Source organism: Centroberyx gerrardi, chromosome 11, assembly GCF_048128805.1.
Source record: "Centroberyx gerrardi isolate f3 chromosome 11, fCenGer3.hap1.cur.20231027, whole genome shotgun sequence".
Lineage (NCBI taxonomy): Eukaryota > Metazoa > Chordata > Actinopteri > Beryciformes > Berycidae > Centroberyx > Centroberyx gerrardi.
In genome coordinates this window covers 928,393-1,072,571 of record NC_136007.1, presented here as the reverse complement: position 1 = coordinate 1,072,571, position 144,179 = coordinate 928,393, and the positions used below count along the sequence as shown (strand labels likewise).

Genomic DNA, 144,179 nt, shown 5'->3' with positions numbered 1-144,179 from the left:
GAGGAAGCGGAGGAACAAGTCCAGGTGTCCATTTGGACTCTGTAAGGCCGCGTCCACAGCACTCTGGTAGAAGATAGTTTCAGGTTTATTTTCTAATGTGTGCTTGTCTAACATGGCTCCTGGCTGTTTTGTTGTTTTCTTAGTTATTTTTTGTTTTGCTGGTTTCTTGAACAGGGAGAATAGACCTTTACTCATAAATCGTTCTCTGGACAATATTGGTTCAGAATGGTCACCAGTGTGGGAGGTTGACTGAGTTTCTGACAGCAGGTTGACACCAGAGTCGATGAATGAGACGATGACATGAACAGCAGCCAGAAACTCCTGAATGCTCAGATGGACAAAGCAGAAGACCTGGTCCTGGTTCAGCCCACGCTCCTCTTTAAAGATCTGTGTGAACACTCCTGAGTACACTGAGGCTGCTCTGATATCAATGCCACACTCTGTCAGGTCGGCTTCATAGAAGATCAGGTTGCCTTTCTCCAGCTGCTCAAAAGCCAGTTTTCCCAGAGAGAGAATCATCTTCCTGCTCTCTGTAGTCCAGAGTGGATCTGTCTCAGCTCTCCCATGATACTTGACATTCCCCTGTTTAGACTGAACTACCAGGAAGTGGATGTACATCTCAGTCAGGGTCTTGGGCAGGTCTTCTTCTCTCTCACTGGTTTTCAACACATGGTCCAGAACTGTAGCAGTGATCCAGCAGAAGACTGGGATGTGGCACATGATGTGGAGGCTTCGTGAAGTCTTGATGTGGGAGATGATTCTGCTGGCCTGCTCCTCATCTCTGAATCTCTTCCTGAAGTACTCCTCCTTCTGTGGGTCAGTGAAGCCTCTCACCTCTGTCACCATGTCAACGCACTCAGGAGGGATCTGATTGGCTGCTGCAGGTCGTGTGGTTATCCAGAGGCGAGCAGAGGGAAGCAGTTTCCCCTCGATGAGGTTTGTCAGCAGCACATCCACTGAGGTCGACTCTGTAACATCAGTCAGGATCTCGTTGTTCTGGAAGTCTAGAGGAAGTCGACACTCATCCAGACCGTCAAAGATGAACACAACCTGGAACTTGTCAAACCTGCAGATTCCTGCTTCTTTGGTCTCATTAAAGAAGTGATGAAGAAGTTCCACCAAGCTGTACTTTTTCCCTTTCAGCAGATTCAGCTCTCTGAAAGTGAATGGAAATGTGAACTGTATATCCTGGTTGGCTTTGTCTTCAGCCCAGTCCAGAGTGAACTTCTGTGTTAAGACTGTTTTCCCAATGCCAGCCACTCCCTTTGTCATCAATGTTCTGGTTGGTTGATCTCTTCCAGGTAAGGGTTTAAAGATGTCTTCACATTTGATTGTTGTTTCTGGTCTCACTGGTTTCCTGGATGCTGCTTCAATCTGTCTGACCTCATGTTCATCATTGACCTCTCCACTCCCTCCCTCTGTAATGTGGAGCTCTGTGTAGATCTGATTCAGAAGTGTTGGGTTTCCTGCTTTAGCAATCCCCTCAAACAAAGACTGAAACTTCTGCTTCAGAATAGACTTCTGTTTATGTTGGCAGATGGCAGCAAGAGTTTCTGAAAAGAAAAACAACAAATAATATCAATAAATGGATGTTATATTAAATGTGAGAAATGTGAATATTTTCCTGATAAATTTGTTGAGTTCACAACTCCATGGTATCTATTTAGATTATTATTGATGGGTGGAAAAACGGGTCCTGACTGTGTGTGCAGCTAAATGTGAAAGGCAACTTTTGGTGTGTTTTTTTTTTTTATGTAAACCACTGTGTTCAGCACTTTACACAGACATTAACAAATCAATAATTTAACCAGATTATCCATGGGGATTGTGCTCATGTACCTTCCAATCTGTTATTGAAGAGATGTAGTTTTAGAAATGTTTGTATTTACAGCAGAGGTTAGAAATTCAAACATTTCCATCTTCCACCATCTCCCCTCTCCATCATGTTAAACCTGTTAAAAGCCTCTTACTGCTCTGCAGAGAGTCAGCCAGCTCCTCCTGCTTCATTCTCCTCAGGAACTGCAGTGTGATCTTCAGAAAAGCCTCTCTGCTGCTCCTCCTCTGCTCTTCCTCCTCACCGTCCACCACCTCCTCATCCTCCCTCTGCCTCTCTGAGCATTCTGGGTAATCTAAACTCAGAACCCTCTGGAAACTTTTCAGCTCGTTCTTCACAAAAGTGACTATCTTCTCCTCAAGCAGCTGGAACAGAATATAATATACAATTTAAACGTCCATACTAAAATCTGGACACAAAATCAAACACAAAACACAAAATCAAATCCATCTTGCAGAGACTGAAAGCCCACTGATCTAAAGAGTGCAGCATGGAGACTATAATGACCAGAATGGTTGTTTTGCATTTCACTTGATGGTGAAGTACAAGGTGCTGATGTACATTTACACACCATAAATATGGAGTCCAGGTCTGTTTGATGCTCCTGGGCAGACTGACCACTGGGAACCTCTGACCTCTCCTGGTGGACTCTGTGGAGAAGACATGATGTATTAGGTCATATAATGTCACACACACACACACACACACACACACACACACACACACACACACACACACACACACGATGAACTCAACTGTCAATGCTGCTCTGATTATTGGATGTGATGTTTTGAAAGAAGAAATTCAATACACAGAGTATGAAGGTCGAATCAATTCTATATCTGATGACTGTGAATCTGACAACAGCAAACACATCTGTTGTTATCATCAGTTTTAAATACCTTCGATCAATAGAGTGATGTCCATCTTTGAAGATAATAGGGTCCATCATAGACCGGTCGCTCTTCATGGACACACAGCTGGGTTCAGGGGAGTCTGGTCTCTCCTGCTGGATCCTGATAGAAACATATTATGAACATAGTGAAGGTATCTGGGTCTTTATGAAGAAGACAATTCTGCTTTTCATTAATCCTACCATACAGAGAAAATAATGACTTACTTATTTTCAGGAGGATGTTTATCTTTAAATTTAAAAGGTAGATCCATAGACCGGTCGCTCTTCATGGACACACAGCTGGGTTCAGGGGAGTCTGGTCTCTCCTGCTGGACTGGGCTTCAACACAACAGAGACAGAGCTTTTACTCTGAATAATGATGCTGTAATGATTTCACTGCTGAGCTCTGAGATGGAGAACAGTCATGGACAGTTAGAGATCCTCATCTTACCTCTTAGCTTTGGTCCGGCTGTCATGTTCCCCAGACAGAGTGGTTTTAGAGGGAGGGAGCCCCTCCTCTCTCTCCTCAGACTGACTCATAGTAGAGCGAACACCTTTACACAAACACACTGGGCTGATTCATGACAACAAGGTTTCCATCACAGGATATATTATTTCAAAGGCTGATTCTTCCTGTCAGTACCATGTCACATATACAGAGTGTAGTAATACTCAGACCAGCTGCCCTTTACATCAAATACACTGACAAGGTTCATCTAGAAAGGATTTTAAAGCCTCTGGGACAGTTGAATCAAAGGAAGTGTGTTTTAGTATCTGGCAAGGTGTCAGTGTTTTTCTCACTTGGTGAATCAACAGTGGAAGAAATTAAATGCGCTTCAGTCAAGCTGATCCAACCTGTCAGACTAGTTCTGAGACTTCCTGCATCTTTCACCAATGAAATGAGTTGAGATTACAATAAAAAGTTGGTCATTGCAAAGAAATTGATCTAAATTGAGTCTAAATGTGCGCATCATGTCATGTCTGTCATTTGGCGATACACAGACCAGTAAACAGCAGCATTATACTCAATCTGACAGAGACAACTGCTGTGGAAACTAAAGTGAAACTTTAAATTCTACAATTTGCTCCAAACTCTAATGTGTTTAACAGTATTTATAAAAAGTACCTTGACAGTTTTTAGTCGGAGATTTATAAAACTGCTCAACACTCACAAGCACAGAGTGCAGTGCAAAGTCTAACATCCACCTCCCCCCCCCGTCCACACACACACACTCACACACACACACACACACACACACACACACACACACAACAACCACTGTAACAAGTAAATTATCAGCCTGTGGAAAACTGCAGGGTCTTTACCTGGTGAACTCATATCCAGATCAAATCAAAGAGACTTTCTAGCTTCATCTGTAGAGGAAACACTGAGAGAGAAGACGCTGCTTTTTCTCCTTCGTCAGTTCTGCTTGTGAACATTTGACCTGAAGGCACGGTCACATGCTGCTAACTTCAGTATCAAAGTCCAGAAACATCAGTATGATATCAAACCTTCCATAAAAAACCCATAAAAGTCAGTAAACTCTTTAACATTATTTCCTGAACTCCAGCTTGTCTCAGATCTGTTAACATTAGATCTCTTCCTCTTTGGTCCATTCTGTATCTGAGTAAAACATTTAGGCTGCACTGACTCCTCTGGACAAAACTCACATTAACTAGTTGGATGTTTCCTTACAATATGTAACGTTTTATTTAACCTGCTATGTCCAATTCTTAATTTCTTTATATTATGATCTCCTCCTTTTTGTTTTTTCCTCTACTCTTTACTATGCAAACTTTATTTTGTACAACATAAACACAGTATGTCTTCCCTTGTCATCTTCATCCCAGTATTCCTCACATTTTTGACCTGCCACCCTCCACAGCTGTTGAAATCTTCAAATCCAAACTCAAAACCTCTTTATTCTCACAGTCATACGACCAACCAGAGCACCGTCCAGCTGGGGACCGACAGTCTCTTCTTCTACCTTATCTTAGACAGCATTAACAGAGAAACCTGCTGGGACCCAGCAGTGCTGCCTGCTGTCCATCAGTCTGAGTTCAGATCCCTCTCTGCCTCCATAAAGCTCTCACAGAGAAAACAGACTCCTCCCCATCGGGGAATTGAACCCCGGTCTCCCGCGAGGAAGGAAGGTTTTTCCTGCCTAAACCCTCTAAATCCGTTTCCATTCATTCTCTATGGGAGCTCTGAAACTCTACGGATGCGATATATCTTTGGCCACAACGTGGGAGTCTATGGGCTGGTGGCGCTGTTTCCCTGCTGTAGCTTCTCACGTTCGTCTGACACACGAAAGGTCTGCGGTTCGAAACCGGGCGAAACCAACCTTATTCCATCCTGTAGAGCAGCCATTCCCAAACTTGAGAATGCCGCTGCCCAGTTTGAAATCTGAAAATCTTCCGCGGCCCACCCAACCCTTTAATCACAACTCTGATCAACACACGAGACTAAGATGAAGTATTTCCCTATATATTTTTTATTTCATAAACAGAACATGTGAACGTGGGCATATGGCAATGCAGTGCAAATTAATAATCCATCCACATACACGTAACAATTTGTAAAGCAACAAATTATTATATTATTTTATTACCAGAGTAATTATTATTATTATTATTAATTATTATTATATTAAATTAAGTGCAAATAGTGAATTGTTAAGCCCGTATCCTGGCTGTTTGACACTGGATAATAAAACGCTTATACATAAAATTTCACAATATCCAACCCAATATCAACATGAAGAAAAAACAGACTGAATTTTTACCATTTTTACTCTTCCCCCGCCAATGACGAGGTATTCCCTCAATTACAATTCCCCGCCAATGATGAGATATAAGAAACGGATCAAAAATAGGTCAGATAAATAGAATAGAGAGAATAACACGTAATTTAAATCCCATGGCTTTGTTTTATTAGTTCTGATTACTTTTTTTAATGCACACATTTAATCATAAATATTTTATTGTAATTTCAAACTTAATTACAAAAGTGTAAATTACAAACTTTGTATTTATTTATTGTAAATGACCTCTCACGGCCCACCTGCAGTACCTTCACGGCCCACCAGGGAGCCGCGGCCCACACTTTGGGAATCACTGCTGTAGGAGATTTGAATGAACAGGCTGATGAAACTGACTCTCTGAATAAAATCAAAGCAGACACAGTAGAATGTGAAAGACTCTGTCCATACAGACATGAAGAGCAGCGGCCACAACATCCATGATGGATGAGCAGATTCATGTTTGGATGGAAAGATGGAGGCAAGTTGTCTCCTGTTCCAAATCCTCCTTTTCCTCTCCTGTCTGAGCTCTACAACACAACTTTATTTCCACAGCACTTCTCTAAAATCACAGTTTACTAAGTGCTTTTTAAGAAAGTCTAAACACGTGTAGTAAAATATATATTTCCACATTACAGAGGCTTATTGTTTCTCCCCCTGGCCGGTAAAAGTGAGAACAGCGCCACGAGCCCATAGACTCCCATGTTGTGGCCAAAGATATATTGCATTCGTAGAGTTTCAGAACTCCCATAGAGAATGAATGGACATGTAACCTCGTCCCAACCTCTTGCACCTCTCCTCGTTAGTATAGTGGTGAGTATCCCCGCCTGTCAGTGACATTGTGTGTGTGTGTGTGCGTGCGTGTGTGCGTGTGTGTGTGTGTGTGTGTGTGTGTGTGTGTGCGTGCGTGCGTGTTCAAACCGTTCAAACCTGTTTACATACATAACATGACTCACCTGATGTGTATAAAAAACTCTTTTTTTCTTTTTCTTTTCTTCCGCTGCAGAAAGAAAGACAGACAGAGACTTGTAGCTCCACACTGGATCAACTTGTGGTTTTCAGTCTTTGTGTCTCATCTGACCTGATCCTGTCTGTCTCGACTCAGAGAGACTCGTGGAAACAGTTTTCTCTGACCGGACAGACCGAGCGGCCAACTCTCTCTGACAGATTACTGCCATGTCTGACCACTAGGGGGCAGAGCAGAGTTTTCCCACTTCATGTCTGTGTAAACCATGAAAAATCTGTTGTGCTGCTTCTTTACATTGTGTTGACTTTCATATTGTTGTCTTTACTAAGCTGTATTTTCTCAGTTTCCTCTGGTGATTAATGAAGCATCTTTTTATCTTCTAATTCTTCTATTTATCTATCTATAGCAATTTTTGATAACATGAACCTTTGACTAAGTTTGTTGTGTGTGTGTGTGTGTGTGTGTGTGTGTGTGTGTGTGTGTGATAAAACATGTTTGTACCTATGGGACCAGCTGCTGCTCATGGAGCTGAAGACAGTTTCAGCGTTGAGTCCATTAAACACAAATTCACTGCTGATCTGATATGCATCAATGCACATCGGTGCGTCATTTATATCAATGGACTGATCGAGCTGAACTGTCTTTGATGTTGCTGACGAAAATGATAGAATTTGAATCTGGGTGTTTTGGCACTGATGGAAGAACAGAAGAGATTTTTTGGTCTTGATTACCTGTTTCTATTTTTAGTCCAAGCTGCTGATTGTGTTGATGATATTGACATGAATGATATCAGACCTGCGCTCTTTATATACTGTATTTCTAACGGCATCTAGTGTCCATTCATTCTCTATGGGAGTTCTAAAACTGTACGGATGCGATATATTTTTGGCCACAACGTGGGAGTCTATGGGCTGGTGGCGCTGTTCCCTCTTTTACCGGCCAGGGAGAGAAACACTAAGCCTCCGTAATGTGGAAATATGGGAATACTAACTAGCCTGTCATCTTTCAGGAGCCATAAATATATTATTTCATTGCTTCTTTATATATGAATTATAGATACACAGAATGGACTAAAAAATAAATAAATAAAAACAGGATTTGCTTGTAAATGAAGTGGACTCAAAGTCTTCAGTCCACCAAAGTGTCTATACTACTCTTCATCTCTGATTAAAGGGACATTCAACCAGAATGAACGTTTAGGTTGTTATTCTTCAAATTATGAAATATAAAAAAAAATGATGTTATGATTTCTGAAGATCAATCAGAATGCAATCCTCTGACATGACTGATCTTGTGTCAGACTCAATGAGGAACTGTCTGTGCTTTGATTGGTCAGGATTTAAATAGGTTTGGTCCATCAGCTGCTGGTTGGATGTTGGTCGACTGCCTGTTGGAAAACTTTTACACAAAATGTGACTCTGCTCTTTCTTTAAGGTGACTTTGTATTTTGTTTTCTTACATTGTTGTATGATGTCTGTGACTTTTATGTTTGTCATGATGCTGCTTTCTTGACCAGGTCTGCCTTGACAGAAGAGACACAACTTATAAAACAACTGAAAAATATATCTGTTTATTTTAAGGAAACATAAGTACACATTAAAGTCAACAAATTATGTTTAAAACAATGCTTGCTTGAAAAGAAGATCAAACAATGTTCATTTAACTTTATTTCTGGGAAACAATTGTAGAAAACAAGACAGATGGAGTGGTGAGATTAATTAAATACCAAATAAAACAAAAGTCCAAAGGGAAGATATTTTAACCTGTCAATCATCAAAAACAGATTTTCAGATGAACAACAACTTGATTCTTTCCGGTTAAATATCTGATTTATTTCACTTTCCATATAAAATGTACACAAAATACAAACATTAATATTCTGTCTTTGTGTGTGTGTTTGTGTGTGTGTGTGTGTGTGTGTGTGTGTGTGATCCTGTACAGAGTGAACCATCATCTCAGCAGCTGTCTTTGGTCAGCAGTGTGAGTGTTTCTCTCTCCCTCCTCTATCTGACAAGAGACACTGAGGAACCAGACCCAGACCAGAACCCAAACCCAAACCCAGGGTAGAGTGGTTCAGTGAATGTGGAGTGGAAGGTGTGGATGTGGATCAGTGTGTCAGAGGAAACTCTGTAGAAGGACAGAGAGCCAGCAGACCAGTCCAGATACACTGCTACTCTGTTAGAGTCAGAGGAGGAGAGGGAAGGTATGTATGTTCTTCTGTTATTGTGCCAGGCAAGGTAACCAAGATCAGAGCAGAACAGACTCCAGGACTTTCTATTCCCTCCAATCCAGCAGTCAACACTGGTTCCTCTCCTTCTGGTTCCTCTGTAAGTCACTCCTATATGAACCTTTCCTTCCCACTTGACCTCCCAGTAACAGCGACCAGTCAGACCATTTCTACACAGCAGCTGTTTCCAGTAGTCAAATCTCTCTGGGTGATCAGGATATGGCTGCTGCTCTCTCACTGTCACCTTTCTGTTGTCTTCAGACAGGAAGAGGTTTCTGTGTGCTGTGTTTGGGTCCAGAGTGAGTTCACAGGCATCTGATGAGAGAACAAGACTCAATACAGCAGCAGCTTCTCATCTAATACACCTGTTGTGTTTATTATTTGTTGAATTATTAACAGTTTGACAATTAATTTCTCAACACTTTCATGATGACACATTGTGTCGGCCATCCTCTTTATTCACAGTTGGATTTGAATGAATGGACGTCACATACTGCTGTGTAAATGAACTTTCTATCATTAACAGCCATTTATACAAAAACTAAATTAGATTTAGACTTTATATATTTCGTTATAGATATGATGATAATTCTGTGTTACTATTATTTCCAAACTTATTTGGTTGGTGAAATCTATATTCACAAAATTCTTAATGTATGATATTAATTGCCTTAAATTGATGCTCCTCACTCATTCATTCATAATAAACATCATCATGTCATCATGCTTGTTTAATTTACTGGAGAGAAAAAACTGTTTAACTTGAGAGCAAACTATTTGCTTTTGCAGACAGTGCTTCACTGGATTCTTGTATAATTATGTAAATAGTAAAATTAAGATCATGGAGTAAAGAATGTCTTTGTAGTCACACATCAGCTATATGTTTTTTGGGGGTTCAACAGTTAAAAGCAGCTCAGGACATACAGAAGAAACTGCAACTACACCATGTAAATAGCTGAATGTGTGTTGCTGTGTTTTCATGAATCAAACTAAATACACACTTACACTTCCTCACACCTGGTTTCAGCCTCTGCACTCCACCATGGTCCACACTGGGGGAATAAACAAAGTCAGACCAGCAGATTCTCTTTGATGATGGAAACATGGACATTTAATAACCTTCAATATGAAGGATTTTCCATACAGCATCAGTCATATCTCCTGTTAAACATTAATCAATACTCCTCATCTTCTCAGTGTGACAGAGAAAATGTGTGTGACTCTCAGCCTTCTAGCAGACGTTGCCTCTCCATACCTGAGAGAGTCCAGTCTCCAGTGTGGATCCTCCAGTCCAGCAGAGAGCAGCTTCACTCCTGAGGCTCCTGGATGATTGTAGCTCAGGTCCAGCTCTCTCAGATGGGAGGGGTTGGAGCTCAGAGCTGAGGCCAGAGAAGCACAGCCTTCCTCTGTGAGCAGACAGAATGACAGCCTACACACACACACACACACACACACACACACACACACACACACACACACACACACAAACACACACACACACACACACACACACACACACACAGGTAAAATATTTATTTAATTATTTATTTATTCACATAAATACAAGCATACAAAGGACATAAACACTATTAATGCAGTCAGATATTAGGAGTCAGTCAGTTACAGAAGTGCCTAATTGGCAACCACATTGGTGCAGACACACAGGATGAAAACAGTGGCAGGTCGAGGGATAATAGACAGAATCCACTTCATAGGTATAAAAAGCAACGCCTTCTCCATATTGAGCGGCTACCAATAACAGCAGATACTGAACAATACCTCGCTAACTGCTTGGCCCTTCTCTTAGGGAGACCAGCCATCTGAAGCCCCGCCCCTCCAGCTCGTCACATGACCCAGGCTGCCAAATATGAAAACTAAAAATTTGCACTTGTAGCCCAGCTGTGAAATGGTCTGCTCCAGCTGTTGATATTTCAGCATCTTAGTTAGAAAGGCTTCCTCTAGGCTGTAGTCAAAAGTACAGCCGACCTCTAGAATGAACACCTCTCTAAGATTTTCATTGACAACAACAACATCGGGAGTGCTAGCTGTAATATTAGAAAACACTTCTGAATCCTCACTACACAGACTGAACATGCTCGGCTTCACAGCAGAATGATTATAAAGCATTATAGAAGACCTGAAGATAGATGTGATATCTTTTGATATCAGATCCACTATTCTGTGGTGCCTACATATGTAAAGCCCCCCCCCCTCCCCCCTGTATACATGGCAACCATTTAAGATGTGGGACATGGTTTCAGCTATCTGTTCGTGACGATGGTGTTTACAGTGAGGAGCATGACTGTCAGGAAGCCAGATGGAAAGATTAAGCTTACTTGGTAAAAACTGTAATCTTGCTTTTATAGTGAAGATGACGATGCTCTCATCTATAGCTACACTTTAAACACTGTGTGTGAGACAGAGTGATCTGCAGCAGGGAGACATGCTGCTTCCCTTCAAGTTTCAACTCAGTCCAGCGTTGCCGTTGTCTCTGTTGTCGCCCTCAAGAGGCGACCTCGGGCATTTGTTAGTGGAAGTTGATGTTCTGTTCCACCGACCTTCACAGTCGCTCTCACAGAGATACTGGGGTCAGATATAACCTCCTCCGAGACATTCACTGCCTCGAAGTTAGACCCTACCCACTCCAGAGTAACTTTTGCCCAGCCACAGAGGTCTAGATAGAGAGAGGTCTCTAGAACACTACTCTCAAATTAATTGGGATACTGCAGTCTAATGCTAGCAAAAACTGTGACCATCACAAATACAAATAGTTGATCACATGATCTGCTTTGTGGTTTTATTTGGTCCATTCGGAGAGTTCTTGACTGAATTTGTGACAGAATCTTAGAAGTCCTTTCTGATATTTCAGGTTTCAACAACAGAGGAAACGAGGAGAGGAAATAATGAAATCTAATCAGGGAAAGCAGTTCACAGAACGTAGAAACTAAAGCTAAATGTTGGTATCACAACTGGTTTGAGAATCACATGAGCAGAAAAATCCTACACAGGTCAGGTGTTTATTCACTGACATTAACCTGCATGTAAAGCAGGTTAATGGTCATGTGTTGAACATGTTGAGGAATCCTGACCTGAGAGTCTCCAGTCTACAGTGTGGACTCTCCAGTCCAGCAGAGAGCAGCTTCAGTCCTGAATCCTGCAGGTCGTTGTTACTCAGGTCCAGCTCTCTCAGACTAGAGGACTGGGAGCTGAGAACTGAGGCCAGAGCTTCACAGCTTCTCTCTGACAGCTGACAGACACTCAGCCTGAAGAAGAGTTAGTGATGAAGACAAGCAAGAACTTTGAAAATATTTCTTTTTTATCTTCTGTATACTGATTTGGATAAATACATCCACCAAATGGTATATGCTATGTTATGCTTTACAAAAAGCACAAAGAAGAACAGTAAGATATATAAAGCAGATTTAAAGTGTTTTAAAATTCCACAGTCTAGAGGCCCTGATGGCAAAAGTGTTTTCACCTTCAGTCTTGAGTCTAGACTGAAGGAAAGTCAGAAGGATCCAAAGATCTCAGCTTGCTCTCTGGCTCAAAGGGAACTAAGAGCTCTGCAGTGTAACTCATGGACAAAACTAGTCATGCTTAAATGTGATCAGTGAAATCTTAATATTAATTCTGTATCCAAGGGTAACCCAGTGGAGAGATGCTAAACTTGGGGATATATGATCTCTTCTTAACACTAGTTAAAATCATAGCTACTTGATTCTGAAAAAGCTGGAGATGTGACAGTGAATTATGGCTGAGAGGAATAGAGAGAGGTGCAGTAATCACATGAATTTGGATCAGAAAAAACAAGTGCTGGAAAAATCCAACTTTCTATCCAGTGAAATTGAAATTGAAAATGCTGATGTAAAATGGCTCTGAAATCCTCATAACTGGCATAGTCATCCTTAGCAGATTGAAGAATCCTGACATGAGAGACTGTTTTGAGAGAAAGGACCTTAGTTTGGAGAAATGTGTCAAATCAATTAAAAACCAACTGTGAATGGATCTGACCTGAGAGTCTCCAGTCTACAGTGTGGACTCTCCAGTCCAGCAGAGAGCAGCTTCAGTCCTGAATCCTGCAGGTCGTTGTTACTCAGGTCCAGCTCTCTCAGACTAGAGGACTGGGAGCTGAGAACTGAGGCCAGAGCTTCACAGCTTCTCTCTGACAGCCGACAGATACTCAGCCTGAAGAAGATTTAGTGATGAAGACAAACAACTTCAAAAATATTCCTTTTTTCTTTTTTCTTCTGCAGTGGAACTCATGGACAAAACTAGTCATGCTTAAATCTGATCAGTGAAACCTTAAAGCTACACCAGTGCCTGAAATGGGCCGGTACTCACCGGTACTGAGTACCGGCACATCTGATTTTTGTCCACATGAGTACCCTTACTTCTTATTGCGTACCTTCACTTCTGATTTTTGTCCACATGAGTACCCTTACTTCTTATTCCGTACCGCCACTTCCTGCTACGCCGTAGTTGAATGAAGAGAGTATCTCCGTATGAAAAAAGTGCACCATAGATTTGATAGGGCTTCATTTAAGCAGACAGCGTCCTACAGACTGAAGGCAGCTCTGCTCACACACGGTGAATCAGACTGCAGCCGAAAACAAAGCTGCATAGATCAAGTGAAGAGGTGTCACTCTGGACCTAAATTAAATAGGCTCTTGTAATTACGTGTTCTGCAGTATTAAAACCATTCTACTGAAGTTTTGCCCCGCAAAGGCAGATTATAAAGATTATAATGGCTTACATTCTGATGCAGGACTTTGTGGGCAAAACGACAATGGAATGATATTAATTGTGTAGAAAAAATAAATACATTTATATTGTGAGCAGAGTGATGCCTCTTCACTTGATCTGATGGAGCAGAACAGTCAGTGGAGCACAGGGCCGTTAAAGTGTCAATCATGAAGAAATTCATGGTAATCAAACGCCAATATGTCCAATCAGCACTACTGGTCAGGTGCCGATAGAGAGAGAAAAAAAAATAGAAGATGTGCAAGCACAAATGAAAGGTATGTTATTGCGCCAAGGAGGAATAAATGTATGTAAAAAGTTACATAATGCTAGTTTTCTTATATCATGACTGTCAACAACAAAAGGTCAATATTGCTTTGTTGCCACTACCTCCAAAAAGCACAGACAGCTCTGTCCGTCAGTTATATAAAGACAATATTGGCCTCTGTCTATTTGCATCAGTCTTCTGTATGCTTGTAAGTATGTAATCTTTCTCTGATGTAATCTTTCTCTGATGTAATCTTTCTCTGATATTATTACAGCACTAACCCAGCACATTTTTCTGTGTTGATTTTTTTAAAATGGCAAGGTAGGTTAGGACTAGTTGATTTGCAGCTAAACTGACTGCAGTCTTGTTTCATTTTCAGTTGGTTTTATTGTAGCATATATGCAATATTATATTTGTATGTAATGAAATGCATACAAAAATACATTTGAAGTGGGATATATTACCAAGATATGCGTATAAATATAAATATGTCCAAGACACATGCGATGCTCATGTCATGCAACTGCTGAATTAGGGTACTGGCACCTTTTTTGGTCCAATTCAGGCACTGAGCTACACTAAGCAATTTTCTGACCACTAGAGGGAGACAGCAACCTCAACACATTTTGTAAACACACAGCAAAACTGCTGGATGACGGAAGCCCCTAAGGACAAACCGTGCATAAAGGCTAATGGCTCAAATAAACGTACCTACGGAGAAATATCTCCGGTTACCAGTCTCACTTTGCCAGATTTTTCTCCTCCTGAAGGTCACATGTCCCACAATGACAAGTGAAGAGGCAGGTAGCAAGTTTACTACTTGAAAACGTTTACTCGCTCCCTTCATCGATTCGCCATTACCAGAATTATTTTCAGGGAGGGGAGGGGGCAAGCGAGGAGACAAGCTAGTTTTAAAAAAAGGAAAAGCTACAACTCGGGCCGAACATGACAACAAGCCTCAGGAAAGAGGTGAAAACAACAACACAGCTGCTGCTGTGTGATATTTGTTTATATCATTACATCTCACGGAAATCTCCACGTAGCACACATTAGCTTCAGGACTGGTTACAGGGTCGAAAATGGCATAGTCATGCTTTAAATGTGATCAGTGAAATCTTAATATTAATTCTGTATCTAACTGGTAACCAGTGGAGAGATGCTAAACTTGGGGATATATGATCTCTTCTTAGCACTAGTTAAAATCCAAGCTGCTGTAATCAGAACAAGTTGGAGATGTGACAGTGAATTATGATGGAGACAGGAATACAGAGAAGTGCAGTCATCTAAATGACATGATATCAGAGCAGTGACAATCTTCTCTAAATCCTTCATGTTCATGGATGTGTATATGAATTTGGATCAGAAAAAAACAAGTGCTGGAAAAATCCAAAACTTTCTATCCAGTGAAATTGAAATTGAAAATGCCAATACAAAATATCTCTGAAATCCTGATGTATAACTGGCATGGTCACACTTTGCAGATGAAGAATCCTGACATGAGAGAAACTGTTTTGAGAGAAAGGACCTTAGTTTGGAGAAATGTGTCAAGTCAATTTAATAAACTGTGAATGGATCTGACCTGAGAGTCTCCAGTCTACAGTGTGGACTCTCCAGTCCAGCAGAGAGCAGCTTCAGTCCTGAATCCTGCAGGCCGTTGTTACTCAGGTCCAGCTCTCTCAGACTAGAGGACTGGGAGCTGAGAACTGAGGCCAGAGCTTCACAGCTTCTCTCTGACAGCTGACAGCCACTCAGCCTGAAGAAGAGTTAGTGATGAAGACAAACAAGAACTTTGAAAAAAGCAAAAAAACAATATATATATATATGTATATATATATATAAAGTCCAATTCCAAAATCACATAAAGATGACTCCAGAGTTCCACTTAATTATAGAGGTATTAGTTTGATTAGCACTGTTTATAAAACATAGCATTCCTCCATACTCAATGAGAGACTTTAATGGTCTTCTTAGAAAAGAGACATCTGCTGGCAGAAGAGCAGAATGGCTTCCGTAAGGCCAGGGCTTGTATTGACCACATTTATTCCATAAAGAAATAGACTACAGAACAATAAAACTACTTTCTAGTTTTAGAAATGTAGTACCCACCCAGGGCCTCCAGCCTTGCCCTATATGGTGATTTTTTGTTTGCAAATCACTGTGTTATATAATCTCATGTGGGATGGGCCATTAATTTCGCATGACACGAATTTTTTTTTTAATTAATTCATTCATTCATATAATAACTATAATAATCATATATAATAATAAACAATATATATATATATGTAGAAAAGATCATATTATGTATTTAATATATCCAGTTTTCTATGCACTTACACAGATTTATTGGAGGCTTTGACCACTGGCAGCAGCCTCAGAAGAGCCTCCTCTGAAGCAGAGTATTTCTTCAGGTCAAACACGTCCAGCTCTTCTTCTGATGACAGTAAGATGAAGACCAGAGCCGACCACTGAGCAGGGGAGAGTCTGGCTCTGGAGAGACTTCCTGATCTCAGGTACTGTTGGATCTCCTCCACTAGAGAACGGTCATTCAGCTCATTCAGACAGTGGAACAGATTGATGCTTCTCTCTGGAGAGGGATTCTTCTTGATCTTCTTCTTGATGTACTGGACTGTTTTCTGATTGGTCTGTGACCTACTTCCTGTCTGTACCAGCAGGCCTTGTAGGAGAGTCTGATTGGTCTGCAGTGAAAGACCCAGGAGGAAGCGGAGGAACAAGTCCAGGTGTCCATGTGGACTCTGTAAGGCCGCGTCCACAGCACTCTGGTAGAGGAGATTTAGTTTAGACTTGTCTGTTAACAGTGCAGACCGCCAGGATGTTGATTGTGGTTCTGACAGCAGATTGACACCAGAGTTGATGAATGAGACGATGACATGAACAGCAGCCAGAAACTCCTGAATGCTCAGATGGACAAAGCAGAAGACCTGGTCCTGGTTCAGCCCACGCTCCTCTTTAAAGATCTGTGTGAACACTCCTGAGTACACTGAGGCTGCTCTGATATCAATGCCACACTCTGTCAGGTCGGCTTCATAGAAGATCAGGTTGCCTTTCTCCAGCTGCTCAAAAGCCAGTTTTCCCAGAGAGAGAATCATCTCCCTGCTCTCTGTAGTCCAGAGTGGATCTGTCTCAGCTCTCCCATGATACTTGACGCTCCCCCGTTTGGACTGAACCACCAGGAAGTGGATGTACATCTCAGTCAGGGTCTTGGGCAGGTCTCCTCTCTCACTGGTTTTCAACACATGGTCCAGAACTGTAGCAGTGATCCAGCAGAAGACTGGGATGTGGCACATGATGTGGAGGCTTCGTGAAGTCTTGATGTGGGAGATGATTCTGCTGGCCTGCTCCTCATCTCTGAATCTCTTCCTGAAGTACTCCTCCTTCTGTGGGTCAGTGAAGCCTCTCACCTCTGTCACCGTGTCAACACACTCAGGAGGGATCTGATTGGCCGCTGCAGGTCGTGTGGTTATCCAGAGGCGAGCAGAGGGAAGCACTTTCCCCTTGATGAGGTTTGTCAGCAGCACATCCACTGAGGTCGACTCTGTAACATCAGTCAGGATCTCGTTGTTCTGGAAGTCTAGAGGAAGTCGACACTCATCCAGACCGTCAAAGATGAACACAACCTGGAACTTGTCAAACCTGCAGATTCCTGCTTCTTTGGTCTCATTAAAGAAGTGATGAAGAAGTTCCACCAAGCTGTACTTTTTCCCTTTCAGCAGATTCAGCTCTCTGAAAGTGAATGGAAATGTGAACTGTATATCCTGGTTGGCTTTGTCTTCAGACCAGTCCAGAGTGAACTTCTGTGTTAAGACTGTTTTCCCAATGCCAGCCACTCCCTTTGTCATCAATGTTCTGGTTGGTTTATCTCTTCCAGGTAAGGGTTTAAAGATGTCTTCACATTTGATTGTTGTTTCTGGTCTCACTGGTTTCCTGGATGCTGCTTCAATCTGTCTGACCTCATGTTCATCATTGACCTCTCCACTCTCTCCCTCTGTGATGTGGAGCTCTGTGTAGATCTGATTCAGAAGTGTTGGGTTTCCTGCTTTAGCAATCCCCTCAAACAAACACTGAAACTTCTCCTTCAGATTAGACTTGTGTTTATGTTGGCAGATGGCAGCAAGAGTTTCTGAAAGGAAAAACAACAAATAATATCAATAAATGGATGTTATATTTAATGTGAGAAATGTGAATATTTTCCTGATAAATTTGTTGATTTCACAACTCCATGGCATTGATTTAGGTCATTACTGATTGGTGGAAAAACGGATCCTGACTGTGTGTGCAGCTAAATGTGAAAGGCAACTTTTGGTGTTGTTTTTTTTTTAACGTGTTCAGTATTTTACACAGACATTAACAAATCAATAATTTAACCAGATGGGGATTGTGCTCATGTACCTTCCAATCTGTTATTGAAAATGTGTAGTTTTAGAAATGTCTGTATTTACAGCAGAGGTTAGAAATTCAAACATTTCCATCTTCCACCATCTCCCCTCTCCATCATGTTAAACCTGTTAAAAGCCTCTTACTGCTCTGCAGAGAGTCAGCCAGCTCCTCCTGCTTCATTCTCCTCAGGAACTGCAGTGTGATCTTCAGAAAAGCCTCTCTGCTGCTCCTCCTCTGCTCTTCCTCCTCACCGTCCACCACCTCCTCATCCTTCATCTGCCTCTCTGAGCATTCTGGGTAATCTGGACTAAGAACCCTCTGGAACCTTTTCAGCTCGTTCTTCACAAAAGTGACTATCTTCTCCTCAAGCAGCTGGAACAGAATATAATATACAAATTAAACTTCCATACTAAAATCTGGACACAAAATCAAACACAAAACACAAAATCAAATCCATCTTGCAGAGACTGAAAGCCCACTGATCTAAAGAGTGCAGCATGGAGACTATAATGACCAGAATGGTTGTTTTGCATTTCACTTGATGGTGAAGTACAAGGTGCTGATGTACATTTACACACCATAAATATGGAGTCCAGGTCTGTTTGATGCTCCTGGGCAGACTGACCACTGGGAACCTCTGACCTCTCCTGGTGGACTCTGTGGAGAAGACATGATGTATTAGGTCATATAATGTCACACACACACACACACGCACACACACACACACACACACACACACACACACACACACACACACACACATACACACACACACACACACACACACACAGGTGGTTAAAGGTTTTGTGGTCTCTCATGATGAACTCTGCTCCGATTATTGGATGTTGTTTTCAAAAAGGAAATTCAATACACAGAGTATGAAGGTATGAAGGTGATCAATTCTATATCTGATGACTGTGAATCTGACAACAGCAAACACATCTGCTGTTATCATCAGTTTTAATTAAATACCTTTGATCAATAGAGTGGTGTCCATCTTTGAAATCAATAGGTTCCATCATAGACCGGTCGCTCTTCATGGACACACAGCTGGGTTCAGGGGAGTCTGGTCTCTCCTGCTGGATCCTGACAGAAACATATTATGAATATAGTGAAGGTATCTGTGTCTTTATGAAGAAGACAATTCTACTTTTTATTAATCCTAAAATACACAGAAAATAATTACTTACTTATTTTCAGAAGGATATTCATCTTTAAATGTTAAAGGTAGCTCCATAGACCGGTCACTCTTCATGGACACACAGCTGGGTTCAGGGGAGTCTGGTCTCTCCTGCTGGACTGGGCTTCAACACAACAGAGACAGAGCTTTTACTCTGAATAATGATGCTGTAATGATTTGACTGCTGAGCTCTGAGATGGAGAACAGTCATGGACAGTTAGAGATCCTCATCTTACCTCTTAGCTTTGGTCCGGCTGTCATGTTCCCCAGACAGAGTGGTTTTAGAGGGAGGGAGCCCCTCCTCTCTCTCCTCAGACTGACTCATAGTAGAGCGAACACCTTTACACAAACACACTGGGCTGATTCATGACAACAAGGTTTCCATCACAGGATATATTATTTCAAAGGCTGATTCTTCCGGTCAGCACCATGCCACATATACAGAGTGTAGTAATACTCAGACCAGCTGCCCTTTACATCAAATACACTGACCAGGTTAATCTAGAAAGGATTTTTAAGCCTCTGGGACAGTTGAATCAAAGGAAGTGTATTTTAGTATCTGGCAAGGTGTCAGTGTTTTGCTCATTTGGTGTATCAACAGTGGAAGAAATGAGATGCACTTCAGTCAAGCTGATCCAACCTGTCAGACTAGTTCTGAGACTTCCTGCATCTTTCACCAATGAAATGAGTTGAGATTACAATAAAAAGTTGGTCATTGTAAAGAAATGGATCTAAATTGAGTCTAAATGTGCGCATCATGTCATGTCTGTCATTTGGCGATACACAGACCAGTAAACAGCAGCATTATACTCAATCTGACAGAGACAACTGCTGTGGAAACTAAAGTGAAACTTAAAATTCTACAATTTGCTCCAAACTCGAATGTGTTTAACAGTATTTATAAAAAGTAACTTGACAGTTTTTAGTTGGACATTTATAAAACTGCTCAACACTCACAAGCACAGAGTGCAGTGTAAAGACTAACATCCACCCCCCCACCCCTCCACACACACACACACACACAAAACAATCACGGCAACAAGTAAATTATGAGCCTGTGGATAAACTGTAGGGTCTTTACCTGGTGAACTCACATCCAGATCAAATCAAAGAGACTTTCTAGCTTCATCTGTAGAGGAAACACTGAGAGAGAAGACGCTGCTTTTTCTCCTTCGTCAGTTCTGCTTGTGAACATTTGACCTGAGGGTTGGTCACATGCTCATAACTTCAGTATCAAGTATCAGTATGACATCAAACCTTTCATGAAAATATTAACAATAATGATTTTAATAATAATAACACACACAGTGAACCGACTCCTGACTAACATGGAAGCATTATATTATTATTTAAAAAAAACCTTTCCTGCACAAAAATCCTGTTTTCTCTAAGAAGTTAAACAAACTTCTGCCTCCACTGTTACCCATAAAAGTCAGTAAACTCTTTAACGTTATTTCCTGAACTCCAGCTTGTCTCAGCTCTGTTAACATTAGATCTCTTCCTCTATGGTCCATTCTGTATCTGAATAAAACATTTAGGCTGCACTGACTCCTCTGGAGAAAACTAACATTAATCTTGATATTATGATCTCCTCCGTTTTGTTTTTTCCTCTACTCTTTACTGTGGCAACTTTATTTTCTATAGCGTACACACAGTATGTCTTCCCTTGTCATCTCCATCCCAGTATTCCTCAGATTTCTGACCTGCCACCCTCCACAGCTGTAGAAATCTTCAAATCCAAACTCAAAACCTCTTTATTCTCACAGTCATACGACCAACCAGAGCACCGTCCACTTGGGTTGGTAAGGGGGTGCAGCAATCCAAATGCAACTACACAGACAGAGCAGATATTTTACTTAGTCTTTAATTAAATATTAGATTGAAAAGACTGAGAGATTGACAATTAAATATTCGATTTTTACTAAATTTTGGCTTTTTAAAGGGGTGAAAAGTGGAGGGGCATCTTTGCCCCTCCTAATTTCCAAGTGGAGGGGCATCTGCCTAACTTGCCTAATGGTGTAGGCGCCAGTGTATATATATATAGTATTTTCATCTCCTTCTTATATATTTTACTACACTTGTTTAGGCCTTTTTAAAAAGCACTTAGTAAACTGTGATTTTAGAGAAGTGCTGTGGAAATAAAGTTGTGTTGTAGAGATCAGACAGGACAGGAAAAGGAGGATTTGGAACAGGAGACAACTTGCCTCCATCTTTCCATCCAAACATGAATCTCTTCATCCATCATGGATGTTGTGGCCGCTGCTCTTCATGTCTGTATGGACAGAGTCTTTCACATTCTACTGTGTCTGCTTTGATTTTATTCAGAGAGTCAGTTTCTTCAGCCTGTTCATTCAAATCTCCTACAGGATGGAATAAGGTTGGTTTCGCCCGGTTTCGAACTGCAGACCTTTCTTGTGTCAGACGAACGTGAGAAGCTACAGCAGGGAAACAGCGCCACCAGAAGAAAGAAAAGCCAGCACTCATAATGTCCTTTTGTCATATATTTGAATGGGCAGCTATAGAGCACAAACGACGGACGCGTTTCAGCAATAAGCCATCATCAGCGTTATGTTGCTCAAAGCGGAAGTGACACTTAAATACATACATGCATACAGTTCAATTAATTATACAATCAATATGAAAAATACATGATCAAAAAGTCACTATCAAAGATAAATCAACGTACCAGCTTCCCCCACTCAGTACGGATTACTACCGGGAATACACAATCCACGGCATAGACATAACACTTAGGAAAAAATGAATATCAAGAAAAATATAATATAAGAATAGAAGAATAAAAAATATACAGCTAAATGTCTTTGCACATATATCTCACAAATTGTTATCATTTCACAAAACAGATCCTCTACACAGAAAATGGAAATGAAGGGAGGCTAAATATTCCCTTGTACAGGCAAAAGATATAAACTTTAAGAAACTAAACAACTGCACATACAATTGGCCAATAGAACATGCAGTCAGCTGCAGCAGGCCAATACACCCAAACAGCCTGGGCTCTCCTTAAAGTTGGGAGTAGAGCCACTAATTAATAGCCACCCACCGTGTTTCCAAATACATATGAGCCCGACAACAAAGTAGAAGGACTGGAATGAGTGCAGCACATATCAATACACCAACAAGAAAAAACTTTAAATATGTATTTTAAAAAATGCATATCTATTTCACAAATACAAGTTCAGACAATTTCAGAGAAAACACCCTAATAATAATTCTTCGTTCAGACCTTTTGGGTGTTCAGTTTGTAGAGTATGTATCCAAAACGCCTCTCTCTGCAAAAGTGTCTTATCCCTATCACCCCCTCTTTTCAAAGGTCTGACTTCTTCTATACCTTGGAAACAGCGCCACCAGCCCATAGACTCCCACGTTGTGGCCAAAGATATATCGCATCAGCAGATTACTGCCATGTCTGACCACTAGGGGGCAGAGCAGAGTTTTCCCACTTCATGTCTGTGTAAACCATGAAAAATCTGTTGTGCTGCTTCTTTACATTGTGTTGACTTCCATATTTCTGTCTTTATTAAGCTGTATTTTCTCAGTTTCCTCTGGTGATTAATGAAGCATCTTTTTATCTTCTAATTCTTCTATTTAGCAGTTTTTTAATACATGAACTTTAGACTAAGTTTGGTGTGTGTGTGTGTGTGTGTGTGTGTGTGTGTGTGTGTGTGTGTGTGATAAAACATGTTTGTACCTATGGGACCAGCCGCTGCTCATGGAGCTGAAGACAGTTTCAGTGTTGAGTCCATTAAACACAAATTCACTGCTGATGGTCTGATATGCATCAATGCACATCGGTGCGTCATTTATATCAATGGACTGATCGAGCTGAACTGTCTTTGATGTTGCTGACGAAAATGATAGAATTTGAATCTGGGTGTTTTGGCACTGATGGAAGAACAGAAGAGATTTTTTGGTCTTGATTACCTGTTTCTATTTTTAGTCCAAGCTGCTGATTGTGTTGATGATATTGACATGAATGATATCAGACCTGCGCTCTTTATATACTGTATTTCTAACGGCATCTAGTCAGGGGCGGAAATTACGGGGGGGGCAGGGGGGTCCGGACCCCCCCTTCCTGGGACTAACAGAGAGTTGTCCCCCTCAATATATCATTGTAAACATAACTATATAATTTTAAATAATATAATAATATGCATTGAAAGCACTTGTGCTAATTATAGACGCAAAACAATGCGTTTTTAAGTTTCGAAAGATTGCGTCCCCCCCTCATACGCCTCACAGTGGTTTGGTCCACTGCCTACCTGCCTCCCCGAACCCCCACACACACACATTAGCCCTCGGTACGAGTGTTTGCGGAGGATCTCTGGAAGTGTGTCAGTGGTGGCAGACCTCCAGTAAGAAGCTACTTTGCAAAGGTTAACTTAAAACAAAGGATGTGTCAGACATTTTTCTTTACTTCTACCACTCAATAGAATAAAACACATTCACAGTTGTAACCAGACTACATTTTGTTCCGTTACCTCGCGGTTGGATCTCGTGCGTCAGCGTGTTGGTACGGAGCCGCGTCTCCTAATGCATGTGTGTGTATGGAGGCAGGAGGTCTGTCCACAATTAAAATCATCATAACTCACTGAATTTTCGACCGATTTTCAAGCGGTTTGGTTTGTTACAAATGCCAGACATGTATTTATGATACAGGATACTTGGTTAAATTAAAATGCGGGTTTTCATACCAAAATACTTTATCTTTTGTAGATGGTAACAGTAATATTTCTATAATATAATATTTAAGATTAACTTACCCTATGTAATTAGGTTCTAAGTATATTATTTTTTTCTTACTGCATGTAAAATGGCTGCCACTATGTTATTTTGTTCATAATTTTGGAAATAAATGAAGACTTAATTAATAAAAACGACATGATTACAACAAACATTATGTTAAAATATAAGTAAGTTTCTGGCAGGCTTCATAGCGTTCTGGACTTTTACACATTGACAGCAAAACATTAGAGATCTGCTTTTTCGGGAAAACTAAATCTAATTAGGCATATATTAGCTTTAGTTCAGTTAATGGGTGTTGCATCTCACCTACTACTGTAAATAACCTGCATGCTGTGTGTGTGTGTGGGGTGTGTGTGTGTGTGTGTGTGTGTGTGTGTGTGTGTCTATTTGTCAGCCAGTCAGTTAAAATGGCAGAGAAAAAAAAAACAGACATCCGATCATTTTTCAGTGCACCGAAACGCCAAGTAGAAAGGCCCCAGTAATATCAAAGGCAATTTGATAAAATCTTCATAAGAAAGGAATGAAGTGCTTATGGAAATGTTTCATAATGGACCTCTATATACATTTAATACAACAGTACTTTTGGCGGCACCTTTGGTGTCCCCTTCAGGAATTGCTCTTGAGAAATTTTTCTGTTTATTGTCCCCCCCAACAGTGAAATGAAATATCCGCCCTTGCATCTAGTGTCCATTCATTCTCTATGGGAGTTCTAAAACTGTACGGATGCGATATATTTTTGGCCACAACGTGGGAGTCTATGGGCTGGTGGCGCTGTTCCCTCTTTTACCGGCCAGGGAGAGAAACACTAAGCCTCTGTAATGTGGAAATATGGGAATACTAACTAGCCTGTCATCTTTCAGGAGCCATAAATATATTATTTCATTGCTTCTTTATATATGAATTATAGATACACAGAATGGACTAAAAAAATAAAGAAATAAAAACAGGATTTGCTTGTAAATGTGGACTCAAAGTCTTCGGTCCACCAAAGTGTCTATACTTCTCTTCACCACTGATTAAAGGGACATTCAACCAGAATGAACGTTTAGGTTGTTATTCTTCAAATTATGAAATATAAAAAAAAACGATGTTATGATTTCTGAAGATCAATCAGAATGCAATCCTCTGACATGACTGATCTTGTGTCAGACTCAATGAGGAGCTGTCTTTGCTTTGATTGGTCAGGATTTAAATAGGTTTGGTCCATCAGCTGCTGGTTGGATGTTGGTCGACTGCCTGTTGGAAAACTTTTACACAAAATGTGACTCTGCTCTTTCTTTAAGGTGACTTTGTATTTTGTTTTCTTACATTGTTGTATGATGTTTGTCTGTGACTTTTATGTTTGTCATGATGCTGCTTTCTTGACCAGGTCTGCCTTGACAGAAGAGACACAACTTATAAAACAACTTAAAAATATATCTGTTTATTTTAAGGAAACATAAGTACACATTAAAGTCAACAAACTATGTTTAAAAAGATGCTTGCTTGAAAAGAAGATCAAACAATGTTCATTTAACTTTATTTCTGGGAAACAATTATAGAAAACAAGATAGATGTTTAACTCGTAGTGGTGAGATTAATTAAATTAAAGTCAAAAGGGAAGATATTTTAACATGTCAATCATCCAAAGCAGACTCTCAGATGAACAACTTGATTCTTTCTGGTTAAATATCTGATTTATTTCACTTTCCATATAAAATGTCCATGTTCCTGTACATGTGTGATGTTAAAACCCTGTTCAGTTACCAAACACACAGAATACACTCTATTTACAGTGATGGACTGTTTGTTTACAGTGAAATGAGTAGTAAACTTATATGAAAATACAAACATTAATATTCTGTCTTTAAGTGTGTGTGTGTGTGTGTGCATGTGTGTGTGTGTGTGACATTATATGACCTAATACATCATGTCTTCTCCACAGAGTCCACCAGGAGAGGTCAGAGGTTCCCAGTGGTCAGTCTGCCCAGGAGCATCAAACAGACCTGGACTCCATATTTATGGTGTGTAAATGTACATCAGCACCTTGTACTTCACCATCAAGTGAAATGCAAAACAACCATTCTGGTCATTATAGTCTCCATGCTGCACTCTTTAGATCAGTGGGCTTTCAGTCTCTGCAAGATGGATTTGATTTTGTGTTTTGTGTTTGATTTTGTGTCCAGATTTTAGTATAGAAGTTTAATTTGTATATTATATTCTGTTCCAGCTGCTTGAGGAGAAGATAGTCACTTTTGTGAAGAACGAGCTGAAAAGGTTCCAGAAAGTTCTGAGTTCAGATTACCCAGAATGCTCAGAGAGGCAGAGGGAGGATGAGGAGGTGGTGGACGGTGAGGAGGAAGAGCAGAGGAGGAGCAGCAGAGAGGCTTTTCTGAAGATCACACTGCAGTTCCTGAGGAGAATGAAGCAGGAGGAGCTGGCTGACTCTCTGCAGAGCAGTAAGAGGCTTTTAACAGGTTTAACATGATGGAGAGGGGAGATGGTGGAAGATGGAAATGTTTGAATTTCTAACCTCTGCTGTAAATACAGACATTTTTAAAACTACACATCTTCAATAACAGATTGGAAGGTAAATGAGCACAATCCCCATGCATAATCTGGTTAAATTATTGATTTGTTAATGTCTGTGTAAAGTGCTGAACACAGTGGTTTACATTAAAAAAAACAACACCAAAAGTTGCCTTTCACATTTAGCTGCACACACAGTCAGGACCCGTTTTTCCACCCATCAGTAATAATCTAAATAGATGCCATGGAGTTGTGAACTCAATACATTACCAGTTTTCACATTTTCACATTTCTCACATTTAATATAACATAAATTTATTGATGTTATATTTATTATTCATTATTTATACACATTATATATATAAACCAGTTATATAACAGGTTTGAATGGTTTGAACACACACACACACACACACACACACACACACACACACACACACACACACACACACACACACACACACACACACACACAATGTCACTGAGGAAGGAAGGCAGAAGTTTCCTGTCTAAATCCGTTTCCATTCATTCTCTATGGGAGTTCTGAAACTCTACGGATGCGATATATCTTTGGCCACAACGTGGGAGTCTATGGGCTGGTGGCGCTGTTTCCCTGCTGTAGCTTCTCACGTTCGTCTGACACACGAAAGGTCTGCGGTTTGAAACCGGGCGAAACCAACCTTATTCCATCCTGTAGAGCAGCCATTCCCAAACACACGAGACTAAGATGAAGTATTTCCCTATATATTTTTTATTTCATAAACAGAACATGTGAACGTGGGCATATGGCAATGCAGTGCAAATTAATAATCCATCCACATACACGTAACAATTTGTAAAGCAACAAATTATTATATTATTTTATTACCAGAGTAATTATTATTATTATTAATTATTATTATATTAAATTAAGTGCAAATAGTGAATTCTTAAGCCCGTATCCTGGCTGTTTGACACTGGATAATACAACGCTTATACATAAAATTTCACAATATCCAACCCAATATCAACATGAAGAAAAAACAGAATTTTTACCATTTTTACTCTTCCCCCGCCAATGACGAGGTATTCCCTCAATTACAATTCCCCGCCAATGATGAGATATAAGAAACGGATCAAAAATAGGTCAGATAAATAGAATAGAGAGAATAACACGTAATTTAAATCCCATGGCTTTGTTTTATTAGTTCTGATTACTTTTTTTAATGCAAATATTTAATCATAAATATTTTATTGTAATTTCAAACTTAATTACAAAATTGAAAATTACAAACTTTGTATTTATTTATTGTAAATGACCTCTCACGGCCCACCTGCAGTACCTTCACGGCCCACCAGGAAGCCGCGGCCCACACTTTGGGAATCACTGCTGTAGGAGATTTGAATGAACAGGCTGAAGAAACTGACTCTCTGAATAAAATCAAAGCAGACACAGTAGAATGTGAAAGACTCTGTCCATACAGACATGAAGAGCAGCGGCCACAACATCCATGATGGATGAGCAGATTCATGTTTGGATGGAAAGATGGAGGCAAGTTGTCTCCTGTTCCAAATCCTCCTTTTCCTGTCCTGTCTGATCTCTACAACACAACTTTATTTCCACAGCACTTCTCTAAAATCACAGTTTACTAAGTGCTTTTTAAGAAAGTCTAAACAAGTGTAGTAAAATATATATTTCCACATTACAGAGGCTTATTGTTTCTCTCCCTGGCCGGTAAAAGTGGGAACAGCGCCACGAGCCCATAGACTCCCATGTTGTGGCCAAAGATATATTGCATCCGTAGAGTTTTAGAACTCCCATAAAGAATGAATGGACATGTAACCTCGTCCCAACCTCTTGCACCTCTCCTCGTTAGTATAATGGTGAGTATCCCCGCCTGTCAGTGACATTATGTGTGTGTGTGCGTACGTGCGTGTTCAAACCGTTCAAACCTGTTTACATACATAACATTACTCACCTGATGTGTATAAGAAACTCTTTTTTTCTGTTTTATTTTCTTCCGCTGCAGAAAGAAAGACAGACAGAGACTTGTAGCTCCACACTGGATCAACTAGTGGTTTTCAGTCTTTGTGTCTCATCTGACCTGATCCTGTCTGTCTCGACTCAGAGAGACTCGTGGAAACAGTTTTCTCTGACCGGACAGACCGAGCGGCCAACTCTCTCTGACAGATTACTGCCATGTCTGACCACTAGGGGGCAGAGCAGAGTTTTCCCACTTCATGTCTGTGTAAACCATGAAAAATCTGTTGTGCTGCTCCTTTACATTGTGTTGACTTCCATGTTTCTGTTTTTATTAAGCTGTATTTTCTCAGTTTCCTCTGGTGATTAATGAAGCATCTTTTTATCTTCGAATTCTTCTATTTATCTATCTATAGCAGTTTTTGATTACATGAACTTTTGACTAAGTTTGTTGTGTGAGTGTGTGTGTGTGTGTGTGTGTGTGTGTGTGTGTGTGTGTGTGTGTGTGTGATAAAACATGTTTGTACCTATGGGACCAACTGCTGTTCATGAAGCTGAAGACAGTTTCAGTGTTGAGTCCATTAAACACAAATTCACTGCTGATGGTCTGATATGCATCAATGCACATCGGTGCGTAATTTATATCAATGGACTGATCGAGCTGAACTGTCTTTGATGTTGCTGACAAAAATGATAGAATTTGAATCTGGGTGTTTTGGCACTGATGGAAGAACAGAAGAGATTTTTTGGTCTTGATTACCTGTTTTTATTTTTAGTCCAAGCTGCTGATTGTGTTGATGATATTGACATGAATGATATCAGACCTGCGCTCTTTATATACTGTATTTCTAACGGCATCTAGTGTCCATTCATTCTCTATGGGAGTTCTAAAACTGTACGGATGCGATATATTTTTGGCCACAACGTGGGAGTCTATGGGCTAGTGGCGCTGTTCCCTCTTTTACCGGCCAGGGAGAGAAACACTAAGCCTCTGTAATGTGGAAATATGGGAATACTAACTAGCCTGTCATCTTTCAGGAGCCATAAATATATTATTACATTGCTTCTTTATATATGAATTATAGATACACAGAATGGACTAAAAAAAAATGAAATAAAAACAGGATTTGCTTGTAAATGAAGTGGACTCAAAGTCTTTGGTCCACCAAAGTGTCTATACTACTCTTCATATCTGATAAAAGGGACATTCAACCAGAATGAACGTTTAGGTTGTTATTCTTCAAATTATGAAATATATTTAAAAAAAAAAAATAGTTTTGATTTCTGAAGATCAATCAGAATGCAATCCTCTGACATGACTGATCTTGTGTCAGACTCAATGAGGAGCTGTCTTTGCTTTGATTGGTCAGGATTTAAATAGGTTTAGTCCATCAGCTGCTGGTTGGATGTTGGTCGACTGCCTGTTGGAAAACTTTTACACAAAATGTGACTCTGCTCTTTCTTTAAGGTGACTTTGTATTTTGTTTTCTTACATTGTTGTATGATGTTTGTCTGTGACTTTTATGTTTGTCATGATGCTGCTTTCTTGACCAGGTCTGCCTTGACAGAAGAGACACAACTTATAAAACAAATGAAAAATATATCTGTTTATTTTAAGGAAACATAAGTACACATTAAAGTCAACAAATTATTTTTAAAACGATGCTTGCTTGAAAAGAAGATCAAACAATGTTCATTTAACTTTATTTCTGGGAAACAATTGTAGAAAACAAGACAGATGTTTAGCTTGGAGTGGTGAGATTAATTAAATTAAAGTCCAAAGGGAAGATATTTTAACCTGTCAATCATCAAAAACAGATTTTCAGATGAACAACAACTTGATTCTTTCTGGTTAAATATCTGATTTATTTCACTTTCCATATAAAATGTCCATGTTCCTGTACATGTGTGATGTTAAAACCCTGTTCAGTTACCAAACACACAGAATACACTCTATTTACAGTGATGGACTGTTTGTTTACAGTGAAATGAGTAGTAAACTTATATGAAAATACAAACATTAATATTCTGTCTTTAAGTGTGTGTGTGTGTGTGTGTGTGTGTGTGTGTGTGTGATCCTGTACAGAGTGAACTATCATCTCAGCAGCTGATTGGTCAGCAGTGTGAGTGTTTCTCTCTCCCTCCTCTATCTGACAAGAGACACTGAGGAACCAGTCGACCCAAACCCAAACCCAGGATAGAGTGGTTCAGTGAATGTGGAGTGGAAGGTGTGGATGTGGATCAGTGTGTCAGAGGAAACTCTGTAGAAGGACAGAGAGCCAGCAGACCAGTCCAGATACACTGCTACTCTGTCAGAGGAGGAGGAGGTGAGGGAAGATATGTCTGTTCTTCTGTTATTGTGCCGGACAGAGTAACTATAATCAGAGCAGAGCAGACTCCAGGACTTTTCATTCCCTCCAATCCAGCAGTCAGCACTGGTTCCTCTCCTACTGATTCCTCTGTAAGTCACTCCTATAGAAACCTCTCCTTTCCACTCGACCTCCCAGTAACAGCGACCAGTCAGACCATTTCTACACAGCAGCTGATAACAGCGGTCAAATCTCTCTGGGTGATCAGGATATGGCTGCACCTCTCTCACTGCTGTCACCTTTCTGTTGTCTTCAGACAGGAAGAGGTTTCTGTGTGCTGTTTTTGGGTCCAGAGTGAGTTCACAGGCATCTGATGAGACTCAATACAGCAGCAGCTTCTCATCTAATACACCTGTTGTGTTTATTATTTGTTGAATTATTAACAGTCTGACAATTAATTTCTTAACACGTTCATGATGACACATTGTGTCGGCCATCCTCTTTATTCACAGCAGGATTTGAATGAATGGACGTCACATACTGCTGTGTAAATGAACTTTCTATCATTGACAGCCATTTATACAGAAACTAAATTAGATTTAGACTTTATATATTTCGTTATAGATATGATGACAATTCTGTATTACTATAATTTCCAAACTTATTCGATTAGTGTAACCTATATTCACAAAATGCTTAAATGCTTCATACATAATATTAATTGCCTTAAATTGATGCTCCTCACTCATTCGTTCATAATAAACATCATCATGCTTCTTTAATTTCCTGGAGAGAAAAAACTGTTGAACTTGGGAGCAAACTATTTGCTTTTGCAGACAGTGCTTCATTGGATTTTATTCTTGTATAATTAGATAAATAGTAAAATTAAGATCACGGAGTAAAGAATGTCTTTGTAGTCACACATCAGCTATATGTTTTTTGGGGGTTCAACAGTTAAAAGCAGCTCAGGACATACAGAAGAAACTGCAACTACACCATGTAAATAGCTGAATGTGTGTTGCTGTGTTTTCATGAATCAAACTAAATACACACTTACACTTCCTCACACCTGGTTTCAACCACTGCACTCCACCATGGTCCACACTGGGGGAATAAACAAAGTCAGACCAGCAGATTCTCTTTGATGATGGAAACATGGACATTTAATAACCTTCAATATGAAGGATTTTCCATACAGCATCAGCCATATCTCCTGTTAAACATTAATCAATATTCCTCATCTTCTCAGTGAGACAGAGAAAATGTGTGTGACTCTCAGCCTTCTAGCAGACGTTGCCTCTCCAGACCTGAGAGAGTCCAGTTTCCGGTGTGGATCCTCCAGTCCAGCAGAGAGCAGCTTCACTCCTGAGGCTCCTGGATGATTGTAGCTCAGGTCCAGCTCTCTCAGATGGGAGGGGTTGGAGCTCAGAGCTGAGGCCAGAGAAGCACAGCCTTCCTCTGTGAGCAGACAGCCTGACAGCCTGCACACACACACACACACACACACACACACACACAAATGTTAGGTGACATTAACCTGCATGTAAAGCAGGATTTAAATGGTCATGTGTTGAACATGTTGAGGAATCCTGACCTGAGAGTCTCCAGTCTACAGTGTGGACTCTCCAGTCCAGCAGAGAGCAGCTTCAGTCCTGAATCCTGCAGGTTGTTGTTACTCAGGTCCAGCTCTCTCAGACTAGAGGACTGGGAGCTGAGAACTGAGGCCAGAGCTTCACAGCTTCTCTCTGACAGCTGACAGACACTCAGCCTGAAGAAGAGTTAGTGATGAAGACAAACAACTTCAAAAATATTTCTTTTTTTCTTCTATATATTTTGGACAAATACATCCATCAAATGGTATATGCTATGTTATGCTTTACAAAAAGCCACGAAGAAGAACAGTAAGATATATAAAGCAGATTTAAAGTGTTTTAAAATTCCACAGTCTAGAGGCCCTGATGGCAAAAGTGTTTTCACCTTCAGTCTTGAGTCTAGACTGAAGGAAAGTCAGAAGGATCCAAAGATCTCAGCTTGCTCTCTGGTTCAAAGGGAACTAAGAGCTCTGCAGTGTAACTCATGGACAAAACTAGTCATGCTTTAAATGTGATCAGTGAAATCTTAATATTAATTCTGTATCCAAGTGGTAACCCAGTGGAGAGATGCTAAACTTGGGGATATATGATCTCTTCTTAACACTAGTTAAAATCATAGCTACTTGATTCTGAACAAGCTGGAGATGTGACAGTGAATTATGGCTGAGAGGAATAGAGAGAGTTGCAGTAATCACATGAATTTGGATCAGAAAAAACAAGTGCTGGAAAAATCCAACTTTCTATCCAGTGAAATTGAAATTGAAAATGCTGATGTAAAATGGCTCTGAAATCCTCATAACTGGCATAGTCACCCTTTGCAGATTGAAAAATCCTGACATGAGAGACTGTTTTGAGAGAAAGGACCTTAGTTTGAAGAAATGTGTCAAGTCAATTAACAAAACTGTGAATGGATCTGACCTGAGAGTCTCCAGTCTACAGTGTGGACTCTCCAGTCTAGCAGAGAGCAGCTTCAGTCCTGAATCCTGCAGGTTGTTGTTACTCAGGTCCAGCTCTCTCAGACTAGAGGACTGGGAGCTGAGAACTGAGGCCAGAGCTTCACAGCTTCTTTCTGACAGCCGACAACCGCTTAGCCTGAAGAAGATTTAGTGATGAAGACAAACAACTTCAAAAATATTTTTTTTTTCTTCTATATATTTTGGACAAATACATCCATCAAATGGTATATGCTATGTTATGCTTTACAAAAAGCCACGAAGAAGAACAGTAAGATATATAAAGCAGATTTAAAGTGTTTTAAAATTCCACAGTCTAGAGGCCCTGATGGCAAAAGTGTTTTCACATTCAGTCTTGAGTCTAGACTGAAGGAAAGTCAGAAGGATCCAAAGATCTCAGCTTGCTCTCTGGCTCAAAGGGAACTAAGAGCTCTGCAGTGGAACTCATGGACAAAACTAGTCATGCTTAAATGTGATCAGTGAAACCTTAAAGCTACACTAAGCAATTTTCCGACCACTAGAGGGAGACAGCAACCTCAACGCATTTTGTAAACACACACAGCAAAACTGCTGGACGACGGAAGCCTCTAAGGACAAACCGTGCATAAAGGCTAATGGCTAAAATAAACGTACCTACAGAGAAATGTCATCGGTTACCAGTCTCGCTCTGCCAGATTTTTCTCCTGCTGAAGGTCACATGTCCCACAATGACAAGTGAAGAGGCAGGTAGCAAGTTTACTACTTGAAAACGTTTACTCGCTCCCTTCATCGATTCGCCATTACCAGAATTATTTTCAGGGAGGGGAGGGGGCAAGCGAGGAGACAAGCTAGTTTTAAAAAAAGGAAAAGCTACAACTCGGTGTTATGACCCTGGGTCATAATTTGTATTTGAGTGTGTGTTTTTGTTGTTTATCCCTCCCTGCCTGAGGGTGGTGGTGTTCACCCCGTTTGTGTGTTCTCCAGTTTGTTGAGTTGCAGGTGGCGGCTGGTGATTGGACGGGAGACTGATGGCGCCTATTTTAAAAAGGGCGTCTGTCCGATGCCGGACCACTCCTTCTCCTTCCTGGCTCCCAACCGGACCGTGCTGTGCTTTGCCACATGAATACTGTGTTGACCTAGTGGTGTAGATTGACGTTGTTATTAAGAATGTAAATAACTTTTGGAAGAGCAGTCCCGGTAGCCATAGGGGTGAGAAGCCTTTTTTCTTTGTTTTCTTTTCTCTTGTTTCTGATAGGGAGGCAGGGAAGCTGATTGTACTTTTGTTTTCGTTTGCTTAAGTTAGGCAAGTTAGTTACCTTTTTTTTTCATAGATCGTTTTGTTTGTTATTTTGGCTGTGCTCCCCCCGACGTTTTGCTACCGTATTGAAGAGTGATTAAATAAATCAATTTTGTTTGGACTGCACCTGCTGTGGCACTGATCATCTTTGGGAGTTGGGAAAGAGGGGAGTCACTTTTATGCTATGCTCGGTTTTCCCCTAGGCCGGGCGTAACACTCGGGCCGAACATGACAACAAGCCTTAGGAAAGAGGTGAAAACAACAACACAGCTGCTGCTGTGTGATATTTGTTTATATCATTACATTTCACGGAAATCTCCACGTAGCACACATTAGCTTCAGGACTGGTTACAGGGTCGGAAATCACTTATTGCAGGTTTCATATAAATTCTGTATCTAACTGGCAACCAGTGGAGAGATGCTAAACTTGGGGATATATGATCTCTTCTTAGCACTAGTTAAAATCCAAGCTGCTGTAATCTGAACAAGTTGGAGATGTGACAGTGAATTATGATGGAGACAGGAATACAGAGAAGTGCAGTCATCTAAATGACATGATATCAGAGCAGTGACAATCTTCTCTAAATCCTTCATGTTCATGGATGTGTATATGAATTTGGATCAGAAAAAAACAAGTGCTGGAAAAATCCCAAACTTTCTATCCAGTGAAATTGAAATTGAAAATGCTACAATGATACAAAATATCTCTGAAATCCTGATGTATAACTGGCATGGTCACACTTTGCAGATGAAGAATCCTGACCTGAGAGACTGTTTTGAGAGAAAGGATCTTAGTTTGGAGAAATGTGTCAAGTCAAATGTGTCAATTAATAAACCTGTGAATGGATCTGACCTGAGAGTTTCCAGTCTACAGTCTGGACTCTCCAGTCCAGCAGAGAGCAGCTTCAGTCCTGAATCCTGCAGGTTGTTGTTACTCAGGTCCAGCTCTCTCAGACTAGAGGACTGGGAGCTGAGAACTGAGGCCAGAGCTTCACAGCTTCTCTCTGACAGCTGACAGACACTCAGCCTTAATGGACATGAAAATATATGGAAATGTTATTCTCTTATATTTAATGTCATGATTGTCTGTTTTTTGGACACTGCTTTCATATTACTACTAATGATTAACTGTATTTATGTCGCCCTTATCTAAAAGCAGAGTTTACAGTGTGCTTCGCATGGTGCTGTAGCTCACTGAGCTGACTGTAGCACTAACAATGCCAGAGATGCTGGTTTGATTCCCACATGATGATGATGATGTTCTCTAAATCATCCAGGTTACTGGCTGTGTCAGAATAAAACACATTCTGGAAAATTCCAAGATCTATTTTGAGTAAAATTGAAAATACACAAGTCTAATGGCTTCTTACAGCGTCACTTTGAATATTCAGTAATCCTGCAAGATACTGTTTTGGGAGAATGGACCTAGTTTGGAGAAATGTGTCAAATCAATTGAGAGAAACTGTGAATGGATCTGACCTGAGAGTCTCCAGTCTACAGTCTGGACTCTCCAGTCCAGCAGAGAGCAGCTTCAGTCCTGAATCCTGCAGGTCGTTGTTACTCAGGTCCAGCTCTCTCAGACTAGAGGACTGGGAGCTGAGACCTGATGACAACTCCTTACAGCATTTCTTTGTGAGCTTGTTTTGATTCAACCTGAAAAAACAGATAGAAATGTTTTACTTGTTCGACTTGTTTGACAAATGCAGAAAAATTATGATTACAAAAAAACAAAAACAAAAAAAAACAACAACCACAAATCCATAATAAAACAGCATACAATGGTATAGTTACAACCTATTGTTACACAAAAGCATCATAACCTGATCTTACCTGAGAGTCTCCAGTCTACAGTGTGGACTCTCCAGTCCAGCAGAGAGCAGCTTCAGTCCTGAATCCTGCAGGTCGTTGTTACTCAGGTCCAGCTCTCTCAGACTAGAGGACTGGGAGCTGAGAACTGAGGCCAGAGCTTCACAGCTTCTCTCTGACAGCTGACAGACACTCAGCCTGAAGAAGAATTACTGATGAAGATGAACAACTTTGAAAATATTTATTTTTTTCTTCTGTATATTTTGGATAAATACATCCACCAAATGGTGTATGCTATGTTTTGCGTTACAAAAAGCCACAAAGAAGAACAGTAAGATATATAAAGCAGATTTAAAGTGTTTTTAAATTCCACAGTCTAGAGGCCCTGATGGCAAAAGTGTTTTCACCTTCAGTCTTGAGTCTAGACTGAAGGAAAGTCAGAAGGATCCAAAGATCTCAGCTTGCTCTCTGGCTCAAAGCGAACTAAGAGCTCTGCAGTCGAACTCATGGACAAAACTAGTCATGCTTTAAATGTGATCAGTGAAATCTTAAAGCTACACTAAGCAATTTTCCGACCACTAGAGGGAGACAGCAACCTCAACACATTTTGTAAACACACACAGCAAAACTGCTGGATGATGGAAGCCCTTAAGGACAAACCGTGCATAAAGGCTAATGGCTCAAATAAACGTACCTACAGAGAAACATCTCGGGTTACCAGTCTCACTTTGCCAGATTTTTCTCCTGCTGAAGGTCACATGTCCCACAATGACAAGTGAAGAGGCAGGTAGCAAGTTTACTACTTGAAAACGTTTACTCGCTCCCTTCATCGATTCACCATTACCAGAATTATTTTCAGGGAGGGGAGGGGGCAAGAGAGGAGACAAGCTAGTTTTAAAAAAAGGAAAAGCTACAACTCGGGCGAACATGACAACAAGCCTCAGGAAAGAGGTGAAAACAACAACACAGCTGCTGCTGTGTGATATTTGTTTATATTATTACGTCTCACGGATATCTCCACGTAGCACACGTTAGCTTCAGGACTGGTTACAGGGTCGGAAATCGCTTATTGCAGGTTTAATATTAATTCTGTATCTAACTGGTAACCAGTGGAGAGATGCTAAACTTGGGGATATATGATCTCTTCTTAGCACTAGTTAAAATCCAAGCTGCTGTAATCAGAACAAGCTGGAGATGTGACAGTGAATTATGATGGAGACAGGAATACAGAAGTCATCTAAATGACATGATATCAGAGCAGTGACAATCTTCTCTAAATCCTTCATGTTCATGGATGTGTATATGAATTTGGATCAGAAAAAAACAAGTGCTGGAAAAATCCCAAACTTTCTATCCAGTGAAATTGAAATTGAAAATGCCGATACAAAATATCTTTGAAATCCTGATGTATAACTGGCATGGTCACACTTTGCAGATTGAAGAATCCTGACCTGAGAGAGTTTTGAGAGAAAGGACCTTAGTTTGGAGAAATGTGTCAAGTCGAATGTGTCAATTAATAAAACTGTGAATGGATCTGACCTGAGAGTCTCCAGTCTACAGTCTGGACTCCCCAGTCCAGCAGAGAGCAGCTTCAGTCCTGAATCCTGCAGGTCGTTGTTACTCAGGTCCAGCTCTCTCAGACTAGAGGACTGGGAGCTGAGAACTGAGGCCAGAGCTTCACAGCTTCTCTCTGACAGCTGACAGACACTCAGCCTGAAGGAGAATTAGTGATGAAGATGAACAAGAACTTTGAAAAAAACAAAAAAAACAAAAAAACAATATATATATATATATATATATATATATATATATATATATATATATATATATATATATTAAGTCCAATTCCAAAATCACATAAAAATGACTCCAGAGTTCCACTTAATTATAGAGGTATTAGTTTGATTAGCACTGTTTATAAAACGTAGCATTCCTCCATACTCAATGAGAAACTTTAATGGTCTTCTTAGAAAAGAGACATCTGCTGGCAGAAGAGCAGAATGGCTTCTGTAAGGCCGGAGCTTGTATTGATCACATTTATTCCATAAAGAAATAGACTACAGAACAATAAAACTACTTTCTAGTTTTAGAAATGTAGTACCCACCCAGGGCTCCCAGCCTTGCCCTATATGGTGATTTTTTTGTTTGAAAATCACTGTGTTCTCATGTGGGATGGGCCATTAATTTTGCATGACATGAAAAGAAAATCATAAATTCATATAATAACGATAATAATCATATATAATAATGAACTAGAATAAACAATAAATAGAAAAGATCATATTATGTATTTATTATATACAGTTTTCTATGCACTTACACAGATTTATTGGAGGCTTTGACCACTGGCAGCAGCCTCAGAAGAGCCTCCTCTGAAGCAGAGTATTTCTTCAGGTCAAACACGTCCAGCTCTTCTTCTGATGACAGTAAGATGAAGACCAGAGCCGACCACTGAGCAGGGGAGAGTCTGGCTCTGGAGAGACTTCCTGATCTCAGGTACTGTTGGATCTCCTCCACTAGAGAACGGTCATTCAGCTCATTCAGACAGTGGAACAGATTGATGCTTCTCTCTGGAGAGGGATTCTTCTTGATCTTCTTCTTGATGTACTGGACTGTTTTCTGATTGGTCTGTGAGCTACTTCCTGTCTGTGTCAGCAGGCCTCGTAGGAGAGTCTGACTGGTCTGCAGTGAAAGACCCAGGAGGAAGCGGAGGAACAAGTCCAGGTGTCCATTTGGACTCTGTATGGCCTTGTCCACAGCACTCTGGTAGAGGTGATTTAGTTTAGACTTGTCTGTTAACAGTGCAGACCGCCAGGATGTTGATTGTGGTCCTGACAGCAGATTGACACCAGAGTCGATGAATGAGACGATGACATGAACAGCAGCCAGAAACTCCTGAATGCTCAGATGGACAAAGCAGAAGACCTTGTCCTGGTTCAGCCCTCGCTCCTCTTTAAAGATCTGTGTGAACACTCCTGAGTACACTGAGGCTGCTCTGATATCAATGCCACACTCTGTCAGGTCGGCTTCATAGAAGATCAGGTTGCCTTTCTCCAGCTGCTCAAAAGCCAGTTTTCCCAGAGAGAGAATCATCTCCCTGCTCTCTGTATTCCAGTGTGGATCTGTCTCAACTCTCTCATGATACTTGATGCTACCCCATTTGGACTGAACCACCAGGAAGTGGATGTACATCTCAGTCAGGGTCTTGGGCAGGTCTCCTCTCTCCCTGGTTTTCAACACATGGTCCAGAACTGTAGCAGTGATCCAGCAGAAGACTGGGATGTGGCACATGATGTGGAGGCTTCGTGAAGTCTTGATGTGGGAGATGATTCTGCTGGCCTGCTCCTCATCTCTGAATCTCTTCCTGAAGTACTCCTCCTTCTGTGGGTCAGTGAAGCCTCTCACCTCTGTCACCATGTCAACGCACTCAGGAGGGATCTGATTGGCTGCTGCAGGTCGTGTGGTTATCCAGAGGCGAGCGGAGGGAAGCAGTTTCCCCTTGATGAGGTTTGTCAGCAGCACATCCACTGAGGTCGACTCTGTAACATCAGTCAGGATCTCGTTGTTCTGGAAGTCTAGAGGAAGTCGACACTCATCCAGACCGTCAAAGATGAACACAACCTGGAACTTGTCAAACCTGCAGATTCCTGCTTCTTTGGTCTCAGTAAAGAAGTGATGAAGAAGTTCCACCAAGCTGTACTTTTTCCCTTTCAGCAGATTCAGCTCTCTGAAAGTGAATGGAAATGTGAACTGTATATCCTGGTTGGCTTTGTCTTCAGCCCAGTCCAGAGTGAACTTCTGTGTTAAGACTGTTTTCCCAATGCCAGCCACTCCCTTTGTCATCAATGTTCTGGTTGGTTTATCTCTTCCAGGTAAGGGTTTAAAGATGTCTTCACATTTGATTGTTGTTTCTGGTCTCACTGGTTTCCTGGATGCTGCTTCAATCTGTCTGACCTCATGTTCATCATTGACCTCTCCACTCCCTCCCTCTGTGATGTGAAGCTCTGTGTAGATCTGATTCAGAAGTGTTGGGTTTCCTGCTTTAGCAATCCCCTCAAACAAACACTGAAACTTCTGCTTCAGATTAGATTTGTGTTTATGTTGGCAGATGGCAGCAAGAGTTTCTGAAAGGAAAAACAACAAATAATATCAATAAATGGATGTTATATTTAATGTGAGAAATGTGAATATTTTCCTGATAAATTTGTTGATTTCACAACTCCATGGCATTGATTTAGGTCATTACTGATTGGTGGAAAAACGGGTCCTGACAGTGTGTGCAGCTAAATGTGAAAGGCAACTTTTGGTGTGTTAGTTTTTTTTAATGTAAACCACTGTGTTCAGCATTTTACACAGACATTAACAAATCAATAATTTAACCAGATGGGGATTGTGCTCATGTACCTTCCAATCTGTTATTGAAGAGATGTAGTTTTAGAAATGTCTGTATTTACAGCAGAGGTTAGAAATTCAAACATTTCCATTTTCCACCATCTCCCCTCTCCATCATGTTAAACCTGTTAAAAGCCTCTTACTGCTCTGCAGAGAGTCAGCCAGCTCCTCCTGCTTCATTCTCCTCAGGAACTGCAGTGTGATCTTCAGTAAAGCCTTTCTGCTCCTCCTCTGCTCTTCCTCCTCACCGTCCACCACCTCCTCATCCTCCCTCTGCCTCTCTAAGCATTCTGGGTAATCTGGACTCAGAACTCTCTGGAACCTTTTCAGCTCGTTCTTCACAAAGGTGATGATGTTCTCCTCAAGCAGCTGGAACAGAATATAATATACAAATTAAACTTCTATACTAAAATCTGGACACAAAATCAAACACAAAACACAAAATCAAATCCATCTTGCAGAGACTGAAAGCCCACTGGTCTAAAGAGTGCAGCATGGAGACTATAATGACCAGAATGGTTGTTTTGCATTTCACTGAAGGTGAAGTACAAGGTGCTGATGTACATTTACACACCATAAATATGGAGTCCAGGTCTGTTTGATGCTCCTGGGCAGACTGACCACTGGGAACCTCTGACCTCTCCTGGTGGACTCTGTGGAGAAGACATGATGTATTAGGTCATATAATGTCACACACACACACACACACACACACACACACACACACACACACACACACGATGAACTCAACTGTAAATGCTGCTCTGATTATTGGATGTGATGTTTTAAAAGAAGAAACTCAATCCACAGAATTTGAAGTATCAGATCAATTCTACATCTGATGACTGTGAATCTGACAACAGCAAACCCATCTGCTGTTATCATCAGTTTTAAATAAATACCTTCGATCAATAGAGTGGTGTCTATCTTTGAACTCAATAGGTTGCATCATAGACCGGTCGCTCTTCATGGACACACAGCTGGGTTCAGGGGAGTCTGGTCTCTCCTGCTGGATCCTGATAGAAACATATTATGAACTTAGTGCAGGTATCTGTGTCTTTATGAAGAAGACAATTCTACTTTTCATTAATCCTAACATACAGAGAAAATAATGACTTACTTATTTCCAGAAGGATATTTATCTTTAAATTTTAAAGGTTGATCCATAGACCGGTCACTCTTCATGGACACACAGCTGGGTTCAGGGGAGTCTGGTCTCTCCTGCTGGACTGGGCTTCAACACAACAGAGACAGAGCTTTTACTCTGAATAATGATGCTGTAATGATTTCACTGCTGAGCTCTGAGATGGAGAACAGTCATGGACAGTTAGAGATCCTCATCTTACCTCTTAGCTTTGGTCCGGCTGTCATGTTCCCCAGACAGAGTGGTTTTAGAGGGAGGGAGCCCCTCCTCTCTCTCCTCAGACTGACTCATAGTAGAGCGAACACCTTTACACAAACACACTGGGCTGATTCATGACAACAAGGTTTCCATCACAGGATATATTATTTCAAAGGCTGATTCTTCCTGTCAGTACCATGTCACATATACAGAGTGTAGTAATACTCAGACCAGCTGCCCTTTACATCAAATTCACTGACCAGGTTCATCTAGAAAGGATTTTTAAGCCTCTGGGACAGTTGAATCAAAGGAAGTGTATTTTAGTATCTGGCAAGGTGTCAGTGTTTTGCTCACTTGGTGAATCAACAGTGGAAGAAATGAAATGCACTTCAGTCAAGCTGATCCAACCTGTCAGACTAGTTCTGAGACTTCCTGCATATTTCACCAATGAAATGAGTTGAGATTACAATAAAAAGTTGGTCATTGTAAAGAAATTGATCTAAATTGAGTCTAAATGTGCGCATCATGTCATGTCTGTCATTTGGCGATACACAGACCAGTAAACAGCAGCATTATACTCAATCTGACAGAGACAACTGCTGTGGAAACTAAAGTGAAACTTAAAATTCTACAATTTGCTCCAAACTCAAATGTGTTTAACAGTATTTATAAAAAGTAACTTGACAGTTTTTAGTCGGAGATTTATAAAACTGCTCAACACTCAAAAGCACAGAGTGCAGTGTAAAGACTAACATACCCCCCCCCCCCCCCACACACACACACACACACACACACACACACACACTCACACACACACACACACACACACACACACACACACACACACACACACACAACAACCACTGTAACAAGTAAATTATCAGCCTGTGGAAAAACTGCAGGGTCTTTACCTGGTGAACTCACATCCAGATCAAATCAAAGAGACTTTCTAGCTTCATCTGTAGAGGAAACACTGAGAGAGAAGACGCTGCTTTTTCTCCTTCGTCAGTTCTGCTTGTCTGAACATTTCACCTGAAGGCGCGGTCACATGCTCATAACTTCAGTATCAAAGTCCAGAAACTTCAGTATGATATCAAACCTTCCATAAAAAACCCATAAAAGTCATAAACTCTTTAACATTATTACCTGAACTCCAGCTTGTCTCAGATCTGTTAACATTAGATCTCTTCCTCTATGGTCCATTCTGTATCTGAGTAAAACATTTAGGCTGCACTGACTCCTCTGGACAAAACTCACATTAACTAGTTGGATGTTTTCTTACAATATGTAACGTTTTATTTAACCTGCTATGTCCAATTCTTAATTTCTTTATATTATGATCTCCTCCTTTCTGTTTTTTCCTCTACTCTTTACTATGCCAACTTTATTTTGTATAACATAAACACAATATGTCTTCCCTTGTCATCTCCATCCCAGTATTCCTGACATTTCTGACCTGCCACCCTCCACAGCTGTTGAAATCTTCAAATCCAAACTCAAAATCTATTTCTTCTCACAGTCATACGACCAACCAGAGCACCGTCCAGCTGGGGACCGACAGTCTCTTCTTCTACCTTAGCTTAGACAGCATTAACAGAGAAACCTGCTGGGACCCAGCGTAGTGCTGCCTGCTGCCCATCAGTCTGAGCTCTGATCCCTCTCTGCCTCCATGAAGCTCTCACAGAGAAAACAGACTCCTCCCCGTCGGGGAATCAAACCCCGGTGTCCTTTAAATCATAAAAAGCTCGTGCCAGGTGAGATTCGATCCCCATCTCTCCTGAGCAGGCTGTAGAGGTTACTTTAGGTCATGTCAGTGCTCTACACCTATATGCGACTGGCCTTTTACTGGCCAGGGAGAGAAACACTAAACCACAATGAAATATGTAAATACTTGATGATGATTTCCTGATTATGTTTCATATTTTTGTTTAGGCCTTTTTATAAAGCCCTTAGTAAACTGTGATTTTAGAGAAGTGCTATGAAATAAAGTTGTGTGTTGTAGAGATCAGAAAGCAGAATTTGGACCAGGAAGAGACTGTATTTCTTTCATCTTTCCATCCAAACTTTAATCTGCTCCTCCACCCATCATGCAGCAGAGCAGCTTGTTGTGGCCGCAGCTCTTCATGTCTGTATGGACAGAGTGAATCAGATTATACTGCATCTGCTTTAGTTCAGGGTTTAGTTTAGAGTCTAGTTTAGAGTTTAGTTTAGAGTCTAGTTCAGGGCCTGTTCAAATCTCTCACAGGATGAAATAAGGTTGTTTTTCGGACCTTTCACATGTTAGGTGAAAGTGATAACCACTACACTGAAACTGATAGATGCTAATGTGAGTATGAGTATGTATGTGTGTGTGTGTGTATATATGTGTGTATATGTATGTATAACATATCACAGTGGTTTGTCCATATTTCCACATTACATTAGTGTTTCTGTCCTTGGCCGGTAAAAGTGGGAACAGCGCTACGAGCCCATAGACTCCCACGTCGTGGTCAAAAATATATCGCATCTGTACAGTTTTAGAACTCCTACAGAGAATAAATGGATATGTGACCTCGTACCAGTATCTCCCTCTCTCCTCGTTAGTATAGTGGTGAGTATCCCCGCCTGTCACATGGGAGACCGGGGTTCAATTCCCCGACGGGGAGGAGTCTGTTTTCTCTGTGAGAGCTTCATGGAGGCAGAGAGGGATCAGAGCTCAGACTGATGGGCAGCAGGCAGCACTACGCTGGGTCCCAGCAGGTTTCTCTGTTAATGCTGTCTAAGCTAAGGTAGAAGAAGAGACTGTCGGTCCCCAGCTGGACGGTGCTCTGGTTGGTCGTATGACTGTGAGAAGAAATAGATTTTGAGTTTGGATTTGAAGATTTCTACAGCTGTGGAGGGTGGCAGGTCAGAAATGTGAGGAATACTGGGATGGAGATGACAAGGGAAGACATACTGTGTTTATGTTATACAAAATAAAGTTTGCATAATAAAGAGTAGAGGAAAAAACAGAAAGGAGGAGATCATAATATAAAGAAATTAAGAATTGGACATAGCAGGTTAAATAAAACGTTACATATTGTAAGGAAACATCCAACTAGTTAATGTGAGTTTTGTCCAGAGGAGTCAGTGCAGCCTAAATGTTTTACTCAGATACAGAATGGACCAAAGAGGAAGAGATCTAATGTTAACAGAGCTGAGACAAGCTGGAGTTCAGGTAATAATGTTAAAGAGTTTATGACTTTTATGGGTTTTTTATGGAAGGTTTGATATCATACTGAAGTTTCTGGACTTTGATAGTGAAGTTATGAGCATGTGACCGCGCCTTCAGGTCAAATGTTCACAAGCAGAACTGACGAAGGAGAAAAAGCAGCGTCTTCTCTCTCAGTGTTTCCTCTACAGATGAAGCTAGAAAGTCTCTTTGATTTGATCTGGATGTGAGTTCACCAGGTAAAGACCCTGCAGTTTTCCACAGGCTGATAATTTACTTGTTACAGTGGTTGTTGTGTGTGTGTGTGTGTGTGTGTGTGTGTGTGTGTGTGTGTGTGAGTGTGTGTGTGTGTGAGTGTGTGTGTGTGTGTGTGTGTGTGTGTGTGTGGAGGGGGGGGGGGGGGGGGGGGGTATGTTAGTCTTTACACTGCACTCTGTGCTTTTGAGTGTTGAGCAGTTTTATAAATCTTCGACTAAAAACTGTCAAGTTACTTTTTATAAATACTGTTAAACACATTTGAGTTTGGAGCAAATTGTATAATTTTAAGTTTCACTTTAGTTTCCACAGCAGTTGTCTCTGTCAGATTGAGTATAATGCTGCTGTTTACTGGTCTGTGTATCGCCAAATGACAGACATGACATGATGCGCACATTTAGACTCAATTTAGATCAATTTCTTTACAATGACCAACTTTTTATTGTAATCTCAACTCATTTCATTGGTGAAATATGCAGGAAATCTTAGAACTAGTCTGACAGGTTGGATCAGCTTGACTGAAGTGCATTTCATTTCTTCCACTGTTGATTCACCAAGTGAGCAAAACACTGACACCTTGCCAGATACTAAAACACACTTCCTTTGATTCAACTGTCCCAGAGGTTTAAAAATCCTTTCTAGATGAACCTGGTCAGTGAATTTGATGTAAAGGGCAGCTGGTCTGAGTATTACTACACTCTGTATATGTGACATGGTACTGACAGGAAGAATCAGCCTTTGAAATAATATATCCTGTGATGGAAACCTTGTTGTCATGAATCAGCCCAGTGTGTTTGTGTAAAGGTGTTCGCTCTACTATGAGTCAGTCTGAGGAGAGAGAGGAGGGGCTCCCTCCCTCTAAAACCACTCTGTCTGGGGAACATGACAGCCGGACCAAAGCTAAGAGGTAAGATGAGGATCTCTAACTGTCCATGACTGTTCTCCATCTCAGAGCTCAGCAGTGAAATCATTACAGCATCATTATTCAGAGTAAAAGCTCTGTCTCTGTTGTGTTGAAGCCCAGTCCAGCAGGAGAGAGCAGACTCCCCTGAACCCAGCTGTGTGTCCATGAAGAGTGACCGGTCTATGGATCAACCTTTTACATTTAAAGATAAACATCCTCCTGGAAATAAGTAAGTCATTATTTTCTCTGTATGGTAGGATTAATGAAAAGCAGAATTGTCTTCTTCATAAAGACACAGATACCTGCACTAAGTTCATAATATGTTTCTATCAGGATCCAACAGGAGAGACCAGACTCCCCTGAACCCAGCTGTGTGTCCATGAAGAGCGACCGGTCTATGATGCAACCTATTGAGTTCAAAGATAGACACCTCTCTATTGATCGAAGGTATTTAAAACTGATGATAACAGCAGATGGGTTTGCTGTTGTCAGATTCACAGTGATCAGATATAGAATTGATCTGATCCTTCAAATTCTGTGGATTGAGTTTCTTCTTTTAAAACATCACATCCAATAATCAGAGCAGCATTTACAGTTGAGTTCATTGTGTGTGTGTGTGTGTGTGTGTGTGTGTGTGTGTGACATTATATGACCTAATACATCATGTCTTCTCCACAGAGTCCACCAGGAGAGGTCAGAGGTTCCCAGTGGTCAGTCTGCCCAGGAGCATCAAACAGACCTGGACTCCATATTTATGGTGTGTAAATGTACATCAGCACCTTGTACTTCACCTTCAGTGAAATGCAAAACAACCATTCTGGTCATTATAGTCTCCATGCTGCACTCTTTAGACCAGTGGGCTTTCAGTCTCTGCAAGATGGATTTGATTTTGTGTTTTGTGTTTGATTTTGTGTCCAGATTTTAGTATAGAAGTTTAATTTGTATATTATATTCTGTTCCAGCTGCTTGAGGAGAACATCATCACCTTTGTGAAGAACGAGCTGAAAAGGTTCCAGAGGGTTCTGAGTCCAGATTACCCAGAATGCTCAGAGAGGCAGAGGGAGGATGAGGAGGTGGTGGACGGTGAGGAGGAAGAGCAGAGGAGGAGCAGCAGAAAGGCTTTTCTGAAGCTCACACTGCAGTTCCTGAGGAGAATGAAGCAGGAGGAGCTGGCTGACTCTCTGCAGAGCAGTAAGAGGCTTTTAACAGGTTTAACATGATGGAGAGGGGAGATGGTGGAAAATGGAAATGTTTGAATTTCTAACCTCTGCTGTAAATACAGACATTTCTAAAACTACATCTCTTCAATAACAGATTGGAAGGTACATGAGCACAATCCCCATCTGGTTAAATTATTGATTTGTTAATGTCTGTGTAAAATGCTGAACACAGTGGTTTACATTAAAAAAAACTAACACACCAAAAGTTGCCTTTCACATTTAGCTGCACACACAGTCAGGATCCGTTTTTCCACCCATCAATAATAATCTAAATAGATACCACGGAGTTGTGAACTCAAAACATTTACCAGGAAAATATTCACATTTCTCACATTTAATATAACATCCATTTATTGATATTATTTGTTGTTTTTCCTTTCAGAAACTCTTGCTGCCATCTGCCAACATCAACAGAAGTCTAATCTGAAGCAGAAGTTTCAGTGTTTGTTTGAGGGGATTGCTAAAGCAGGAAACCCAACACTTCTGAATCAGATCTACACAGAGCTTCACATCACAGAGGGAGGGAGTGGAGAGGTCAATGATGAACATGAGGTCAGACAGATTGAAGCAGCATCCAGGAAACCAGTGAGACCAGAAACAACAATCAAATGTGAAGACATCTTTAAACCCTTACCTGGAAGAGAGAAACCAACCAGAACATTGATGACAAAGGGAGTGGCTGGCATTGGGAAAACAGTCTTAACACAGAAGTTCACTCTGGACTGGGCTGAAGACAAAGCCAACCAGGATATACAGTTCACATTTCCGTTCACTTTCCGAGAGCTGAATCTGCTGAAAGGGAAAAAGTACAGCTTGGTGGAACTTCTTCATCACTTCTTTACTGAGACCAAAGAAGCAGGAATCTGCAGGTTTGACAAGTTCCAGGTTGTGTTCATCTTTGACGGTCTGGATGAGTGTCGACTTCCTCTAGACTTCCAGAACAACGAGATCCTGACTGATGTTACAGAGTCGACCTCAGTGGACGTGCTGCTGACAAACCTCATCAAGGGGAAACTGCTTCCCTCTGCTCGCCTCTGGATAACCACACGACCTGCAGCGGCCAATCAGATCCCTCCTGAGTGTGTTGACATGGTGACAGAGGTGAGAGGCTTCACTGACCCACAGAAGGAGGAGTACTTCAGGAAGAGATTCAGAGATGAGGAGCAGGCCAGCAGAATCATCTCCCACATCAAGACTTCACGAAGCCTCCACATCATGTGCCACATCCCAGTCTTCTGCTGGATCACTGCTACAGTTCTGGACCATATGTTGAAAACCAGTGAGAGAGGAGACCTGCCCAAGACCCTGACTGAGATGTACATCCACTTCCTGGTGGTTCAGTCCAAACGGGGGAATGTCAAGTATCATGGGAGAGCTGAGACAGATCCACACTGGACTACAGAGACCAGGAAGATGATTCTCTCTCTGGGAAAACTGGCTTTTGAGCAGCTGGAGAAAGGCAACCTGATCTTCTATGAAGCCGACCTGACAGAGTGTGGCATTGATATCAGAGCAGCCTCAGTGTACTCAGGAGTGTTCACACAGATCTTTAAAGAGGAGCGTGGGCTGAACCAGGACCAGGTCTTCTGCTTTGTCCATCTGAGTATTCAGGAGTTTCTGGCTGCTGTTCATGTCCTCGTCTCATTCATCGACTCTGGTGTCAATCTGCTGTCAGAAACTCAGTCAACCTCCCACACTGGTGACCATTCTGAACCAATATTGTCCAGAGAACGGTTTATGAGTAAAGGTCTATTCTCCCTGTTCAAGAAACCAGCAAAACAAAAAATAACTAAGAAAACAACAAAACAGGCAGGAGCCATGTTAGACAAGCACACATTAGAAAATAAACCTGAAACTATCTTCTACCAGAGTGCTGTGGACAAGGCCTTACAGAGTCCAAATGGACACCTGGACTTGTTCCTCCGCTTCCTCCTGGGTCTTTCACTGCAGACCAATCAGACTCTCCTACGAGGCCTGCTGACACAGACAGGAAGTAGGTCACAGACCAATCAGGAAACAGTCCAGTACATCCAGGAGAAGATAAAGAAGAATCCCTCTCCAGAGAGAAGCATCAATCTGTTCCACTGTCTGAATGAGCTGAATGACCGTTCTCTAGTGGAGGAGATCCAACAGTACCTGAGATCAGGAAGTCTCTCCAGAGCCAGACTCTCCCCTGCTCAGTGGTCGGCTCTGGTCTTCATCTTACTGTCATCAGAAGAAGAGCTGGACGTGTTTGACCTGACGAAATACTCTGCTTCAGAGGAGGCTCTTCTGGGGCTGCTGCCAGTGGTCAAAGCCTCCACTAAATCTGTGTAAGTGCATCGATAACTCGATATATTAAATACATAATATGATCTTTTATATATATATGTATATATATATATATATACATATATATATAGTTTATTATTATATATACGATTATTATAGTTATTTTATGAATGAATGAATGAATTAATTAATTAAAAAAATGTTTTCGTGTCATGCAAAATTAACCGCCCATCCCACATGAGATTATATAACACAGTGATTTGCAAACAAAAAATCACCATATAGGGCAAGGCTGGGAGCCCTGGGTGGGTAGTATACATTTCTAAAACTAGAAAGTAGTTTTATTGTTCTGTAGTCTATTTCTTTATGGAATAAATGTGGTCAATACAAGCCCTGGCCTTATGGAAGCCATTCTGCTCTTCTGCCAGCAGATGTCTCTTTTCTAAGAAGACCATTAAAGTCTCATTGAGTATGGAGGAATGCTACGTTTTATAAACAGTGCTAATCAAACTAATACCTCTATAATTAAGTGGAACTCTGGAGTCATCTTTATATGATTTTGGAATTGGACTTAAAATATATATATATATATATTTATATATATATATATATATATATATATATTGTTTTTTGTTTTTTGTTTTTTTTGTTTTTTTCAAAGTTCTTGTTCATCTTCATCACTAACTCTTCTTCAGGCTGAGTGGCTGTCAGCTGTCAGAGAGAAGCTGTGGAGCTCTGGCCTCAGTTCTCAGCTCCCAGTCCTCTAGTCTGAGAGAGCTGGACCTGAGTAACAACGACCTGCAGGATTCAGGACTGAAGCTGCTCTCTGCTGGACTGGAGAGTCCACACTGTAGACTGGAGACTCTCAGGTCAGGATTCCTCAACATGGTCAACACATGACCAGTGAAATCCTGCTCCACATGCAGGTTAATGTCACCTAATCTTTGTGAGTGTTTGTGTGTGTGTGTGTGTGTGTGTGTGTGTGTGTGTGTGTGTGTGCGTGCGTGTGTGTGTGTGTGTGTTTGTGTGTGTGTGTGTGTGTGTGTGTGTGTGTGTGTGTGTGTCTCTGTGTGTGTGTGTGTGTGTGTGTGTGTGTGTGTGTTCGTGTGTATGTGTGTGTGTGTGTGTGTGTGTGTGTGTGTGTGTGTGTGTGTGTGTGTGTGTGTGTGTGTGTGTGTGCAGGCTGTCAGGCTGTCTGCTCACAGAGGAAGGCTGTGCTTCTCTGGCCTCAGCTCTGAGCTCCAACCCCTCCCATCTGAGAGAGCTGGACCTGAGCTACAATCATCCAGGAGCCTCAGGAGTGAAGCTGCTCTCTGCTGGACTGGAGGATCCACACTGGAGACTGGACTCTCTCAGGTCTGGAGAGGCAACGTCTGCTAGAAGGCTGAGAGTCACACACATTTTCTCTGTCTCACTGAGAAGATGAGGAGTATTGATTAATGTTTAACAGGAGATATGACTGATGCTGTATGGAAAATCCTTCATATTGAAGGTTATTAAATGTCCATGTTTCCATCATCAAAGAGAATCTGTTGGTCTGACTTTGTTTATTCCCCCAGTGTGGACCATGGTGGAGAGCAGAGGCTGAAACCAGGTCTGAGGAAGTGTAAGTGTGTATTTAGTTTGATTCATGAAAACACAGCAACACACATTCAGTTATTTACATGGTGTAGTTGCTGTTTCTTCTGTATGTCCTGAGCTGCTTTTAACTGTTGAACCCCCAAAAAACATATAGCTGATGTGTGACTACAAAGACATTCTTTACTCCATGATCTTAATTTTACTATTTATCTAATTATACAAGAATAAAATCCAATGAAGCACTGTCTGCAAAAGCAAATAGTTTGCTCTCAAGTTCAACAGCTTTTCTCTCCACTAAATTAAACAAGCATGATGACATGATGATGTTTATTATGAATGAATGAGTGAGGAGCATCAATTTAAGGCAATTGATATTATGTATGAAGCATTTTGTGAATACAGGTTACATTAACTGAATAAGTTAGGAAATAATAGTAATACAGAATTGTCATCATATCTATAACAAAATATATAAAGTCTAAATCTAATTTAGTTTTTGTATAAATGGCTGTTAATGATAGAAAGTTCATTTACACAGCAGTATGTGACGTCCATTCATTCAAATCCTGCTGTGAATGAAGAGGATGGCCGACACAATGTGTCATCATGAACGTGTTGAGAAATTAATGATCAAACTGTTAATAATTCAACAAATAATAAACACAACAGGTGTATTAGATGAGAAGCTGCTGCTGTATTGAGTCTTGTTCTCTCATCAGATGCCTGTGAACTCACTCTGGACCCAAACACAGCACACAGAAACCTCTTCCTGTCTGAAGACAACAGAGAGGTGACAGTGGTGAGAGAGGAGCAGCCATATCCTGATCACCCAGAGAGATTTGACTACTGGTATCAGCTGCTGTGTAGAAATGGTCTGACTGGTCGCTGTTACTGGGAGGTCGAGTGGAAAGGAACGGTTCATGTAGGAGTGACTTACAGAGGAATCAGAAGGAGAGGAACCAGTGATGACTGCTGGATTGGAAGGAATGAAAAGTCCTGGAGTCTGGTCTGCTCTGATGATTATTACTCCGTCTGGCACAATAACAGAAGAACAGACATACCTCCCCTCCCCTCCTCTGACTCTAACAGAGTAGCAGTGTATCTGGACTGGTCTGCTGGCTCTCTGTCCTTCTACAGAGTTTCCTCTGACACACTGATCCACATCCACACCTTCCACTCCACATTCACTGAACCACTCTATCCTGGGTTCAGGTTCTGGTCTGAGTCTGGTTCCTCAGTGTCTCTTGTCAGATAGAGGAGGGAGAGAAACACTCACACTGCTGACCAAACACAGCTGCTGAGATGATGGTTCACTCTGGACAGGATCACACACACACACACAAACACACACACACACACACAAACACACACACAAAGACAGAATATTATTAATGTTTGTATTTTCATATAAGTTTACTACTCATTTCACTGTAAACAAACAGTCCATCACTGTAAATAGAGTGTATTCTGTGTGTTTGGTAACTGAACAGGGTTTTAACATCACACATGTACAGGAACATGGACATTTTATATGGAAAGTGAAATAAATCAGATATTTAACCAGAAAGAATCAAGTTGTTGTTCATCTGAGAGTCTGCTTTGGATGATTGACAGGTTAAAATATCTTCCCTTTGGACTTTTGTTTTATTTGGTATTTAATTAATCTCACCACTCCAAGCTAAACATCTATCTTGTTTTCTACAATTGTTTGCCAGAAATAAAGTTAAATGAACATTGTTTGATCTTCTTCTCAAGCAAGCATAGTTTTAAACATAATTTGTTGACTTTAATGTGTACTTATGTTTCCTTAAAATAAACAGATATATTTTAAGTTGTTTTATAAGTTGTGTCTCTTCTGTCAAGGCAGACCTGGTCAAGAAAGCAGCATCATGACAAACATAAAAGTCACAGACAAACATCATACAACAATGTAAGAAAACAAAATACAAAGTCACCTTAAAGAAAGAGCAGAGTCACATTTTGTGTAAAAGTTTTCCAACAGGCAGTCGACCAACATCCAACCAGCAGCTGATGGACCAAACCTATTTAAATCCTGACCAATCAAAGCAGACAGCTCCTCATTGAGTCTGACACAAGATCAGTCATGTCAGAGGATTGCATTCTGATTGATCTTCAGAAATCATAACATTATTCTTTTTTTATTTCATAATTTGAAGAATAACAATCTGAAAGTTCATTCTGGTTGAATGTCCCTTTAATCAGAGGTGAAGAGTAGTATAGACACTTTGGTGGACTGAAGACTTTGAGTCCACTTCATTTACAAGCAAATCCTGTCCATTCTGTGTATCTATAATTCGTATATAAAGAAGAAATTAAATAATATACATTCACCGAGCACTTTATTAGGAACACCTGTTCACCTGCTTATTCATGCAATTATCCTATCAGCCAATGATGTGGCAGCAGTGCAATGCATAAGATCATGCAGATACAGGTCAGCGGCTTCAGTTCATGTTCACATCAAACATCAGAATGGGGAAAAAATGTGATCTCAGAGACTTTGACCGTGGCGTGGCTGTCGGTGCCAGACGGGCTGGTTTGAGTATTTCTGAAACTGCTGATCTCCTGGGATTTTCACACACAACAGTCTCTACAGTTCACACAGAATGATGCGAAAAACAAAAAACTTCCAGTGAGCGGCAGTTCTGCGGACGGAAACGCCTCGTTGATGAGAGAGGTCAGAGGAGAACGGCCAGACTGGTTGGAGCTGACTGAAAGGCTTCAGTAACTCAGATAACCTCTTTACAGCTGTGGTGAGCAGAAAAGCATCCCAGAATGCAACACGTCCAACATGCAGGCGGATGGCACTTTGGTAGGCGGTTGACATTGAGCTGAAAGCTGATACCTACCCAGTATTGTTTATTGTTTATTGTTTATTAAATGGATCCCCATTAGCTGACGCCTTGGCGACCACTAATCTTCCTGGGGTCCACAAAAAGGACATAAGACATAATACATACAATACATAACATAAAACATACAGTTAAAAATGGTACAATCAGATACTTAGGTGTATAGTATCAGTACAAACAATATACATTATATTTGGTCAAATACAATTCATATGGTCAGCGGCCCCAAGTGTGCCTTTAATAGTTTTTTGAATGACAATTTGTTTTGTGTGCGAGTTATGTGAGGAGGTAGTGAGTTCCAAGACATTACTGAACAGTAAGTAACTGTGCGTTTGAGGAGGTTTGTTCTTGGGGTTGGAGGTATCAAGTGACCTGAGCTGGCATTCCTGGTGTAATGGTTATGTCTGTTGCTTGTGTTTAGTACTTGGTTAAAAAAATATTCAGGTGTCTGATTAAATACTACATTTCTGAAGAACATGAGGAGGCTATAGTGGAGTTTAGTTTCAACTGAGAACCAGGACAGGCGAGTGTGCATATATGCTATATTTGTGCGTGTTGAGCAATGGAGTGCCAATCTGGCAGCTCGATTTTGAACTAGTTGTAGTTTATTTATGTCTTTCTTAGCTGCCGCTGACCATATAACTGGACAGTATTGCAGGTGACAAAAGACCAAGGACTGTATTACTTGACAGATAATAGAGGATGTTAAATAAGTGGAGCACTTTCTAATCATTGCTATGCCTCTTCCCATTTTGGTCACAATGCCGTCAATGTGATCAGACCACGACAATAGTCCATCCAACATTACACCCAGTAGTTTTGTCTTTTTGACCTGTTCTATTGCCATCCCTGATATCGATAGATGCAGCTGTGGGTCACCAATAAGCATACTTCTTGAGCCAAAAACCATACTTTTAGTTTTGGAAATGTTCAGGGCTAGCTTGTTATTTTTCACCCAATTAGACACTCTCTCTAGATCTTGATTCAAGATGGTTACTAGTTCATTTTTCGTTGAAGCAGCGCTATACAGTGTCGTGTCATCTGCATACATTACCATGTTAGAATTCTCAATCGCTAAAGGCAGATCATTTGTGAAAATAGAGAAAAGTAAGGGGCCCAAGCAGCTTCCTTGTGGAACTCCACAGCTGTTGTATATACAGTCAGATAGGCTACCATTAAAAAAGACTCTCTGCGATCTCCCAGATAGATAGCTGACCATCCAAGAGAGTGCCGTACTGCTAAATCCATATTTCTTTAATTTAATAATCATTATGTCATGATCTATTACATCAAATGCGGCACTGAAGTCAAGCAACACTGTGCCTACCATTTTCTTATTATCCATTTGTTTCAGCCAATCATCAGTTAACTGGGCTAGGGCAGTGGCCGTAGAGTGACTTTCTCTGTATGCGTGCTGCGAACTAGTGATCAGTTTATTCCTGGTAAAATAATCTTGGATTTGTTTGAAAACTATTTTCTCCAACAATTTGCTCAGGACAGGAAGTATGCTTATTGGACGACTGTTTGTACCTGTGAAGATTGATTTATTATCCTTTGGTATTGGAATCACCTTTGCCTCTTTCCAAACCTTTGGACAAACCCCATACATTAAGCATTTATTAAAGATGTGACAAATTGGAGTAGATACATGAGTAGAAGCAATTCGTAACAGTTTACCATCTAGATGGTCTATACCAGCCGGTTTCTCATTTGGCAGAGACAACAACAGTCTCTCGATATCAGGGGTGTCAACCTGCACAAAATCAAATTGACAGTTTTTATCCTTCATCATACAGTTCTCAATTAGTGTGCATAGGGAGGAGCCATCAGTAGGTGTCAAGTTCTTTCTGAGATTATCAACCTTGCTCATGAAGTAATTATTAAAATAATTGGCAATCTCAACTGGTTTTGTTAAGAAAGTACCATTAGTTTCTATAAATGAATTTGCCTGATGTGACGACCTTCCCATTATTTCATTCAATGTTTTCCATAGTTTTTTTCCATCATTTTTAGAATCATTGATTTTACTCTGGTAATGTTCTTTCTTTTTACTTCTATTCAGTTTGGTTACCTGATTTCTTAATTTACGGTAGTTTTCCATATCAGATAGTAAGCCAGATGTTTCAGCCACTTTTTTCGCCTCATTTCGTTGCGCCATGAGTGTTTTTAAATCACTACTGATCCATGGGGCACATTTTGCCCTTACAGTTGTTTTTTTCAAAGGTGCATGTTTGTCAGCAATTTGCATAAATAATCTCATGAATATACTCAGTGCCAAATCCGGGTCCTCCTCATGACACACTGTTGACCAGTTAGCGTTTCTCACATCCTCCATAAAAAGTTCTTGCTGGAAGTGCTTGTATGACCTTTTGTGTATAATCCTACTGGCTGCTTTAGGGACCTTAGTTTTCCTTTTTAGTGCTATTAAGTTATGATCACTAAAACCAACAGCTACTGATACTGCTTTAGAGCAGTGTTCAGGAATATTTGTGAAGAAGTGATCAATGCATTTAAATGATGATAGTCCATTCTTATTTGTGCTGGTTCTTGTTGGTAGTGTAATAGTTTGTGTTAAGTTACAAGCACTAGCTACTGCAAGGAGCTTCTTCTTTAGCGGACACACAGCTAACCAATCAATGTTTAAATCACCTACAAAATATAATTCACGGTTTTCATCACTAGATTTGTCCAGCATTTCACAAATAGAGTCTAAGTATTTCATATCCGCACTAGGCGGCCTGTAGCAGCAACCCACAAGTATTGGTTTATTTTGTGGCAGGTGAACCTGTACCCACAGTGCCTCTATATCACACAACATTAAATCCCTTCGTATTTTTACTGGAATGTGATTCTGGACATACAAAGCTACACCTCCCCCATATTTATTTCGGTCTTTCCTGAACAAAGTGTATCCATCAACCGCTAATTCTGTATTCTCAAATGAGGGGTCTAGGTGCGTTTCAGATATTGCCAGTATATGGATATTGTTTGGCTGCATCACACTACTTAATTCATGGATCTTATTTCTTAAGCTACAGATGTTTAAATGAGCAATCAACAGGCCTTTGCCTGGGATATTAAGAGTGTTAGAGCCCATATTAAAATGACACAAAGTAGTAAAAAGTCAGATTGCAGGAGTAGGGCTTAATGACCCGACTCACCCGTAGGATAGGTGGTTTTCCCACTGCCTCGTTGTTTCGTGGAAGGATGGGTTATCAGCCTGTCATGTCTGAGATAGGCAATGTCCCCTTTCTCACGCGCTGCCCTCATGGCTGGCATGAGATCCCTTCTCTTTTGGCGGACTGCCTCAGTGAAGTCCTCATTGATAAAGATGTTAGTTCCTTTCAGGTGTCTAGCATTCTGAAGAGCAGCTACTTTGTCCTTGTACCGAAGAAACTTTACGACGATCGGCCGTGGTCTGTTGCTGTCCGCTCCCGGTCTTCCCATTCGATGAGCTCGCTCCAGCTCCAACTCACGGTTTTTCCCAAGCTGTAGTTTTTCCGACAGCAATCGCCGCACCTTTTCCTCCGTCTCTGCCCATCCTTCGTTTTCGGTTTCCACCATTCCATCGATAACCAGGTTATTTCTCCTGGACTGGCCCTCTAGATAGTCCATTTTTTTGTTGATGTCCTGGATGTTTTCGCTCATCGTATGCATGACCTGTTGCTGACTATTGCAGGCGGCTAGCTGTTTTGCACTGGCTGATTTCAGGTCGTCCGTATCCTTCTGGGTGTACTGAATGCTTGTTTTGAGATCATGTAAATCCTTCAACATGTCGTCCATTCGTTTGTTTGTAGAATCCAGTATGATTTGAACAAAACATTTGAAGCTCTTCTCTTGTTGCTGAATGATCTCAATAAACGTCTCCTTTTGTTGTTGTAGGAGTTCGTGCACCTGAGCTATAGTAACCATGATTGCACGAAGTGTTGTTCACCCGTGTTAGCTTCTGTTAGCTTCAGAGCTGCTGGAATTGCGGGCGGAAAGCCAGTGAGACGTGCAGCGGCTGCAACAACAATTGTTGCGAGCTGTATTAGTATGGTGTTCCTAATAAAGTGCTTGGTGAGTGTATATATGGCTCCTTAAAGATGACAGGCTAGTATTCCCATATTTCCACATTACAGAGGCTCTGTGTTTCTCTCCCTGGCCGGTAAAAGTGGGAACAGCGCCACCAGCCCATAGGCCATATTCATCCGTAGTGTTTTATAGAGAATGAATGGAAAAAGGTTTAGAGTGGTCGAGCAATAAACTCCCACAAGTGTCGCTACCACGTGACATGGTCCTCTCGAGCACCTCTCCTCGTTAGTATAGCGGTGAGTATCCCCGGGCCAGCCGCGGATAGCTGTAGAGGGCTTTCATGACCGGAAGTAAGCTCTTGCTGTCTTCTCATGCGAGCAGAGCAGAGGATCGAATCTCGTCTGGAACAAAGTTCTGATGGTGTTTTGACGTTTTTTATACAGCTACCATGCACCATCTTATAGTAAATATGTAAATATTTACTCCCGTAGTCTGTCTTGAGATGACACTGACGATCCTTTTCAGCAGTGTCCTGGCCCAGAGTGACGATGATCATTACTATTAACTAATGATCATTATTAAATATTATTAGGTTCTCTTCTTTTCATACATACATTTTCTTAACTTTGTCATTTTTGATAAACATTATATAGTCTGTGTAAAGATCACTGAATGTTATTCACACAACTAATCATTGGTAAGATATTTAATCTTCTAGAATGAAATTAAAACCTTGTGATTTAAAATTTAGATATTACTACTTTTACATGCTGCTATTTGTCAAATTAAATTTGAAGAACAGGCTGACACTCCATAATAATTATGCAAATAAGACACTAATTTCCAAATGTTATGACAGTATGATATTATGGCATCATGACAGTATCATATTACAGTATGGTTGGCCTATATTTTGCCTTTGAGGCAACAACAATGGAGGCACAACAATGGATGTTTATTCCTTTGATGGAAGTGTACAGTTGAGCATATGAATAAAAATGTCATGATTATTTAATTTTCTACCCCTATTAAGTAGACAGCCACAGTAATCCTTTTGAGATATTTTATTGAAAACACACAGCCGAATTCTGAACAAAACACACAAAATTAAAAATGTACACGCCCAAATAGATAATATATACAACAAATGAACAGTAAGTCAAGTCAAGTCAAGTTTATTTATATAACACATTTCATACGACAGGCGTAGACTGTCACGATCTGTCACGATCTCAGCCCTAGCCCTTGTGTCCTGTCTTTGTCTGCTCCTGTCTGCTCCTGTTGTCCGGTCCATCACTTCCTTTCACTCCCCAGTCCTGCCATTCTCCACCTGTCCACCAGATGCCCTCGGACTTTCCTCCCTTCTGTGCCCTCTTCCCTCCACACCTGCCCTGCATCACCCTCGTTAGCCAAGTTACCTTGTTCCCTCTTCTCCTGCCTGTTTCCAGCCTATTGGCTCCCGGACTCTCTCCCCTCCTGCCAGCTGTTCCTCGTGTGTCATTAGTCCCTGTCTGTATAGGTTGTGTTTTTCAGTGTGTGTTGTCAGTTCGGCATTTTGTTATGTGTTGTGTTCTGTGTGTTCCTTGCCTGGTTACCTGCCCTGATTCCCTGTGTTCGTTTAGTAAGTCTTTTCCTCTAACTACCTGCCAGCCTTGGACTCCTTGTTTGTTTAGTTTTTGCCTTTTGCCTGTCGGCCTCTTTGAGTTCTTGCCTTTTTGGATTACCTGCTTTATTTTGTACTTTGCCTCAGTTTCCCATTAAAACCTTTTACGTAACCCCAGTTCTCTGTGTGCTGGTCTGCGTTTGGGTCCAGCCCGAGTTTCTCCACACACGTGACATAGACTCAATGTGCTTCAAAATAAAAAGCAAAAAATAGGCAAAGATCATAAAAAACATATAAGAACATATAAGATAAGAAGGTATTACATATATAAAAACATATAAAATAAGATAAAAAACATAAGATAAGAAGGTATTATAATAAAAAAGGAATAAGATAAGAAGGTATTATTATTATTAAAAAGGGAATAATAGTAATAATACTGATTCTAAAATAAAAGTTTTCCCGTTAACCACACACTTTAAACCTAACTAAAAGCTTGCGAAAGAGATATGTTTTTAGTCTGCTTTTAAAAGAAGACACTGTTGTAGCAGACCTTAGTTCATGTGGTAGAGACTTCCAGAGAGTAGGACCATAATGACTGAAGGCACCATAAGCTGATTTAGAATTTATTCTAGGTATAGTGAGGAGACCTTTATTTGATGATCTAAGGGATCTGTCCGGTGTGTATTCAGTGAGCATGTAGATTTAAAAACAATAAGAAGTATTTTAAAATCAATTGTTTGTTTTACTGGGAGCCAATGAAGAGAAGTTAAAATAGGAGTGATGTGTTCAAACCTTTTGGTTTTAGTTAATACTCTGGCTGCAGCATTCTGAATAAGCTGGAGTTTATTTAACATCTGCTTTGTCAGTCCAGCAAAAAGTGCATTACAGTAATCTACTGGAAATAAAAGCATGAACCAGCTTTTCAGAATCTGACTGTGACAGGAAGCATCTAACTTTAGATAATTCCTAAGATGATAAAAGGCATTCTTGGAGATAAGTAAGTGATATATACAGTAAATATACAGTAAATAGTGCGTACATAAACATATATACAATATTAGTGCTGAAACGATTAGTCAATTGATTAGTAATTCAACAGAAAATAATCAACAACCATTTTGATGATTGATTGATCTTTTAAGTCATTTTCAAGCAAAAATGCCAAACATTCTCTGGTTGCAGCTCCTCCAATGTGAGGATTTTCTGCTTTTCTCTGTTTCATATAATTGTAATCTGAATATCTTTGGGTTTTGGAATGTTGGTAGGACGAAACAAGACATTTGAGGATGAAAAAATAATCGACAGATTAATTGATAATGAAAAAAAATGTTAGTTGTACAATGTGCAGTGCTGTATGTGTGTGGGTGGGGTCGAGGGTGGTCACTTCCCTCTCTCTGCAACCCATCTGTCCCTTCCAGCCTTATAAAAGGCAGACTGTTGGAACTCCGTCCAGGTCATCTCGTTGACCATGCCTTGTGCCTTGTATATTAGTGATGGGAATTGCAGCTCTTTGATGGGGATCTTATGGTTCCGTTCCTTTCCGAGAGCCGTTCAAAAGAGCGGCTCATCGTTCTTTTTTCTTTTTTTTTTTTTAGGGGCTGAGGGTTACTAGGTTTATCTGCGAAATAATCACTAGGATAATGATAGGGTAAGATTTGGATCAGATTCAAATTTAGACATCCCACCAATATAATTTCATTTCGTATGTGTGAACTAGGTTTAGCAGCACTAAATTACTCGTATTGCCAGACCTAATGTCAATGATCTGCATTGTAAACATTACACAAGGTGACGCCATATCCCTCTGCTTTGTCAGTGAATTTACTACTTTGAATTTACCCTCTGTATGAAATGTGTTATGTAAATAAAGTTGCCTTGCCTTGAATGCAATTCATGCAACACTTAATATTAGAAAACTTTTTATTGGCACAATAAAAAAAACCAAGTATAATGAACTTTTGTGCAAAACAGATTTTAGTGCAAATCAGATAGATAAACAATTATCTGAAAAACATTTCACATGAGAAAATGTTTAAGAATAAATAGTAAAACAACTTATCAAAATAATAATACTTTGTGCAAAAGGCCCATACTACAGCCAACTTCTGCACAACATTTCAATATTATAAAAATAGAGTAAAATAAAATAGAGAAAAATATACAGATACTACTAGTATAAACCCTGCAATGGACTAGTGAACTGTCCTGGGGTGTGTACACTGAGCTGCTTTGACAGAAACAGGAGATGAGCTCCTGGCCTATGAGCCACATCGGCTCAAACAAGGCTTACTTACTTGTAAACAATAACATAATATACATAATACTCGCAGGTGTGTGAATTGACCTGGATATGAAGCGTCCGTAGCGCAAAATAATATAACGTTAGTTTCTAAAGAGATAAAGCGGAGCCCTCTCTTCTCCTCCTCTCTTCTCCTCTCCTCTCTCCTCTGGTAAAAAAAAGAAATTCAGCAGCGGCGGTCATATTTCAGCACCTTGCGAGGCAGCTGGATTCGCGAGATCACGATCACGCAAGACCATCTGGCGCGTCAGGTTAAGTGGATTTAGGGCAGGCAGTGAAATTTGGGCACAACAATAAAAAGAACGGCTCTCAAGTACGACTCGGTTCCCTTCATTCGTACCAAAGAGCCGTTGAAAAGCATCGGATTGTTCACGAACGTCACATCACTATTGTATAGGGACAACACTCTGGAAGGGCAGTAGATATACTTCCCTGGCACCCCGGGGAAGCTGGTGTGAATGTGTGGGCTGTTGGGGCGTCTGCACAGGCGGCCTGTTGGCAGCTGCACTGCTGACTTCCTCTTTGCCCTCTCCTCTGCCACCTTCTTCCACTCTGCCCCCCTCTGTCTGGCAGCCTCTTGTTAGGGGTGTGTTCAAGGAGAGCCAGGACCCAGATGCAGAATCGAACAAAAACAGTTTATTTTCAAAAGTTAACAGAAAATCACCTTGACGGGAAAAACGAGACCATGAACAGGCAAAATAACTTAAAGTGTCCAGGAGGGAAAAAACTCACTAGAAAACTGGGACTAGAGTATCTACAAGAGATACGCTGAGGAAACACTACGACAGGAGATCTTCACGAGAGCGAGGAGGCATGAGACACGAGCATGTGCGGGAATCATCTGGCACTGGGGAGAATTTGGAGCAGGCTTAAGAAGCCGGGCTGATTGCGGGATGAGAGACAGGTGTGCCTTGTGAGCCTCACTCCCGTGGAGATCGGCCCCGCCCCTGTGCATGTACCTGCTGAGGGAGAGGGAGAAAGGAAAAGGATTAGGTGGGCAGGCAAAACACAAAGAGCCAGATCATGACACCTCTAGCTCCCGCTCAAAAAAAGGAGAGGCAGTAAACTCATCAAAAGGCATCCTGGGGTTTGTGAGGCCTTCATCTGCATAGGTCTTAAAGACCTTTGTGGAGCAGTAAAAGTACTTAACTGTTTTTGTTTGATAAAAAAATGAATTGAAGAGCCATCACCAAGATACCGTGACTTTGGCTGACCACAGGCTAAACAGTTCCTTGTCATCTTCTTTGTCTGCTGTTGTTGCTGCTGTGGTTGCTGCTGTTTTTCCGGGATCTCTATCACAATCTTCTCCACTGTGGCCCGGGTCAGTGACTCCTCCTGAGGGGGAGCCACGGCCGGAGGGTTGAGAGTTGCAGGAGGAAGGGTTGTGACAGGCACACTGACCGTATGGCTGCCTGTGGTCAAACTTTGCCACAGCTGCTGTGTCTCCCAAACCTTCTCTGAGCTGGTGTTGAGGGAAGAGCTGGTGTTCTTTAACTTGGCCAGATGCTTTACATATCTGGAGATATGCTGGCATGTGGTAGGATGAAGGAGGCTGTTGGGGTTGGTGCACACCCTCTGTACCATGGCCGCATAGTCTGCATCCACCCGCTTCAAAAGATCTTTAGATCCGTGGTGCTTAATCAGAAGCCCATCGATGGCAGCTCTCATAGGTTCCGTCCAGCTCCACACCAGGCTGCTTCAGGTCCACCAGCCTCTGGAAGTTCCAGCGCACCACTCCAGTCATGGCCTGGGCCTGGAAAAGTTCACTAGACACCCGGTTGCCTGTTACCCACTGGGCTTGGTGAAAGTGGAAGCCCTCCTGCTGAGAGGTGCCTCTCACAGGGATCCAGATAGGTACAGCGGCCCCCTCGCCCTTGGTGTAGTTGAGCTGCAAGGTGCCACCGTACCTGTAGAGGATTCCCTCCCCCACCTCAGGGTCACTCAGGCAGCCTCTCAGGATGTGGATACGCTGAATCCTCCACATCTTCAACATGGAGGCCATGAAGAGGAGCACATCATTGGGGTCCTTTGCCAGGTGGAAGTGATGTAGGACGTCTTCAACTCTCTGCAGCAGTTCTCTGGGCTGTGGTAACTTTGTCCTACAGTGCTCTCTTATGTGCTGCTTGGTGGGATTTGCTGGAGAGATTCCACAGAAGTTGTATGCCTCTTTGAGCTTCTGGAGGTCTTCTTCTTCTTCTTGTTCGTCCATCATAGTTGATGATGACCATGGCACATCTCATTTTGTTGGGTTTTGGTGAGTGCGCAGATGGCTGAACAAACCAATCTGAGCCCGGAATTCTCTGTGGCACACTGGACAGGTCAGGGAGGATGTAGAGCTCTGAGGTGCAGCCACAAGTCCTTCCTTGGCAGATTTGCGCTGCTGCCTCTTCAACATAGCACAGGAGCTTCTCCTGCTCTCACAGAGGACTGCACCTTCCTGGACATTTCTTCTCCAGGCAGGTCGGTCCTGAGCTAGGGGTTCCCAGCTTTTCAGGTCAAATCCAAAGCTCTTCAAGGAGGCTTTCAGGGTATCCTTGTAGCGCTTTTTGGGGCCACCTTGCGCTCGCTTGCCATTTTTCAGCTCGCCAAAGAAGACTTGTTTTGGCAGTCTCGTGCAGGGCATTCTGGTCACATGGCCAGTCCATCTGAGCCGTGCCTTCGCAAGCAGGGTGGGGATGCTGGGAATATTGGCCTTGCTGAGGACTTTAGTGTCAGGGATTCTGTCCTGCCACTTGATCTTCAGCAGTTTCCTCAGACAGCTCAGGTGGAGCTGTACACTCTGGTCCACAACAACAGATGCTGCAGAGAGGAATTGGCAGAAAGAGCTGTAGAGAGGATGATGTTCTGAAACACACTCCCTGGTAAAGCGCAGCATGCAGTGGAACAAGTCTAACTTAACAGTTATGTCTTTGTTAAACTTGGTCCTTGAGGCACTGCTGTTAGCCAGGGATCCAGAGGTCGCCTCTGCCACTATAGCCTCTGTGGTCTTCCAGCAGTCCCAGAAGAGGTGCTCCTGAGCCCCAGCGTCCAGGACCCTGAAGGCAGCACAGCAGTCCCTACAACATTAAAAAGTTGTTACAGCTGGAAAAGATCTTACTCACAACATATTTTGTACAAAATAAGTCTTATTGTATGAATTTGTAATTTTGTTATGTATTGTTGTTGTTATTTATATATATTTGGACTACAAACAAAAAAGAGCAGATTACACAATAAACTGTACAAATGAGATTAAAAAAAGCCTGTGACCTGAAAACATCTCATCTAACAATAAAACAAACTATATAACGTCAGTTAACAAAGAGAGCACAACAGGTTAAATACATAAAAATCAGAGTTTTGAATTGAAACTTGTTATGTATACCTGTCCACCCACTGGTAGCCTGCCTTCTCCACTCCAGCAGCGGAGTACCGTTGAGCCAGACCCTCATACATGGGATGAAGAGACCGATCACACTCCGACTGCAGCATCACCCAGGACAGGATCATCCAGTTCTCATTCATGATGGCATACGATGACATGGTGCCGGATGACAAGACAACCTTCCTAGCCACTTTGCGGGTGTGATCAGATCTCAGGGTCCGACCAAAAGTCCCCTGTAGCAGCAGAGTCAGGAGCTGCTCCTGCCGCTGATATTCATGGATCAGGCAGTCGACCGGGTAGTGTGAAGAAATGGTTACTCCACACCAGCCATCAGCATCAGAGTATCCTCACGGCCAAAATAACAAACTAGCTGACTGAGAATAGTAATGGCAGGTGAATTCTGGTGAAAACAGAATCCTCCTTCCACACTGATGGAGAAAAACCTGTTGCTGGAGACACAGCTGTGGCCCTGGGGACCGCTGCAGGTGGCCCTGAAAGCACAGGTAACATTAGACTTTTATCATGTACAGTAAGGGTGTAAAGAAACTTTTTTTTTTTTACAACTTCCTGTGTTTATTACTATAAATTAGATCCACCTACGTAGTTCAGTGACAAATTTAGATGGAGACAGATTTAACATCCCTCTCTCCAGCTCCTCATCCTCTTCCATCACTAGGAGATTAAACAATAACAATAATGTGTTAAGTACATTAAATGTTCACATACAACACGTGTTTGCATATGTATGTGAGCTCACCTAGAGTTCTAGATGTAGGTGTGGAGGCAGCTGATGTAGCGGAGGCCTCTGCAGGTGGTGGACAGGACTCAGCCCTCTGCTGCTTGAGCAGGTACTGCTGCAGGTTGTACATCTTGCTGTTTTTGATGGACTTGAGTCCTAAGACAAAGGCAGCATATCCGTCTGCCCTGCTCTCCCAGATCTGCCTCCAGGTGTCCTTGGTCCTGGCTCCAAATCCAACAAGATTGTCGGCCTCTGAGGCCACTGGTGCTGCAGGCTGTCTGGAGAGTAGGTACTTCCTAAGGTCTTCAATTTCCTGGAAGCTCCTGGCATAGTCCAGAAATGAGAGAAGGCTGTCCTTGCTGTGTCCCTGGGGGTTGAAGCTTCCATCTCTCTCCTCCTCATCTACCTTATTGATGAGGTAGATGGTGTAGCCAACATCATTCTCCAGGAGCCAGCGAAATGATTTCCCCTTGTACTTACCAAACTGTAGTACATACTGCCCCATCACCTCCTGTCGGTCAGACACATCCCCTCCCCGCTGAAGGACCACAGTGAGAGCATCAGTCTTCACAAGGTCATGTTTCTGAGGGGGAGACCTGTCCTGAAGCGCAGGATTATTTTTGATCCTCATGGCCTCATCAGAGGGGTCCTGCCGTAGCTGGCCCGATGGACCCTTCCTGAAAGAGACCTTCATCCTTCCAGGGAAGAAGTTGACGGTCTTCTTCATTATTTCCTGTACACAGCAAAACACCATGCATATTACACAGTAATAATTAAAATGACAGAATTACATTCATAATGACTAGGTAACATAATTTTATACTACATAGATATCTTTATATTACACAGACAGACAGGCATACAGTTAGATAGATAGATAGATAGATAGATAGATAGATAGATAGATAGATAGATAGATAGATAGATAGATAGATAGATGGGAGGACACAATGTATTAATGTAACAGCTAATAACAGTAATAAAAGATTCCTTTCGTCATAGCAATTAAACTTTGCAAACTCCCATCTTACATGTATAGGATAGACATGCTGTAGTATCTGTTTATGCATTTTAAATGTAGGCTACACTAAGCTTGCCCGAAATACGACTGTAGCAAGATATTCACACTGAGAACTGGTGAATAGTAGCAATGATGGCATTAAAGGCTTCAGACTGATTATGATTCTTCAAGATAAGACACAATCAAAGGGACAAAGAAATAAACTACGACAGGATGTTTATGGTGATAGTGTCAGCAAGAGAGAAATTGACAACGCTTCCAGTTGTACAAGGCATAAAAATGATTATTATTAATAATAATAATAATAATAATAATAATAATACATTTTATGTATGGCGCGCTTTTCATGATATTCAAACTTAAACAAGTTAAAAACGGCAGCACAGGTAGCTAGGTAACACTAAAACACGTAGTGTACTACAACGTAGTACAGGACATTAATCACATATTCTAGTATGCTGTTCTAAAAAGGTGAGTTTTTACTTAATACGTGATATATACTCACCTAACGTTAATGTAGGCTACTACCTAACAACAAATCGAGTTACAACCTGTCAAGGCTAAGACAACATTAAAACAAACATAGCCTATAGTTTGCTCATACGTAACTAAGAAGCTTAGGTTGAATTACGCGGTAACGTTAATTTAATCGGCCCGACTTACGTTTGATAAGTTTGACGTTTTGTTGTTGTTTTTGTTGTTGTCGTGGTAAAATGTGTCGGAAAACCACTTGCTCGATGCTGCCGCTGCTCTGTCTGTAACTGGGGTCTCTTACTCTTATCCAAAATGTGGAAACAGCGCCACCAAAAACCCGCTTGTGGCCAAAAATATATTACATCCACAGTGATAAGAACTACCATAGAGAATGAATTGAAAAAGTTAAGAGAATTAAGCTCTACTATTCCCGCTCCTCGCCCAGCGGCCGATATCGATCGACATCGGAGATCGATGCGGCTGCTTTTCTCAAGTTGAGCAGAGATGTATGGTGCAAACACTCTTTCTCCATACTCTTGAAATGTTCTTGATGTTCCAGGATTTAGGAGGAGGAGGAGGCCGACACTTGTCTACTTCTGCATGTGGCAGATGCTGTGCAAAAGGGGTGTAAGAAGGTGACCATACGTACCGTTGATACTGATGTGGTGATACTGGCTGTGGCTTCATTCAGCAAGACAACTCCTGATGAGCTGTGGGTTGCCTTTGGTGTCGGGTCAAGCTTTCGGTACATAGCTGTTCACGAAATGGTTGCCACAATGAATCCAACAGTGTCTGACTCTCCCAGTCCAGGTGTGACACTGTATCTGCATTCGCTGGCAGAGGAAAGAAGACTGCCTGGGAAACTTGGAAGTCTTTCCCAGAGGTGAATGATGCTTTCAATGAACTCCTATGCATGCCAAGTGAGGTCAGTGAAGGATCAATGTTACTGCTAGAGCGATTTGTGGTGCTGATGTACGACCGAACCAGTGAGAGCATGGAAGTGAATGATGCCAGGAAACAGCTCTTCATACAGAAGTCTAGAACTCTAGAGAACATTCCTCCAACCCAGGCAGCACTCAAGCAGCACATCAAGCGCACTTGCTACCAGACCAACTGTTGGAACCAGGCATTGGTCCTGGATCCAGAGATGCCAGAGCCATCTGACTGGGGCTGGACATAGGAAACAACTGGATGGCAGCCGCTTTGGACCACTCTCCCTGAAGCATCAAAATCGTGCCATGAATTGATCCGCTGTCGCTGCGAGAAAGGGTGCACTGGACGGTGCAAGTGTGCCAGAGCTGCACTCAAGTGCACTGCACTGTGCTTCTGTTCTAGAGACTGTTAGATTTTGATCATTACCATTATCATCATCATCATCATTACTATTAATATAGTATTAAAATAGACTAGTACCATGGGTCTATTCTGTTAATTTTTTTGAATTATTATCTATAGTGTCAAAATGGAAGCAAAGTTTCACTATATTGCATAGGTCCAATCCAGTGTCCAAGCTAAAATAAATGTATTAGCAAAAGAATGTCCAAAAGTTTTTAACGTAACTTGACCTTGACCCTGATCTAAATGCATGTCCTTGGGTTCTGGCGATCTCAAAAGTATCACCAAATGAATGGGCATCCCCAACTTAGTTGGAAATGACACCTTAAATGTTTTTCTACACTGGTTCCAAACACGTTTGAACATTAGACCCGGTGGACTGGCGGCCATCTTGGATTTGACCTCTCACGGTCCTCAGAGGTCAAATCTGACTTCCTTCCACATCTGAAAATAAACATTATGGTATATACTAACTATGCTAGAACTTTCAGGCTTTTCTCATAAAATGCACAATTGTTATAATATGAGAGCTTATCCGCTGTACTAGCTCGAATTAGCAGAAACAAGATTTCCGGTTTGGCCGTTTAGCCTTCAAAATAAAAGCGTGAGATGTTAAATACGTAGAAATATTGTTTTAAACCAATTACATTGCATTTAATCATCAAATTCAATAAGTGAGCATCCATATTAATGTTTGAGGTCATAATAATAATGAACAATGGCATAAGAAGTGCCATTTTAACTATAAAAGCTGCATGTATTACACTGTGCAGAATACATACAGAACAGAGACTAAAGTGGACATAGAGACATCTGTCAAAGCGAGACTGGTAACCAGCATCATTTATTCGTACATGGAGAAGTCTCGCCGGTTACCTGTCTCGCTTTGACAGATCTTTCTCCTGCTGAAGGTCACATGTCCCACAATGACAAGTGAAGAGGCAGGTAGCAAGTTTACTAGTTTAACAAGTTCACTAGTTTAACAAGTTTACTCGCTCACTTCATCGATTCCTCCATTCAAGAGGGATTTTTTTTCAGGGATGGGAGGGGGAGAGCGCTGCTTTCAAACAGCGAGAGAGGAGACAAGCTAGTTTCAAACAACATGACAACAAGCTTTAGAAAAGAGGAGAAAACAGCAACACAGCTTTAGGGTTGGTTATGGGCAGTGTTGTGCAAGTTCACACTTCACAAGAGCTAGCTCAAAGTTCAGTTTACACAGATTAAAATTAATTATTTTGAACTAAGTTCACAGTCCCAAAAAATGAACTAGTTCACGTTCATTTCTTCCGTTTTTTTTAAATGAGCTGCTCCGAGCTATTCTTTTTCAATAGAACCTCCTCCTACCCATCCATCCCAGCCCCCATCACTGCCACTGCCCACTTCCCAAACTAAATGAATTAGGCTACTGTGTACTACTATAGAATCACAGACAGATTACTTTTAAAAGCCAAGAAAAAACAATGTGAGTATATGTTTTACCACTTAAACAATGTGTCATATTATGCAGAAAGTGAAAAAAAGAGGTGCAGTAAAGGTATACTGTAGATGCAATGGAAATTTTATTTAGCCTGCATGAACCAAATTATGCAGCAGTTCAAAAACATAAAATAGATTCATATGCTTCCAAGCGAGCTGGTACGGCTTCACCACCGGCTTCATTACAGTCGCTAGCTGAAAGATGTGTTATGATTTCAGTTCTGCAGAGCACACAATTTAGAGTATTTAGAGTTCTTCAGCAGTATGGTAGCTGTGTAATTGCCAGTTGCACTAGCCATGCCAGGTGCCGTAAATCCTCGGGTGCCGTAAAACACAGTGCATGAGCGTCGTTAACTCTCGAGGGAGCGTCGTTAACTCTTGCGGGAGTTAACGACGTTCACGTTCACGTTCATTAGTTGCAAACGGATACGTTCAGTTCACCGTTCACCAAAAACATGAGCACGTTCAATGCGCTCTTTTAGCGCGTTCATGCACAACACTGGTTATAGGGTCTGAAATCGCTTAGTGCAGGTTTAATGTTAAAGATGGCTGCATGTTATGAGCATTAAGAAAACATTTCTGGAACCTAAAGGGAGCTGAATGCAACATCTCCTCCTGTGTTTAAGATGAAAACACTTTTCTAAAAATTTGAGAAATTACATATATGGTTTTAAGGTTCTGAAGTATAACTGTGGGTGCTGAATTTAGACGATTATACAGTATATCACATTGTTTGCCTATACCTTGCATTTGGATCTGACATTGATAGGGATCTGTGCTAGCATGGGTAACACACTAGTCTTCCATTTTACCACCTTTTGAAAATAATAATAATAATAATAACCTTTATTTGTATAGCACCTTTATACACAACATGCAGCTCAAAGTGCTTTACATCAATAGAAGGCAGATAAAAAAAAACAGATAAAAAGATAAAATATATATAAAAGGACAAGCAGAATGCATTGCATTAAAAGAATCGAATCAAGTAAAAATAGAAAGATGGCTAATTAAAAGCTAAGCTAAAAAGAAGAAGAGAAGGTTTTAGCAGTCGCTTCCTCTAATATTCTTTGATATTATGTTCCACAGTTTAGGAGCAGAGTTAAAAGAAAAAAAAGGCTGCATCCCCAATCTTCTTCTGAGTGTGGTTTTGTACTTCTAACAAACCAGCAGTAGAAGACCTGAGGATACTGAAGGAATATAGAACAGCAGGGATCCTGTGATGCAGCCTGGTCCTAAGCCATTAAGAGCTTTGTGTACAAAATCTATGGCATTTGAAATTGCGACCTGTTCTGAAACAAACCACGAAACCGGATACGCCCGGCAGAGAGCCGGTCTTGGCTCGACTGCAACCGAGACACGTTTCGTTTCCCATCAGTGTGAAAGAAATTACACCTGGAAAATAACTTAAGAGTGGTGCATGTTACACAGTCATGTTTTGTTGTCTGTTACCATAGTTACTTCAGCGCCTTTGTCTGTTTACAAGAACTCTGACAGAATGTTGCATCATGAATCAAAACGGGACAGATATCACCTGACAGCTGTCAGTTTGAAACCACGGACAGCTGTACAAACGGGACAGGGTTCGTTTATACCAATGGTTTAAGAATAGATTTTCAGAAGGACCCAGTCAGAAAGCGCCCTTTACTTTTACTTTTTCTTTTTTTTCTTTTTTTTTGTGTTAAATATTACATAAAATGCGTCACGGAGGACACGAGAACACACACTGAGAAACAGCCCCAGTCGTTTTGCCTTCTAAGAAAGGTACTTCATACAGAAGAGGGAACAGATGAACTCCATCCTGTCCCATTCTGTTGTATCTCATCATGCTTTTTTGCCTCTTCTGTTCAGATGCTGACATTTGACATGAACCGACTGAGACAGCACCTAAACTTCTGTGAGCCGGGATACCCCCCCATCTCAACATTTGAAAGTTTTGAGGAAGCCACAGAGCTTGTCCAAGACTTGTGGCCCGACTATGAGTTACCACTCAACAACTACAGTGTGGTTGAAAACTAAATTAAGAATAAGCAGAAGATATATGATATTTACTGGAAATAGATTAGATGTAGTGAATTTACCAGTGAAGGTTGAGGTGGGGGAGCAGTATAAGAAACTGTTCCTGGGGTTGGAGAGGGAGAGCGAAGGTCCTTTTCTCTGTTTTCTTTGAGTCCTTCTCTTTGGGATTTGACTGTGTGCTTGTATTCTGGGTTAGGGTGAGAGCGGGGTGAGTAGACATATTTGGGGGACGGAGCATTTTAACACCTGACTTTCTGTCCAGGCAGTTTACCAAACACTTTACAGAGCAGGAAGTGGCAACACGTAAAAACGGGACAACAATAGTCAGAAATAAATTAGTGAGACTGAGAATTGAGAATCTAAGAATTTTTACTGAAAGCAATTTTATAAAAATGGGTTTTAAGAAGAGGTTTAAAGGACTGAAGTGATTTAGTTAGCCTTAACTCCTCAGGCAGGTTCCACAGTATAGGAGCTCAAATGGAGAACGCTCGGTTTCCTTTGGTCTTCAGGTCTTCAGTCTAGACTGTGGAACGGACAGGATGCCTGAGGATGAGCCTGGTGTTCTCACATTGGACTTCATCTTTAGAAACATTGTAAAGGGCTCAAGCTGTAAAAAAACAAACACATTAAAGATTGTACAGCGTTTCAGCCACTGTACTGTGTTAGAGTCACAGGGCTTAATTAGTGAGAGAGGGTTGAGTCAATAAGTCCGCAACAAGGCTGGTAGGCTTTTAGTCACACAGAAGAAGAGCTCAGCAGAGGCTCCAGCTCCTGAAGTCCCTGCAGGGACTGTAGCAGCACTCCTTCAGGGTTTCAAAATGTGCAACTACTGAGGTGAAGTTGAAGTCCATGCAAAAAGCAACGAATCTGACGCAAATAAATCTCCAAAGACCAGTAACTCCATTTGGAACATTTAGTGGCAAATCATTTTTCTCAGGCAACAAACTGTGTTGCCTGGACTTTCTCACTCCAACTGAGTCTAACGACAGTGATGTCAAGGGAAAACATAAAGGAGCATTTCAACTAAATGGAATGTATTATACATAAAGTATAGGAAAGTCTAATGTTCTGTAATAGTCAACAAATATGACTATAGCACAAATTAACTATTCAATATCACTAGTATTTCAGTTAACACTATTTTCATTATTTCAAATATACAAATCACAAAGTATATCTCAAAACATCTTCTCTTTTAGAGCGGCTCTTACAGGGACAGGTGAGCCCTCATCACTGACCGCCTGTCTCAGCAGGGTCAGTTTGTCCCGTCTGTAGCAGCAGGCAGGCAGGGGGTGAACAGCGTCTGTCCTCCCTGGCAGCTCCCAGACTCACAGAGTAGTACAGGCCCTGGAGACGCCTCAAGATGCATAGGGTTCATGTAGAGGGGGGTGCTAAAGCAGCTTGAGCCTTTGCCCCTTAGCCCTTATTGGCCAAATTGCCCCTTGTTGGTTATATATTATTATATTTGACCATAGTTATAATGACTGTTGAACATCCTGCTCCAAACGCTGCCGACTTCCCCTGTTTTTACAGCAGTACACTCCTCTTTGTTTGGTCAAGATTATGTTTATTGTGTGACAAATTTTATCAGATTTTATTGTTCTTTTTTCCATATTTGGTAAAAGTCAATGTTTGATTTCCCATGTTTAGAATATTCTCTTTGCTTAATATAGTGGGCTTTGTTATTCTTTATTATGTGACCTATGACCCTGATTTCTAATTGAATTCAGTTGTCCTTTTATTTTGGTAAATATGCCGATTTAGCGTGAAGGTTGGAATTTTCATATTGATTTTAATGATGATTACTAGTACAAATAATATTTCCTCTGTTTTAGAAAACCAACCATGTAATATTAATAACCAATCATCCTGTTATATCAACTTCAACTCCTGCAATAAATTGTTTAATCATTCATCCTCCGTGTGCTCATTGTGCCTGACCAGCACACCCACAGTATAAGTAATCTCCAACTAATTCAGCTCAATTGTACTCAAAAGTTTTAATAATGACCATATACTTACCAAGTTCATATACTTGGTAGAAAACAAAAATGACCATAAATTACAGAGCTCAATCCTGCTCTGGATGGTTCTTATTCATCCTGTCTGCTGCCATCTACTGTCTTCTACTGTCCTCTACTGTCTTCTACTGTCCTCTACTGTCCTCTGCTGTCCTCTACTGTCCTCTGCTGTCCTCTACTGTCCTCTATTGTCCTCTACTCTCCTCTACTGTCCTCTACTGTCCTCTGCTGTCCTCTACTGTCCTCTACTGTCCTCTACTCTCCTCTACTGTCCTCTACTGTCCTCTACTCTCCTCTACTGTCCTCTACTGTCCTCTGCTGTCCTCTACTGTCCTCTACTGTCCTCTACTGTCCTCTGCTGTCCTCTACTGTCCTCTGCTGTCCTCTACTGTCCTCTACTGTCCTCTACTCTCCTCTACTGTCCTCTACTGTCCTCTGCTGTCCTCTACTGTCCTCTACTGTCCTCTGCTGTCCTCTACTGTCCTCTACTGTCCTCTACTCTCCTCTACTGTCCTCTACTGTCCTCTGCTGTCCTCTACTGTCCTCTACTGTCCTCTACTGTCCTCTACTGTCCTCTGCTGTCCTCTACTGTCCTCTGCTGTCCTCTGCTGTCCTCTACTGTCCTCTACTGTCCTCTACTCTCCTCTACTGTCCTCTACTGTCCTCTGCTGTCCTCTACTGTCCTCTACTGTCCTCTACTGTCCTCTACTGTCCTCTGCTGTCCTCTACTGTCCTCTACTGTCCTCTGCTGTCCTCTACTGTCCTCTACTGTCTTCTACTGTCCTCTACTGTCCTCTACTGTCTGTATGACTGTTCTGCAGAGTGAAATGTCTGGTTAGCTAAAATCCTGGAGGTAAAACAGGCTGAAACAAATCCAAGAGATAAAACCAAACTCAGTTCACCATACAGATTATTCATTCATTCAGTGTTTATTTAGAGAGGGAAACACAAATACATGGGCATGTAGCCTATGTATGTATGTATGTGTGTACTGTGTATATGTATGTATGTATATATGTATGTATGCATGTTAGGGTGCCATGAAAAAAGAAAGAAAAGAATCCCATCAGTGCAGCCTGTGGGCTCTGAACTCAAACCATGATGATGGTCTAAAATACAGAAGCACCGACCAAAACCAATCTTTAAACCAATCTGCCATAACACCGGATATCAATAACATTCCCAGAAATATCGGCTCAGATAACTTTCTGTTGGATTTTCGGTGAAACTTAACTGATTTCATTGTATATTTTGTGCTTTTACTTCACTAAAAGCAAATATGCTCATTAGCGCCCCACGGTGGTCAGTGATGAGTCAGCAGGGAGAGCTTGGTGTCAGACTGTGCAGAGATCTTCACCTGCTTCAGTTTACAAGCCGGTCTCTCTAACCCCTGGACCATCAGGCTTCACCTGATGATCTTTGTTGAATGACAAGACACTTCAGACAGAACTACACTTGACAATCAGGGCGTTCAGCTGACACTCTTCTCTAAAGCAGCTTTAACAGACTGAGGAGTCTGAAGTCCTACTGAAGACACACTGCTGTTAACAGATAGGAGACTGTCAGCTGGAGGAACTGATCCGCAGATCTTTTGTTACCAGTCCTGCTCTCTAACCACTGGACCACACTGCCTACCTATCAGTTTGCATATCTAATGTAAAGAATCCTTCAGTAAGTCAGTCACAGACCTCAGATCAGTTCAGACTGCAGCCTCCAGCCTCTGGTGTCCAGAGATTGTGTAGAGGTAAGACCCTCCACTCTGGAGTCACATGTGGGCCGGGAGCCTGATCCAATCCACCAGAGAGGAGCAGCAAGAGGAGTCAAGATACAAGGTGAGTCACACACAAGGTGGCACTGAAAAAATGAAATGAAAAATGATATCCTACACTACCTGATACTCAAAATCAAAACTTCGAAATGAAAGCAACAGATGCAAATTAGCTGGAAGCTAACTCTGGTGCAATTTCTTTTAATTTGTTCATTGTCCCTCTAAAAATAAACAATAAAATAATAAAGTCAAAAAGTGGCAAAATACAGCAACCAAAATTACATCTAAAATAAAAGGAACTAAATAAAGAGAACTAAAACAAAATAACAGCACAAACCAAAAAAAACAATACTAAAGGGAAACCAAACAAATGCAACAACAAAATTGAAAACTCAAACAAAAGCAACAAATATAATACAACAAAATCTCAACAGAGGTCAATAAAAACAAAATATTTTTTAATCTGCCATTATTACGAGGTATCTAAAACATGTCCAGAAATAAATTACTCCTATTTAAGTGATTTTTTCATGCAAGGAATCTGAATCTGTCCGTTTAGACATGAAGAGCAGCGGCTGCAACAGGCTGCTCTGCTCCTCTCCTGTCTGATCTCTACAACACAACTTTATTTAAAATCAGTTTACTAAGCGCTTTAGAAAGAGGTGCAGTAAAATATATAAGATAGAGATAAAAATATATTCAAATGATCATCATGTATTTCCATATCCACAGTGTAGTAGTAGTCTCCCGTAGAGAATGAATGGACACACGAGCTGCTCCCGGTGTCTCGCGCCTCTCGTTAGTATAGTGGCGAGTATCCCCGCCTGTCACGTGGGAGGAGTCTGTTTCTCTCTGAGAGCTTCATGGAGGCAGAGAGGAATCTGAGATCCGACTGATGGAGACACTGAGGAAGGAGGGAAGGAAGGAAGGAGGGAAGGAAGGAAGGAGGGAAGGAAGGAAGGAAGGAAGGGAGGGAGGAATCTGAACTAAGACTGATGGAGACACTGAGGAAGGAGGGAAGGAAGGAAGGAAGGAAGGGAGGGAGGGAGGAATCTGAACTAAGACTGATGGAGACACTGAGGAAAGAAGGGGGGTCTGACTGTAGAAATCTTTGTCCTGACTGAAATTAGAACCATAATTATAGAATGGCAGCTGAAGTGGGAAATCATGAAGTAAGAAGGTGCACTTGTTTAAGGGATCCTTGTTGGGCAGTGATGAACAGGATGGGTGGAGTTTGCACTGCGCCATCCCACCGGCCAACCTGCCCGAAAACCAGCGAACAACAAAAACCAACATGGCGGACCAACAGAGAGTTATCACTCTGCAGTTTAACGGCCAAATGCATCATCGTCGTCCACAAAGGGACGTTTCCTTCCTGTTAGCTGCAATCAAGCAAAACTGCATCAAGCTAAAAACAAGCCTGTTTTTCTTAACAGGTAAATTAATCATGAATACTTAGAATGGGTAAAATTATATTGTAAATCTTTCTGATTAAATGTTTAAGCTCTCAAACTGAAGCAGGCACACTTCCAGCTGTTTCCAGCTGTCTCACACATCATTCATCTATCATTTATATATAAAAATACTATGAATTATAATACTTAAGCTGTATGGATCCCCACTATAGCTACAATGACAGGACCAAAACACAAATTTTCAATGCAAATAACCAACAATTTTATTAATACTGACATTAAAGGCATCAGCACAACAGCAATAGTAAAGGCACTGATCTACATTTAAATATGAAAAATATTCAACTGTAGCTGTTAAATATCAACACATTACATCCAGGTAGCTTCAAGACTCTGAGGAAGAGTTAGTGATGTGAGAGGCTTCAGTCCGACCACAGGACCAGAAACCGGCCCGGTCTGACTGGTCAGTAACTGGACTGGGTCATGTCAGTGTGTCAATCAGCTGGTAGTAAAGTTTAGTTCAGGGAATCTCTGTCAGCACTCAGACAGAGTTAGGGATCGTCTCTAATTCCACAAAGTGGAAAACATATGGAAATCTCTGAAAGTCCTCACACTGAGGTTTCAGGAACCATTTAACACCTGCAGCAATTTACTTTTTACTTCCTGGTTTCTAATGCCGTTGCTAAGCGACAGAAACCACAACAGTGTTTAGTGGCAGGAAATGAACAGTTACCTTCCCAAAAGATTTCTACCATCTGAAAAGTGACTCTGACTAAATGATTTTTGGCATACAAGTAAAACTCACAATGGAAACATACGAGTCAGAAGCCACTTCAAGACAAAATAAAATCCCTCAGGATTAAATCATCGAGTTTTGAATAATTGACTGATGCATTTGGGCAGGATCCCCTTTGGTTATGGTTGTTGTTGCTTGATGAGGATTGTGGGAAAAGAGAGCAGGTAGAAAAGAGGCTCAGTTCCAATCAGTAGGATGACTGCAGTTCCTCCTGCAGCCTGCGGGGGGCGACTGTAGTTACAGATCAGCAGCATCCAGCTCATCTGTGGGACCAGTTTGGGAAACACAGCAAGTGTAGAGAAGTTGTGCTGAAACGTGTTGCTGCTGTGTGAAAATATTATAAAATCTCATAACTCCAATATGTGACGGTTTTCATGTTTTAACTTCAATTGATTGGTTACCACTTCCCGGGCAGGGGGCGGGGTCTGAGCAGGGGGCGGGGTCTGAGCAGGGGGGCGTGGTCTGGGCGAGAGCAGAGTATTTGAAACTACAAAGCAGCCCTTAAGCAGTCCTAATAATTATCAATAACAATCACACAGGGCAATCAGTAAGAAAATTGTTAATTTCGTTTCATTGCAAGTTTGAATCTTTTAAAAAGTCATTTGTTTATTTGCAGTTCTATATCGCTTTTTCCGCCATGTTGGGTCATGCGCAGGCAATGACATAAACATTGCAATGCATTCTGGGCCAGATGCACTCCTGAAGTCGTTGTTGACTCCTTCAGCCCTCGAAGGGTCGATCTCAGAAAGGAAAATGGAGTTATCAGAGTAATGGAACGGCAGCGAGCGACTGTGTTGTGTTTTTATTTCTTCTATTGCTATTTTATAACTTTCTCTTATTACTATTATTTGTAATACTTTTCTGTGAATCACATTGAGCTGCTTGTGCATGAAATGTTCTGTATAAATAAAATTTGACTTGACCAGAATAACAACTGGGTTTGTATTTAATGTGTCAGTCTGCAGACTTTCAACATCCCGAGTGTCTGCACACTGACAGGGTTCTGGCTCTCTTCTCATTGGTCAGCCTCCGGCTGATTGGAACTGAGCCCTGCTGCATGATGGGAAATCAGTGGGGGTAGGGGTGGGGTGTGTGTGTGTGTGTGGGGGGGGGGGGCATCAGGTGAACATATCCCACAGGCAGCAGCAGCAGAGCGCCGCCAAACACGCTCCAAGACAACCCTCCATCCCTCCGACTCCGCCCCTGCCACGCCCCGCCGCCCGGCCGCTCTGCTCCACCATGTACACTGAGAGAGAGAGGGAGGAGAGAGAGAGGGAGGAGAGAGGAGAGGGAGAGAGAGGAGAGAGGAGAGAGGGAGGGAGAAGAGAGGGGAGAGGGAGGGAGAGATGAGAGAGGGGAGAGGGAGGGAGAGATGAGAGGGGGAAGAGAGAGAGGGAAGGAGGAGAGAGAGAGGAGAGAGAGAGGGAGGGAGGGATGAGAGAGTGAGGGAAGGAGGAGAGAGAGGGGAGAGAGAGAGGGAGGGAGGGAGAGGAGAGAGAGAGGGGGAAGAGAGAGAGGGAAGGAGGAGAGAGAGAGGAGAGAGGAGAAAGAGAGGGAGAGGAGAGAGAGAGAGGGAGGGAGGGATGAGAGAGTGAGGGAGGATAGAGGGGAGGGCAACGATATTTTTAGTAAATTTCCACATCATACCCCCCGTTCAGTATGTTCTGCTGCTGTTTCTTTGCACATGCTGCAACAGACCATAATATAACTCTGGGGGTTTGTTAGGGTTGTTGATCAATACCATTCACTCAACCGTTAGTTGGCCAGAAGAACGGAAACTACAGCGGCTGGCTAAACCAGCTGCAGTGCTGCTGCCCTCCTCCACCCGACCATACCAGTTATACCGCCTTTCACCACTAGGGGGCGGTCCAAGCGCTATCAAAGCAAATCTTTCTAGAGATGGCATTGGCTGCTAGAATGTAAACAATTTAAAAATGTCATTATAAAGTGACAATAATCTGTGATAAGCGTCTCATTTGTGGTTACTACAGTAGAATAAAATGGAGCTAATATCACCATTTATTTTTCTGACCCATGACACGAATTGTCACATTTTTGTATTGCGATATAATGAATTTTAATATATTGTCCCATCCCTAGCACTAACCCAACCTGACCTCTGACCTACCTGTGTTTTTAGATGGCTCTCCATACAGGGGTCCTCCTTTCGCCCCTTCCCATGCGTGCTGGGGCCCCGGGGGGCCGCTCTGGTAGCCCGGGTACCCAGGCTGGGCTAGGTACGTCCCTGGAGGTCCTGCAGGTCCTGGAGGGCCCTGGTAGTACGGGTAGGAGGGGTCTCCTCCACCTGCGTAGGCCTGAGCAGGGAAGGCCTGACCGGGGAAACCCTGGACACAGGAGGTACGCAAAACATTTTCATTTATAGCACTGTAAATTAATTTATATAGCAGGCTAAACTGAGCAAAAACTGACTTGAGCAGCTGTCAATTAAATCAGTAAGTGGGAAACGCTGCTGTGGGAGTAGTGACACACTGATCATGTGACTGTCTGATGTCACGGCAACAACATCGGAAGACTCAGTTTCCACAACTTTATACATCCATTTAAGAACAAGAGGAACAATGCTTTTGTCTGATATATATTTTAGGTGTTTTCTTTTGGGGTTTTTATCTGATTTCTTCTATGTTTGTGTTTGTTTTGTATGTTTATGTGTTTATGTGCCTCTGTGTAAGGTATGAATTGTGAGATGTTTCTCTCATCAAGACAAATTTCTCCCAAGGGAGACAATAAAAGTAAATAAGAGTCATGACATGAAGCTGATCATTCTATATCTCTAAAATGTAGAGGATCTAGGCTTTAAACGTGTTCTCATTTTATCAACCGACAACTTAATTTACCTGCTATCCTTTAAATAGTACAGGAATTGGTTTAGATCGTGCTGTCAATCGTTGTGTCCGAGCAAGTGTCATTGTTTTCAAATGAGATTTTTTCTTCTAAATGAAATCTTCTACATGAAGTAGTGTTTCAGGTGAAGTGTGTGAGGTTACCTGGTAGGGCTGAGCTGGGAACGCTGCCGGCTGAGAGCCGAAGCCTGCAGGGAAAACAACAGGGACTCAGGGATCTCAGTGTCAATTTAATTCAATTCAATACTTTGTCCCTCGAGGGGAAATTTTGTTTGCAGTCAGGGAATGAAAAAAAAAATACGGTAAACACAGATGACAACACACCAAAAATCAAACAAAACACATTAAAACACATGCGGTTGCTACAGAATGGAGTTGCAGTGCAGACTGTCAGCTCAAAGCAGGACTGACGCTCTGAACATCAACAGTCTGGCTTCACTAGAGGTAAATAGGAGGATATTCATTTAAATAGAAAGATATTCACTTAAATTGGAGGAGATTCACTTAAGTACCTGGAGGAAACCCTGGGGCCGAAGGGCCGCCAGGAGGAGGGGGGCCATAAGGAGGAGGCTGGTCACCACTCATCTGGTGATGATGGAGAGATGGACGGACAGATGGATGGAGAGATGGATGGATGTAGAAAAGGGCAACAGGAACTCAGGATCTGTCTGGGCGGATGGGTAGAATCTAGAAGAGAAAAGCAGAAACACAATCAAGAAGCCCTGAGTAAACAGGCTTTACAGTTTTATCACCAATCTGCTGCCAACCAGTGAGGCTCCATCATGAGGAACATTGCTTCTGCTAACTGAGTCCAAACTGTTTGTCAGAATATTCCAGAAAGGGGGGCAGACAGGGGGGTCCGGACCCCCCCTTCCTGGGAAAAACAGAGTTGTCCCCCTCAATATATCATTGTAAACATAACTATATAATTTTAAATAATATAATAATATGCATTGAAAGCACTTGTGCTAATTATAGACACAAAACAATGCGTTTTTAAGTTTCTAAAGATTGCGCCCCCCCCCCCCTCCCCCCCCCCCCCATACGCCTCACAGTGGTTTGGTCCACTGCCTACCTGCCTCCCCGAACCCCCACACACACACATCAGCCCTCGAGTGTGTGTGGAGGATCTCTGGAAGTGTGTCAGTGGTGGCTGACCTCCAGTAAGAAGCTGCTTTGCAAAGGTTAACTTAAAACAAAGGATGTGTCAGACATTTTTCTTTACTTCTACCTCTCAATAGAATAAAACACATTCACAGTTGTAATCAGACTACATTTTGTTCCGTTACCTCGCGGTTGGATCTCGTGCGTCAGCGTGTTGGCACGAGCCGCGTCTCCTAATGCATGTGTGTGTATGGAGGCAGGAGGTCTGTCCGCTATTAAAATCATCATAACTCACTGAATTTTCGACCGATTTTCAAGCGGTTTGGTTTGTTACAAATGCCAGACATGTATTTATGATACAGGATACTTGGTTAAATTAAAATGCGGGTTTTCATACCAAAATTATCTTTTGTAGATGGTAACAGTAATATTTCTATAATATAATATTTAAGATTAACTTACCCTACGTAATTAGGTTCTAAGTATATTCTTTTTTTCTTACTGCATGTAAAATGGCTGCCACTATGTAATTTTGTTTATAATTCTGGAAATAAATGAAGACTCGGGAAAACTAAATCTAATTAGGCATATATTAGCTTTAGTTCGGCTAATGGGTTGTAGCGTGTAGAGTCGCAATTATCAAATCTAGAATTTAGTAAAGGTATGAAAATATGAAACTTTGATAAAGATATCAATTTACACTCGTAAGGGGCACCACCTTCGTAGATGAAGGACCTTTACTTATACTAATCAGTCATCAGTCTAAAGATCGTGAAATCTTTTCAATACAGGGATTACTTTACTCTGCAAGTAAGGAAACACATAATAACTTCTCTGTAATAAATGGGAATATTTATTTAACTATACAAGCATAACAAATTCAATGAAATAAGCAATATAATGCACGTATATTGATCACCAGAATGAAGCACGGAAACTATAGACTAAAAATAGACATGAAATGCAATGAAACAAAATAAGAATGGAAGGGAAATGATAATGAAATATGGGAATAAGAATTGGCAGCAGTAAATGGAGGTATGTATGGATCAATCAACCAGAGAAACGAGGCGGAAAGCTACGGGGCAACTAGACTATAACAGCCTTTAAACTTTTCCTGATCTATTTAAGTTATTTGAATCTAAGCTGTTGCATCAACTCTCAGCAGTAAAGACGTGGATAATCAGAGCCTACTTTGTTCAGTTGAGAAGTCCTGCCGGGTCGGGTTGTCTGGTCCAGCTGAGCTCGGAGAGACGGGCTCGGCTTGGCCGGTTACCTGGCAACGGCAGACGCTGGAACAGCTGGTCTCTGATGTGTTATCGTCACGTCGAGGCAAGCAGCGCTACCGGCTTTTCACAGCTGTAGACAACAGGCCTCTCTGGATGTGGAACACTGCGGCGATGTTGAACCAGTGTTTGACTGCTGGTCTTGGAAGAGTTGAAGTTTCTAGCTCTTCTAACTGTTATAAAACTAAATTATCTCGTTCCTAAATAGCTTCGAAAATGATCTTCGCTTGGCCGAGCGTTGATAACTTCTTAACTATTAGAGGCGAGGTTCAAACTTCTTGTACGCGATTCTTAAGTTCATCTGGAGAAGACGTCTCTAACTCCAGGTTCAAACTCTTAAGTTTCAGCTAAAGTCGAATTGTAGCTAAATTGTTGGTCTTGGCTTCAGCAGGTTTCTTGGTGAGGGAGGAATGTTGAACTGTCTGAAAACCCAGATAAGAACATTTTATAGCTCTTTGAATTCTCAGGCATGGTTTGCCATGCAAATCACGCTTCGCGCTCTTTTTCTGTTTACTAATTAATTTCTTTGTTTGAGAAGATTTCACCCCGAACCGAGAGGGAGGGGGGAAAGGAATGCAAGAGGAATCATTTCTCTAGTCTATTTTATTTTGGGATCTATTACTAAGTGATCTTAATAAAGATTCCTTTTAAAATAATATGTCGGTATTTTACATCTCCACCAATTACTGTTGTCAATTGATCGAAATAATAAAAACCTGTCAACTTACATTCAAACTTATATAGCTAGCACATCAATATAAGGACATCAAATAAACCTTCCTGGTACAATCTGTGGCTATAAAGTCTTCATCAAGTTAACTCGTGTATGTGACTTGTGTTTCTAACTTCGTGATCAATATGAGAAAAACAATTTAAACATTTAAGACATTTGGACACACTGACCTTCTATACGGACATGTCGTTGCTATAAATGACCACAAGGTGGCAGTGTAGGAAATAGGAGAATGTCTCTAGATGAATATCTGAAACAATTCAATCATTTAACCTATCATGGTCTGTGCATGTAACTTCAGCTATTGAACATTTCCAACATATATATGGGCCTATAGTTAACACATCTAGTATACTTCAAACTACAAAATAGATCCATTAAAGACATTGGGAAAATATAGTTGAAAGTAGGTTTTAAAAGATTGTGAAAAGGGAAGAGATTTATGACTGTCCTGATTTAGAGAGGGGGTAGTGATGAGACTCTGGAAAGTGTCAACAGCAGTCATCGATTCCTTCGTATTGACACGGTGTGTATTAGCGTTCTCACCCAATGGTGACTGTCCCTTCTGACCAGAACAGTCTGGTACTCCAAATGAAGAAAGGAGGGTGATTCCCCATATTCAGATGTGTGAGAAGTATGGATGGGTGATTGTATAGTTCATTAGTATTCCTGAGTTCTTGAGTCCTTCTCCTCCTGATGGCTGAAAGATAAAGGTCGTTAATTGTGGAATGTGTGAGTTTCAAAGCTCTTCGCCGGGTTGGTATCCTGTCGTTAATTTCCTGAGCTGTCCTGTGGAGACATCTCTGGCTGGCATAGACTCAACTCCTTGAGCCATGGACTGTGTCAATTCGACATCTTTATGGCCACTTGTTGTGATAGGCCATTTGGTGTTGATTCAAGAAAGCAACAGAAAGGTTGTGGGCTTTCTGTAAATGTCTCCCTGGTATCGCTACAGGGTGTTGCATCTCACCTACTACTGTAAATAACCTGCATACTGTGTGTGTGTGTGTGTGTGTGTGTGTGTGTGTGTGTGTGTGTCTATTTGTCAGCCAGCCAGGTCAGTTAAAATGGCAGAGAAAAGAAAAACAGACATCCGATCATTTTTCAGTGCACCGAAACGGCAAGTAGAAAGACCCCAGTAATATCAAAGGCAATTTGATAAAATCTTCATAAGAAAGGAATGAAGTGCTAATGGAAATGTTTCATAATGGACCTCTATATACATTTAATACAACAGTACTTTTGGCGGCACCTTTGGTGTCCCCTTCAGGAATTGCTCTTGAGAAATTTTTCTGTTTATTGTCCCCCCCAACAGTGAAATGAAATATCCGCCCTTGGCCTAAGGTCTGAACTTATCATCTGACGAAGGTGCTGCTTGAATTAAACCAGTGTCCAACCCTGCTGATGACGGGACACCTGACAGCGCAGCCTCTTCAATTACTTGGCAGGTAATGACTGGCAGAGCTGGTTTGTGGGTGGAATGCCAGGGTGAGGCAGCTCTCTCCATGCAGTTTCACTATGTAATATGTTGGATTAAAGAGAAGCTATATACACAGGTTCAGTCCTCGGACCGCCTCCTTTCACAATTGATGTAAATAATATTGACAGAAATATGGAAAATGCTATAGTTTTCATTGTTATGCAGATGCCATTTATGTTGAGGACCTTCAATGTGTTCTTAACTTTAGGCTACTTGAGAAATAAGTCCTGCTTTTCTTTTGAGGTGAGAACAAGGCTGGTCACAGCTGCTTTTCTACCTGCACTAGATTATGGAGACATTTTATATATGTAGGCACCTGTGGCTTCAGTGCGTCTGCTGGACACTGTGTATCATGGGGCCTTGAGGTTTGTTACAAACTATAAATCTTTAACACATCACTGTATTCTCTGTCAGAAAGTGGGTTGACCCTTCCTGGCATTACGTGGGCTGAGTCACTGGCATATCTTTATTTATTAAGCCATACTGAAACAATTCCCATCTTATTTCTGTACGTATAATGTCCAGCAGACGAACGGAAATGACTGGCTACGCTCACAAAACTCTTTTAGCGAATGTAAAAAAGGCTTGTACAGAGTTTGGTAAAAAGGCATTTTAGTTCTCAGCCCCTAAGGCATGTGAATGAGCCCCAGAGTCTCCAGCAGGCTACAGGTGCGTACTGGGCAAAGCCCTCTTTGCCATTTTCATCATTACCCAAGAACAAGAGCACAGACTCAACCTAGTTGAAACTCTTTTTAAAAGCACTCATCCTCTTTAGGTCTGTACTGAACTCCCCTGTTATAGAGCTTCAGTAAATCCCCTCCGTTCATTTCATCAGTGATGTTGCTTATAGTGGCCTCTGGGATTCCAGGTACCTGCAGTTTATCACTCGGGATCTTAAGTGAATGTGACAGAGCAATTTCATGGGCATTTTGAAAGTCCTTAGCTTGCAATTTCCAATAGAGAAGTGTAATGTTATGTAATAAGAGTTTCTTCTGGTTTATAACCATCCTCATCAGAAATGTCTGAATATGGCCGACTAGGCTGACTCCAAGGCTCTGTGGGACAGACTTATCTAGAACAGAATCATCTACATCCTTTACACTAGTATGTTTCCTGGAAATGTGAGGCTAAACTGGACGCAACTGGACACAACCCTGTTTAACTCGATGCATTTGCACAACCAAAGTTAGCTATAGTTTACTGATGTAATCTAACTAAATGTTGCGCAATCCTCTACTTGCTGCCATGTGGTTTCGCTACGGCATTTCCCACAACTGATGCAAGATGGAACAAAGCTGGTTTTTTTTGTTTGTTTTTATACATAAAAGTCAAGTTTAATTGCACTTTTATCTTATCGGTTAGTGCCTTGCATGCAGATTTCATTTTCAAGTTGCGGTAAAGTCTGCTTTCACAATACTCTCTAGTACATATTGCATTCATACATACAAATATAAAGATACAAATAATATTCATTAAATATAGGGTGTGACAAATTGCAACATCATTTCTTTTTTGATTTAACTTATTTCTCTAGCCATGCGACAGGCAGTTACAAATTTAGCAGAAAGAGTTGCAAAAAGTTACTCTCTCTCGTGCCCTAAAATAAAAATATTGAATTGATGTTTATGTGTTCTGTGGATTATTATTGTTATTGTTGGAGAGTTGCCTCTGTTTTTTCTCTAAAGGGAATATTTTAGGAATGTGAATGGTTAACCTGCCTATTCCAAAACGCATTAAAGCATAAGTTTATGACTAGACTAAGACATGAATTTATGCTTCCATGCGGCGTTTTGGAATAGACCAGAAAAGCATTCAGGAAAGTTCCTAAAACTTTCCTTTTAGAGAAAAAACAAAAGGGAACTCTCGTTTGGAGAACGTTCCTATAACTATGCTGTGTTCTGGTAACGCTGAAAGAACGTTACGGGAACCACATTTTGTACCAAATGGGAACGTTCTATTTCCATTAAGAAAACTTTCCTAGGAAACTGTGTGGGAACATTACTTTGCAACCTCATGGGAACATTCTCCTAACCTTCCAAAAATCCTGGAACCAAAAACTGTTTGATTTGTTATTATAATAACAAACAGAGGACTTCTTGTATAATCTCCCTGGCACATGCACGCGCCTTACGGTCCATGGGCACGCGCATTGGGGGTCTTCCTCTGGTGTTCTCAAATCCTTTACTTAAAGCAATATTCCACCTAGTTTTAACATGAAAACCAGAATATAATCTTGGTATAATCACCAAGATCAGATGCAGCTGGACCAGTTTGTAGCGTTCAGATTTTTACTTCCCATTCATTTGCATGGAAACTGACATTGAACACGGTGAACCGATTCAACAACAGATCCTGCTTTTAAGACAATAAAGCAGCAACTGGTCTGTCCTCATTTTGTATTTCTATTCTTGGTTTACACTCAAATTAGTATTGCTTCAAGTAAAAGTAGCAATACTATAATGGAAAAATACTTTATTAAAAGTAAAAGCCCTGCATTCAAAAGTTTACTTATGTAAAAGTATAGAAGTATGTCACATTAAGAACATGTCAGCAAAACTTTGTAAATCAACATTATTATTATATAGCCTAAGGTCTGAACTTATCATCTGACGAAGGTGCTGCTTGAATTAAACCAGTGTCCAACCCTGCTGATGACGGGACACCTGACAGCGCAGCCTCTTCAATTACTTGGCAGGTAATGACTGGCAGAGCTGGTTTGTGGGTGGAATGCCAGGGTGAGGCAGCTCTCTCCATGCAGTTTCACTATGTAATATGTTGGATTAAAGAGAAGCTGTATACACAGGTTCAGTCCTCGGACCGCCTCCTTTCACAATTGATGTAAATAATATTGACAGAAATATGGAAAATGCTATAGTTTTCATTGTTATGCAGATGCCATTTATGTTGAGGACCTTCAATGTGTTCTTAACTTTAGGCTACTTGAGAAATAAGTCCTGCTTTTCTTTTGAGGTGAGAACAAGGCTGGTCACAGCTGCTTTTCTACCTGCACTAGATTATGGAGACATTTTATATATGTAGGCACCTGTGGCTTCAGTGCGTCTGCTGGACACTGTGTATCATGGGGCCTTGAGGTTTGTTACAAACTATAAATCTTTAACACATCACTGTATTCTCTGTCAGAAAGTGGGTTGACCCTTCCTGGCATTACGTGGGCTGAGTCACTGGCATATCTTTATTTATTAAGCCATACTGAAACAATTCCCATCTTATTTCTGTACGTATAATGTCCAGCAGACGAACGGAAATGACTGGCTACGCTCACAAAACTCTTTTAGCGAATGTAAAAAAGGCTTGTACAGAGTTTGGTAAAAAGGCATTTTAGTTCTCAGCCCCTAAGGCATGTGAATGAGCCCCAGAGTCTCCAGCAGGCTACAGGTGCGTACTGGGCAAAGCCCTCTTTGCCATTTTCATCATTACCCAAGAACAAGAGCACAGACTCAACCTAGTTGAAACTCTTTTTAAAAGCACTCATCCTCTTTAGGTCTGTACTGAACTCCCCTGTTATAGAGCTTCAGTAAATCCCCTCCGTTCATTTCATCAGTGATGTTGCTTATAGTGGCCTCTGGGATTCCAGGTACCTGCAGTTTATCACTCGGGATCTTAAGTGAATGTGACAGAGCAATTTCATGGGCATTTTGAAAGTCCTTAGCTTGCAATTTCCAATAGAGAAGTGTAATGTTATGTAATAAGAGTTTCTTCTGGTTTATAACCATCCTCATCAGAAATGTCTGAATATGGCCGACTAGGCTGACTCCAAGGCTCTGTGGGACAGACTTATCTAGAACAGAATCATCTACATCCTTTACACTAGTATGTTTCCTGGAAATGTGAGGCTAAACTGGACGCAACTGGACACAACCCTGTTTAACTCGATGCATTTGCACAACCAAAGTTAGCTATAGTTTACTGATGTAATCTAACTAAATGTTGCGCAATCCTCTACTTGCTGCCATGTGGTTTCGCTACGGCATTTCCCACAACTGATGCAAGATGGAACAAAGCTGGTTTTTTTTGTTTGTTTTTATACATAAAAGTCAAGTTTAATTGCACTTTTATCTTATCGGTTAGTGCCTTGCATGCAGATTTCATTTTCAAGTTGCGGTAAAGTCTGCTTTCACAATACTCTCTAGTACATATTGCATTCATACATACAAATATAAAGATACAAATAATATTCATTAAATATAGGGTGTGACAAATTGCAACATCATTTCTTTTTTGATTTAACTTATTTCTCTAGCCATGCGACAGGCAGTTACAAATTTAGCAGAAAGAGTTGCAAAAAGTTACTCTCTCTCGTGCCCTAAAATAAAAATATTGAATTGATGTTTATGTGTTCTGTGGATTATTATTGTTATTGTTGGAGAGTTGCCTCTGTTTTTTCTCTAAAGGGAATATTTTAGGAATGTGAATGGTTAACCTGCCTATTCCAAAACGCATTAAAGCATAAGTTTATGACTAGACTAAGACATGAATTTATGCTTCCATGCGGCGTTTTGGAATAGACCAGAAAAGCATTCAGGAAAGTTCCTAAAACTTTCCTTTTAGAGAAAAAACAAAAGGGAACTCTCGTTTGGAGAACGTTCCTATAACTATGCTGTGTTCTGGTAACGCTGAAAGAACGTTACGGGAACCACATTTTGTACCAAATGGGAACGTTCTATTTCCATTAAGAAAACTTTCCTAGGAAACTGTGTGGGAACATTACTTTGCAACCTCATGGGAACATTCTCCTAACCTTCCAAAAATCCTGGAACCAAAAACTGTTTGATTTGTTATTATAATAACAAACAGAGGACTTCTTGTATAATCTCCCTGGCACATGCACGCGCCTTACGGTCCATGGGCACGCGCATTGGGGGTCTTCCTCTGGTGTTCTCAAATCCTTTACTTAAAGCAATATTCCACCTAGTTTTAACATGAAAACCAGAATATAATCTTGGTATAATCACCAAGATCAGATGCAGCTGGACCAGTTTGTAGCGTTCAGATTTTTACTTCCCATTCATTTGCATGGAAACTGACATTGAACACGGTGAACCGATTCAACAACAGATCCTGCTTTTAAGACAATAAAGCAGCAACTGGTCTGTCCTCATTTTGTATTTCTATTCTTGGTTTACACTCAAATTAGTATTGCTTCAAGTAAAAGTAGCAATACTATAATGGAAAAATACTTTATTAAAAGTAAAAGCCCTGCATTCAAAAGTTTACTTATGTAAAAGTATAGAAGTATGTCACATTAAGAACATGTCAGCAAAACTTTGTAAATCAACATTATTATTATATAGCCTAAGGTCTGAACTTATCATCTGACGAAGGTGCTGCTTGAATTAAACCAGTGTCCAACCCTGCTGATGACGGGACACCTGACAGCGCAGCCTCTTCAATTACTTGGCAGGTAATGACTGGCAGAGCTGGTTTGTGGGTGGAATGCCAGGGTGAGGCAGCTCTCTCCATGCAGTTTCACTATGTAATATGTTGGATTAAAGAGAAGCTGTATACACAGGTTCAGTCCTCGGACCGCCTCCTTTCACAATTGATGTAAATAATATTGACAGAAATATGGAAAATGCTATAGTTTTCATTGTTATGCAGATGCCATTTATGTTGAGGACCTTCAATGTGTTCTTAACTTTAGGCTACTTGAGAAATAAGTCCTGCTTTTCTTTTGAGGTGAGAACAAGGCTGGTCACAGCTGCTTTTCTACCTGCACTAGATTATGGAGACATTTTATATATGTAGGCACCTGTGGCTTCAGTGCGTCTGCTGGACACTGTGTATCATGGGGCCTTGAGGTTTGTTACAAACTATAAATCTTTAACACATCACTGTATTCTCTGTCAGAAAGTGGGTTGACCCTTCCTGGCATTACGTGGGCTGAGTCACTGGCATATCTTTATTTATTAAGCCATACTGAAACAATTCCCATCTTATTTCTGTACGTATAATGTCCAGCAGACGAACGGAAATGACTGGCTACGCTCACAAAACTCTTTTAGCGAATGTAAAAAAGGCTTGTACAGAGTTTGGTAAAAAGGCATTTTAGTTCTCAGCCCCTAAGGCATGTGAATGAGCCCCAGAGTCTCCAGCAGGCTACAGGTGCGTACTGGGCAAAGCCCTCTTTGCCATTTTCATCATTACCCAAGAACAAGAGCACAGACTCAACCTAGTTGAAACTCTTTTTAAAAGCACTCATCCTCTTTAGGTCTGTACTGAACTCCCCTGTTATAGAGCTTCAGTAAATCCCCTCCGTTCATTTCATCAGTGATGTTGCTTATAGTGGCCTCTGGGATTCCAGGTACCTGCAGTTTATCACTCGGGATCTTAAGTGAATGTGACAGAGCAATTTCATGGGCATTTTGAAAGTCCTTAGCTTGCAATTTCCAATAGAGAAGTGTAATGTTATGTAATAAGAGTTTCTTCTGGTTTATAACCATCCTCATCAGAAATGTCTGAATATGGCCGACTAGGCTGACTCCAAGGCTCTGTGGGACAGACTTATCTAGAACAGAATCATCTACATCCTTTACACTAGTATGTTTCCTGGAAATGTGAGGCTAAACTGGACGCAACTGGACACAACCCTGTTTAACTCGATGCATTTGCACAACCAAAGTTAGCTATAGTTTACTGATGTAATCTAACTAAATGTTGCGCAATCCTCTACTTGCTGCCATGTGGTTTCGCTACGGCATTTCCCACAACTGATGCAAGATGGAACAAAGCTGGTTTTTTTTGTTTGTTTTTATACATAAAAGTCAAGTTTAATTGCACTTTTATCTTATCGGTTAGTGCCTTGCATGCAGATTTCATTTTCAAGTTGCGGTAAAGTCTGCTTTCACAATACTCTCTAGTACATATTGCATTCATACATACAAATATAAAGATACAAATAATATTCATTAAATATAGGGTGTGACAAATTGCAACATCATTTCTTTTTTGATTTAACTTATTTCTCTAGCCATGCGACAGGCAGTTACAAATTTAGCAGAAAGAGTTGCAAAAAGTTACTCTCTCTCGTGCCCTAAAATAAAAATATTGAATTGATGTTTATGTGTTCTGTGGATTATTATTGTTATTGTTGGAGAGTTGCCTCTGTTTTTTCTCTAAAGGGAATATTTTAGGAATGTGAATGGTTAACCTGCCTATTCCAAAACGCATTAAAGCATAAGTTTATGACTAGACTAAGACATGAATTTATGCTTCCATGCGGCGTTTTGGAATAGACCAGAAAAGCATTCAGGAAAGTTCCTAAAACTTTCCTTTTAGAGAAAAAACAAAAGGGAACTCTCGTTTGGAGAACGTTCCTATAACTATGCTGTGTTCTGGTAACGCTGAAAGAACGTTACGGGAACCACATTTTGTACCAAATGGGAACGTTCTATTTCCATTAAGAAAACTTTCCTAGGAAACTGTGTGGGAACATTACTTTGCAACCTCATGGGAACATTCTCCTAACCTTCCAAAAATCCTGGAACCAAAAACTGTTTGATTTGTTATTATAATAACAAACAGAGGACTTCTTGTATAATCTCCCTGGCACATGCACGCGCCTTACGGTCCATGGGCACGCGCATTGGGGGTCTTCCTCTGGTGTTCTCAAATCCTTTACTTAAAGCAATATTCCACCTAGTTTTAACATGAAAACCAGAATATAATCTTGGTATAATCACCAAGATCAGATGCAGCTGGACCAGTTTGTAGCGTTCAGATTTTTACTTCCCATTCATTTGCATGGAAACTGACATTGAACACGGTGAACCGATTCAACAACAGATCCTGCTTTTAAGACAATAAAGCAGCAACTGGTCTGTCCTCATTTTGTATTTCTATTCTTGGTTTACACTCAAATTAGTATTGCTTCAAGTAAAAGTAGCAATACTATAATGGAAAAATACTTTATTAAAAGTAAAAGCCCTGCATTCAAAAGTTTACTTTGTTACGCCCGGCCTAGGGGAAAACCGAGCATAGCATAAAAGTGACTCCCCTCTTTCCCAACTCCCAAAGATGACCAGTGCCACAGCAGGTGCAGTCCAAACAAAATTGATTTATTTAATCACTCTTCAATACGGTAGCAAAACGTCGGGGGGAGCACAGCCAAAATAACAAACAAAACGATCTATGAAAAAAAAAGGTAACTAACTTACCTAACTTAAGCAAACGAAAACAAAAGTACAATCAGCTTTCCTGCCTCCCTATCAGAAACAAGAGAAAAGAAAACAAAGAAAAAAGGCTTCTCACCCCTATGGCTACCGGGACTGCTCTTCCAAAAGTTATTTACATTCTTAATAACAAAGTCAATCTACACCACTAGGTCAACACAGTATTCATGTGGCACAGCACAGCACGGTCCGGTTGGGAGCCAGGAAGGAGAAGGAGTGAGCCGGCATCGGACAGACGCCCTTTTTAAAATAGGCGCCATCAGTCTCCCGTCCAATCACCAGCCGCCACCTGCAACTCAACAAACTGGAGAACACACAAACGGGGTGAACACCACCACCCTCAGGCAGGGAGGGATAAACAACAAAAACACACACTCAAATACAAATTATGACCCAGGGTCATAACAAGTCAAGTCAAGTCAAGTTTATTTATTTATATAGCCCTTTATCACAAGCATGTCTCAGAGGGCTTTACAGAGAGTGTGTCTAGCTAGGTCTAACTAAACACAATCAGTGGTAAACAAAATTTTGTAGGACAGCATGATGAAAAACACAAGGTAGGTAGGAGCAGATTTAGCGAGACAAACAATCTACCTATTCTATATAGCCTAACCTACCCGGCACCCCAGCCTTAGACCCTAAATGCACACAAGGAAAAACTCCCAGGAAAAAATTTGGAAGAAACCTTGGGTGGGCTGAGGCAGATAGGGATCCCCCCCCGGGACGGCTTAGCGTGCAATAGGTGCCGGGCAAAACATTGACAGAGTCATGGGCAACAATGATGACAAGAGAAAACAGAGAGAGACAAAAGAAGGGGAGGAGCATGCGGCGGTGGGGGGGGGGCTGAGGCCAGCAGTAAAGGAGCGAGGGCAGCAGCGACCAGGAGGGAGCAGCGGAAAGGAAGGGCAAGGCAGCACTGACGACGAAGAGCCAGGGCAGCACCCGTCACTGCCAGGTAGAACACTGACCTGGAGTCAGAGAGGAGGAGAGAGAGGAAGCCGCGTACACACACACAACACACCCAGACACACACACACACACGTAAAGAAGAAGGGGGGAAACAGCTGCAAACAGAACACACAGGGTCAGAGACACACGGGGGGCAGCAGCATCAGGGATGTGAAAGGGACCGAGGCCGGTGCTGACGACCACTGGACTGCACCGGAGTCTGAAGGGGGGAGAGAGTAAGGGGAGAAGCAGCAGCAGCAGAACACAAGACAGACACGTTGGGTGGGAGCGGGACCAAGGCCGGCGCCAACGACCGGCGGGAGCAACACCTGTCCACTGGCAGGTGGAGCACTGGACCGGAGTCTGAGGAAGGGGAGAGAAGACAGCTGCACACAGAACACACGGAGTCAGAGCACATCGGGTGGGAGCGGCAGCAGGGATGGGACTATGGCATGCACTGGCGACCACTGCACTGCACCGGAGTCTGAGAAAGGGGGAGGAGACAGGTACACACAAAGACAACGAACACACGGAGAGAGATCCAGGTGGGAGCAGCGTTAGGGATGGGACTAAGGCCAGCACCGAAGACCATCAGGGTCAGAGGAATCTGAGAAAGGGAGGAGAAAACCAGCCGCGCACACACACACACACAGAGCTGTGCAGAAGCAGCACAAGACCCAGACGTATTTGGGCACAGACACGCTCATACAGACAGCAGATAGGAAGTGATTAGACACAGTGTAGCCAGAGGGCATCCCTATGCTTATGTTCCCAACGGCAAATTTCTATATAAATACTATCTAGGCTAGGGTAAGAGAGAAGACTGTGACGAGCCCAGGCCAGCGGTGCTAAGGTAGGTCGTAAGATTGCGAGAAAAGATAGGTTTTGAGTCTAGATTTGAAGATTTCGACAGAATTAGCTTCCCTGACTGTAAGAGGTAGCTGGTTCCAGAGATAGGGAGCTCGGTAGGAGAAAGCTCTACTGCCTGCTGATTTTTTCTTGATTCTAGGGACAATAAGGTAGCCAGCGTCCTGCGAACGGAGGGCACGAGATGGAATATAAGGGATGATGAGGTCGGATAGATATGATGGTGCAAGCCCATGTAACGATTTATAAGCTAACAGAAGCACCTTAAAGTCAGATCTGGCTTGAATTGGGAGCCAGTGAAGGGAGGTTAGGATAGGAGTGATGTGGTCAAATTTTCTAGTTCTGGTTAGTATTCTGGCAGCAGCATTTTGCACAAGTTGTAGTTTTTTAATACTACAGTTAGGTAGGCCAGAGAGTAAGACATTACAATAATCGAGTCTTGATGAAACAAAAGCGTGAATTAAGGTTTCAGCATCCGCCGTGTTTAGTAGGGAGCGAATTTTCGAGATATTACGTAGATGGAAAAATGCTATCTTAGTGATTTCCTTAATGTGAGCATCGAATGAGAGAGCTGAGTCGAACGTAACGCCAAGGTTTTTAACTGTGGGACTCTGGGTAATTAAGCAATCCCCAAAATTTAGAGTAAGGTCTGAAACAAGAGGTAGTTGGGTTTTTGGGCCAACAACTAGCATCTCAGTTTTGTTGGCGTTTAGTCGCAAGAAGTTTAGTGACATCCAATTGGTGACAGCGATTAGGCATAATTCTAGGTTTGAAAGTTGTAAGCGGTCGTCAGGTCTAATTGGTATGTAAATTTGAGTATCGTCCGCGTAACAGTGAAATTTAATACCATAACTGCGAAAGATTTCACCAAGAGGTAGCATGTAAATGGAGAAAAGCAAAGGTCCGAGCACGGAGCCCTGCGGTACGCCAAAGTTAACTTTAGAATAATCAGATATAGTATTTTTATGTGAGACACAATGTGTTCTGTCAGATAGGTAGGAATTTAGCCAGGAAAGCGCAGAGTCGCGGATGCCAACGTCGCTCGCTAGGCGGTTTAAGAGAATATTATGATCGACTGTATCAAATGCCGCACTCAAATCAAGTAAGATAAGAACAGAAGAAGAATTGGAATCTGAGGCGAGGAGTAGGTCGTTTACCACTTTTGTGAGAGCAGTCTCAGTGCTATGTAGAGACCTAAAACCAGATTGAAAGGGTTCGAAGAGACTATTACACGAGAGGTAGTCAGTTAGTTGGGTAGAAACTATTCTTTCCAAGACTTTAGAGAGGAAGGGGAGATTGGAGATTGGTCTAAAGTTAATTAAGATCATCCGGATCAAGGTTGGATTTTTTGAGCAGAGGTTTAATTATGGCTGATTTGAAGGACGAGGGCACAATGCCAGAGGAGAGAGAGGTGTTAATGATATTGAGTAGGGAGGGGCCTAATATTGGGAGAAGTTCCTTAACCAATTTAGCAGGAAGAGGGTCAGATAAGCTGGTTGTGGATTTAGAGGAAAGTACTAATTTAGAGAAGATGTCTAAGGAGACAGTCTCAAATTGCGAGAGTACGGCGGTGGTCTCTAATGGAGCTAATGCACGATTAGGAGAGGGATCAACGCCCTCGGTGGGTAAAGAATTGCTAATTTCATCTCTAATAGAGTCAATTTTGTGATTGAAGAAATTAAGAAAGTCATTCGCGGTAAATTGAGAGCTCGCTACAGGGGAGGGTTTACGAGTAAGTTTTGCTACCGTGTCAAATAGAAACTTCGGGTTATTTTTATTAGTGTTAATAAGATCTGAGTAGTAGGAGGCCCTAGCGGCGGAGAGCGTACGCTTGTAAGTCAATAGGCTATCGCTCCAAGCTAGTCGAAAGACCTCGAGTTTGGATAACCGCCATTTGCGTTCTAGCTTTCTACACGCCTGTTTTTGTGCACGAGTTTCAGCAGTGAACCAGGGCGACGGTTTCTTTAGACGGCGGGTTTTTATGAGTAGGGGCGCAACAGAGTCAAGCGAGTCAGTTAGAATAGAGTTGAAGTTATCCGTGAACTCGTCGAGGGAACCAATTCGTTCAGAGAGAGAGGCAAGAGTTTTAGGTAGGAGATCAGCAAGTTTTGTAGTTGTCGAAGTATCAATACGGCGGATGCTGTAGGTATCAACTGGATTGGAATGCCGACAGGGCAGAGCAATTTGAAATTTAATGAGATAATGATCTGATAATGCCGGTGGATACGGCAAAACTTCTAAGTCTGACACGTTAATACCACGAGCGAGGACCAGATCAAGAGTGTTGCCGCTAGAGTGGGTCTGTTCGTGAACCAACTGAGTAAAGCCAAAAGTGTCAATTAGGGACGAAAAAGCTTTGCTAAGTGGATTAGTTTTACAATTTAGATGAATATTGAAATCACCGTTAATTAGGATGTTATCCGTAAGAATTACAAGGTCAGAGAGGAAATTGGAAAATTCTTCTAAAAAAGATGAATAGGGCCCAGGAGGGCGATAAAGGATGATTAGGTAGAAAGGCAGGATACCAGAGTGGTTGAGGCCCATGCTAACTGGAATGGACGGGCGCATAGTGAGCATCTCACAAGATGAGAGTTTGTTACTTAGATCTGGAGAAAGGTTCAGACTCGAATTTAAGATTAGGCCAACGCCCCCACCTTTCTTAGATGTCCGAGCGACATGCGAGTTGGTGAAGTTAGAGGGGGAAGCTTCAATTAAGGGAAGAGCATCATTTGGCTTTAGCCAGGTTTCACATAATCCCATTATGTCAATACTATGTTCTTTAATTAAGTCATTGACCAGCAGGGCTTTGTTAGCGAGTGATCTGATATTGATGAATCCGAGACATATGCGCTTTGTGTTGCTAGTAGGTTCGGGACGCTCAGCAATGCGAATAGGTTTAATCTCAATTACGTTACTATTTTTTGTTCCATGCGGCGGCCGAGGACGACGGTAGGAGAGACGAGGAAGGGATACAGTGCTGATTTGCGAGTACGCAATAGAGTTCGTTGTAGCGTCAATGCTGCAGCCAGAAGGGTTGATATGAATAAGGTTATGCTGAGAATGTTTGGCTCGGCGATGGCAAAAGGTGGCATGGCGAGGGCGGGACACAGTCAAGATTGGATACACTAAGCTACCTGAGCTATCAGACTCCAAACCCGCACTAGGTGAAATCCTAGCAGGCTGTCTAACAACCTGCGACCCAACATGCTTTAGGGGAGTGTGTCATGCCTGCCTCAAGCACCTGTCCATGTTCCTAGACAAAATGTGGGCACCCAACCCAGTAGGGTGTATGCCATCAGTCTTAAGCATGCCAGGTTTACCCCAGAAGGAGGGCCAGTTATCTAAAAACATAAAACCCTGTTGCTCACAGTACTTGGCCAGCCAGCGGTTAAGGGCGACTAATCTGCTGTAGATATCATCATTAAGCGTAACGGGGAGGGGACCAGAGACAATTAAGCGATGCCGACTCATCTTGCTGGCGAGGTCACATGTCCTAATTATGCTGTGTTTAGTGACCTCCGACTGCTTCATCCTAGTGTTGTTGGTGCCGACATGTACTACGATGTTATCATGAGTAGCCTGGTTAGCCTGGTTGTTGTGTGCCTTATCCACATGTCTATGCCTGTTTGTCAGCACCCTAAGAGTAGCCTCTATGTCGGGAACTCTGGCCCCTGGTAGACAGACTATTTCGGCTGGCGCTTCTAGCCTAATGTTACGGGTTATGGAGTCACCTATAACTAGGATGCGTGGTTTAGAGCGGGGCCGAGGAGCCGGGGCGGCAGGCCGGCCACAGGGACTACCAAGCGGAGCAAAACGATTCTCAACCGGGGGCGGCGGTTGAAAATCGGGCCGTACAACAGACGGCTGGCTCATGCGGGCGCTCCGACGCCTCGGGACCGGGATAAACTCATCACCCGTTGCCGAAGGGGCTACGCTATCTGGGGAGTCCTGGCTAACGCTAACACTAGCAGGGCTGCTAGCCAGCCCGGACCGTAAACTATCTGGAGTGCCCGTCGTATCTAACGTGACTAACCTATCATCCTCAAGCTGACGGACACGACTCTCTAATAGAGTGAGCTTATCTAAAAGTAAGGAACAGACAGAACAGGAAGCCATACTTACCAACGTTGATGAGGGTAGCAGAGGAGATTAAATAAAGGCTTAGCTGAGGCTAGGAGCTTAGGCTATGCTAGCGGCTACCAGAAGCTATTACACTAGTCAAGCTAGGATACAAAGCTAGGCTAAGTAACGTTATGTAAAAGGCTAGAGGGTGCTGGGCTGTGCTAACGGCTACCAGACACTATAGTATAGGGCTAGACTGAATAGCTTTAGGCAAAAGGCTATCTAGCACAGGGTGCTAGCTTGCTGCGGGTAACTAAGTAAGCAGGAATTAACATAACAACTTATGTAAAAGTATAGAAGTATGTCACATTAAGAACATGTCAGCAAAACTTTGTAAATCAACATTATTATTATATAGCCTAAGGTCTGAACTTATCATCTGACGAAGGTGCTGCTTGAATTAAACCAGTGTCCAACCCTGCTGATGACGGGACACCTGACAGCGCAGCCTCTTCAATTACTTGGCAGGTAATGACTGGCAGAGCTGGTTTGTGGGTGGAATGCCAGGGTGAGGCAGCTCTCTCCATGCAGTTTCACTATGTAATATGTTGGATTAAAGAGAAGCTATATACACAGGTTCAGTCCTCGGACCGCCTCCTTTCACAATTGATGTAAATAATATTGACAGAAATATGGAAAATGCTATAGTTTTCATTGTTATGCAGATGCCATTTATGTTGAGGACCTTCAATGTGTTCTTAACTTTAGGCTACTTGAGAAATAAGTCCTGCTTTTCTTTTGAGGTGAGAACAAGGCTGGTCACAGCTGCTTTTCTACCTGCACTAGATTATGGAGACATTTTATATATGTAGGCACCTGTGGCTTCAGTGCGTCTGCTGGACACTGTGTATCATGGGGCCTTGAGGTTTGTTACAAACTATAAATCTTTAACACATCACTGTATTCTCTGTCAGAAAGTGGGTTGACCCTTCCTGGCATTACGTGGGCTGAGTCACTGGCATATCTTTATTTATTAAGCCATACTGAAACAATTCCCATCTTATTTCTGTACGTATAATGTCCAGCAGACGAACGGAAATGACTGGCTACGCTCACAAAACTCTTTTAGCGAATGTAAAAAAGGCTTGTACAGAGTTTGGTAAAAAGGCATTTTAGTTCTCAGCCCCTAAGGCATGTGAATGAGCCCCAGAGTCTCCAGCAGGCTACAGGTGCGTACTGGGCAAAGCCCTCTTTGCCATTTTCATCATTACCCAAGAACAAGAGCACAGACTCAACCTAGTTGAAACTCTTTTTAAAAGCACTCATCCTCTTTAGGTCTGTACTGAACTCCCCTGTTATAGAGCTTCAGTAAATCCCCTCCGTTCATTTCATCAGTGATGTTGCTTATAGTGGCCTCTGGGATTCCAGGTACCTGCAGTTTATCACTCGGGATCTTAAGTGAATGTGACAGAGCAATTTCATGGGCATTTTGAAAGTCCTTAGCTTGCAATTTCCAATAGAGAAGTGTAATGTTATGTAATAAGAGTTTCTTCTGGTTTATAACCATCCTCATCAGAAATGTCTGAATATGGCCGACTAGGCTGACTCCAAGGCTCTGTGGGACAGACTTATCTAGAACAGAATCATCTACATCCTTTACACTAGTATGTTTCCTGGAAATGTGAGGCTAAACTGGACGCAACTGGACACAACCCTGTTTAACTCGATGCATTTGCACAACCAAAGTTAGCTATAGTTTACTGATGTAATCTAACTAAATGTTGCGCAATCCTCTACTTGCTGCCATGTGGTTTCGCTATGGCATTTCCCACAACTGATGCAAGATGGAACAAAGCTGTTTTTTTTTGTTTGTTTTTTTACATAAAAGTCAAGTTTAATTGCACTTTTATCTTATCGGTTAGTGCCTTGCATGCAGATTTCATTTTCAAGTTGCGGTAAAGTCTGCTTTCACAATACTCTCTAGTACATATTGCATTCATACATACAAATATAAAGATACAAATAATATTCATTAAATATAGGGTGTGACAAATTGCAACATCATTTCTTTTTTGATTTAACTTATTTCTCTAGCCATGCGACAGGCAGTTACAAATTTAGCAGAAAGAGTTGCAAAAAGTTACTCTCTCTCGTGCCCTAAAATAAAAATATTGAATTGATGTTTATGTGTTCTGTGGATTATTATTGTTATTGTTGGAGAGTTGCCTCTGTTTTTTCTCTAAAGGGAATATTTTAGGAATGTGAATGGTTAACCTGCCTATTCCAAAACGCATTAAAGCATAAGTTTATGACTAGACTAAGACATGAATTTATGCTTCCATGCGGCGTTTTGGAATAGACCAGAAAAGCATTCAGGAAAGTTCCTAAAACTTTCCTTTTAGAGAAAAAACAAAAGGGAACTCTCGTTTGGAGAACGTTCCTATAACTATGCTGTGTTCTGGTAACGCTGAAAGAACGTTACGGGAACCACATTTTGTACCAAATGGGAACGTTCTATTTCCATTAAGAAAACTTTCCTAGGAAACTGTGTGGGAACATTACTTTGCAACCTCATGGGAACATTCTCCTAACCTTCCAAAAATCCTGGAACCAAAAACTGTTTGATTTGTTATTATAATAACAAACAGAGGACTTCTTGTATAATCTCCCTGGCACATGCACGCGCCTTACGGTCCATGGGCACGCGCATTGGGGGTCTTCCTCTGGTGTTCTCAAATCCTTTACTTAAAGCAATATTCCACCTAGTTTTAACATGAAAACCAGAATATAATCTTGGTATAATCACCAAGATCAGATGCAGCTGGACCAGTTTGTAGCGTTCAGATTTTTACTTCCCATTCATTTGCATGGAAACTGACATTGAACACGGTGAACCGATTCAACAACAGATCCTGCTTTTAAGACAATAAAGCAGCAACTGGTCTGTCCTCATTTTGTATTTCTATTCTTGGTTTACACTCAAATTAGTATTGCTTCAAGTAAAAGTAGCAATACTATAATGGAAAAATACTTTATTAAAAGTAAAAGCCCTGCATTCAAAAGTTTACTTATGTAAAAGTATAGAAGTATGTCACATTAAGAACATGTCAGCAAAACTTTGTAAATCAACTTTATTATTATATAGCCTAAGGTCTGAACTTATCATCTGACGAAGGTGCTGCTTGAATTAAACCAGTGTCCAACCCTGCTGATGACGGGACACCTGACAGCGCAGCCTCTTCAATTACTTGGCAGGTAATGACTGGCAGAGCTGGTTTGTGGGTGGAATGCCAGGGTGAGGCAGCTCTCTCCATGCAGTTTCACTATGTAATATGTTGGATTAAAGAGAAGCTGTATACACAGGTTCAGTCCTCGGACCGCCTCCTTTCACAATTGATGTAAATAATATTGACAGAAATATGGAAAATGCTATAGTTTTCATTGTTATGCAGATGCCATTTATGTTGAGGACCTTCAATGTGTTCTTAACTTTAGGCTACTTGAGAAATAAGTCCTGCTTTTCTTTTGAGGTGAGAACAAGGCTGGTCACAGCTGCTTTTCTACCTGCACTAGATTATGGAGACATTTTATATATGTAGGCACCTGTGGCTTCAGTGCGTCTGCTGGACACTGTGTATCATGGGGCCTTGAGGTTTGTTACAAACTATAAATCTTTAACACATCACTGTATTCTCTGTCAGAAAGTGGGTTGACCCTTCCTGGCATTACGTGGGCTGAGTCACTGGCATATCTTTATTTATTAAGCCATACTGAAACAATTCCCATCTTATTTCTGTACGTATAATGTCCAGCAGACGAACGGAAATGACTGGCTACGCTCACAAAACTCTTTTAGCGAATGTAAAAAAGGCTTGTACAGAGTTTGGTAAAAAGGCATTTTAGTTCTCAGCCCCTAAGGCATGTGAATGAGCCCCAGAGTCTCCAGCAGGCTACAGGTGCGTACTGGGCAAAGCCCTCTTTGCCATTTTCATCATTACCCAAGAACAAGAGCACAGACTCAACCTAGTTGAAACTCTTTTTAAAAGCACTCATCCTCTTTAGGTCTGTACTGAACTCCCCTGTTATAGAGCTTCAGTAAATCCCCTCCGTTCATTTCATCAGTGATGTTGCTTATAGTGGCCTCTGGGATTCCAGGTACCTGCAGTTTATCACTCGGGATCTTAAGTGAATGTGACAGAGCAATTTCATGGGCATTTTGAAAGTCCTTAGCTTGCAATTTCCAATAGAGAAGTGTAATGTTATGTAATAAGAGTTTCTTCTGGTTTATAACCATCCTCATCAGAAATGTCTGAATATGGCCGACTAGGCTGACTCCAAGGCTCTGTGGGACAGACTTATCTAGAACAGAATCATCTACATCCTTTACACTAGTATGTTTCCTGGAAATGTGAGGCTAAACTGGACGCAACTGGACACAACCCTGTTTAACTCGATGCATTTGCACAACCAAAGTTAGCTATAGTTTACTGATGTAATCTAACTAAATGTTGCGCAATCCTCTACTTGCTGCCATGTGGTTTCGCTACGGCATTTCCCACAACTGATGCAAGATGGAACAAAGCTGGTTTTTTTTGTTTGTTTTTATACATAAAAGTCAAGTTTAATTGCACTTTTATCTTATCGGTTAGTGCCTTGCATGCAGATTTCATTTTCAAGTTGCGGTAAAGTCTGCTTTCACAATACTCTCTAGTACATATTGCATTCATACATACAAATATAAAGATACAAATAATATTCATTAAATATAGGGTGTGACAAATTGCAACATCATTTCTTTTTTGATTTAACTTATTTCTCTAGCCATGCGACAGGCAGTTACAAATTTAGCAGAAAGAGTTGCAAAAAGTTACTCTCTCTCGTGCCCTAAAATAAAAATATTGAATTGATGTTTATGTGTTCTGTGGATTATTATTGTTATTGTTGGAGAGTTGCCTCTGTTTTTTCTCTAAAGGGAATATTTTAGGAATGTGAATGGTTAACCTGCCTATTCCAAAACGCATTAAAGCATAAGTTTATGACTAGACTAAGACATGAATTTATGCTTCCATGCGGCGTTTTGGAATAGACCAGAAAAGCATTCAGGAAAGTTCCTAAAACTTTCCTTTTAGAGAAAAAACAAAAGGGAACTCTCGTTTGGAGAACGTTCCTATAACTATGCTGTGTTCTGGTAACGCTGAAAGAACGTTACGGGAACCACATTTTGTACCAAATGGGAACGTTCTATTTCCATTAAGAAAACTTTCCTAGGAAACTGTGTGGGAACATTACTTTGCAACCTCATGGGAACATTCTCCTAACCTTCCAAAAATCCTGGAACCAAAAACTGTTTGATTTGTTATTATAATAACAAACAGAGGACTTCTTGTATAATCTCCCTGGCACATGCACGCGCCTTACGGTCCATGGGCACGCGCATTGGGGGTCTTCCTCTGGTGTTCTCAAATCCTTTACTTAAAGCAATATTCCACCTAGTTTTAACATGAAAACCAGAATATAATCTTGGTATAATCACCAAGATCAGATGCAGCTGGACCAGTTTGTAGCGTTCAGATTTTTACTTCCCATTCATTTGCATGGAAACTGACATTGAACACGGTGAACCGATTCAACAACAGATCCTGCTTTTAAGACAATAAAGCAGCAACTGGTCTGTCCTCATTTTGTATTTCTATTCTTGGTTTACACTCAAATTAGTATTGCTTCAAGTAAAAGTAGCAATACTATAATGGAAAAATACTTTATTAAAAGTAAAAGCCCTGCATTCAAAAGTTTACTTATGTAAAAGTATAGAAGTATGTCACATTAAGAACATGTCAGCAAAACTTTGTAAATCAACATTATTATTATATAGCCTAAGGTCTGAACTTATCATCTGACGAAGGTGCTGCTTGAATTAAACCAGTGTCCAACCCTGCTGATGACGGGACACCTGACAGCGCAGCCTCTTCAATTACTTGGCAGGTAATGACTGGCAGAGCTGGTTTGTGGGTGGAATGCCAGGGTGAGGCAGCTCTCTCCATGCAGTTTCACTATGTAATATGTTGGATTAAAGAGAAGCTATATACACAGGTTCAGTCCTCGGACCGCCTCCTTTCACAATTGATGTAAATAATATTGACAGAAATATGGAAAATGCTATAGTTTTCATTGTTATGCAGATGCCATTTATGTTGAGGACCTTCAATGTGTTCTTAACTTTAGGCTACTTGAGAAATAAGTCCTGCTTTTCTTTTGAGGTGAGAACAAGGCTGGTCACAGCTGCTTTTCTACCTGCACTAGATTATGGAGACATTTTATATATGTAGGCACCTGTGGCTTCAGTGCGTCTGCTGGACACTGTGTATCATGGGGCCTTGAGGTTTGTTACAAACTATAAATCTTTAACACATCACTGTATTCTCTGTCAGAAAGTGGGTTGACCCTTCCTGGCATTACGTGGGCTGAGTCACTGGCATATCTTTATTTATTAAGCCATACTGAAACAATTCCCATCTTATTTCTGTACGTATAATGTCCAGCAGACGAACGGAAATGACTGGCTACGCTCACAAAACTCTTTTAGCGAATGTAAAAAAGGCTTGTACAGAGTTTGGTAAAAAGGCATTTTAGTTCTCAGCCCCTAAGGCATGTGAATGAGCCCCAGAGTCTCCAGCAGGCTACAGGTGCGTACTGGGCAAAGCCCTCTTTGCCATTTTCATCATTACCCAAGAACAAGAGCACAGACTCAACCTAGTTGAAACTCTTTTTAAAAGCACTCATCCTCTTTAGGTCTGTACTGAACTCCCCTGTTATAGAGCTTCAGTAAATCCCCTCCGTTCATTTCATCAGTGATGTTGCTTATAGTGGCCTCTGGGATTCCAGGTACCTGCAGTTTATCACTCGGGATCTTAAGTGAATGTGACAGAGCAATTTCATGGGCATTTTGAAAGTCCTTAGCTTGCAATTTCCAATAGAGAAGTGTAATGTTATGTAATAAGAGTTTCTTCTGGTTTATAACCATCCTCATCAGAAATGTCTGAATATGGCCGACTAGGCTGACTCCAAGGCTCTGTGGGACAGACTTATCTAGAACAGAATCATCTACATCCTTTACACTAGTATGTTTCCTGGAAATGTGAGGCTAAACTGGACGCAACTGGACACAACCCTGTTTAACTCGATGCATTTGCACAACCAAAGTTAGCTATAGTTTACTGATGTAATCTAACTAAATGTTGCGCAATCCTCTACTTGCTGCCATGTGGTTTCGCTACGGCATTTCCCACAACTGATGCAAGATGGAACAAAGCTGTTTTTTTTTGTTTGTTTTTATACATAAAAGTCAAGTTTAATTGCACTTTTATCTTATCGGTTTGTGCCTTGCATGCAGATTTCATTTTCAAGTTGCGGTAAAGTCTGCTTTCACAATACTCTCTAGTACATATTGCATTCATACATACAAATATAAAGATACAAATAATATTCATTAAATATAGGGTGTGACAAATTGCAACATCATTTCTTTTTTGATTTAACTTATTTCTCTAGCCATGCGACAGGCAGTTACAAATTTAGCAGAAAGAGTTGCAAAAAGTTACTCTCTCTCGTGCCCTAAAATAAAAATATTGAATTGATGTTTATGTGTTCTGTGGATTATTATTGTTATTGTTGGAGAGTTGCCTCTGTTTTTTCTCTAAAGGGAATATTTTAGGAATGTGAATGGTTAACCTGCCTATTCCAAAACGCATTAAAGCATAAGTTTATGACTAGACTAAGACATGAATTTATGCTTCCATGCGGCGTTTTGGAATAGACCAGAAAAGCATTCAGGAAAGTTCCTAAAACTTTCCTTTTAGAGAAAAAACAAAAGGGAACTCTCGTTTGGAGAACGTTCCTATAACTATGCTGTGTTCTGGTAACGCTGAAAGAACGTTACGGGAACCACATTTTGTACCAAATGGGAACGTTCTATTTCCATTAAGAAAACTTTCCTAGGAAACTGTGTGGGAACATTACTTTGCAACCTCATGGGAACATTCTCCTAACCTTCCAAAAATCCTGGAACCAAAAACTGTTTGATTTGTTATTATAATAACAAACAGAGGACTTCTTGTATAATCTCCCTGGCACATGCACGCGCCTTACGGTCCATGGGCACGCGCATTGGGGGTCTTCCTCTGGTGTTCTCAAATCCTTTACTTAAAGCAATATTCCACCTAGTTTTAACATGAAAACCAGAATATAATCTTGGTATAATCACCAAGATCAGATGCAGCTGGACCAGTTTGTAGCGTTCAGATTTTTACTTCCCATTCATTTGCATGGAAACTGACATTGAACACGGTGAACCGATTCAACAACAGATCCTGCTTTTAAGACAATAAAGCAGCAACTGGTCTGTCCTCATTTTGTATTTCTATTCTTGGTTTACACTCAAATTAGTATTGCTTCAAGTAAAAGTAGCAATACTATAATGGAAAAATACTTTATTAAAAGTAAAAGCCCTGCATTCAAAAGTTTACTTATGTAAAAGTATAGAAGTATGTCACATTAAGAACATGTCAGCAAAACTTTGTAAATCAACATTATTATTATATAGCCTAAGGTCTGAACTTATCATCTGACGAAGGTGCTGCTTGAATTAAACCAGTGTCCAACCCTGCTGATGACGGGACACCTGACAGCGCAGCCTCTTCAATTACTTGGCAGGTAATGACTGGCAGAGCTGGTTTGTGGGTGGAATGCCAGGGTGAGGCAGCTCTCTCCATGCAGTTTCACTATGTAATATGTTGGATTAAAGAGAAGCTGTATACACAGGTTCAGTCCTCGGACCGCCTCCTTTCACAATTGATGTAAATAATATTGACAGAAATATGGAAAATGCTATAGTTTTCATTGTTATGCAGATGCCATTTATGTTGAGGACCTTCAATGTGTTCTTAACTTTAGGCTACTTGAGAAATAAGTCCTGCTTTTCTTTTGAGGTGAGAACAAGGCTGGTCACAGCTGCTTTTCTACCTGCACTAGATTATGGAGACATTTTATATATGTAGGCACCTGTGGCTTCAGTGCGTCTGCTGGACACTGTGTATCATGGGGCCTTGAGGTTTGTTACAAACTATAAATCTTTAACACATCACTGTATTCTCTGTCAGAAAGTGGGTTGACCCTTCCTGGCATTACGTGGGCTGAGTCACTGGCATATCTTTATTTATTAAGCCATACTGAAACAATTCCCATCTTATTTCTGTACGTATAATGTCCAGCAGACGAACGGAAATGACTGGCTACGCTCACAAAACTCTTTTAGCGAATGTAAAAAAGGCTTGTACAGAGTTTGGTAAAAAGGCATTTTAGTTCTCAGCCCCTAAGGCATGTGAATGAGCCCCAGAGTCTCCAGCAGGCTACAGGTGCGTACTGGGCAAAGCCCTCTTTGCCATTTTCATCATTACCCAAGAACAAGAGCACAGACTCAACCTAGTTGAAACTCTTTTTAAAAGCACTCATCCTCTTTAGGTCTGTACTGAACTCCCCTGTTATAGAGCTTCAGTAAATCCCCTCCGTTCATTTCATCAGTGATGTTGCTTATAGTGGCCTCTGGGATTCCAGGTACCTGCAGTTTATCACTCGGGATCTTAAGTGAATGTGACAGAGCAATTTCATGGGCATTTTGAAAGTCCTTAGCTTGCAATTTCCAATAGAGAAGTGTAATGTTATGTAATAAGAGTTTCTTCTGGTTTATAACCATCCTCATCAGAAATGTCTGAATATGGCCGACTAGGCTGACTCCAAGGCTCTGTGGGACAGACTTATCTAGAACAGAATCATCTACATCCTTTACACTAGTATGTTTCCTGGAAATGTGAGGCTAAACTGGACGCAACTGGACACAACCCTGTTTAACTCGATGCATTTGCACAACCAAAGTTAGCTATAGTTTACTGATGTAATCTAACTAAATGTTGCGCAATCCTCTACTTGCTGCCATGTGGTTTCGCTACGGCATTTCCCACAACTGATGCAAGATGGAACAAAGCTGGTTTTTTTTGTTTGTTTTTATACATAAAAGTCAAGTTTAATTGCACTTTTATCTTATCGGTTAGTGCCTTGCATGCAGATTTCATTTTCAAGTTGCGGTAAAGTCTGCTTTCACAATACTCTCTAGTACATATTGCATTCATACATACAAATATAAAGATACAAATAATATTCATTAAATATAGGGTGTGACAAATTGCAACATCATTTCTTTTTTGATTTAACTTATTTCTCTAGCCATGCGACAGGCAGTTACAAATTTAGCAGAAAGAGTTGCAAAAAGTTACTCTCTCTCGTGCCCTAAAATAAAAATATTGAATTGATGTTTATGTGTTCTGTGGATTATTATTGTTATTGTTGGAGAGTTGCCTCTGTTTTTTCTCTAAAGGGAATATTTTAGGAATGTGAATGGTTAACCTGCCTATTCCAAAACGCATTAAAGCATAAGTTTATGACTAGACTAAGACATGAATTTATGCTTCCATGCGGCGTTTTGGAATAGACCAGAAAAGCATTCAGGAAAGTTCCTAAAACTTTCCTTTTAGAGAAAAAACAAAAGGGAACTCTCGTTTGGAGAACGTTCCTATAACTATGCTGTGTTCTGGTAACGCTGAAAGAACGTTACGGGAACCACATTTTGTACCAAATGGGAACGTTCTATTTCCATTAAGAAAACTTTCCTAGGAAACTGTGTGGGAACATTACTTTGCAACCTCATGGGAACATTCTCCTAACCTTCCAAAAATCCTGGAACCAAAAACTGTTTGATTTGTTATTATAATAACAAACAGAGGACTTCTTGTATAATCTCCCTGGCACATGCACGCGCCTTACGGTCCATGGGCACGCGCATTGGGGGTCTTCCTCTGGTGTTCTCAAATCCTTTACTTAAAGCAATATTCCACCTAGTTTTAACATGAAAACCAGAATATAATCTTGGTATAATCACCAAGATCAGATGCAGCTGGACCAGTTTGTAGCGTTCAGATTTTTACTTCCCATTCATTTGCATGGAAACTGACATTGAACACGGTGAACCGATTCAACAACAGATCCTGCTTTTAAGACAATAAAGCAGCAACTGGTCTGTCCTCATTTTGTATTTCTATTCTTGGTTTACACTCAAATTAGTATTGCTTCAAGTAAAAGTAGCAATACTATAATGGAAAAATACTTTATTAAAAGTAAAAGCCCTGCATTCAAAAGTTTACTTATGTAAAAGTATAGAAGTATGTCACATTAAGAACATGTCAGCAAAACTTTGTAAATCAACATTATTATTATATAGCCTAAGGTCTGAACTTATCATCTGACGAAGGTGCTGCTTGAATTAAACCAGTGTCCAACCCTGCTGATGACGGGACACCTGACAGCGCAGCCTCTTCAATTACTTGGCAGGTAATGACTGGCAGAGCTGGTTTGTGGGTGGAATGCCAGGGTGAGGCAGCTCTCTCCATGCAGTTTCACTATGTAATATGTTGGATTAAAGAGAAGCTATATACACAGGTTCAGTCCTCGGACCGCCTCCTTTCACAATTGATGTAAATAATATTGACAGAAATATGGAAAATGCTATAGTTTTCATTGTTATGCAGATGCCATTTATGTTGAGGACCTTCAATGTGTTCTTAACTTTAGGCTACTTGAGAAATAAGTCCTGCTTTTCTTTTGAGGTGAGAACAAGGCTGGTCACAGCTGCTTTTCTACCTGCACTAGATTATGGAGACATTTTATATATGTAGGCACCTGTGGCTTCAGTGCGTCTGCTGGACACTGTGTATCATGGGGCCTTGAGGTTTGTTACAAACTATAAATCTTTAACACATCACTGTATTCTCTGTCAGAAAGTGGGTTGACCCTTCCTGGCATTACGTGGGCTGAGTCACTGGCATATCTTTATTTATTAAGCCATACTGAAACAATTCCCATCTTATTTCTGTACGTATAATGTCCAGCAGACGAACGGAAATGACTGGCTACGCTCACAAAACTCTTTTAGCGAATGTAAAAAAGGCTTGTACAGAGTTTGGTAAAAAGGCATTTTAGTTCTCAGCCCCTAAGGCATGTGAATGAGCCCCAGAGTCTCCAGCAGGCTACAGGTGCGTACTGGGCAAAGCCCTCTTTGCCATTTTCATCATTACCCAAGAACAAGAGCACAGACTCAACCTAGTTGAAACTCTTTTTAAAAGCACTCATCCTCTTTAGGTCTGTACTGAACTCCCCTGTTATAGAGCTTCAGTAAATCCCCTCCGTTCATTTCATCAGTGATGTTGCTTATAGTGGCCTCTGGGATTCCAGGTACCTGCAGTTTATCACTCGGGATCTTAAGTGAATGTGACAGAGCAATTTCATGGGCATTTTGAAAGTCCTTAGCTTGCAATTTCCAATAGAGAAGTGTAATGTTATGTAATAAGAGTTTCTTCTGGTTTATAACCATCCTCATCAGAAATGTCTGAATATGGCCGACTAGGCTGACTCCAAGGCTCTGTGGGACAGACTTATCTAGAACAGAATCATCTACATCCTTTACACTAGTATGTTTCCTGGAAATGTGAGGCTAAACTGGACGCAACTGGACACAACCCTGTTTAACTCGATGCATTTGCACAACCAAAGTTAGCTATAGTTTACTGATGTAATCTAACTAAATGTTGCGCAATCCTCTACTTGCTGCCATGTGGTTTCGCTACGGCATTTCCCACAACTGATGCAAGATGGAACAAAGCTGGTTTTTTTTGTTTGTTTTTATACATAAAAGTCAAGTTTAATTGCACTTTTATCTTATCGGTTAGTGCCTTGCATGCAGATTTCATTTTCAAGTTGCGGTAAAGTCTGCTTTCACAATACTCTCTAGTACATATTGCATTCATACATACAAATATAAAGATACAAATAATATTCATTAAATATAGGGTGTGACAAATTGCAACATCATTTCTTTTTTGATTTAACTTATTTCTCTAGCCATGCGACAGGCAGTTACAAATTTAGCAGAAAGAGTTGCAAAAAGTTACTCTCTCTCGTGCCCTAAAATAAAAATATTGAATTGATGTTTATGTGTTCTGTGGATTATTATTGTTATTGTTGGAGAGTTGCCTCTGTTTTTTCTCTAAAGGGAATATTTTAGGAATGTGAATGGTTAACCTGCCTATTCCAAAACGCATTAAAGCATAAGTTTATGACTAGACTAAGACATGAATTTATGCTTCCATGCGGCGTTTTGGAATAGACCAGAAAAGCATTCAGGAAAGTTCCTAAAACTTTCCTTTTAGAGAAAAAACAAAAGGGAACTCTCGTTTGGAGAACGTTCCTATAACTATGCTGTGTTCTGGTAACGCTGAAAGAACGTTACGGGAACCACATTTTGTACCAAATGGGAACGTTCTATTTCCATTAAGAAAACTTTCCTAGGAAACTGTGTGGGAACATTACTTTGCAACCTCATGGGAACATTCTCCTAACCTTCCAAAAATCCTGGAACCAAAAACTGTTTGATTTGTTATTATAATAACAAACAGAGGACTTCTTGTATAATCTCCCTGGCACATGCACGCGCCTTACGGTCCATGGGCACGCGCATTGGGGGTCTTCCTCTGGTGTTCTCAAATCCTTTACTTAAAGCAATATTCCACCTAGTTTTAACATGAAAACCAGAATATAATCTTGGTATAATCACCAAGATCAGATGCAGCTGGACCAGTTTGTAGCGTTCAGATTTTTACTTCCCATTCATTTGCATGGAAACTGACATTGAACACGGTGAACCGATTCAACAACAGATCCTGCTTTTAAGACAATAAAGCAGCAACTGGTCTGTCCTCATTTTGTATTTCTATTCTTGGTTTACACTCAAATTAGTATTGCTTCAAGTAAAAGTAGCAATACTATAATGGAAAAATACTTTATTAAAAGTAAAAGCCCTGCATTCAAAAGTTTACTTATGTAAAAGTATAGAAGTATGTCACATTAAGAACATGTCAGCAAAACTTTGTAAATCAACATTATTATTATATAGCCTAAGGTCTGAACTTATCATCTGACGAAGGTGCTGCTTGAATTAAACCAGTGTCCAACCCTGCTGATGACGGGACACCTGACAGCGCAGCCTCTTCAATTACTTGGCAGGTAATGACTGGCAGAGCTGGTTTGTGGGTGGAATGCCAGGGTGAGGCAGCTCTCTCCATGCAGTTTCACTATGTAATATGTTGGATTAAAGAGAAGCTGTATACACAGGTTCAGTCCTCGGACCGCCTCCTTTCACAATTGATGTAAATAATATTGACAGAAATATGGAAAATGCTATAGTTTTCATTGTTATGCAGATGCCATTTATGTTGAGGACCTTCAATGTGTTCTTAACTTTAGGCTACTTGAGAAATAAGTCCTGCTTTTCTTTTGAGGTGAGAACAAGGCTGGTCACAGCTGCTTTTCTACCTGCACTAGATTATGGAGACATTTTATATATGTAGGCACCTGTGGCTTCAGTGCGTCTGCTGGACACTGTGTATCATGGGGCCTTGAGGTTTGTTACAAACTATAAATCTTTAACACATCACTGTATTCTCTGTCAGAAAGTGGGTTGACCCTTCCTGGCATTACGTGGGCTGAGTCACTGGCATATCTTTATTTATTAAGCCATACTGAAACAATTCCCATCTTATTTCTGTACGTATAATGTCCAGCAGACGAACGGAAATGACTGGCTACGCTCACAAAACTCTTTTAGCGAATGTAAAAAAGGCTTGTACAGAGTTTGGTAAAAAGGCATTTTAGTTCTCAGCCCCTAAGGCATGTGAATGAGCCCCAGAGTCTCCAGCAGGCTACAGGTGCGTACTGGGCAAAGCCCTCTTTGCCATTTTCATCATTACCCAAGAACAAGAGCACAGACTCAACCTAGTTGAAACTCTTTTTAAAAGCACTCATCCTCTTTAGGTCTGTACTGAACTCCCCTGTTATAGAGCTTCAGTAAATCCCCTCCGTTCATTTCATCAGTGATGTTGCTTATAGTGGCCTCTGGGATTCCAGGTACCTGCAGTTTATCACTCGGGATCTTAAGTGAATGTGACAGAGCAATTTCATGGGCATTTTGAAAGTCCTTAGCTTGCAATTTCCAATAGAGAAGTGTAATGTTATGTAATAAGAGTTTCTTCTGGTTTATAACCATCCTCATCAGAAATGTCTGAATATGGCCGACTAGGCTGACTCCAAGGCTCTGTGGGACAGACTTATCTAGAACAGAATCATCTACATCCTTTACACTAGTATGTTTCCTGGAAATGTGAGGCTAAACTGGACGCAACTGGACACAACCCTGTTTAACTCGATGCATTTGCACAACCAAAGTTAGCTATAGTTTACTGATGTAATCTAACTAAATGTTGCGCAATCCTCTACTTGCTGCCATGTGGTTTCGCTACGGCATTTCCCACAACTGATGCAAGATGGAACAAAGCTGGTTTTTTTTGTTTGTTTTTATACATAAAAGTCAAGTTTAATTGCACTTTTATCTTATCGGTTAGTGCCTTGCATGCAGATTTCATTTTCAAGTTGCGGTAAAGTCTGCTTTCACAATACTCTCTAGTACATATTGCATTCATACATACAAATATAAAGATACAAATAATATTCATTAAATATAGGGTGTGACAAATTGCAACATCATTTCTTTTTTGATTTAACTTATTTCTCTAGCCATGCGACAGGCAGTTACAAATTTAGCAGAAAGAGTTGCAAAAAGTTACTCTCTCTCGTGCCCTAAAATAAAAATATTGAATTGATGTTTATGTGTTCTGTGGATTATTATTGTTATTGTTGGAGAGTTGCCTCTGTTTTTTCTCTAAAGGGAATATTTTAGGAATGTGAATGGTTAACCTGCCTATTCCAAAACGCATTAAAGCATAAGTTTATGACTAGACTAAGACATGAATTTATGCTTCCATGCGGCGTTTTGGAATAGACCAGAAAAGCATTCAGGAAAGTTCCTAAAACTTTCCTTTTAGAGAAAAAACAAAAGGGAACTCTCGTTTGGAGAACGTTCCTATAACTATGCTGTGTTCTGGTAACGCTGAAAGAACGTTACGGGAACCACATTTTGTACCAAATGGGAACGTTCTATTTCCATTAAGAAAACTTTCCTAGGAAACTGTGTGGGAACATTACTTTGCAACCTCATGGGAACATTCTCCTAACCTTCCAAAAATCCTGGAACCAAAAACTGTTTGATTTGTTATTATAATAACAAACAGAGGACTTCTTGTATAATCTCCCTGGCACATGCACGCGCCTTACGGTCCATGGGCACGCGCATTGGGGGTCTTCCTCTGGTGTTCTCAAATCCTTTACTTAAAGCAATATTCCACCTAGTTTTAACATGAAAACCAGAATATAATCTTGGTATAATCACCAAGATCAGATGCAGCTGGACCAGTTTGTAGCGTTCAGATTTTTACTTCCCATTCATTTGCATGGAAACTGACATTGAACACGGTGAACCGATTCAACAACAGATCCTGCTTTTAAGACAATAAAGCAGCAACTGGTCTGTCCTCATTTTGTATTTCTATTCTTGGTTTACACTCAAATTAGTATTGCTTCAAGTAAAAGTAGCAATACTATAATGGAAAAATACTTTATTAAAAGTAAAAGCCCTGCATTCAAAAGTTTACTTATGTAAAAGTATAGAAGTATGTCACATTAAGAACATGTCAGCAAAACTTTGTAAATCAACATTATTATTATATAGCCTAAGGTCTGAACTTATCATCTGACGAAGGTGCTGCTTGAATTAAACCAGTGTCCAACCCTGCTGATGACGGGACACCTGACAGCGCAGCCTCTTCAATTACTTGGCAGGTAATGACTGGCAGAGCTGGTTTGTGGGTGGAATGCCAGGGTGAGGCAGCTCTCTCCATGCAGTTTCACTATGTAATATGTTGGATTAAAGAGAAGCTGTATACACAGGTTCAGTCCTCGGACCGCCTCCTTTCACAATTGATGTAAATAATATTGACAGAAATATGGAAAATGCTATAGTTTTCATTGTTATGCAGATGCCATTTATGTTGAGGACCTTCAATGTGTTCTTAACTTTAGGCTACTTGAGAAATAAGTCCTGCTTTTCTTTTGAGGTGAGAACAAGGCTGGTCACAGCTGCTTTTCTACCTGCACTAGATTATGGAGACATTTTATATATGTAGGCACCTGTGGCTTCAGTGCGTCTGCTGGACACTGTGTATCATGGGGCCTTGAGGTTTGTTACAAACTATAAATCTTTAACACATCACTGTATTCTCTGTCAGAAAGTGGGTTGACCCTTCCTGGCATTACGTGGGCTGAGTCACTGGCATATCTTTATTTATTAAGCCATACTGAAACAATTCCCATCTTATTTCTGTACGTATAATGTCCAGCAGACGAACGGAAATGACTGGCTACGCTCACAAAACTCTTTTAGCGAATGTAAAAAAGGCTTGTACAGAGTTTGGTAAAAAGGCATTTTAGTTCTCAGCCCCTAAGGCATGTGAATGAGCCCCAGAGTCTCCAGCAGGCTACAGGTGCGTACTGGGCAAAGCCCTCTTTGCCATTTTCATCATTACCCAAGAACAAGAGCACAGACTCAACCTAGTTGAAACTCTTTTTAAAAGCACTCATCCTCTTTAGGTCTGTACTGAACTCCCCTGTTATAGAGCTTCAGTAAATCCCCTCCGTTCATTTCATCAGTGATGTTGCTTATAGTGGCCTCTGGGATTCCAGGTACCTGCAGTTTATCACTCGGGATCTTAAGTGAATGTGACAGAGCAATTTCATGGGCATTTTGAAAGTCCTTAGCTTGCAATTTCCAATAGAGAAGTGTAATGTTATGTAATAAGAGTTTCTTCTGGTTTATAACCATCCTCATCAGAAATGTCTGAATATGGCCGACTAGGCTGACTCCAAGGCTCTGTGGGACAGACTTATCTAGAACAGAATCATCTACATCCTTTACACTAGTATGTTTCCTGGAAATGTGAGGCTAAACTGGACGCAACTGGACACAACCCTGTTTAACTCGATGCATTTGCACAACCAAAGTTAGCTATAGTTTACTGATGTAATCTAACTAAATGTTGCGCAATCCTCTACTTGCTGCCATGTGGTTTCGCTACGGCATTTCCCACAACTGATGCAAGATGGAACAAAGCTGGTTTTTTTTGTTTGTTTTTATACATAAAAGTCAAGTTTAATTGCACTTTTATCTTATCGGTTAGTGCCTTGCATGCAGATTTCATTTTCAAGTTGCGGTAAAGTCTGCTTTCACAATACTCTCTAGTACATATTGCATTCATACATACAAATATAAAGATACAAATAATATTCATTAAATATAGGGTGTGACAAATTGCAACATCATTTCTTTTTTGATTTAACTTATTTCTCTAGCCATGCGACAGGCAGTTACAAATTTAGCAGAAAGAGTTGCAAAAAGTTACTCTCTCTCGTGCCCTAAAATAAAAATATTGAATTGATGTTTATGTGTTCTGTGGATTATTATTGTTATTGTTGGAGAGTTGCCTCTGTTTTTTCTCTAAAGGGAATATTTTAGGAATGTGAATGGTTAACCTGCCTATTCCAAAACGCATTAAAGCATAAGTTTATGACTAGACTAAGACATGAATTTATGCTTCCATGCGGCGTTTTGGAATAGACCAGAAAAGCATTCAGGAAAGTTCCTAAAACTTTCCTTTTAGAGAAAAAACAAAAGGGAACTCTCGTTTGGAGAACGTTCCTATAACTATGCTGTGTTCTGGTAACGCTGAAAGAACGTTACGGGAACCACATTTTGTACCAAATGGGAACGTTCTATTTCCATTAAGAAAACTTTCCTAGGAAACTGTGTGGGAACATTACTTTGCAACCTCATGGGAACATTCTCCTAACCTTCCAAAAATCCTGGAACCAAAAACTGTTTGATTTGTTATTATAATAACAAACAGAGGACTTCTTGTATAATCTCCCTGGCACATGCACGCGCCTTACGGTCCATGGGCACGCGCATTGGGGGTCTTCCTCTGGTGTTCTCAAATCCTTTACTTAAAGCAATATTCCACCTAGTTTTAACATGAAAACCAGAATATAATCTTGGTATAATCACCAAGATCAGATGCAGCTGGACCAGTTTGTAGCGTTCAGATTTTTACTTCCCATTCATTTGCATGGAAACTGACATTGAACACGGTGAACCGATTCAACAACAGATCCTGCTTTTAAGACAATAAAGCAGCAACTGGTCTGTCCTCATTTTGTATTTCTATTCTTGGTTTACACTCAAATTAGTATTGCTTCAAGTAAAAGTAGCAATACTATAATGGAAAAATACTTTATTAAAAGTAAAAGCCCTGCATTCAAAAGTTTACTTATGTAAAAGTATAGAAGTATGTCACATTAAGAACATGTCAGCAAAACTTTGTAAATCAACATTATTATTATATAGCCTAAGGTCTGAACTTATCATCTGACGAAGGTGCTGCTTGAATTAAACCAGTGTCCAACCCTGCTGATGACGGGACACCTGACAGCGCAGCCTCTTCAATTACTTGGCAGGTAATGACTGGCAGAGCTGGTTTGTGGGTGGAATGCCAGGGTGAGGCAGCTCTCTCCATGCAGTTTCACTATGTAATATGTTGGATTAAAGAGAAGCTATATACACAGGTTCAGTCCTCGGACCGCCTCCTTTCACAATTGATGTAAATAATATTGACAGAAATATGGAAAATGCTATAGTTTTCATTGTTATGCAGATGCCATTTATGTTGAGGACCTTCAATGTGTTCTTAACTTTAGGCTACTTGAGAAATAAGTCCTGCTTTTCTTTTGAGGTGAGAACAAGGCTGGTCACAGCTGCTTTTCTACCTGCACTAGATTATGGAGACATTTTATATATGTAGGCACCTGTGGCTTCAGTGCGTCTGCTGGACACTGTGTATCATGGGGCCTTGAGGTTTGTTACAAACTATAAATCTTTAACACATCACTGTATTCTCTGTCAGAAAGTGGGTTGACCCTTCCTGGCATTACGTGGGCTGAGTCACTGGCATATCTTTATTTATTAAGCCATACTGAAACAATTCCCATCTTATTTCTGTACGTATAATGTCCAGCAGACGAACGGAAATGACTGGCTACGCTCACAAAACTCTTTTAGCGAATGTAAAAAAGGCTTGTACAGAGTTTGGTAAAAAGGCATTTTAGTTCTCAGCCCCTAAGGCATGTGAATGAGCCCCAGAGTCTCCAGCAGGCTACAGGTGCGTACTGGGCAAAGCCCTCTTTGCCATTTTCATCATTACCCAAGAACAAGAGCACAGACTCAACCTAGTTGAAACTCTTTTTAAAAGCACTCATCCTCTTTAGGTCTGTACTGAACTCCCCTGTTATAGAGCTTCAGTAAATCCCCTCCGTTCATTTCATCAGTGATGTTGCTTATAGTGGCCTCTGGGATTCCAGGTACCTGCAGTTTATCACTCGGGATCTTAAGTGAATGTGACAGAGCAATTTCATGGGCATTTTGAAAGTCCTTAGCTTGCAATTTCCAATAGAGAAGTGTAATGTTATGTAATAAGAGTTTCTTCTGGTTTATAACCATCCTCATCAGAAATGTCTGAATATGGCCGACTAGGCTGACTCCAAGGCTCTGTGGGACAGACTTATCTAGAACAGAATCATCTACATCCTTTACACTAGTATGTTTCCTGGAAATGTGAGGCTAAACTGGACGCAACTGGACACAACCCTGTTTAACTCGATGCATTTGCACAACCAAAGTTAGCTATAGTTTACTGATGTAATCTAACTAAATGTTGCGCAATCCTCTACTTGCTGCCATGTGGTTTCGCTACGGCATTTCCCACAACTGATGCAAGATGGAACAAAGCTGTTTTTTTTTGTTTGTTTTTATACATAAAAGTCAAGTTTAATTGCACTTTTATCTTATCGGTTAGTGCCTTGCATGCAGATTTCATTTTCAAGTTGCGGTAAAGTCTGCTTTCACAATACTCTCTAGTACATATTGCATTCATACATACAAATATAAAGATACAAATAATATTCATTAAATATAGGGTGTGACAAATTGCAACATCATTTCTTTTTTGATTTAACTTATTTCTCTAGCCATGCGACAGGCAGTTACAAATTTAGCAGAAAGAGTTGCAAAAAGTTACTCTCTCTCGTGCCCTAAAATAAAAATATTGAATTGATGTTTATGTGTTCTGTGGATTATTATTGTTATTGTTGGAGAGTTGCCTCTGTTTTTTCTCTAAAGGGAATATTTTAGGAATGTGAATGGTTAACCTGCCTATTCCAAAACGCATTAAAGCATAAGTTTATGACTAGACTAAGACATGAATTTATGCTTCCATGCGGCGTTTTGGAATAGACCAGAAAAGCATTCAGGAAAGTTCCTAAAACTTTCCTTTTAGAGAAAAAACAAAAGGGAACTCTCGTTTGGAGAACGTTCCTATAACTATGCTGTGTTCTGGTAACGCTGAAAGAACGTTACGGGAACCACATTTTGTACCAAATGGGAACGTTCTATTTCCATTAAGAAAACTTTCCTAGGAAACTGTGTGGGAACATTACTTTGCAACCTCATGGGAACATTCTCCTAACCTTCCAAAAATCCTGGAACCAAAAACTGTTTGATTTGTTATTATAATAACAAACAGAGGACTTCTTGTATAATCTCCCTGGCACATGCACGCGCCTTACGGTCCATGGGCACGCGCATTGGGGGTCTTCCTCTGGTGTTCTCAAATCCTTTACTTAAAGCAATATTCCACCTAGTTTTAACATGAAAACCAGAATATAATCTTGGTATAATCACCAAGATCAGATGCAGCTGGACCAGTTTGTAGCGTTCAGATTTTTACTTCCCATTCATTTGCATGGAAACTGACATTGAACACGGTGAACCGATTCAACAACAGATCCTGCTTTTAAGACAATAAAGCAGCAACTGGTCTGTCCTCATTTTGTATTTCTATTCTTGGTTTACACTCAAATTAGTATTGCTTCAAGTAAAAGTAGCAATACTATAATGGAAAAATACTTTATTAAAAGTAAAAGCCCTGCATTCAAAAGTTTACTTTGTTACGCCCGGCCTAGGGGAAAACCGAGCATAGCATAAAAGTGACTCCCCTCTTTCCCAACTCCCAAAGATGACCAGTGCCACAGCAGGTGCAGTCCAAACAAAATTGATTTATTTAATCACTCTTCAATACGGTAGCAAAACGTCGGGGGGAGCACAGCCAAAATAACAAACAAAACGATCTATGAAAAAAAAAGGTAACTAACTTACCTAACTTAAGCAAACGAAAACAAAAGTACAATCAGCTTTCCTGCCTCCCTATCAGAAACAAGAGAAAAGAAAACAAAGAAAAAAGGCTTCTCACCCCTACGGCTACCGGGACTGCTCTTCCAAAAGTTATTTACATTCTTAATAACAAAGTCAATCTACACCACTAGGTCAACACAGTATTCATGTGGCACAGCACAGCACGGTCCGGTTGGGAGCCAGGAAGGAGAAGGAGTGAGCCGGCATCGGACAGACGCCCTTTTTAAAATAGGCGCCATCAGTCTCCCGTCCAATCACCAGCCGCCACCTGCAACTCAACAAACTGGAGAACACACAAACGGGGTGAACACCACCACCCTCAGGCAGGGAGGGATAAACAACAAAAACACACACTCAAATACAAATTATGACCCAGGGTCATAACAACTTATGTAAAAGTATAGAAGTATGTCACATTAAGAACATGTCAGCAAAACTTTGTAAATCAACATTATTATTATATAGCCTAAGGTCTGAACTTATCATCTGACGAAGGTGCTGCTTGAATTAAACCAGTGTCCAACCCTGCTGATGACGGGACACCTGACAGCGCAGCCTCTTCAATTACTTGGCAGGTAATGACTGGCAGAGCTGGTTTGTGGGTGGAATGCCAGGGTGAGGCAGCTCTCTCCATGCAGTTTCACTATGTAATATGTTGGATTAAAGAGAAGCTATATACACAGGTTCAGTCCTCGGACCGCCTCCTTTCACAATTGATGTAAATAATATTGACAGAAATATGGAAAATGCTATAGTTTTCATTGTTATGCAGATGCCATTTATGTTGAGGACCTTCAATGTGTTCTTAACTTTAGGCTACTTGAGAAATAAGTCCTGCTTTTCTTTTGAGGTGAGAACAAGGCTGGTCACAGCTGCTTTTCTACCTGCACTAGATTATGGAGACATTTTATATATGTAGGCACCTGTGGCTTCAGTGCGTCTGCTGGACACTGTGTATCATGGGGCCTTGAGGTTTGTTACAAACTATAAATCTTTAACACATCACTGTATTCTCTGTCAGAAAGTGGGTTGACCCTTCCTGGCATTACGTGGGCTGAGTCACTGGCATATCTTTATTTATTAAGCCATACTGAAACAATTCCCATCTTATTTCTGTACGTATAATGTCCAGCAGACGAACGGAAATGACTGGCTACGCTCACAAAACTCTTTTAGCGAATGTAAAAAAGGCTTGTACAGAGTTTGGTAAAAAGGCATTTTAGTTCTCAGCCCCTAAGGCATGTGAATGAGCCCCAGAGTCTCCAGCAGGCTACAGGTGCGTACTGGGCAAAGCCCTCTTTGCCATTTTCATCATTACCCAAGAACAAGAGCACAGACTCAACCTAGTTGAAACTCTTTTTAAAAGCACTCATCCTCTTTAGGTCTGTACTGAACTCCCCTGTTATAGAGCTTCAGTAAATCCCCTCCGTTCATTTCATCAGTGATGTTGCTTATAGTGGCCTCTGGGATTCCAGGTACCTGCAGTTTATCACTCGGGATCTTAAGTGAATGTGACAGAGCAATTTCATGGGCATTTTGAAAGTCCTTAGCTTGCAATTTCCAATAGAGAAGTGTAATGTTATGTAATAAGAGTTTCTTCTGGTTTATAACCATCCTCATCAGAAATGTCTGAATATGGCCGACTAGGCTGACTCCAAGGCTCTGTGGGACAGACTTATCTAGAACAGAATCATCTACATCCTTTACACTAGTATGTTTCCTGGAAATGTGAGGCTAAACTGGACGCAACTGGACACAACCCTGTTTAACTCGATGCATTTGCACAACCAAAGTTAGCTATAGTTTACTGATGTAATCTAACTAAATGTTGCGCAATCCTCTACTTGCTGCCATGTGGTTTCGCTACGGCATTTCCCACAACTGATGCAAGATGGAACAAAGCTGGTTTTTTTTGTTTGTTTTTATACATAAAAGTCAAGTTTAATTGCACTTTTATCTTATCGGTTAGTGCCTTGCATGCAGATTTCATTTTCAAGTTGCGGTAAAGTCTGCTTTCACAATACTCTCTAGTACATATTGCATTCATACATACAAATATAAAGATACAAATAATATTCATTAAATATAGGGTGTGACAAATTGCAACATCATTTCTTTTTTGATTTAACTTATTTCTCTAGCCATGCGACAGGCAGTTACAAATTTAGCAGAAAGAGTTGCAAAAAGTTACTCTCTCTCGTGCCCTAAAATAAAAATATTGAATTGATGTTTATGTGTTCTGTGGATTATTATTGTTATTGTTGGAGAGTTGCCTCTGTTTTTTCTCTAAAGGGAATATTTTAGGAATGTGAATGGTTAACCTGCCTATTCCAAAACGCATTAAAGCATAAGTTTATGACTAGACTAAGACATGAATTTATGCTTCCATGCGGCGTTTTGGAATAGACCAGAAAAGCATTCAGGAAAGTTCCTAAAACTTTCCTTTTAGAGAAAAAACAAAAGGGAACTCTCGTTTGGAGAACGTTCCTATAACTATGCTGTGTTCTGGTAACGCTGAAAGAACGTTACGGGAACCACATTTTGTACCAAATGGGAACGTTCTATTTCCATTAAGAAAACTTTCCTAGGAAACTGTGTGGGAACATTACTTTGCAACCTCATGGGAACATTCTCCTAACCTTCCAAAAATCCTGGAACCAAAAACTGTTTGATTTGTTATTATAATAACAAACAGAGGACTTCTTGTATAATCTCCCTGGCACATGCACGCGCCTTACGGTCCATGGGCACGCGCATTGGGGGTCTTCCTCTGGTGTTCTCAAATCCTTTACTTAAAGCAATATTCCACCTAGTTTTAACATGAAAACCAGAATATAATCTTGGTATAATCACCAAGATCAGATGCAGCTGGACCAGTTTGTAGCGTTCAGATTTTTACTTCCCATTCATTTGCATGGAAACTGACATTGAACACGGTGAACCGATTCAACAACAGATCCTGCTTTTAAGACAATAAAGCAGCAACTGGTCTGTCCTCATTTTGTATTTCTATTCTTGGTTTACACTCAAATTAGTATTGCTTCAAGTAAAAGTAGCAATACTATAATGGAAAAATACTTTATTAAAAGTAAAAGCCCTGCATTCAAAAGTTTACTTATGTAAAAGTATAGAAGTATGTCACATTAAGAACATGTCAGCAAAACTTTGTAAATCAACATTATTATTATATAGCCTAAGGTCTGAACTTATCATCTGACGAAGGTGCTGCTTGAATTAAACCAGTGTCCAACCCTGCTGATGACGGGACACCTGACAGCGCAGCCTCTTCAATTACTTGGCAGGTAATGACTGGCAGAGCTGGTTTGTGGGTGGAATGCCAGGGTGAGGCAGCTCTCTCCATGCAGTTTCACTATGTAATATGTTGGATTAAAGAGAAGCTGTATACACAGGTTCAGTCCTCGGACCGCCTCCTTTCACAATTGATGTAAATAATATTGACAGAAATATGGAAAATGCTATAGTTTTCATTGTTATGCAGATGCCATTTATGTTGAGGACCTTCAATGTGTTCTTAACTTTAGGCTACTTGAGAAATAAGTCCTGCTTTTCTTTTGAGGTGAGAACAAGGCTGGTCACAGCTGCTTTTCTACCTGCACTAGATTATGGAGACATTTTATATATGTAGGCACCTGTGGCTTCAGTGCGTCTGCTGGACACTGTGTATCATGGGGCCTTGAGGTTTGTTACAAACTATAAATCTTTAACACATCACTGTATTCTCTGTCAGAAAGTGGGTTGACCCTTCCTGGCATTACGTGGGCTGAGTCACTGGCATATCTTTATTTATTAAGCCATACTGAAACAATTCCCATCTTATTTCTGTACGTATAATGTCCAGCAGACGAACGGAAATGACTGGCTACGCTCACAAAACTCTTTTAGCGAATGTAAAAAAGGCTTGTACAGAGTTTGGTAAAAAGGCATTTTAGTTCTCAGCCCCTAAGGCATGTGAATGAGCCCCAGAGTCTCCAGCAGGCTACAGGTGCGTACTGGGCAAAGCCCTCTTTGCCATTTTCATCATTACCCAAGAACAAGAGCACAGACTCAACCTAGTTGAAACTCTTTTTAAAAGCACTCATCCTCTTTAGGTCTGTACTGAACTCCCCTGTTATAGAGCTTCAGTAAATCCCCTCCGTTCATTTCATCAGTGATGTTGCTTATAGTGGCCTCTGGGATTCCAGGTACCTGCAGTTTATCACTCGGGATCTTAAGTGAATGTGACAGAGCAATTTCATGGGCATTTTGAAAGTCCTTAGCTTGCAATTTCCAATAGAGAAGTGTAATGTTATGTAATAAGAGTTTCTTCTGGTTTATAACCATCCTCATCAGAAATGTCTGAATATGGCCGACTAGGCTGACTCCAAGGCTCTGTGGGACAGACTTATCTAGAACAGAATCATCTACATCCTTTACACTAGTATGTTTCCTGGAAATGTGAGGCTAAACTGGACGCAACTGGACACAACCCTGTTTAACTCGATGCATTTGCACAACCAAAGTTAGCTATAGTTTACTGATGTAATCTAACTAAATGTTGCGCAATCCTCTACTTGCTGCCATGTGGTTTCGCTACGGCATTTCCCACAACTGATGCAAGATGGAACAAAGCTGGTTTTTTTTGTTTGTTTTTATACATAAAAGTCAAGTTTAATTGCACTTTTATCTTATCGGTTAGTGCCTTGCATGCAGATTTCATTTTCAAGTTGCGGTAAAGTCTGCTTTCACAATACTCTCTAGTACATATTGCATTCATACATACAAATATAAAGATACAAATAATATTCATTAAATATAGGGTGTGACAAATTGCAACATCATTTCTTTTTTGATTTAACTTATTTCTCTAGCCATGCGACAGGCAGTTACAAATTTAGCAGAAAGAGTTGCAAAAAGTTACTCTCTCTCGTGCCCTAAAATAAAAATATTGAATTGATGTTTATGTGTTCTGTGGATTATTATTGTTATTGTTGGAGAGTTGCCTCTGTTTTTTCTCTAAAGGGAATATTTTAGGAATGTGAATGGTTAACCTGCCTATTCCAAAACGCATTAAAGCATAAGTTTATGACTAGACTAAGACATGAATTTATGCTTCCATGCGGCGTTTTGGAATAGACCAGAAAAGCATTCAGGAAAGTTCCTAAAACTTTCCTTTTAGAGAAAAAACAAAAGGGAACTCTCGTTTGGAGAACGTTCCTATAACTATGCTGTGTTCTGGTAACGCTGAAAGAACGTTACGGGAACCACATTTTGTACCAAATGGGAACGTTCTATTTCCATTAAGAAAACTTTCCTAGGAAACTGTGTGGGAACATTACTTTGCAACCTCATGGGAACATTCTCCTAACCTTCCAAAAATCCTGGAACCAAAAACTGTTTGATTTGTTATTATAATAACAAACAGAGGACTTCTTGTATAATCTCCCTGGCACATGCACGCGCCTTACGGTCCATGGGCACGCGCATTGGGGGTCTTCCTCTGGTGTTCTCAAATCCTTTACTTAAAGCAATATTCCACCTAGTTTTAACATGAAAACCAGAATATAATCTTGGTATAATCACCAAGATCAGATGCAGCTGGACCAGTTTGTAGCGTTCAGATTTTTACTTCCCATTCATTTGCATGGAAACTGACATTGAACACGGTGAACCGATTCAACAACAGATCCTGCTTTTAAGACAATAAAGCAGCAACTGGTCTGTCCTCATTTTGTATTTCTATTCTTGGTTTACACTCAAATTAGTATTGCTTCAAGTAAAAGTAGCAATACTATAATGGAAAAATACTTTATTAAAAGTAAAAGCCCTGCATTCAAAAGTTTACTTTGTTACGCCCGGCCTAGGGGAAAACCGAGCATAGCATAAAAGTGACTCCCCTCTTTCCCAACTCCCAAAGATGACCAGTGCCACAGCAGGTGCAGTCCAAACAAAATTGATTTATTTAATCACTCTTCAATACGGTAGCAAAACGTCGGGGGGAGCACAGCCAAAATAACAAACAAAACGATCTATGAAAAAAAAAGGTAACTAACTTACCTAACTTAAGCAAACGAAAACAAAAGTACAATCAGCTTTCCTGCCTCCCTATCAGAAACAAGAGAAAAGAAAACAAAGAAAAAAGGCTTCTCACCCCTATGGCTACCGGGACTGCTCTTCCAAAAGTTATTTACATTCTTAATAACAAAGTCAATCTACACCACTAGGTCAACACAGTATTCATGTGGCACAGCACAGCACGGTCCGGTTGGGAGCCAGGAAGGAGAAGGAGTGAGCCGGCATCGGACAGACGCCCTTTTTAAAATAGGCGCCATCAGTCTCCCGTCCAATCACCAGCCGCCACCTGCAACTCAACAAACTGGAGAACACACAAACGGGGTGAACACCACCACCCTCAGGCAGGGAGGGATAAACAACAAAAACACACACTCAAATACAAATTATGACCCAGGGTCATAACAACTTATGTAAAAGTATAGAAGTATGTCACATTAAGAACATGTCAGCAAAACTTTGTAAATCAACATTATTATTATATAGCCTAAGGTCTGAACTTATCATCTGACGAAGGTGCTGCTTGAATTAAACCAGTGTCCAACCCTGCTGATGACGGGACACCTGACAGCGCAGCCTCTTCAATTACTTGGCAGGTAATGACTGGCAGAGCTGGTTTGTGGGTGGAATGCCAGGGTGAGGCAGCTCTCTCCATGCAGTTTCACTATGTAATATGTTGGATTAAAGAGAAGCTATATACACAGGTTCAGTCCTCGGACCGCCTCCTTTCACAATTGATGTAAATAATATTGACAGAAATATGGAAAATGCTATAGTTTTCATTGTTATGCAGATGCCATTTATGTTGAGGACCTTCAATGTGTTCTTAACTTTAGGCTACTTGAGAAATAAGTCCTGCTTTTCTTTTGAGGTGAGAACAAGGCTGGTCACAGCTGCTTTTCTACCTGCACTAGATTATGGAGACATTTTATATATGTAGGCACCTGTGGCTTCAGTGCGTCTGCTGGACACTGTGTATCATGGGGCCTTGAGGTTTGTTACAAACTATAAATCTTTAACACATCACTGTATTCTCTGTCAGAAAGTGGGTTGACCCTTCCTGGCATTACGTGGGCTGAGTCACTGGCATATCTTTATTTATTAAGCCATACTGAAACAATTCCCATCTTATTTCTGTACGTATAATGTCCAGCAGACGAACGGAAATGACTGGCTACGCTCACAAAACTCTTTTAGCGAATGTAAAAAAGGCTTGTACAGAGTTTGGTAAAAAGGCATTTTAGTTCTCAGCCCCTAAGGCATGTGAATGAGCCCCAGAGTCTCCAGCAGGCTACAGGTGCGTACTGGGCAAAGCCCTCTTTGCCATTTTCATCATTACCCAAGAACAAGAGCACAGACTCAACCTAGTTGAAACTCTTTTTAAAAGCACTCATCCTCTTTAGGTCTGTACTGAACTCCCCTGTTATAGAGCTTCAGTAAATCCCCTCCGTTCATTTCATCAGTGATGTTGCTTATAGTGGCCTCTGGGATTCCAGGTACCTGCAGTTTATCACTCGGGATCTTAAGTGAATGTGACAGAGCAATTTCATGGGCATTTTGAAAGTCCTTAGCTTGCAATTTCCAATAGAGAAGTGTAATGTTATGTAATAAGAGTTTCTTCTGGTTTATAACCATCCTCATCAGAAATGTCTGAATATGGCCGACTAGGCTGACTCCAAGGCTCTGTGGGACAGACTTATCTAGAACAGAATCATCTACATCCTTTACACTAGTATGTTTCCTGGAAATGTGAGGCTAAACTGGACGCAACTGGACACAACCCTGTTTAACTCGATGCATTTGCACAACCAAAGTTAGCTATAGTTTACTGATGTAATCTAACTAAATGTTGCGCAATCCTCTACTTGCTGCCATGTGGTTTCGCTATGGCATTTCCCACAACTGATGCAAGATGGAACAAAGCTGTTTTTTTTTGTTTGTTTTTTTACATAAAAGTCAAGTTTAATTGCACTTTTATCTTATCGGTTAGTGCCTTGCATGCAGATTTCATTTTCAAGTTGCGGTAAAGTCTGCTTTCACAATACTCTCTAGTACATATTGCATTCATACATACAAATATAAAGATACAAATAATATTCATTAAATATAGGGTGTGACAAATTGCAACATCATTTCTTTTTTGATTTAACTTATTTCTCTAGCCATGCGACAGGCAGTTACAAATTTAGCAGAAAGAGTTGCAAAAAGTTACTCTCTCTCGTGCCCTAAAATAAAAATATTGAATTGATGTTTATGTGTTCTGTGGATTATTATTGTTATTGTTGGAGAGTTGCCTCTGTTTTTTCTCTAAAGGGAATATTTTAGGAATGTGAATGGTTAACCTGCCTATTCCAAAACGCATTAAAGCATAAGTTTATGACTAGACTAAGACATGAATTTATGCTTCCATGCGGCGTTTTGGAATAGACCAGAAAAGCATTCAGGAAAGTTCCTAAAACTTTCCTTTTAGAGAAAAAACAAAAGGGAACTCTCGTTTGGAGAACGTTCCTATAACTATGCTGTGTTCTGGTAACGCTGAAAGAACGTTACGGGAACCACATTTTGTACCAAATGGGAACGTTCTATTTCCATTAAGAAAACTTTCCTAGGAAACTGTGTGGGAACATTACTTTGCAACCTCATGGGAACATTCTCCTAACCTTCCAAAAATCCTGGAACCAAAAACTGTTTGATTTGTTATTATAATAACAAACAGAGGACTTCTTGTATAATCTCCCTGGCACATGCACGCGCCTTACGGTCCATGGGCACGCGCATTGGGGGTCTTCCTCTGGTGTTCTCAAATCCTTTACTTAAAGCAATATTCCACCTAGTTTTAACATGAAAACCAGAATATAATCTTGGTATAATCACCAAGATCAGATGCAGCTGGACCAGTTTGTAGCGTTCAGATTTTTACTTCCCATTCATTTGCATGGAAACTGACATTGAACACGGTGAACCGATTCAACAACAGATCCTGCTTTTAAGACAATAAAGCAGCAACTGGTCTGTCCTCATTTTGTATTTCTATTCTTGGTTTACACTCAAATTAGTATTGCTTCAAGTAAAAGTAGCAATACTATAATGGAAAAATACTTTATTAAAAGTAAAAGCCCTGCATTCAAAAGTTTACTTTGTTACGCCCGGCCTAGGGGAAAACCGAGCATAGCATAAAAGTGACTCCCCTCTTTCCCAACTCCCAAAGATGACCAGTGCCACAGCAGGTGCAGTCCAAACAAAATTGATTTATTTAATCACTCTTCAATACGGTAGCAAAACGTCGGGGGGAGCACAGCCAAAATAACAAACAAAACGATCTATGAAAAAAAAAGGTAACTAACTTACCTAACTTAAGCAAACGAAAACAAAAGTACAATCAGCTTTCCTGCCTCCCTATCAGAAACAAGAGAAAAGAAAACAAAGAAAAAAGGCTTCTCACCCCTACGGCTACCGGGACTGCTCTTCCAAAAGTTATTTACATTCTTAATAACAAAGTCAATCTACACCACTAGGTCAACACAGTATTCATGTGGCACAGCACAGCACGGTCCGGTTGGGAGCCAGGAAGGAGAAGGAGTGAGCCGGCATCGGACAGACGCCCTTTTTAAAATAGGCGCCATCAGTCTCCCGTCCAATCACCAGCCGCCACCTGCAACTCAACAAACTGGAGAACACACAAACGGGGTGAACACCACCACCCTCAGGCAGGGAGGGATAAACAACAAAAACACACACTCAAATACAAATCACTGACACCTTGCCAGATACTAAAACACACTTCCTTTCACTCAACTCCCTTTTGCTCAGTCCATGTCCCAGAGGCTTAAGATGAACCTGGTCAGTGTATTTGATGTAAAGGGCAGCTGGTCTGAGTATTACTACACTCTGTATATGTGACATAGTACTGACAGGAAGAATCAGCCTTTGAAATAATATATCCTGTGATGGAAACCTTGTTGTCATGAATCAGCCCAGTGTGTTTGTGTAAAGGTGTTCTCTCTACTATGAGTCAGTCTGATTAGGTTATCACCAGAATTAAGTGGGTGGGACTTCCAGAATCTGGCAGTTGCGTTAGTGAGATCACTTAGTTTAAAACCAAAAGTAAGTGAGCAGAGCAGGCATTTCTGAGATCTGGCAGCTTTGTTTTATAGTATCAAATTCACTTCATTTGTCTTTAACTTTAGTCCCTGAAGCTCATCTAAACATGGACGAACGTGTCAACAGGAGAGGATACACGGAGCACTTTGTCAAACGTCAGCACTTAAAGCTGACAGATTTGAAAGAGAAAGTTCAACATCGGAACCAGTACCTCTCCAAAGGAAACATCCCGGCATACCCCCGACCGGAGTTTCACGTCTCCCATCTGAGACACGACACAAACCAAGATGGAATACGTGGCATTAGGAAAGACATGGGCTTCCGTGCACCGTACAAAGAGAAGCTGGTGTGGTGGAGCCTGTATGTGGGACCTCAGGAGATAGACTCAGCTGAGAGGAGACTCCTGGAGGAAACCTACCCAGACCGGAGAGAGGAGCAGGCCCAGGAGCAGGCCCAGGAGCAGGCCCAGAAGCAGGCCCAGGAGCAGGCCCAGGAGCAGGTCGAGGAGCAGGTCGAGGAGCAGGTCGAGGAGCAGGTCGAGGAGCAGGCCCAGGAGCAGGCCCAGGAGCAGGCCCAGGAGCAGGCCCAGGAGCAGGTCGAGGAGCAGGTCGAGGAGCAGGCCCAAGAGCAGGTCGAGGAGCAGGCCCAGGAGCAGGCCCAGGAGCAGGCCCAGGAGCAGGCCCAGGAGCAGAAGAGTTTCCTGGGGAAGTTTGCCACCTCCCCTGCCTTCATGAAAAGCTCCAGGCTCGGCTCGTACCGCTTTATCTTCCCCCTGCAGGAGCTGCTGGAAGCGTACCGCGAGCAGGTAGACACTGAAGTTATCTAAACCAGTTACAGTACATATTGTGTAGAAATATGCTGCAGAAAGGTTTTCTAAGTAAAGGTTTGAAGAGCAATGAAGAAATGGAGGGTGAGGAGCTGAATACATGCCTAGAGAGTTGGTTCAATGTCTGTGAGGCAGATCTTCATTTACCTCAACTTCAGTTTCATGAAATCTCCATCAATATGTTTAAATAATATATTTCAAATGTGGCTAATGACTCATTAACCTGTACCTCTGTGTTTACTTTTCTCACATAACTTACTTAAAATAATCATAACTGTCAAGTGTTTTTTTTTTATTTTTTACATACATACATACATACATGACTCTATACACAATAAGGATAATGAACAAATATGAGTACATCTTTGTCAACTCTTCCATTAAAACTTGCTTTTCCCTTCCAGTTTTGCAGCGGCTCAGAGCCGGTCCTCCGAGTGTATGAGACCGTCCTGTACAAACAGGAAGTGGTGTACTCTGTGTTGGTCCATAGTGACGTCAATAACGAGCTTTTCCAAGAGTATCCTCTTCTGACTGACGGCCCTGATGCGGTCTGCGCCTACAAGGACGGACACTTCATCTGGAGACCTGAGGCCATGTGTGAGACACACAGGTACTGCACTCTGTGTGTGTGTGTGTGTGTGTGTGTGTGTGTGTGTGTGTGTGTGTGTGAGAGAGAGAGAGAGAGAGAGAGAGAGAGAGAGAGAGATCAGTTCCTGAATCCTACCAACAGAACATTCAAAAGTAACCCAGAGGCCGACTCCCTGAAACACATGATCCATCATCTCCAAAATGAAACCCTCAATACCATTTCAAAAAGGTAACTAAATAAAATAAATAGATAACAAAAACTAAACTAATTACATTGAAATCTGGCAAAAAGAAAGAGTTTTACTCAATAAATTAGACTGTTACACAGTAGATCTCTGAATAGAGAGTAGACATTAGCACAATACCTTATCAGTATAAAGAATACTAAACAAAAAATCACTTTAACAACGGACAGACTCAGTGAGCAGAGTCTGGAAATAGGAAAATGTCGCCATAAAAAGGTGTGGAAGCCCAGAGAGCAGAGAGTCAGAAACTCTGTAGAACAGATCCTGACTGTTCGACTCTTTCAGAGAAACTTTATTACAAAAAGTCAGAGCTGCCATCCCAACAAATGAAGTTAGACAGGATCTTTTGAGAATATGTTTAGGAGAAGAAATTCAGTTTGTAGAGATGGCTGCTAAATACAGAACTGCTTGCCATGAGCATAGAAAGTCTAATCTCCCTGAAACATCATTTATTGTGTAATTACATTTAACATAAGCATATTTCAGATACTCTGTGATTATTGTGTCTTGCCTTGTTTTGTTTATTTGCTTTATTGTTTCTATTATTACATTTCTTGTTCCCATTAGTAATTATCACTCAAAACTCATTTAACATGTATGTCAGACCGGCTAACCCTGGTCTGACAGTCTAATAATACTGAGCCCTAACAAGTCAAATTCTCACTGTCACACATCTCCGGATGGACTCTTTCTCTTGATACTACGAATGAAGGTTTTAAATGTGGGTGACAATCAGTTATAAATTCAGGGAGGAATTAAATTACTAGTTTGCTTTTGCCTTTGCTAGAACTAGACTCTCCCAAACCACACCTTGAGATTATTTTCAATTCATACACCCACGTAAACTCATGGTAAGGAGGAGGGAATCTAAAAAGGATGGACACTTGCTGAGAAAGGGGTGTGAGTCAGGATCACTATTGTCTTTTTCCAAAAAATTAAACTAGGATATGGCCAACACATGTGTCTTCAGGCACACTTGCATAGAGCAGGGAGTTTAGTTAAAAGCCTTTATTTCATGGGCATGAAGAGATGAAAGCGTGCGTTAACGACAACCGGTTTCGACAGTGCAGTCTTCATGAGTAACATGGGGGCGAGTGCATTCTGCGGCAGTTCCAGTAGTGACATGCCCATGCTGAAACTTTTTGCTGCCACTCTGCTCCAGCGGCACTTTGGGAAGGGGGGCAGGGCAGGATAGTGGCAAGAACTGACGCAGATAGACCTTGTAAGTCCAACGCCCACATGCCCAGATATGGACTTCTGGTTCCATAGGGAAAATGAATGGGTTTTCACATAATCATCCTGTCACAGTCTACGTTTAATGTAGGATTTTCAAACTGGGTCTGTTTTTACCTATGTATATTTATGTCTCTAATCATGGGCGGAAATTACGGGGGGGACAGGGGGGTCCGGACCCCCCCTTCCTGGGAAAAACAGAGTTGTCCCCCTCAATATATCATTGTAAACATAACTATATAATTTTAAATAATATAATAATATGCATTGAAAGCATGCGTTTTTAAGTTTCTAAAGATTGCGCCCCCCCCCCCCCCCCCCCCCTCATACGCCTCACAGTGGTTTGGTCCACTGCCTACCTGCCTCCCCGAACCCCCACACACACACATCAGCCCTCGGTACGAGTGTGTGTGGAGGATCTCTGGAAGTGTGTCAGTGGTGGCTGACCTCCAGTAAGAAGCTGCTTCGCAAAGGTTAACTTAAAACAAAGGATGTGTCAGACATTTTTCTTTACTTCTACCACTCAATAGAATAAAACACATTCACAGTTGTAACCAGACTACATTTTGTTCCGTTACCTCGCGGTTGGATCTCGTGCGTCAGCGTGTTGGTACGGAGCCGCGTCTCCTAATGCATGTGTGTGTATGGAGGCAGGAGGTCTGTCCACAATTAAAATCCTCATAACTCACTGAATTTTCGACCGATTTTCAAGCGGTTTGGTTTGTTACAAATGCCAGACATGTATTTATGATACAGGATACTTGGTTAAATTAAAATGCGGGTTTTCATACCAAAATTATCTTTTGTAGATGGTAATTAATTAATTAATAAAAAAGACATAATTACAACAAACACTATGTTAAAATATAAGTAAGTTTCTGGCAGGCTTCATAGCGTTCTGGACTTTTACACATTGACAGCAAAACATTAGAGATCTGCTTTTTCGGGAAAACTAAATCTAATTAGGCATATATTAGCTTTAGTTCAGTTAATGGGTGTTGCTTCTCACCTACTACTGTAAATAACCTGCATACTGTGTGTGTGTGTGTGTGTGTGTGTGTGTGTGTGGGGTGTGTGTGTGTGTGTGTGTGTGTGTGTGTCTATTTGTCAGCCAGTCAGTTAAAATGGCAGAGAAAAGAAAAACAGACATCCGATCATTTTTCAGTGCACCGAAACGCCAAGTAGAAAGACCCCAGTAATATCAAAGGCAATTTGATAAAATCTTCATGAGAAAGGAATGAAGTGCTTATGGAAATGTTTCATAATGGACCTCTATATACATTTAATACAACAGTACTTTTGGCGGCACCTTTGGTTTACCCCTTAGGTTGTTTATCCATAGTACAGTATGAAATATGTCATAAATTAAATTAAAATAAATGCTATATACATTAATTATCAATATCAACAACCATAGCATATCAACAACCCTTGTTGAAAGTGTTGTTTGTGATCAGGTTTGATGTTTAATATAAGAGCTTTGAGAATGAGCTAAATAAGAAATAAGAAATAATAAGTAATGTTTTAAATAAGAACTCTCTCTCTCTCTCTCTCTCTCTCTCTCTCTCTCTCTCTCTCTCTCTCAGCTTCCAGTTGGTCCAGAATCCAGATCAGAACCAGTTGGTAGCTGAGCCCGTCACCTGGCCTCAATTCTACGTTTGGGACAATGTGGCTGTAGCCTTCCATGTGGCAGATCCTCAGGTATCAAACTCACTTTCCATTCAACTGAAGTTCACTTTAACATTATTGGTAAAGAGAGTGTGGGTTAGGGTTAGTTTTGTGTACTTGATATAAGTTTTATAATGATATTACCCAAATATTGTCCTATTGCAGTGTTCCACAGTAAAGTTCATAATAACAACTTCTTAACTATCTTGGAAAACAGGTGGTATCTATGCTGCCCAGGTAAGTTAAAGGAATAGTTCAGCCAAAAATGAAAATTCAGTCATTATCTACTCACCTCCATGCCAGTAGAAAATCGGATAAAGTTTGTTAGTCCATACAACAGTCCTGGAGCTTCCCAGCTGAAGTACGTTGCAGCGTTCTCCAAAACAACTGAAGCTGCAGGAGACCTGTCTGTGAGTTCAGAAAATAACAGAAAATAACCATAAAATGTCTCCATGCTATGGAAGCCCGTTTCCGCCACCTGTTAAAAAAAATCTGGCACTTTTCTCTTTTTTTCCATCATGAATTGAATTTTTTTTCTCAATATTATGATTATGAGATGCTAAGTCATAATTATGAGATACTAAGTCATAATTATGAGATACTAAGTCATAATTATGAGATGCTAAGTCATATTTATGAGATACTATCTCATAATCATGAGATAGTATCTTATAAATATGACATTCACAGGCCACTTTATTAGGTACACCTGCTTGTTAACACAAACAGCCTGCTCCTCCAAACAGAGAATCATGTGGCTGCAACTCAGTATATAAAGCATGCAGACATGGTGAAGTGGTTTAGTTTTTTGTTTGACCAAACATTAGAATGGGCGAGATGCGAGATCTAAGCAACTTTGACTGATTGGTGCGATTGTTGGTGCCAGACGTGGTAGTTCAGCATCTCAGAAACAGCTGCCCTCTTGGGATTTCCATGCACTACAGCAGGGCTATTCAACTATATTGTTCAGGGGGCCACATTGTCAGAAAGCTAAGGGCCCGGGGCCCGGACATTTCATTTCATTATGTATGTACACTTGACACAACGCGCCACCACATTTTCAAAACTTTTATTTCGCTACATTGCAAAAGTAGCCTAATCATAAATTAAAAAAGAAAATAAATAGGCATTCTTTAAGTAAATAGGCCAAGTGCTTAATTTCATTTTCTTTATTTTTTTCTTTTTCTTTATTTACACATATTTCTCAGTCCAGTCGCTGTTGAATTGATGATTTTCGGCATCAACTTTTCTTTTCTTCAGCGTTGATAGTGACATTGACGATATCATACGATAATTTGCATATCAATATATAATGCTGCACTTGTTATGCACGCTGCGGCGTAGCCCGTTTTAATATAAGTGCTGACTCCGCCCCCCCCCGGGCCAGTTTCGGCGTTTTCTTCAGGTTTTAAATTTTATTTATTTGTAAACAGAACTGATCAGCGGGCCAGTGTGACTTGATTGGCGGGCCGGAGTTGGCCCGCGGACCGCCAGTTGGATAGGCCTGCACTACAGTCTCTAGTGTTTACAGAGAATGGTGCAATAAACCAAAAACATCAGTGAGCCGCAGTTCTGTAGCTGTTTATTAATGAGAGAGGTCAGAGGTCAGAGGTCAGAGGAGAATGGACAGACTGGTTCAAGCTAACAGAAAGGCCACAAATGCTCCAATAACAGTCTTTACAACAGTAGAGTGCAGAGGGCATCTGAACACACAAGTTGTTGCCCTTATGATAAACGGGCTGCAGCAACAGACGACCAGCCGCTAGATAGGTGTATCTGATAAAGTGGCTAAGTCAGAAATATGAGATTTATTATGATTTATTATGAGATAGTAGCTCATAATTATGACTTAGTATCTCATAATTATGAGATAGTATCTCATAATAATGACTTAGCATCTCAATTCATGATGGAAAAAAAGAGAAAAGTGCCAGATTTATTTTAACAGGTGGTGGAAACAGGCTTCTATACCATGCAGCTCTCACAACATAATCCAAGTCTCTTGAAGCCAAACGATCCCAAAGTGACTTGAAAAGACATTTACACCATTATTTAGCTGAAATCACCTCTAGCTGTTATTTCAAAATATGTCACGTTTGCACCGGCCTCAACAGGTAAGACTAGCTTGGATTAGCAGAAACAAGACTTCCGGTTTGGCCGTTTAGCCTTCAAAATAAAAGCGTGAGATTTTAAATACGTAGAAATACTGTTTTAAACCAATTACGTTGCATTTAATCGTCAAATTCAATAAGTGAGCATCCATATTAATGTTTGAGGTCATAATAATAATGATAAATGGCATAAGAAGTGCCATTTTAACTATAAAAGCTGCATGTATTACACTGTGCAGAATACATACAGAACAGAGAATAAAGTGGACATGGAGACATCTGTCAAAGCGAGACTGGTAACCAGCATCATTTATTTGTACATGGAGAAGTCTCGCCGGTTACCTGTCTCGCTTTGACAGATCTTTCTCCTGCTGAAGGTCACATGTCCCACAATGACAAGTGAAGAGGCAGGTAGCAAGTTTACTAGTTTAACAAGTTCACTAGTTTAACAAGTTTACTAGTTTAACAAGTTTACTAGTTTAACAAGTTTACTCGCTCACTTCATCGATTCCTCCATTCCAAGATTTTTTTTCAGGGATGGGAGGGGGAGAGCGCTGCTTTCAAACAGCGAGAGAGGAGACAAGCTAGTTTCAAACAACATGACAACAAGCTTTAGAAAAGAGGAGAAAACAGCAACACAGCTTCAGGGTTGGTTATAGGGTCTGAAATCGCTTAGTGCAGGTTTAATGTTAAAGATGGCCGCATGTTATGAGCATTAAGAAAACATTTCTGGAACCTAAAGGGAGCTGAAGGCAACATCTCCTCCTGTATACTTCATATACTTTCTAGTTTAAGATGAAAACACTTTTCTAAAAATTTGAGAAATTACATATATGGTTTTAAGGTTCTGAAGTATAACTGTGGGTGCTGAATTTAGACGATTATACAGTATATCACATTGTTTGCCTATACCTTGCATTTGGATCTGACATTGATAGGGATCTGTGCTAGCATGGGTAACACACTAGTCTTCCATTTTACCACCTTTTGAAAATAATAATAATAATAACAACCTTTATTTGTATAGCACCTTTATACACAACATGCAGCTCAAAGTGCTTTACATCAATAAAGGCAGATTAAAAAAAACAGATAAAAAGATAAAATATATATAAAAGGACAAGCAAAATGCATTGCATTAAAAGAATCGAATCAAGTAAAAATAGAAAGATAAAAGAACACAATCAAATTAAACAGTTAAAATGAAGGCTAATTAAAAGCTAAGCTAAAAAGAGACGTTTTTAGCAGTCGCTTCCTCTAATATTCTTTAATATTGTGTTCCACAGTTTAGGAGCAGAGTTAAAAGAAAAAAAAGGCTGCATCCCCAATCTTCTTCTGAGTGTGGTTTTGTACTTCTAACAAACCAGCAGTAGAAGACCTGAGGATACTGAAGGAATATAGAACAGCAGGGATCCTGTGATGCAGCCTGGTCCTAAGCCATTAAGAGCTTTGTGTACAAAATCTATGGCATTTGAAATTGCGACCTGTTCTGAAACAAACCACGAAACCGGATACGCCCGGCAGAGAGCCGGTCTTGGCTCGACTGCAACCGAGACACGTTTCGTTTCCCATCAGTGTGAAAGAAATTACACCTGGAAAATAACTTAAGAGTGGTGCATGTTACACAGTCATGTTTTGTTGTCTGTTACCATAGTTACTTCAGCGCCTTTGTCTGTTTACAAGAACTCTGACAGAATGTTGCATCATGAATCAAAACGGGACAGATATCACCTGACAGCTGTCAGTTTGAAACCACGGACAGCTGTACAAACGGGACAGGGTTCGTTTATACCAATGGTTTAAGAATAGATTTTCAGAAGGACCCAGTCAGAAAGCGCCCTTTACTTTTACTTTTTCTTTTTTTTCTTTTTTTTTGTGTTAAATATTACATAAAATGCGTCACGGAGGACACGAGAACACACACTGAGAAACAGCCCCAGTCGTTTTGCCTTCTAAGAAAGGTACTTCATACAGAAGAGGGAACAGATGAACTCCATCCTGTCCCATTCTGTTGTATCTCATCATGCTTTTTTGCCTCTTCTGTTCAGATGCTGACATTTGACATGAACCGACTGAGACAGCACCTAAACTTCTGTGAGCCGGGATACCCCCCCATCTCAACATTTGAAAGTTTTGAGGAAGCCACAGAGCTTGTCCAAGACTTGTGGCCCGACTATGAGTTACCACTCAACAACTACAGTGTGGTTGAAAACTAAATTAAGAATAAGCAGAAGATATATGATATTTACTGGAAATAGATTAGATGTAGTGAATTTACCAGTGAAGGTTGAGGTGGTGGAGCAGTATAAGAAACTGTTCCTGGGGTTGGAGAGGGAGAGCGAAGGTCCTTTTCTCTGTTTTCTTTGAGTCCTTCTCTTTGGGATTTGACTGTGTGCTTGTATTCTGGGTTAGGGTGAGAGCGGGGTGAGTAGACATATTTGGGGGACGGAGCATTTTAACACCTGACTTTCTGTCCAGGCAGTTTACCAAACACTTTACAGAGCAGGAAGTGGCAACACGTAAAAACGGGACAACAATAGTCAGAAATAAATTAGTGAGACTGAGAATTGAGAATCTAAGAATTTTTACTGAAAGCAATTTTATAAAAATGGGTTTTAAGAAGAGGTTTAAAGGACTGAAGTGATTTAGTTAGCCTTAACTCCTCAGGCAGGTTCCACAGTATAGGAGCTCAAATGGAGAACGCTCGGTTTCCTTTGGTCTTCAGGTCTTCAGTCTAGACTGTGGAACGGACAGGATGCCTGAGGATGAGCCTGGTGTTCTCACATTGGACTTCATCTTTAGAAACATTGTAAAGGGCTCAAGCTGTAAAAAAACAAACACATTAAAGATTGTACAGCGTTTCAGCCACTGTACTGTGTTAGAGTCACAGGGCTTAATTAGTGAGAGAGGGTTGAGTCAATAAGTCCGCAACAAGGCTGGTAGGCTTTTAGTCACACAGAAGAAGAGCTCAGCAGAGGCTCCAGCTCCTGAAGTCCCTGCAGGGACTGTAGCAGCACTCCTTCAGGGTTTCAAAATGTGCAACTACTGAGGTGAAGTTGAAGTCCATGCAAAAAGCAACGAATCTGACGCAAATATATCTCCAAAGACCAGTAACTCCATTTGGAACATTTAGTGGCAAATCATTTTTCTCAGGCAACAAACTGTGTTGCCTGGACTTTCTCACTCCAACTGAGTCTAACGACAGTGATGTCAAGGGAAAACATAAAGGAGCATTTCAACTAAATGGAATGTATTATACATAAAGTATAGGAAAGTCTAATGTTCTGTAATAGTCAACAAATATGACTATAGCACAAATTAACTATTCAATATCACTAGTATTTCAGTTAACACTATTTTCATTATTTCAAATATACAAATCACAAAGTATATCTCAAAACATCTTTTCTTTTAGAGCGGCTCTTACAGGGACAGGTGAGCCCTCATCACTGACCACCTGTCTCAGCAGGGTCAGTTTGTCCCGTCTGTAGCAGCAGGCAGGCAGGGGGTGAACAGCGTCTGTCCTCCCTGGTAGCTCCCAGACTCACCACAGAGTAGTACAGGCCCTGGAGACGCCTCAAGATGCATAGGGTTCATGTAGAGGGGGGTGCTAAAGCAGCTTGAGCCTTTGCCCCTTAGCCCTTATTGGCCAAATTGCCCCTTGTTGGTGATATATTATTATATTTGACCATAGTTATAATGACTGTTGAACATCCTGCTCCAAACGCTGCCGACTTCCCCTGTTTTTACAGCAGTACACTCCTCTTTGTTTGGTCAAGATTATGTTTATTGTGTGACAAATTTTATCAGATTTTATTGTTCTTTTTTCCATATTTGGTAAAAGTCAATGTTTGATTTCCCGTGTTTAGAATATTCTCTTTGCTTAATATAGTGGGCTTTGTTATTCTTTATTATGTGACCTATGACCCTGATTTCTAATTGAATTCAGTTGTCCTTTTATTTTGGTAAATATGCCGATTTAGCGTGAAGGTTGGAATTTTCATATTGATTTTAATGATGATTACTAGTACAAATCATATTTCCTCTGTTTTAGAAAACCAACCATGTAATATTAATAACCAATCATCCTGTTATATCAACTTCAACTCCTGCAATAAATTGTTTAATCATTCATCCTCCGTGTGCTCATTGTGCCTGACCAGCACACCCACAGTATAAGTAGTCTCCAACTAATTCAGCTCAATTGTACTCAAAAGTTTTAATAATGACCATATACTTACCAAGTTCATATACTTGGTAGAAAACAAAAATGACCATAAATTACAGAGCTCAATCCTGCTCTGGATGGTTCTTATTCATCCTGTCTGCTGTCCTCTACTGTCCTCTACTGTCCTCTACTGTCCTCTGCTGTCCTCTACTGTCCTCTACTCTCCTCTACTGTCCTCTACTGTCTTCTACTGTCCTCTGCTGTCCTCTGCTGTCCTCTACTGTCCTCTACTGTCCTCTACTGTCTTCTACTGTCTGTATGACTGTTCTGCAGAGTGAAATGTCTGGTTAGCTAAAATCCTGGAGGTAAAACAGGCTGA

General features: G+C 41.0%; 5 protein-coding genes across 5 annotated transcripts in view; 2 read left to right on the top strand and 3 right to left on the bottom strand.

The window, feature by feature from the left end:
- Positions 1 to 4,152, bottom strand: part of LOC144541750 (protein NLRC3-like) — a 7,421-nt gene extending 3,269 nt beyond the window's left edge. The window contains exons 1-8 of the mRNA XM_078286629.1: positions 4,056 to 4,152; positions 3,181 to 3,283; positions 2,955 to 3,068; positions 2,737 to 2,850; positions 2,406 to 2,484; positions 1,971 to 2,199; positions 192 to 1,553; positions 1 to 92 (exon numbers count right to left, since the gene is read on the bottom strand). The exon at positions 1 to 92 is cut by the window's left edge and continues 380 nt beyond it. Coding sequence (XP_078142755.1) covers positions 1 to 92; positions 192 to 1,553; positions 1,971 to 2,199; positions 2,406 to 2,484; positions 2,737 to 2,850; positions 2,955 to 3,068; positions 3,181 to 3,283; positions 4,056 to 4,068 — 2,106 coding nt within the window. The 5' untranslated portion in view covers positions 4,069 to 4,152. The remainder of the gene's footprint in view (positions 93 to 191; positions 1,554 to 1,970; positions 2,200 to 2,405; positions 2,485 to 2,736; positions 2,851 to 2,954; positions 3,069 to 3,180; positions 3,284 to 4,055) is intronic.
- A 3,995-nt stretch (positions 4,153 to 8,147) lies between these two features.
- On the bottom strand, positions 8,148 to 20,494 carry LOC139931312 (NACHT, LRR and PYD domains-containing protein 3-like). The gene is made up of 12 exons (XM_078286627.1): positions 20,392 to 20,494; positions 19,547 to 19,649; positions 19,321 to 19,434; positions 19,103 to 19,216; positions 18,709 to 18,787; positions 18,274 to 18,502; positions 16,070 to 17,873; positions 15,312 to 15,485; positions 11,814 to 11,987; positions 9,980 to 10,153; positions 9,730 to 9,776; positions 8,148 to 9,039 (listed from the first exon to the last, which is right to left on the bottom strand). Exons 2-12 carry the CDS (start codon positions 19,633 to 19,635, stop codon positions 8,501 to 8,503), a joined length of 3,537 nt encoding a protein of 1,178 aa, XP_078142753.1. The 5' UTR covers positions 19,636 to 19,649; positions 20,392 to 20,494; the 3' UTR covers positions 8,148 to 8,500.
- A 9,686-nt stretch (positions 20,495 to 30,180) lies between these two features.
- Positions 30,181 to 43,229, bottom strand: LOC139932106 (uncharacterized). Its single transcript, XM_078286628.1, has 15 exons — positions 43,127 to 43,229; positions 42,220 to 42,322; positions 41,994 to 42,107; positions 41,776 to 41,889; positions 41,448 to 41,526; positions 41,017 to 41,242; positions 38,802 to 40,605; positions 38,021 to 38,194; positions 36,506 to 36,679; positions 35,529 to 35,702; positions 33,365 to 33,538; positions 32,449 to 32,622; positions 32,162 to 32,335; positions 31,912 to 31,958; positions 30,181 to 31,224 (listed from the first exon to the last, which is right to left on the bottom strand). The coding sequence occupies exons 2-15, from the start codon at positions 42,306 to 42,308 to the stop codon at positions 30,692 to 30,694; spliced, it is 4,050 nt and encodes a 1,349-aa protein (XP_078142754.1). The 5' UTR covers positions 42,309 to 42,322; positions 43,127 to 43,229; the 3' UTR covers positions 30,181 to 30,691.
- Positions 43,230 to 45,539: 2,310 nt separating this feature from the next.
- On the top strand, positions 45,540 to 141,872 carry LOC139927498 (uncharacterized). The gene is made up of 5 exons (XM_078286666.1): positions 45,540 to 45,644; positions 133,057 to 133,766; positions 134,192 to 134,397; positions 137,440 to 137,554; positions 141,681 to 141,872. The coding sequence occupies exons 2-5, from the start codon at positions 133,068 to 133,070 to the stop codon at positions 141,846 to 141,848; spliced, it is 1,188 nt and encodes a 395-aa protein (XP_078142792.1). The 5' UTR covers positions 45,540 to 45,644; positions 133,057 to 133,067; the 3' UTR covers positions 141,849 to 141,872.
- LOC139926432 (protein NLRC3-like) lies at positions 46,918 to 53,450 on the top strand. Its single transcript, XM_078286916.1, has 8 exons — positions 46,918 to 47,011; positions 47,243 to 47,321; positions 47,527 to 47,755; positions 48,167 to 50,096; positions 50,751 to 50,924; positions 51,238 to 51,411; positions 51,615 to 51,661; positions 52,356 to 53,450. The coding sequence occupies exons 1-8, from the start codon at positions 46,944 to 46,946 to the stop codon at positions 52,889 to 52,891; spliced, it is 3,237 nt and encodes a 1,078-aa protein (XP_078143042.1). The 5' UTR covers positions 46,918 to 46,943; the 3' UTR covers positions 52,892 to 53,450.
- Positions 141,873 to 144,179: the final 2,307 nt, after the last annotated feature.

Bases quoted from the DNA above. Each gene is read 5' to 3' on its own strand.
- LOC139927498 (XM_078286666.1), top strand. From the start codon at position 133,068: ATGGACGAACGTGTCAACAGGAGAGGATACACGGAGCACTTTGTCAAA. The intron at 134,398-137,439 runs GTACTGCACTCT...TCTCTCTCTCAG, and splicing joins GCCATGTGTGAGACACACAG to CTTCCAGTTGGTCCAGAATC. The intron at 137,555-141,680 runs GTATCAAACTCA...TCTTCTGTTCAG, and splicing joins TCCATGTGGCAGATCCTCAG to ATGCTGACATTTGACATGAA.
- LOC139931312 (XM_078286627.1), bottom strand. From the start codon at position 19,635: ATGAGTCAGTCTGAGGAGAGAGAGGAGGGGCTCCCTCCCTCTAAAACC. The intron at 19,217-19,320 runs GTAAGTAATTAT...TGTTTCTGTCAG, and splicing joins GAATATCCTTCTGAAAATAA to GATCCAGCAGGAGAGACCAG. The intron at 18,503-18,708 runs GTGTGTAAATGT...ATTCTGTTCCAG, and splicing joins ACCTGGACTCCATATTTATG to CTGCTTGAGGAGAAGATAGT.
- LOC139932106 (XM_078286628.1), bottom strand. From the start codon at position 42,308: ATGAGTCAGTCTGAGGAGAGAGAGGAGGGGCTCCCTCCCTCTAAAACC. The intron at 40,606-41,016 runs GTAAGAGGCTTT...TTTTCCTTTCAG, and splicing joins GGCTGACTCTCTGCAGAGCA to AAACTCTTGCTGCCATCTGC. The intron at 32,623-33,364 runs GTCAGATCCATT...ACTCTTCTTCAG, and splicing joins TGTAGACTGGAGACTCTCAG to GCTGAGTGTCTGTCAGCTGT.
- LOC139926432 (XM_078286916.1), top strand. From the start codon at position 46,944: ATGAAGAGCGACCGGTCTATGATGCAACCTATTGAGTTCAAAGATAGA. The intron at 47,322-47,526 runs GTGTGTAAATGT...ATTCTGTTCCAG, and splicing joins ACCTGGACTCCATATTTATG to CTGCTTGAGGAGAACATCAT. The intron at 50,097-50,750 runs GTAAGTGCATCG...ACTCTTCTTCAG, and splicing joins AAAGCCTCCACTAAATCTGT to GCTGAGTGGCTGTCAGCTGT.